Source organism: Gouania willdenowi, chromosome 8 (genome assembly GCF_900634775.1).
Source record: "Gouania willdenowi chromosome 8, fGouWil2.1, whole genome shotgun sequence".
In the NCBI taxonomy this organism is placed as follows: Eukaryota; Metazoa; Chordata; class Actinopteri; order Blenniiformes; family Gobiesocidae; genus Gouania; species Gouania willdenowi.
This window is the reverse complement of record NC_041051.1, coordinates 1,540,392-1,660,867: the sequence shown is the minus strand read 5'-3', so window position 1 is coordinate 1,660,867 and position 120,476 is coordinate 1,540,392. Positions and strand designations below refer to the sequence as shown.

Genomic DNA, 120,476 nt, shown 5'->3' with positions numbered 1-120,476 from the left:
CTCTAACGCTATCTTAACCTAGCAATCCTTTGTAAAAATGTCACTGTGGTGACAAAATGATACCCACTTCTATCATATACAGTAAATACACCTTTAAATGAGCAGCAACACACTAGTCTACTTCATATAAAACAGTCTAGTCTTTTGTTTTCAGTGTTTTTATTCAGTTCCACAGAAGGCACATATTTACATGAACCAAAATACTCAATTTAAAATCATAACAGTAATGTATTTTACAGTTCAGTGAATTCAGTTAAAAATAAAAAAGTTGTTAGATGTCAAAGAATTAAGATTTTTTTAGATGCGTGTGTCTTGAGGTGCTTCATTAAATTTGAGTTGTTTACAACAGATGTGGACAAAGTCTTCACTCCTGGATATAATGAACACTTCACATGTACGTTCTTGTCTTTGACCATAATTCATATAAAGTAGTGTTTGTATCGTCACCTTAAAAATAACAACTTTTCATCAGATTGTTCCACGCTCACCATCTCTGCTGATTCATCAAATCTGTAGTGTGTGTGTGTGTGTGTGTGTGTGTGTGTGTGTGTGTGTGTGTGTGTGTGCTGGCACATGTGTAAAAACACTGGCTCTGATTGGCTACCATGACACATGACGCCGCCTTAGCCAATCATAATCGCTCACCTTGTTTTTAACCCGCCTCCTCACTACAGCTGTGTATGAAGCCGGGGATGCTTTCGGATCACAGTTTATTCAATCAATACATGTAATGCACCGCATTTAACGTTCAGAAACGATACTGACGTTGTAACGGCGTAAAAAGTAATTAGTTAGATTACCCCATTACTGAAAAAAAAACCGCCATTACCAAATGCCATTATTTTACTGTAAATGCCGTTATTCCAAACACTGGTCAATATGGATGAAACTGTGAACCGGTTTAGATTTGGGTGGACTTTCTGTCCAGCTTCCCTCATAGTCAGACTATGGTTTATCACATGGTCCGCCAAAGTTGCTCTTATGTCATCTGAAATATTTGTCCTTGAATGGCCTCTCTGACCATGTCCTTTCGTTTTCTCTCCGTGTCTTCCTCTACCTCTACCTCTCAATGCCTCCATGCTTGGAAAGTTCTCAGAATGGCTAAACTGAGGCCTTTTTTGTAGCTGGATGATTGGTGTTAATTTTTGTCAGTGAGTATTTTCAGGTGTGTGTCAAAGTATTTTCAATTACCCAATGTGTGTTGTGTTTTGAATAGATGTGTTTTCCCAATGGTACCCTGAGATTTCCTTTTTCAACTATGTGTCTTTGGCATGAAATAGTGTGTAGTGTGCTGGGGCAAATGTTAAATGTGTTAGAATTGCAACTAAGAGGGAAAGCGGCACTTTGTTGAAGGTATAGTAACAACAACTTTAAGTTATGTTACTTTGATTTAAGCATGTGTCTATAGTGTTCAAGCAATGGGTAAAAACTGTAATATCATTAAACAAACCTATCCATTGTGGTGTGAAGTTATGGAATGTGTTAACAGAAGAGTTAAAATATAGTAGTGATGTGCTGATATTTACTGTAATATAAGGTGTAAAGACATTATGATAGATAAGCACATACTTGTTCCTGTTGAACAATAATAAAAGGAATAGGTAGTATTTATTGTCTTTACATATATGTCTATGCAGGACAGGTATATATCGTACACAGAGTTTGCGGGGGTCAGGGGGGGCATTATCCCCCCCAGTGATCAAAAGTTTTCATTTAAGTTTTCTTAAATTCATTCGAAAAAATTAAATTCTTAATAAAATGTACATAATATACACATGTTAAAGCTGATATCCAGAGTTTCTGAGAAACGTCTCGATGTCTTGCCCTAAACAGCCTCACTTCCTCCCTCTGCCTCTGCCAATCTACCAGAAGCCACGCCTCTACTTTTCTGCATGCGCATCGCAGAACAGAACAAGGTTGCATTGAGTCTCATTGATTTAAATCTACGGGTCAGGTAAAAGTGATGCACGGCCTTGTTTCCATGCACAGTTTCTCATTCACTTTGATTGACAGTCTCAAAAACAGGAAGTCAAAGCCTATTGGCTGGGTGCACTCTGCAATCGTTTTCATTTATAGAGGGGTCTATAGGACGAAGGAGGGACTTATATACATTAATGTATATGAATGACCACCAGCAGTAGACCATAGTAAAAAACTAGTTAGGTATTTTTTTTCATTTCGACAGAATCATACATAAACATACATTTCTCAGAAACCCCGGATATCGGCTTTAAGTGCTGCTGAACATTTCAAGCTGCATTTTGGATTTGTTTTGGCAGGTCCATAATATAGCTTTCAAAACTTATGTTACAGAAATGAAAAAATAATAACAATAAAAACAGTTTGATTGGTACATTTGTTTTCATTCCTTATTTGTGAAGCGAAACTAGTTCTATATATACATTTTTTTAATATATTTATTTTTTTCCTGCTGCCCCCTGGCAAGTTTCTGAAACTCCGCCTATGGTATGTATGTATATATAACGTACTGTATGTGTACTGTATGTGTATATGCATTTATATGTATGCAGTAGGCCTGGGAAATATATTGAGATTCACAATATATCAAGATTTATATTTTGGCGATATTGTAAATTACAATACTGAACTGAGGCGCATCGCGCTGGCAGTATCAAAAAAGGGTGACCTGGGGCGCTCTGGGGGGCTGGGTCGGTGTGCCTGGGGGCTGGCGGTGCGGCGTCCCCTCGTTGCCCAGGGCGGCCGGGGGTGTGGTCGTTGTCCTCGGGCGTGCTGCTCCCAGTGCTGCTTCTATTCCGGGTCCTTCTGGCATGGGGTCCGGTCCCTGCTGGCTCTGGGCCCACTGGCGGGTGCCCGCCGGCTGCCCGTTCGTCTCGGCTCTGGCCGTCTGCTGGGTGTGGGCCTTGGCCCCTCTGCTGAGATCTCGGGCGGGGGGCTCTCTGGGCCCTCCCCTTGGGGGATTTGGTGCGGGGGTAGGGGTGAGGGTGGTGGGGGGCCTTGGGGTTGGGGGTTGGGGGCGGTGGCGGAGTGCGCTGGCTTCTCGGCTTCGAGGTGCTTTCTCGGGTGTGTATGTGGCTGCCTCTCTGCTTGGTGTCTTGGGGGCGTCTGGGGGGCTGCTCGGCCGGGGGGGTTGCCTGGGCTCCCTGACCACCGCTCTTTCTGCTATTCTGGCTGCATCCTCGAGTCTGGGGCAGCGCTTGGGTTTACAGTGGCAGTTTCTTGCACATACATAGATCTATGATGCACTAGCATGTCTTAGACTGTGGGATAAAACTTGTAGTGGGCTTAACTTTAGACACGTTGATCCCAAAAACCTATTTCAGGTATTACCACTCACTCCTTCCCTCTGCCCACAGCCACCACCATTATAGTTAAGCCTCACGCCTACAACTTCACATCTCACTTCACAGTAATCAACTCTTCCATTTCTCTTCCTTGAATCGCTCCTCCCTGCTCTCCTCCCCCTCCACCTCACCCCCACCCTCTTACCTAGGTGTAACACTGCCCTCTCTTTTTATATTCTCCCTTTAATAAAGTGTTTCTTACCCTTCCTTAGGGAGGGCTGATGATGGTCACAATTATGCAATAAAATAATGCAATTTATTTAATTGCAATAACAAAAAAATAAAAAATAAAATGCATTGCTGTCTAAAAAAAGATTGCACTTCTTGTAGTGTTGACCTTTGACAGCATGTGCAGACAAGTAAAAAAAAAAAAGGTAAATTACAATATTGCCAATAAGGCTATATCAATACATTTTCTAATTTATAGCTTATTTTGTATTAAAAAAAACTAATTAAAATGATCCCCGTTGGTTTAATATCCAGGACAGTGAGAGGATAGATGAAACCTGGCACTGATGAAAGGAGAAGAAAAAACTGAGCTAACGAGAAGAAAAGGAGAAAGTGGGCCTGGTGTCGGACATTTCTATAAGTCCTCCATCTAATTAGAGTCATTGGGGAGAAGCTGTTTAATAAAAGAGAGAGGCTGGAGATGAGTGTTGGAGGAAAGCCAGGGAGCTCGGCTACACCCTCTAATTCACTCTGTGCCTGTGGGAGAGAAGAGAGCTCTGATGGAGAGAGCTATTGATCGGTGAGTGTGATGAGCACAGACTCAACCAACACAGCTTCATCTCTCCTAAGTATACACACACACACACACACAGTTTTTTGTTTCATTTTATTTTGCCAAAAATAACTCCTGTGTAACGTAGTGGAAAGCCTTCAGGTTACAATGAAACATCATACATTGCTTTATAAAGAGGTGATAGTATGGGGTGTTTGTTTGCTCTGATTTGTACCAAATGAGATGAAATGATTCAAAAAATTAAACACATGAGAAAAAGACGTTTAATAACCAATGCAGACAAACAATCAGTTTATTGTTGTTTCCACCATTGTAACGATGAGGTGCTCGTCACTAATTACCGTTACCATTAAATATGATAATTGTAACGAACACAGTGTAGTTAGTGAAATTAAATTCTAAACATTGTATGTAAGAGGATTATGATGAAAATGATTAAAAAAAAAACAAAAAAAACAGGACTGGAATAAAAAAGTTAAGACCAAGACTTGATTGTAATAATAATAATAATAATAATAATAATAATTACAATAATAATAATAATAATAATAATAATAAACACAACAAGAAAATAAATAAACACTAAAAAAAAATTAGGATCAAAAGTTCAGATTACAATTGTAATTGTACAACTGGCTCTGTTTTTTCTCAGTGGCTCCTCTTTTCTTTCTTTTTTTTTTTTTCCAGTGGCCCTAATCCTCTTCCATAGTTATGTAGCATTTAGAAATAATTTAAGAATAAATACCAATGTGAGCATTAGTACAGGAAAGAACAAAGGGTTTTGTGTATTTTTGTGGCCATTTTGTAATTTGTATTTTTTTTCATTTCAGATATTTATATTCTTGTTTTGTGTGTTTGTAGTCATTTAGTGTAATTGTGTTGTCATTTTGTGTATTTTTGTGTGTTTTTTTAGTTATTTAGTGTATTATTGGAACAAATGTTTTATTGATATTTTGTGTTTTTGAAGTCATTTTGTGTCTGATTAATTTCGTGTGTTTCTGTTGGTGTTTTGTATCTTTCAGAGGTGTGTTCCATAAAGGAGGGTTAACAAACTCTGAGTTTATCCATAAACTCTGGGTCAACATACACAGCGATGGGAAACTCTGGGTATCTGATTCATTAAAGCTGGTATGAAGTGGGTCAATCAACCCTGAGTATGTAAACCTTGGGTTACTGACGTACACGCGCGCGATAAAAAGCCATCATCAATGGATCAAAGGTTACACGAACTACCATGGTAACTACCGAAAGAGAGTGATTTACTCACCCTGATGGTGAAATAAGTCGGTGTTTGAGGAATATGAGCCTGTTCTAAAGGTGTGTTCAGTCTTCAGTGACTATAGTGGCTTAAATCACCTTTAATTAGTCACACTTTTTGGTCACTTCATCACTTTATTGCTTCAGTGACGTGACGAGTGGTGAATAATATGAATAAAATGTGTCTGAGGAGACGTGTCAGCAGCATAGGATGTCTGCTTAGAGAGCCCTCCTGTTACACTGGATATAAAGACAGTAAATGCCATTTGATATCGAATCAATTATATTGATTTTTAATGTAATATTGTCACCAGAGTCATCTATACGTCCTAAAAAATGTCATAAAAAAACACTGAAGCAGGACACGAACCCATGACCCATCACTTTCAAGAGCAGCGTCACAACTCACTGTGCTATCATACCTTGAAAGAAATGTGAGTTACAGATTGAACTGTATAACAATATAAAACAATAATCGAGCCTTAAAAGTGTATTAATTTAAATGATCATCTCCTCCTTTATATTATCCACAGGTTTGTATTCAGTGAACTTTACTACAGACGTCAGTAGATGTTTTAATGTAGATCAACCTCTCAGTGTGTTTCACTTAATGATCTGTATCTACAATGTTAGAAAGAAAACTACTGTTAGCACACAAAAAAAAATAAAAACATAAATCAACACAACATTAGTAATGATGTGAACACGTCTGTGGTGTGTGATGTTACTAATGTGTTTCAGAGAAAAGTGTTAAGGTTTATTAAAGTGTTCAGAAACGGTGTTCAGGTGGGCGGAGCCAGGTAGAAACCCAGGGTTTCTTTGATAAAACCTGTCAGTGACCAGGTTTAGTTCATGGACAATGTTGCCATGGTAACATACTCAGAGAAGAACATATCTCACGTTTAGGAATGAGATACTCAGAGTTTCCCTCATTTGAGCCTGAACAAACTCAGAGTTTGAACATAACCTGCTTTATGAAATAAACCTCTGATGTCATTTTGTGCATTTTTGTTGGCATTTTGTGTATATTTCTCTCATTTATTGTGTTTTTAGATTTATTTTGTGCATTAACTTTGGGGGATGGACAGAATGAATAGGTCTGCCAGTGGCCCATGTCTGGTATGCATACTGGTCTTGTTGTTTGCACAAACTATGTTAATAATCTCATTAATGAGGTTTAATATTTGGTGACTGAAACTGAAATGTGTCCACAATCTGTTATTGAGAACAATAATTACTAGGTAAGACCTGTATTCTCAAGTCGAATACGTATTTGCCAATTGAAAACTGGCAAATAGAATTGTTCATTTGAAAGACGTCTTATTGTGTGTATTTTGTTGTTGAGTAATGTCCCCTAATGTTGTTGTTTTTACTAATTAAAATGAAAGTAAAAATGCAGGAAAAACAGAAGACTGACCATGACCTTAAGCAAAGGTCAAGGTCACACATTGAAAGGAAATGTTGTTCAATGGTAACAGTCTGAGCATTGGATCTCACTTTGACCTCTACCGATCTTTTTCCTATTTTTAATTGCCAAATATCATGAATATATTCTTAAAAGCTGTCACTGACATGATGAGCCTTTTTATGTGCTGGCGTCTGATGGGATGGATTACCAATATTATTTTGTACTAGATGTCAGTATTCTATGAGGCACGTGTCAATCTCATATTAAAACCATGCCCTTTAAAGCATCAAATTCGGCCAACTGGAGAAATTAAAAACGACAGAGAAAACATGAATCATTGTGTAAATTACAGACTAATTCAGTTGTAGATATCTCACAATATTTGCAGTGGCTTTCAGTTTTCTCATGTTTATATCACATGATGGCAGTCATTTTTAATCTCTAATTGTTAAAAGAACTCTACATGCCGCTCCTCGTCTGTGGAACGCCCTTCCTGACCACCTTAGGTCTCCACAGACGGTGGATGCTTTTAAAAAAGGACTAAAGACCTTCCTTTTTAAAAAAGCCTATAGCTAATTTTAACTTGTCCTGCTTTTATTGTTGTATTGTATTGTATTTTTATCCTGTTTTACTATGTAGTACTTTGAGATTTTATTTGAAATGTAAAGTGCATTATAAATAAAATTCATTATTATTATTATTATTATTACATTTATTCCAAAGTCATGTAGTTTTTTCTAAATTATTCCACAAAATTTACCAAAATGAAATAAAATGTACTCACAAAAACAAGACAATTTAAGTAAAAACCCTAAAGAGACGGACATCTGATATACTTGGATATTGTCTGTGCTTTACATACTTTACTTACCATTTATATGTAAGAGTGAAAACTAGTGCACCTCCTTTTTTAAATTACTCATTTTTATTATTATTTTTTTTTATTTCCATAACTTTTCTTAACTCTATTTGTGTAAATACAGGTTATAAAGCCTCAGTATCACCCATCCATCATGAGCTGACGAACCTGTCTCACATTTATAGTGTTATTTTAAGTGTTAATTCAACACTATTTCTGTGGTTTCAGTTAGCATCTGAAAAAAGTGAAGGATTTTCTTCTGACGGCGTTAGATTTAGAACACTCTGCAATATGTACCCATAAACACCTGTATGTTGGCATTGTTTTAATACTCACATTCAGAGAGATGAAGGTTGGCTGATTATGAAACACATTCCCAAAGGAAGCTGAATGGCAGAGATGACTGAGTAAAAACAGCAGGTAGGGTTCATAACGAAAAACAACAAAAACAAACAAATGACCTGCAGTTCCAACATCTGAAATAAATGAAAGAAGACTGAACAATGTTTAATATCAGTGGCAAGGGAAAGAAAACATTAGGGACATATTCAACCCAGTTTATTGGATTTCACATAGTGATGTATACATTTTATTCTGAGTTTAATGTTGTTTAATCCCATCTGGAATTTTACATCAACAAAAGTCCTGAACGTTAGTGTTTTATTTATCAAAGCTAAATAATGAAACTGAGTAACCTGAGATGGGCTTAGGATAAATATAATGAAGTAACCAAATTTTGATTTTATACTGTATATGTTCATTTACTATGCTTTTGTAGAGAAAATGAGTGCCCTACAGTTTTCACTTCTACATATAAATGATATGTAAATTATATGATATGTCTCAGTCTCTGTTTGATGTTCACTTTAAACTCCTGATGTTTTGACTAATTTGATGAAAATGTAATTTTTCATATCAGTTTTTGGTATAACCTCTCACCCCTTCCCTCTGTTCACAGCCGACACCATTATGCTTAAGCTGGGTGCTGTGTCACACCTTCAATTTCTCCACACTTGTCACCAGACTGGCTTCAAAATCCAGTATTATGCTATATTTCACCATTTTCCATTTGTTCTAAGAACCCCACCAACATAGTATTAGAGGTTTATTTTCTGGAGTTTTAGCCTCTGAAAAGTCACTTTCAAAGAGCTCCTTAAAACAATCTGTTTTTTGGGCCTTCGTGCATATACATACGTGGGCATAAACACACACGCCACTTCAGCGTGTGTGTTTATTACAGCAGCAGTAAATCATTAACAGTCTTGCTTCTCCTCCTCACTTATTCTAACCACAGTAATATTCCATGTAAGACCATTGTTTTGTTCGACCGCTGCATCACATTGGGTCACAAACACGTCAGATCATCCCACAAAGGTGATACAAGGTGGTATAACGGCTACTAAAAATGGAACTGATTGCGACCGCTCGCTCTGCGCCGCAGGGAAGTAAACTCTCAACTATCAGCTGAGTCAGCAGTTTCAAACACTTACATGAGCTGCTACGTCACTTTCTTCTCCTCCTCCCCTCTTCTGACCACAGGAATAGTTCGTTTAAGACGATAGCCCAATGTTTTGTTTTACTGCTGCATCACATTGGCTCACAAACATGTCAGATCATCCCATAAAGTAGGGGTGTCCAAACTACGGTTCGCGGGTCAACTGCGGCCCTTTATAATTGGCCCGGGGCCAATTACTGCCAATATACTGGACTATAGCCTAAACATGAAATGTGGCAGCACTGGAAGCAAGCCGTCCAGCTGTATTTTGACAGTTGAAATTAGAAAAAAACGAGCAAATGAATAGTGTACGGTGTGCTCATAGCCATCTGAAATATGTGTGCATTTGAGCCTAGGATGTATGTGGTGGACAAATTATCGTGCACGGAGAGGTTTCGACTGTTAAAGGAGACATATCATCATTTAAATTCTTCCTTTTTACATATAAATCATACAGTTATGATCTATATAAAGCGGAACTGCAATGCTTGGGTCTGAATTCCTCATTATTATAGCTCCACCCCTTTTCTACCCTTTTCTGATGTTCTTCTGAGAGCAACTCGTTTTGGTGCTGTCTCTTTAAATGCAAATGAGACACTTCATACCCCGCCCCCTCTCCAGGTTACAGAGGTGACACTCGGTTCAACTCCACCCTGTTCGGCCATTTTTGTAGCTTGATAGAAGAGATACGATTATTTAGCGGCGCAGAAACTTTTTATTCACACGTTATTTACAAAATGTCAACAACGTTAGACTTGTCCATCCAGCCTTACATGTTCCAGCCAGAGTCTGACCCAGTGGAGCGAGATGAAAATGAAGATGATGAACCTGCAGAACCCTAACAAGTGAGCTAACACAAGCACCGAGCTAACGCTAGTGCCAAGCTAACGTTACAAAATGCATTTTAATACAGTCTTTTCTGAGACAAAAACGTCAAAATGAAATGACTAATGAAAACTTTAGACTTAAATTAAATCACGTAGGCCATATCATCAAGGATCTAAAACGAGCACACAGCGCTAACATATGAAGACGGTTCAACTGCTAATGCTAACAAAACAATGACAGGGACGTCTTATCATCACACTTTTTAGCGTTATTTACAGCTTACCGAAGTGCTCTGTTCATCGTCTCCAAAGATAGAAGGAATTGAACCCTCAATCAGACAAAGTCTTTCTGTAAATCCTTCTTTATACTGGTGGAGGTTGATGAAGCAGTCATCATTGAAGTGCTTCACACACACAAAAATGACCTTATTCACAGATGTGGTACATTTCTATAAAAAATAAAACTCAACCAGACACTTTGAAAAGGTTCTGATGCTGGGAGACGGTGTAATGAAGCGTGTGGGTTACTACATCCAACAACCCAACATTTTGACTTATCCTCTCGTAACTTCAGCATCCTGGAGCTTGGACTACAAAATAAAAGCGAGGAATAAAAATGGCGGATTGCTGAAGTGTTGGACCTGTAGTCGATGTCCTAATTTGGCAGTTCTGCTGCAAATACTGTGATGTTATTGTTCAAAAAACATAATACAGAATAGAAAAATCAAAACAGATTGAAAAGTATGACCAAAACAGAATATAAAGATATCAACGGAGCACCTGAAGAGACTAATTTGAACTTTTCTGTACTTCTAAACACTAAATATACAACAAAATGCATTTAAGGGCTAAAAAAGAGGATTTAGCATGATATGTCCCCTTTAACACACCCTAATGACGGACAACAAGCATCCACTCCTGCAGCACGCATGCTGCGCTGACTTCGCACTAGACAGTGTGCTCAAAGTCATCTCAAATATGTGTACAGTCGAACCTAGGTCAAGGAACCCAATGAGAAATCGCCGTGCATGGAGAGGTTTTAACTGTTAACACAGGTTAGTGGGCGCTGTGGGTCCAAAGCTGAAGTTTCACTCTATGAAACATAAGGCCCATATATTGTTTCAGTTATGTGCTTTTAATTTGTTGTTTGGTTCGTTCAATATCAACTGGTCCTACAATTTTACAGTGCACGATTAAAGCTTGGTTTTTCAACCACTGTGACGTGGTGCAATTTTGTGCCGTGAGAGATTGTCAGGTGTGCCGTGGGAAATTATAAAATTTTACCTAATTGTTCTCAAAAAACATTTTTTAAAACAAATTATTGTCTGCAAATATGCCATTGTGCTGCTGTTTTTTCACATTGAGTGTATTAAGTATGCAATATATTAAATATGATTAAATATTTTAGTTTTTTGTCTGATTTGTATTCAAGAAACTTTGATAAGCATGACTGAAAATTGTTAATTGCACTTTTGTGTTGTAGTTTATTGATTTTGTTTCCTTAAATAAACCATCTGAGGCACTATATGCCTCACCATGAGTGGCCCAGCTGTTGGTGTATTTTTTGGTGAAAAACGTTTGGACATCCCTGCCATAAAGGCCATACAAGGTGGTGTAACGGCTGCTAAAAATGAAACTGAATGTGAGCGCTCTTCAGTTTATCTATATACTGAATGTAAAGATATTAACTGTGATATTAACTGTAATATCAACCTGTGTGTTTTACCTGTGAGGTAGTTTGAGAGGGAGGAGCTCACATTATTATAGGCTAGGAGGAGCCAGGATTGTCAGGAGGAGGAGTTTCCCCATTATGACACATCAGTGGGGAAAAATCCAACTCGCCCGTTAGGAGCTCACTTTCTTTCAGAAGAGCAAGGGAGGGAGAACCAGTGTTCGGAACGTTACTTTAAAAAGGTAATTAGTTATAGTAACTGCGTTAGTAACTGAATTACTCTATAATAAAAGTAACTCATTACCAAGGAAAGTAACTATTTGCGTTACTATTAAAAAAAAAAAAAAAAGAAAAAAAAAAAAGTTGCTCTATGTCAAAGAATTCACATTTTTTAGATGCGTGTATCGCAGTGACGTGCCGTCAGGGTAGGCAAGGTAGGCAGTGCCTACCCAAGGGTGAATTGATATTTTGATTATTTAATTCTAATTCTAATTTATTTATTTTTTTTTAATTATAAATTATTTATTTTTCCATTTCCAATAGCCCACAGTGCCTATAAGTTTGAAAGTGTCCGCATTTTGTGCGTTTCATAGCCCAAATTACTAAACAGCGCTGTTTCTTGGAACAGCTGCACAGTCTTTTTTTTTTTTTTTTTCGCTCTGCTGTAAGGCAGAGGGAGGCCACGCCCCCTCCCAAAGGCACATCACTCTTCTGCCTCCGTTCCCATTGCGTGATTTTACGTGTTTGCGCATGCGCAGTCAGGTCCCCAATGTGACATCAATTTACACGTAAAGGCAGTGTAGAGAGCTGCCTTTGCACGTAACTGCACTATGCTAAATGCTATACGTAAGTTCACAGCACATTAGTGAATAGATGACACGTGACTGCTGCTGCTACGTTCTCTAGCTAGTGGGCGGGATAACACTACAGTGTGATGACAGCGCTAGAGATGATAAGGAAACTTTGTTTTGAGGGAAAACGACAGCTTTTAAAAGATGGAGACCAACACCTGAGTTACCAGAGCTTCAGCAAAGGTAAGGTCAGAACATGTTTCATACTGTAGCGTTTGCGGCCTGACACTACGGGGCTAACTAGCCGAATGACGAGGACACAGAGTGGCTGCCGTTTAACCGGATGAACCGGGTTTTATTACCCTCAAGAACAGGCTAATACTGGGTTGGAGGAGTGCCGAAAAATAACAAAAACGGAAAGCTAACTCTACTAGCCACTGGTCGAGGTGTCTTCTTTTCTCCCTTCCCTCTTTTTAGTTCCACCCCTTTTTTTAGTTCCTCTTCCGCTCCCAACAAAAACTGGCCTATCCGCCTAACTAGGGCAACTCCTTCCCCCACAACTTCCAATCAATCCCCCCTAAAGTCCTGCAGGGTCGTGTCGTGTTTCCCCGGGTGATGATGTGGAGGATGAATAAGGATCGTAGATGAAACTAGCATGCATAATAACACAAAGTTTATTAACACAAGCAGAATCAAAAGAACAGGGCTGAGGCAGAGGCCCTGTGAGAGCAGTTGGGGTCAGATTTACTCTGAAGAATCTTAGCCAAAAAAGGCCTATATGACTTGAGACCAACGGGAGGAGTCTAAGGCTTTAGCCTTAGAACAAAGAAAGAAAGCCACAAACTTTCACACCTCAACAAATGGAGGAAGTACCAACCTGGGAACAAGAAACTTTCAGGGTTCACAAATTAATCAACATCCAACAGTGGAGTTACAGAGATAACGGGCAGGTGGTCACAAATAAAGCCATCTGTTGACATCTTATACTCAGCTTGAAGTGAAGAGGTATATTGCATAGAATGAATAACACTTGTAGTTGACAATGGGTTATATGAATGAGAACATTCTGTTGGTTCTTGAATTATCTGAAGAGTGGCATTGAACAAACTATATTTGCAATCTAGATTTCTGCAAGAACCATTCCAATAATCCTTCATTTGTGACTTTTCAAACAAATACATATTCTTTGATCTCATTTTGAGGGGGAAACAAACAGCTGGTATTCTTCCAACATCCTGAGTTACCTTTGGGGGTGATAAAATCCCCTGGGCTCCGCATGGGTTCGGAGCCCAGAGTTTGAAAACTTAGCAAGTAAACATTGATTGATTGTTTAATGTAACAAAGAGGTGAGAACAGGAACGAACCTGTTCTTTGATCCTACTGTTCCTTTGCTTGGCCAGGAAGGGGAAAGGGTCCCCCCTTGGTCTACATTTACACTTCACAAAGGGAGGGAGACCTTTTGACCTCAATGCTGAGGCTAGTACAGTATCTCATTCAAAGTTCAATTTAGATGATTTAATTTCCTATCACATGTGAAACAGTCAATACACCTCAGTCGCTACACGCCCCCCCCCCCCCCCCTCTAATTCCTCGTCCCCGAGGAAGAAGAAAGTCTTGGAAGTGACCCGGAGGGCGCCGTTCCCTCTGTGACCTTCTGACTCCACCATCCAACAGCAGGGTCCCAATCGTTGTGACATTGTCCTTTGGCACCAGGGCTCCAAGCGGTGTCACAGCCTCTCCTGGCGGCACATCCTGACGCCGCCTCGGTGGGGCTCTACTGCGATGTGACGATCTCACCCGTGCCCTAGGGGTTGTCACTGGGAAGGCGGGTTGCTGCTTCCCCCGGTATGGTGTCATCCTATCCCTGTGCAGCACAACCGTGCGACCTCTGGGTGCCAGTTTGACTCGATACACAACTTCTCCAACTCTCTCCACCACATAACAGGGACCAACCCAGTTGCTGTCCAGTTTGGGGCAGCGGCCTTTCACTCTCTTGGGTCCATACACCCAGGTGAGGTCCCCAGCCCGGAAGTCCTGCCCCTTGGCTCGCATGTCATAGCATCTTTTCTGGCGGACCCCTGCCTGTTCAGCCTGACGTCGGGCAAATCCGTGGGCCGCCTCTAAGCGGTCCTGTAACTGCCTGGCATACTCGGGCCCAGCCATGGCATCTGGTGCATCAGGTGGTCGTCCATAGGCCAGCTCTGGTGGTGTTCTATGCTCCCTGCCCAACATCAGCAGAGCAGGAGTACAGCCAGTGGATTCTTGGACCGCACTGTGGCAGGCCATGAGAATGAGGGGTAGCTGCAGGTCCCAGTCACTCTGATCTGTAGCGGTAGTGAGGGCTAGCTGAGCGCCCAAGGTCCGCATGAAACGCTCCACCAGCCCGTCACTTTATGGGTGCAGGGGAGTGGTCCTCGTCTTCCGGATGCCAAGCTGGTTACACATAGTGGTGAATACCTCCGATTCGAAATTCCGACCCTGATCGGAGTGGAGCACGGAGGGGGTCCCGAAGCGGCTGAACATTCCTTGGACCAAGGCTTCGGCCACGGTTGTCGCCTCCTGGTCTGGAATGGGGTACGCCTCCATCCACTTTGTAAAGTAGTCGATGGCGACCAAAACAAACCGGTTACCTCGGCTGGTACGGGGAAGGGGCCCCAACACGTCGACTGCCACCCGGTCCATAGGCGCCCCAACCCAGTGCTGCTGTAAAGGTGCACGTGACTGACCTTGGGGACCCTTACAGGCAGTACAGGAATCGCAGTGGCGGCAGTAGTCCTCAACATCCCTCCGACTCCTGCCCCAATAGAATGCTTGTCTCAGCCGTCTCAAAGTCTTTGTCACTCCAAAGTGACCCACTCCAGGAAGTCCATGGTGTGCCTCCAACACTTTGTCTCGGTGGTCCTTTGGCACAACCTCCTGCCAACGTGGCTCTCCGGTGGCTGGTTCAAGCCAGCATCTCTTCAGGACTCCTCCTTGCAGCTCCAACCCAGGCCACTGGGACCACAGGCCTCTGACAGTAGCTGACTGAGCCACAACATCGTCCCAGGGTGGCCGGTTGTCCGCCTCCAGCCACTCTATGACCATTTTGAGGTCAGGGTCTGCGGCCTGCAGCTCAGCCCAACCCCTTACATCTTCAGGTAACAGGGCCCGGCAGATCGCATCTCCAGTCGGTCGGTTAATTGCTTCCCGCTCATCCGCCCTGTTGCAGTGTTGACATCCTGGTGCACACGGTCGGCGGGAGAGGCTGTCCGCATTTGTATGACTCTCTCCGGCTCTGTGTTGTATGGTGAACTGAAAAGCCTGAAGTTGTTCAATCCACCTGGCAACCTGCCCTTCCGGTTCCTTAAAAAACATGAGCCACTTCAAAGCGGCGTGATCCGTGCGGATGGTGAACGGAAGGCCGCAGAGGATGTGCTTGAAGTGATTCACTGCGTCGATCACTGCTAATAGTTCTCTACGGGTGACACAGTAGTTCTTTTCTGACTTATCCAGGGTACGGCTGTGGTAGGCAACCACCCGTTCGCCACCAGGGGTCAGCTGCGAGAGTACAGCCCCAAGACCTGTGTTGCTAGCGTCTGTATCCAGGATGAACGGCAATGCTGCATTTGGTGCGACCAGCACTGGGTCCTTACACAAGGCTTGCTTCAGCTCTCGGAAGGCGGCATCCTGTTGGGGTCCCCACACGTAAGGTCTGTCTTTCCGCAGTAAGTCAAACATGGGGGCCCCTATAGTAGAGAACCTTTCCACGAAACGCCGGTAATAGGAGGCGAGCCCTAAGAATGATCTCAGCTGGTGAATGTCCGTGGGGGTTGGCCAATCCCTGACAGCAGCTACCTTGTCTGGTTCTGTCATGATCCCCGCTCCACTGACTCTGTGACCCAAGAAGGAGATCTCCTGCCGCTGAAACCTGCACTTCCCCGGGTGAAGTTTAAGGCCGGCCCGGTTAATCCGCTCTAGTACCTCCCCCAGAGCCTCGAATGCTGAGTCAAAAGATGGTCCGTGGACAAGGAGATCATCGAGGTAGACGAGGCAGCGTTCAGGCGGCATCCCCAAAAGGACTTTTTCCATTAGCCTCTCAAATGTGGCCGGGGCATTACATAATCCGAATGGCATGGTGGTGAACTGCCATAAGCCACGTCCCGTGGTGAAGGCGGTCTTGGGTTTGTCCTCTGGGGCCATGGCCACCTGCCAGTACCCACTCTGGAGGTCCAATGAGGAGAACCATGCTGAACCGGCCACATAATCAAGGGACTCATCTATCCGTGGCAGTGGATAGGAGTCCTTCACAGTCCTGTCATTCAGCGGTCGGTAGTCGACGCAGAACCTAGAGCCACCATCTTTCTTAGGGACCATTACGACTGGTGACACCCATGGGCTCTCCGATGGTTTGATTATGCCAGCGTCCCTCATCTCTTGTATCATCTGATCAGCCGCAGCTTGCCGGGCTTTGGGTAGTCTTCTAGGTCTCTGGCGAATAGGCTGTGCATCCCCTGTTTTGATAAAGTGCTGAACCAAATGCGTTTGACCAACATCACTCGGGCCAGTGGCAAAACTGTGTCGATAGTCAAACAAGGGTTCAAGCCCTCCTGGTTCCTCTCCCAGATGTCTTGGACCGCTTTACTGGCTGCTGACTCTGCTTCAGGAATGGAGGCCACACACACAGTCTCTACGGCCGCAGGGAGATGTGTGAACATGTGCATCGGTTCTGGGGTTACGAGGTGGTCATCATCGGTGGAGGGGGACATCCGCAAACGGGCCTCCCATTGTGGTGGACCGGGACAGGGCGGGTCTTTCTCCCCACTATGGTTCTCACACAACTTCATGTCCATTTTCAATGTGTGGTTATGTCCAGGAATGAACGGAAGCCCCGTCTTTGAATGTCGCAGTACGTGCCCCGAGGTCTAATGTCACCCCTGCCGCACACAGAAAATCCATTCCGAGTAAGCAGTCCTCTTTATTTTGGCGACCCAAACTGGTTGCAGGCCGAGTAGGGCCCTATTTCGATGTGAACAGTGCTTCTTCCGAGCATGGGAGCCTTCTCTCCGGTGACTGTGGTGAGTGGAATATCAGCGTCTGAGTTCTGATACCTGTCGGCATTAGGTCAGGGTGAAGGAGCGACACAGTGGAGCCTGTATCCAGTAGCCCTTGGTCCATTGGCCATTAACTAACAGAGCTACCCTACAGCAGTTAGTGGAAGCTGCGTTCAGATTGAGGAGAGCATGGTTGACAGGGGGGGAGCGCTTTCACAGCAGGTTGTGTCTCGTTTTCTGTGGGGAGCGAAGGGCGGCTCGGGTCTCCCCCCTCTACACCGAGCCTCTGGAGTTTCCCTGTTCCGGCTTGCAGGGCAGAATCAGGCACCGGGCAAACACGCCATGTGGCCTCTCCCATGGCATCTCCAGCAAACTTGGCTCTGTCGGTCGGCCGGAGACATCGTTTTACGTTCTGAGCCTGCCTGGATAGTGACAGGTCCAGGAGACTGAAGGCTATGGCCACTAGGCGGCATGGACCTGTCTTGGTTGGTAGTCCAAGCCTTCCGTGAGTATGTCCTCAACCACGCTTTCTCCAGTGCTGCCTCCAAAGTCTGTGGGTCGGCGAGTCGGACTTGCTGGCGTAATGGCGGGGGTAAGAGACCACGGATGAAAGCTTCTTTAGTTAACACCAACCGCGTGGTTTCATCAAAGTCAGGAAATCCCCTTTGTGAAAGGTAGCGCAGCTCCGCCGCAAACACACCTAATTTTTCTCCAGGTTCCGCATGCGCTCGTTGAACCTCTGCCGCATAACGACTGCAGGGGTGGTGCTCCCAAACCGTCTCTGCAGGGCCATGGATATAGCTTGTGGATTTCCAGGTCGGCAGCGGTGATGTCCATGAGTACTCTTCTTGCCTCCCCCTCTAACGCGGAGATCAATTGAACAGCCTTTTCCCGGGGACCAGCCGTTGGCCGTGGCTAGCAACTCAAACTGGGCACAGTAGGTTTCCCAAGAGGTGAGGCCATCATAGCGTCCCACTTTATGCTGCCGCTCCGGGAAACGGGTTCTGGGGCTTGTTTCTGAAGAGCAGCCAGGGCTGTAGTGAGGGCAGTAGTAAGAGCGGGGACCAGGTCACTCTGACAGTGGACAGCAGCCATGGAGCTAACAGGGGTTACAGCCACGGAACATTAGCATGTTAACTGGGGTGCTGTTGGTGTCATTATCATCAGTTGGCTCTCATTTTCATCCAGTTTAAAAACAGAGTCTTGTGTTTCCCCCATATGGATGCTGGTTACATTTAGAGCTATTCAGGACACGTTCAAAAGCACGCTCCATTGCAATACTCATTCTGTGCAAAAAGTCATCTTCTATTTGGCTGTAATGTGTTTTGCAACTCTGGGATAGTGCTTTGTTGGCCCACCACTTTACCTTGAGACACAGCGGTGACGTCATCGTGCTGTGGCTGGGCAGGACGTGCGCGCGACAGACCGTCCACCTCTGTCTCATCTGTGTGGTCGGTGTGTCGCCGTAAATTGAAAAGGATTTTTTTCATCACATCGGGGACTTCAGTCAGCAATGTGGCCATCGGTGAGTTAAGCTTCTTTTTCCTTCTCACCGCTTGGCTGGCATCAGCTGGTACTCCCGTAGGTGTTCTGGCGGGGTGTATGGGTTGAAGTGTCGGACTTTCCGACGTTCGGCCATCTCAGTCCTGCAGTAGGCTAGTAGCTCGCTGTTGTAGCCCGCGTATGTGAGGGGAATGGAGGCTTGGCAATCCCACTTCTGACACCAGTGTAGCGTTTGCGGCCCGACACTACGGGGCTAACTAGCCGAATGACGAGGACACAGAGTGGCTGCCGTTTAACCGGATGAACCGGGTTTTATTACCCTCAAGAACAGGCTAATACTGGGTTGGAGGAGTGCCGAAAAATAACAAAAACCGAAAGCTAACTCTACTAGCCACTGGTCGAGGTGTCTCCTTTTCTCCCTTCCCTCTTTTTAGTTCCACCCCTTTTTTTTCTTAGATGGCTAAACACTTGTTCATGTGGATCTTATTGGTTTTTTTCTTTCTTATATGAATTTTATATTTGATAAGCGCATTGAGATGACTTTGTTGGAAATTGCTTTTTACAAATAAAATTGATTTGAATTGAATTAACGCTTGACAGCAGAAACATATGAAATTGTCATTGGTGGTCTCGATTTGCAACGTGCCTACCCAACCCTAGTGGTCACGGCACGTCACTGGTGTATCGTGAGGTGCTTCATTAAATTTGGGTTGCTTACAACGGATGTTGACAAAGTCTTCTCTCCTGGATATAATGAACACTTCACATACACGTTCTTGCCTTTGACCACAATTAATTTAAAGTAGTGTTTGTATCGTCACCTTAAAAATGTCAACTTTTCATCAGACTGTTCCACGTTCACCATCTCTGCTGATTCATCCAATCTGTAGTGTGTGTGTGTGTGTGTGTGCGTCGCGGGGTACTGGGACATCGTCTTAGCCAATCATAATCGCTCACCTTGTTTTTAACCCACCTCCTCACAACAGCTGATTCAGAAGCCGGGTATGCTTTCGGAAAACATTTTATTTAATCAATGCATGTAACGCACCGCATTGAACGTTCAGTAACGATAAGGGCATTGTAACGGCGTCAAAAGTAATTAGTTAGATTACCCCGTTACTGAAAAACAAACGCCGTTACCTAACGCCGTTACTTTAAACGCCGTTATTCCAAACACTGGGGAGGACACAGAACTTTTTTAACTGTGGCCCTCTGAATGAGGCTAAAGGGATGTATATCACTGTAGCATAACCACCATAAAATGATTTTTCATAATACTGCCCCTTTACCTGATTACACAACACAATATGCACAACTATAACATCACAATTCACTCTCACCTTAAAACAGTCAACATGTCATTATCCCACCCTAACTCCCTCTTCCCTGTTCCCTTCCCCCTCACCGAGGTGTAACACTGCTTTCTACTTTTATATCCTTCCTTTAATAAAGTGTTTCTTATCCTTCCTTAGGGAGGGCTGGCGATGGCCACAGTTATGCAATAAATAAATGTATTTATTTAATTGTAATAATACAACATGCATAGCTGCTGTAAAAAGATTACACTACATATAGTGTTGACCTTTGACAAACATGTGCAGACAAGGTAACAAGAAAAAAAGAAAAGAAAAGATGAGAGTACAGCCATCCATTTTGTCCATTTTCCAACCCGGTTGCTCCCTTTTCAGGGTTGCAGGGAAAATTAAAAGTTATTTTTCATAATTTGTAATTGTAAACGACTGCAGTCATATTATACAGGCACGGCAAAATCATAAGTCCTGAAAAATATTGTAGAGTTTATTGAATTTAAGATATCTACAACTGAATTAGTTGGTATTTTACACAAAGATTCATGTTTTCTCTGTCATTTCAATTTCCCCTGCGGGACAAATGAAGGCTATAAAGGGCCAGAATTGGCCCCGGGCCTTTAGTTTGAAAACATGTGCTAGAGGGTGAAGACGGTACGTGTCCTGATTAATTTAAATTGATTGATTGATTTTTCTGAACTCAAGTCCCCCTTTTGTCCGACCAACAACATTTTGCTCAGAATTCTGTGAAAAAACAACAACTATAGATCATAATGATGGAATGAATGAATGATAACACACATTTTAAAGAATCGCATTTTGTAAATAAGTGCAATGAAGCAGTATTAGTGACTCCTGAATAAATTTGTTTAATTTGATTGTTTTATATTTTAAGGTATCCTGCTGTAGGACCAAAACTGACTTTTGTATTTTCAGTTCATGTTCTAATTCAGATCATTTCTATTAACATTTTGTGTATTTTGTTGTTGTTTGTTTTATTATTCAGTATATTTTTTTTCTTATTTTGTGTGTTTTTGGCATCGATTGTTGTTTCTTGTGTTGTTTTGTATGTTCCTCTGTTTATTTTTGTTAATTTCTCATTTAGTGTCTTTGTTGCTGGTATTTTTCTCTCTTAGTGTGTGTGTTTTTTGTTGTTGTTTTGTCAGTTGCTGGTAATATTCAGTGTGATTATCATTTCTGACCAAAAATAAACATTATAAAAACCCCATATTTTTAATGCTTTCATTTGTTAATTTAAGTATCCATGCACTGTAGTGCCATTGCGTACCCCTAGGGGTACACGTACCCCATTTGAAATGAGAAACACTGCTTTAGAGGGTGAAGAATGTACTTGTTTGAAGTCAGATACCACAGCACACCTTAATAGTGTGATTTAAACCTATAAGTTTGTTCTGTAGATAAAGGTAAATAAAAGGCAGAAGGTCATAAATAAAGTCTCTGATGCTGAATATTGACTATAGTCACTTTAGGAAAGATTTAACGGAAAAACAAGGACAGCCAGAGGCAAAGCACCTCCTCCTCTTCCTCTTCCTCCTCCTCTTCCTCCTCCTCTTCCTCTTCCTCTTCCTCTTCCTCTTCTGTTGCTGCTGGATGGTGCGTTCACGGACAGACGGACGGACTGACGGTACCGGGCTTCCCTGCTGGTCTGAGGGGCAGGAAGGACCGGGTCCGACCGGTAGAGCCCACTTCCAGGGTCCAGTGTAGAGGCTGTGTGTTCGGACATCAGAGAGAAGAACGGTGGAGGTGAGGAACCATTATTAATAATATATAATATTAGAACCTGTTGTTAGACGATTTACGGCTCACGGAGGAGACGAGACGAGGAGAGACGCTGAATCATAGCATTGTTCAGGATTGAACCTTTATATTTATAGCTAACAATTACTCTTTTGTACATTTTGTTAAATTACATTTTAATTACACACACACACACACACACACACACACACACACACACAGATAAAACTCCGACATCAAATAAATTATTACTCTGTGGATAAAAACCACCTGATTTTTGCTGGTTTTAACAACAATAGAATAAAGTACAGGTCGACATTAGAGCTAGAATTTAATTTGAGCGGCTGGTTGAAACCCTTTGATTTAAAGACGGAGGCTGAGAGCTCCCCCTACAGCCTGAAGGCAACATGACACAGTCTTTTAACATGACACACAGTCTTTTAACATGACAAACTACTGTCTTTTATTAACATAAACTATGGTATTTTAATAACACGACATAAACTACAGTGTTTTACTAATATGACAGAAACCACGCTCTGTCACATGTCAGAGTTGAGGATGACCAAGCACAGAGACAGAATCAGGCAGGTGTAACGTTCATTTTAATGACAAAAATACATGGGAGGCACGAGGAAACCAGGGAGCATAGTGCAAAACACAGCAGGACACAAGGAGGGTAACAGACATTCACAATGATACAGCCATTGTTCTGTGTCCTAACATTTGGTTACGCGCCACACCTGTGTGGAAACATGAGGCAGCTAATCACTCACAACCCAAATCACTGATTGGAGGAGACCCCAGCAGGAATACCTGGGAACACAAAGACAAGAGTTAACACGTGAAATTAGAACTATTATAAAAACTAAACAGAACCAACAAAGACTTAGTGAATAGAAAGAGGATCACAAGGGCTACAGACAACCAAAACTAAACAGAACCTGACACACGCTTTTAGGCTGTGGTGATGGTTAAGATAAAAAAAGATGAATTATTATTGTCATTGTACAGATGTAATGTAGAAGGACGTCATAAAATACGCCCACAGCCTCGTAAATAAACAGCTTAATCAGATATAATGTAATGAGAAGCATTTGTATACATATATAATTCCAGCAGATTATTATAACTTACATAACCAACATATATCCTTTACCAGAACTTTAAAATAATGAATGGTGTGATTCTATGACATTGCACTCAGAAGAAGAGACAAATAACATAAAATGGTAAAGATATGTTTATAAAAAAAAGAACAAATTGATTTCGGTTTAGGATGTTTATTTGTGGAATGATAGTGGTAAAATAGGTGCACTCAAATGTGACAATTTAATGATATATTGTAAGTACTTGAATTTATGAAGGGTTGACTGAAGGTGTGCTGTGGTATTTGACATCAGGATCTTAGTATTGCATCAAATGCTTAGCATCCAATCAAAGCTGTTGATCATTTGTGATCAGATAAATCCATCGTTCAGGCCTCATTCATCAATAAAATGATCATTTGCTCAAAAAAAGATGCAAATTGTTTAAGAAGTTTATTTTCATCTACACCTTAAACGCTTTGTTGACGTGATCACTCATTGCATTGTGGGATGTGGCGTTTCATTGACAGATGCACAGAAATGTTTTTAGTTCATTCTTCCTGTGATTTCTTCAGACAGGAAGGCAGTGATTGGCTCGATACCATTTTTGCATTAGTCTGTTCCTGGTATTCCTCCTGATATTGGAATTAAATAAAAACATGGGACTCCACATCCCACAATGCAAACTTTAGTGCAATTTCAAGCTTTACATCTTTTTTTTTCAAGCAAATGATCTTCGATTTATCGATCTATGACGAGGCCTGCACTATGTCTATATTTGATTTAAAAAAATATGTGGGTGGTTGCAGCTTTAAATCATTCTTGAACCGCTTCATTCTGTTGTAAGAAGAAGCCACTTCCACCATGGAATTAGGTCGGCATATGTTTAGAGTGCTCATAATCAGTTCCATTTTTAGTAGCCGTTATATCGCCTCGTATCGCCTTTGATGTAATCGGACGTGTTGGTGACCCAATACGACGCAGCGGTTGGAGAAAACAAATGATTATCACCTAAAATGGTCTATTCCTGTGGTTAGAAGAGGTGTGTATGACAAGTAAGCGAAATAGCAGCTCCGCTGAGAAAGAGCTGAAGCAGATGACTGACTCCGCTGCTGCTGCCGCACGCACACCGTGAAGCAGCGTTTGTCTGACTCACAATCACAATAGCCTCTTTAATATCCATGTGTTTTACTGTAATGTGCAGTTTTTTTGGCTGAAAACAATAACAAGAGTGTGTGGATAGCAAGAGAAAATTGCTATAGTGATCATTGATCACCCTCTACAAGAGTGAGGCATAAAGTCTGTGTATACAGACACGCCCACTCATTCATATGCATGAAGGCCTCAAAACCACCTGTTTTTAGAAGCGTCATTAAAGTGATTTTTCAGAGGCTAAAACTCCATAAAACAGGCGAGTTTGGGAAAATAAACCTCAAATACTATGTTGTTGGGATTCTTAGAACAAATGGAGATGTGTGAAAAATAGCTTAATACTGGACCTTTAAAGTAACCCACATGGAAATAATATTAGTAGACAATACAGCGTGTGTCTGATGTTCTGAATGATGGATATCACTGGTATGTATTAAGCTACAGACAGTGTCTGTAGCTTAATACATACAGTACATGCAAGCCAGTAGTACGTAGTTTAGTAGTAGTAGTTCTCTTGGTAATTCATAAGGTATAGTTAGTAATCATCAACATACAGGTAACATATAATTTATAAGTTGTTAACTAACATAAGTTAACTATTAGCTATCTATAAGGCACAGTTATAAATCCTTAACAAACTGTTAACAAATATTGACAAGCACTCATCATCTAACAGTTTAATAATAATGATCTATTAGCTACTTATAATGGATAGTTATTATAAAGTGTAACTGTTCCATTAGTGAAAAACTAATTTTATAAAATGTCATTTTTGCATTGACTTTAATTACTTTAAGAGCGAAATTCAGAATACTGTAAAAAAGATCAGTTTGTGAGATAAAAATTAGCTGTCTATCATGACTCACAAATTATGTTATTTGTTATACACATTGAAAATGTATTCAGCAATACTGTTTACAATCGAACAATTTGATGCACTGTAGGCTCAATTTTTAAATAAATCAAAAATCTGTGTAGATGGTTTGTGTGGGACAGTCTGAAGATGAGCTGTGGAAAGGTTGGTGTCAACTGAGCAAAGGTTGTGGGAGGACATACTGTAGGTCAAATACGTACTGGGGGATACATTTTGCTGAAAGTTACAAATCTATAGCACACGTGTTTCATGTCATGACTCTGGAACTTTGTGAATAATTTGGTGCTTGTTCACGCATGGGAAGGTGGATTTATTAAGAAGAAGAAGAAGAAGAAGAAGAAGAAGAAGAAGAAGTTACCTTAACAAGCACATTTTATACGTTCACAGACAAAGAATCAAACCTTTAATTCACACTGAGAGCCCATGTTGTAAACCTCTGCAGCGGGTCAATTACATTTTTCAATTACAATTACATCTTCAACTATCCATGTTCAATTACAACCCAATTACAGAATGGTGACTGGCATTTCTTTCATTTACAATTAAAATTACAATGATCAATTCCCCCCAATAGTCAATTAGAATTACGTTCTCAATTACTGAAGTTACATTTCAATTAATCACAATTACTGATAGTGGAATAAATAACCCCATACAATGTAACTGTAACGTTAGCTTTCTGTTAGCATCTCTTATGATAACAGGTCAGTTTGACCCATGCTTTAAATCAACTGTACAATACACTAAAAAATATTATCATCTATTATGTTTTTCATCTCTTGTTCTGCTTGTTACTCTTCCTAATCAATTAAAAATATTGGTATTAATAATATAGGTGTAGGCGTCTGAACCTTTTTTCTGGCAAAAATAGTCAAATGACCCTCAAGAGAAGTGGCAGGTAGTGGGAAAACTTGATCTAAAACATATTTTAATATTTACATATGTGTAAGCTATAAAACTGTATAATGGCACGTAATTTAATTTAATTTTAATATTTTTTTTTAAAAATTTTAATTAAAGTTTTTATAGAATTTTCATTCAAATTACAATTACAAAGTCAATTAAAGCTTCAAGCAGAGATGAACTGGCCCTTGCAACCACGTGGTGCACGAGTGTGGCACGTAGCTGACCATTTTCAAGGATTATATCACAAAGTTTCCTGCAATGTTGTGTGCAAATATAATGTCTATGATTTCCTTTTACCAATAGGTGGCGCTATAATTATCAATGACGGTTGAGTTAAACCATAACTCCTTTTTTTGGCAAACTCTTAATAACTACCATAAGCTTCGCTCGTGTGTCACGTGATCAGCCTGTGCTGTGAAAACTTCCTGAACTCTGTAGTGGTATAAAGAAGTACCTGCCCAGATCAGTGAAATCCTCAGTGTACTGAAGTAAGAGTTCTTCAGTACACCGTAGAATTCTGACATCATCACTGTATTCATTTATTTTAATGCACTTAAAAATGACTGCAGACATCAGATATAATATCAAAAGTGCAACTTTATTGCTGTCATTGTCCTCAAGAGTTAAAATGCATAAAACAATCCCAAAATAAAAAGTAAATGAGTCTGTCATTCAATAATTTCAAGTTTATAACATTGCAATTAAAAAGATAATAAACTCTTCCCTTAGCATCTCAGCATAGTGCGAGTAAAACATGTGGCACTCATATAGCCTACTCAAAGGGTGAACAAAGAGGGGGCCGGCTCACATCGTGCTACGGTAACTGTCCAAAAGTCCAAAAACTGTGGTGGGAAAAATATAAAAATAAATTATTTAAACTCAAATTTGGAAAAATAAAAATATTTTTTATCTACAAAATTCGATAAATCGATTAAATTTATTTTTTGCCCAGCACTATGATGATGTCAGAATTTTGTAGAAATTCCACAGTGATGATGTCATCAGTCAGTTAGGAGCCAATACAATTTTCAAGGCGGTGCCATTGAGTCATTTTGCCATTCATGTGTAATTCCCCCAAAATATCAAATTCTTTGCCAGTGCTAATATGCGTACACATTTTCATGAGATTTTGATAGTGTTTAGGTAAATAACATAATAATAAAAACGAGGTGCATTACAGTAGGGTCCTACGTATTGTTGTGCTCGGGCCCTAATTATCTGAACCCACTTACAATCCAATTACGATTACAACAGCAATAGATTGTTTCAATTATTATCATAATTGTAATTAATTACCAATTATGCACTCACAATGATAATTGACCCCAACCATGCTCTTCACTACCGAAGCTTTGTCAGCTCATTTTACGCTTATTTTCGTTGGAAATGGACAAGTATAAAAACCATCATCTTTAGGAAGCATCTTAGCTTCAGTCAGACAATTAAACTAAATTGTACAATATGTCAGCCACAAAGACATTTTCCGCTGAATGTGAGAACATAAACTCCTCTCACCAGGTCCCCAATCTGTCATTAGAGCAGCTGCTGCAGGCTTTCATTCACTTCAGTGAGCAGGAAGCTGCTGAGGTCACACTCATTGTTCTAAGCAGAATCAATGCAAATGCGTATTGATATTGTTCATTATGCAAACAGTTAGCACAAAAGCTTCAGTACCTGTGTCGGTGCACCAACACCTGACTGAAGCATATCAGAGAGAGACAAGCTGCTAATAATGAAACATTCAACACAGGCCACTTAATATTTGTATGATTAATGTCTATAAATATCCAAAGTACAGCCATTACATTACAAACACTTATTACAGTGCTGATTCATCAGATAAAGAGATCAATGTGTTCATGGCAGAATAGAAATAAGCAGTGACGTGCCGTCAGGGTAGGCAAGGTAGGTAATGCCTACCCAAGGGTGAATTGATATTTTAATTTTGATTTGTTTTAATTATAATATAATTATAAATTATTTATTTTTCCATTTCCAATAGCCTACAGTACCTATAAGTTTGAAAGTGTCAGCATTTTGTGCGTTTCATAGCCCAAATTACTAAATTGCTATTTCCTGGTATGGCTGCACAGTCTCACTCCGCTGTAAGGCAGAGGGAGGCCACGCCCCCTCCAAAAAGCACGTTGCTGCTCTGCCTCTGTTCCCATAGCGTGTTTTTATGTGTTTGCTCAGTCAGTTCCCCAAGATGACAACCATTTATGTCCAAAGGCAGCGTAGAGAGCTGCCTTTGGACATAGCCGCGCTATGCTAAATGCTATACGTAAGTTCACAGTGCATTAGTGAATTGATATCATGTGACCACTGCTGCTACGTTCTCTGACTACAGTCAGGATGACAGCGCTAAAGACGATAAAGAAACTTTTTTTTGAGGAAAAACCTACATCTTTTAAAAGATGGAGACCAACACCTGAGCTACCAGACCTTCAGCAAAGGTAAGGTCAGAACATTGTTGGTACTTTCTACAGTAAATGGAACAAAAGGAAGGATTGACTTTGTGGATGCTCCTCACTGAGGATGTTCTGAGTTGTTGTTTTTGTCATTTTCTCTGTGTTTCTGTGTTTCCAACACAAACAACAGATGTGCTGTCGTGTCATGAGATATATGTTGTTGGAGAGTATGGAGGCTATATTAAATTACTGTTTATGTTTCTTTAATGGTGTTTATGATGTTGATTTTGTTAGATGATAAACACTTGTTCATGTGGATCTTGATGGGTTTTTTCTTTCTTATTATGAATTTTATATTTTGATAAGCGCATTGAGATGACTTTGTTGGTAATTACTTTATACAAATAATGTTGATTTTAATTGAATTAACGTTTGCCAGCAGAAACATATGAAATTGTCATTTATGGTCTCGATTTGCAACGTGCCTACCCAACCCTAGTGGTCACGGCACGTCATTGGAAATAATCAAGCATAAGTATTTCAACAAGTTGGATGACAGACTGGCAAAAGAGTGCAGCTCTTGTTTGGTGTTCCTGGTTTGTAGGATCTAAGGACGTCTTCCATGAGGACATCAGGCATCAGGGGGAGAATGTTTTCAAACCACTGAAGAAGTTAATGTTCTGAACCATGTTACAATTTAATAGCTTACACATATGTATTTATTTGGGCTGGGCGATTTTGACAAAAAAAAAATCAGATTTAAAAAAAAAAAAAAATTGAGTTTTGATTCGATGTTTTTTTTAATGCACTTAAAAATGACTGCAGACATCAGATCTATTATCAAAAGTACAACTTTATTGCTGTGATTGTCCTCAGGAGTTAAAATGTATAGAACAATCCTAAAATAAAAAGTACATGATTCTCAGTCATTCAACTATTCCAAGCTTAAACCAAGTTAAAGCAAAAGTGCAACAGTAACTTCACAGTAGCTTAAATTTTCTGATTAAGAAATCAGATAACTACATAGTTTATAACATATAACATTTCAATTATAAAAAATAATGTGTGCAAATAAAAAATTGGTGTGTGGCGCACATGTAACCTACTCAAAGGGTAAACACATGTAAACAAAGAGGGGGCGGGCTCACATCGTAACGCGAAAAAGTCAGAAAAAATTCTAAAAATAGTTTTTATCTACAAATTTGATTAATCGATTAAATTGATTTTTTTTGACTATTTTTGACAGAAAAAAGGTTCAGACGCCTACACCTATATTATTAATACCAATATTTTTAATTGATTAGGAAGAGTAACAAGCAGAACAAGAGATGAAAAACATAATAGATGATAATATTTTTTAGTGTATTGTACAGTTGATTTAAGGCATGGGTCAAACTGACCTGTTATCATAAGAGATGCTAACAGAAAGCTAACGTTACAGTTACATTGTATGGGGTTATTTATTCCACTATCGGTAATTGTGATTAATTGAAATGTAACTTCAGTAATTGAGAACGTAATTCTAATTGACCATTAGGGGGAATTGATCATTGTAATTTTAATTGTAATTGAAAGAAATGCCAGTCACCATTCTGTAATTGGGTTGTAATTGAACATGGATAGTTGAAGATGTAATTGTAATTGAAAAATGTAATTGACCCGCTGCAGAAGTTTACAACATGGGATCTCAGTGTGAATTAAAGGTTTGATTCTTTGTCTGTGAACATATAAAATGTGCTTGTTAAGGTAACTACTTCTTCTTCTTCTTCTTCTTCTTCTTCTTCTTCTTCTTCTTCTTCTTCTTCTTCTTCTTCTTCTTCTTCTTCTTCTTCTTCTTCTTCTTCTTCTTCTTCTTCTTCTTCTTCTTCTTCTTCTTCTTCTTCTTCTTCTTCTTCTTCGTCTTCTTCTTCTCTTCTCTTCTTCTTCTTCTTCTTCTTCTTCTTCTTCTTCTTCCTTCTTCCTTCTTCTTCTTCTTCTTCTTCTTCTTCTTCTTCTTCTTCTTCTTCTTCTTCTTCTTCTTCTTCTTCTTCTTCTTCTTCTTCTTCTTCTTCTTCTTCTTCTTCTTCTTCTTCTTCCCATGCGTGAACAAGCACCAAATTATTCACAAAGTTCCAGAGTCATGACATGAAACACGTGTGCTATAGATTTGTAACTTTCAGCAAAATGTATCCCCTTTGCTCAGTTGACACCAACCTTTCCACAGCTCATCTTCAGACTGTCCCACACAAACCATCTACACAGATTTTTGATTTATGAAAAATTGAGCCTACAGTGCATCAAATTGTTCGATTGTAAACAGTATTTAAACTTATTTACAAATTCTTGCTGATTCATGATAGATGATGTTCGGAAAATATCAGAATTTTTATCTTCAAAACTGATCTTTTTACAGTATTTAAAATTTTGCTGCGACTTTTATAAAAGTAATAATAATAATAATAATGCATCAATTTTATATAGCGCTTTTTTGGACACTGAAAGTCGCTTTACAGAATTAAAGAATAAGTGACTTTTTGTCATAGTAGCTAAAGCTGTCACTATATAAGAAAAGCTTTACATCAAACTAGTAGTTTGTGTGAAAAAACATGCACCACGACCGAGCAAAAAAAGAACCAATCAGAGCCAGGATTGTGTTTGATGGACTGTCTGACAGCTGTTGCTCACAGGCCCCGCCCCTTTCCCGGCTGGAGCGCTGTCTTTATTACAGTGTATGGTCTGGAGGAGTAGAAGATGGAAATGGTGACTTTTCTGCTTGAAAGATAATTACTGCTGTTTAATTTACATTATGTTTGATTTGTAATTGTTACACTAGAACTATGTGGTGCATGTGTTTGTGTGCGCGCAGCAGCCTCCGTGTGAGCTGTTTTAAGTGATACTGTGTTGTTGCTGCTAGAATCTGGTGTATGCACATAGAGAGAGAGAAGCGCTGCAGTAACATGCTTTTAACAGAGCATGTTATATTACTGTGATGTTGCTGTTGGACTAACGTTAGCTTGTTAGCTCCTCTGAGGGAGGGGCTTTGGAAAGTTTGGAGGCAGGGCAAGAGAGCAGCGGGGAGAGAGGGGGAGGGAGGGATCTGAAAGTTGCGGACTGCACCTTTAAAGTAATTAACTTATTAAAGTCAGTGCAAAAATGACATTTTATAACACCAGTTTTTCACTAATGGAGTGGTTACACTTTATAATAACTATCCATTATAAGTAGTTAATATCAAATTATCACAAGCACTCATCTAACAGTTTATTAATAATGATCTAACAGTTTGTTAAGGATTTATAACTTATAGATAGTTAATAGTTAACTTACAAGCTGTTTGTTAACAATTAATAAATTACATGTTACCTGTATGATGATGATTAATACTGTAACTATACCTTATGAATTAGCAATAGAACTACTACTATTAAACTACTTACTAATGACTTGTTAAGTATCAGTTAAAACTTCATGTACGTTATTGGGACGTTATTCTAAAGTTATTCCTCATTTACTAACGTATATAAAGTTATAAAAGTTGGTCAAAAGGAAATGTCTGACATCTGTAATTGTTAACAAAGGTTTCTGTACTAAATATTTAGTTTCATTTTTTCTATTGTGTCTTGAAAATGAAAATGAATCCTGTGTTTTTGTGGATTTCTGTTAATATTGTGTCTCTCACAGTTGAAGTGTACCTATGATAAAAATGACTGACATCTCCAGTCTTTGGAAGTGGGAAAACCTGCTAAATCAGCAGTGTATACTTTTTTTTCTCACTGTAGTTATAAATCAATAACAGCTTTTAAGTTATCTATTGCTATCTACAAGGCACAGTTACTGTTAGCAAATCTTACAATGTATAACTCATTAACTAACAGTTTATTAATGGTCTATTGACTACTTATAACGGATAGTTATTATAAAGTGTTAAATCATTGTTATAATCAAATGACCAATATTTCCATTCTGTCTAAATGCTATAGGTGAATTTTGGGATTTTTGATTCGTGCAGCCGTTCATAATTGTCTTCGTACCCATAATGCATTGGGGTGAGCCCCTGTGGTGGTGTCAGCATATTTTCCCTGCACACATGAGGTCTTCTCACCGTTCTTTATTTTATTCCTACATTATTAAGCTTCTAAATCTGATTATCCTCTAAGAAACGTGAAATACCACAACAATACTGTAGCTACTGCACAGCTGGATTAGTCCTGTTTAATGTGACTGTAGAAAGGAATGTGTGTATCTGTGTTCTTCATAGGACGGATTGGTGACTTTTAGCCCTGAGCATGCTGGGATAGGCTCCAGTGCCCCGCGGCTTTCATTAGGTCAGGTAACTTTTATCACAGTAGGGGCCAAAGATGTGAGTTTCCATGGCTGAGGGCCACAATATCAACCTGTCAGCATTTAGAACAATAACCATGTGAAATAATTAATAATGGAGAAAAGAAGGGGTTTTTTTGTCTGTATTTGGTGTTTTTGTGTGTGGTTGTTTTGTGCACCTTTGAAACCATTTTGTGTGTTTGTTTTAAGGGCCGCACAGACTTAGACTCATGGCCACATGTGGCCCGTGGACCACCAGTTGCTAATGTCTGTTGTAGGTGTTTTCTTTAATGACCTGGGAAAAAAAACACATTTCAGCAACATTTGAAATCATCCTTCAGGGATAAGTGTTAATAGAATAAATAAATAGTTTAATAAATTATGTTGCATATGTAAGTTTTCCCTTTTTACTGTTTTTATGTTGTTGAAATCCTATAATTTAACCTATAAAAGTGATTTCTGACTCTCTCCTGTTTAATTCCCCGTTCATCCTGTTCCTAATATTTATTCATAACAGCTGTTGTGCAAAAAGACATTCATTTATCAAATGTAGTGCTTCTTAAACTTTTTTTGGCTCAAGTACAACCTTTCTTTTATTTCTTAGTCCGACTAAAACTTTTTGCTTAGAAAACTATTTAAAATCATCTATAGATCATAATGATGGAATCAATGAGTGATAACACACATTTTAAAGAATTTGATTTTGTTAATAAGTGGAAATAAACAGTATTTAGTGCAATGGTTTCCAACCATTTTTTGATCGTGACCCCATTTTGACATCAAGAATTTCTAGCCACCCCAAAGACAATTTATTCTAGAATAAAAAATGTATCAGGTTTGAGCTCAGCTATTTTAATGCATTTTAGTTTACCTATATTCACAAAGTGAAAGTATATAAATACAGTTGTTTAAGATTGTGTTGTTTTAATTTAAGAAAAAAAAAGAAGAATTACAAAATTAAAAAAATTAAATAACATTTTTCAGAAATTTAACTAATTAAATTTAACCTAATTTAAACTTTTGGTGACTAATAGATTTATTTTTAGAGTTTTCATTAGGGCTGAACGATTTTGGAAAAATATCTATTTTTTCCTCAATATTGCAATTACGATTTAATATGCCATTATTTTTTTAAGTGCCTCTTGTCGTGTATTTTTCAATGAACACAAGCAATAAATCAATCTGTTTCATAATAATCAATTTCAGATGTATTTAAACCTTAAATAAACAATAATAAAAATAATAATGTAATAATAATAAAAAATAATAATAAAATATAAATGTACAGATTACATCAATAAAGCAAGCAAATCTTCAACATATCTAACTAACTTCACGTTTCCTGGAACATGTAAACATTTGGACTGCACTTCTTAAACAATCTCTGAACTAAACAAGACAAGACAAGAAAAAAAATAAAAATAAAATTGCAGCCTTTGCGATTAGAAAATCACGTTTTTTGATATCACGATAATATTGCGAATCCAATTAATCGTTCAGCCCTATGTTCCAGTCATCTCCTGCCAGGTGTGGGACCAAGACTGACATTTTATTAGTTCTTTTCCACTCTTTCTTTCTCAAGTACCTCCTGTAGTGCCATCATGTACCCCCATTTGAGAAACACTGATCTAATGCATTTTATATTAATAAAGCAAACAAAATGTTCATTGTGTATTTCTGCCTCTGCTGGATTCAGAAGGAATCTGATCATATTGGTGTATTTTTGCATGATAGATGACTGAAGTTATTTACTCATTAAATGCACAGCGGGTTTTTCACACAGTTCGTCTGTCACTCAGTCGTGCTCGCTTGTTTTCTCATTTAAAATGCCTCTCACACCCCGACACACACACCCACCCACGCAGCAACAGCTTTGTTTGGGTGTTTTCACTCATTTCTACATTTGAATCATTTGTCCATTCTTTTTTGTTTTGTATTTGCAGATCCTCCTTTATTTGAAGATCTTCTCTCCAGTGTTGCTGGAATTGTGTTTGCCTTGCACAGTCCCATGAGTGTGTAGTATACCGAGCTGAGAGGAAGAGCTTTTCCTCGAGCGTTTGTGTGCAACCGTCAAGTGCAGAGATGGACTCGGTGAGCACAGAGCACCGCAGGGCCCCGTCAGCCCTGACACCCGAGGAGAGGGACGTGTGGAGGGATGGAGGCAGAGCTGGATGGAGGGATGCAGGGAGGGAGGGATGGAGGGAGGCCAGGGAGAGGGGCGTGGTTCAGAGCTACAGCTTCGACTCCTACCAGCTGGAGGAGGAGGAGATCAGTAAAGACGCCCCGGAGCGAGGAGTGCTGGCTTTGTCTGAACCTGGTGAGGGAGCGTCTGTTCTGACCCTGTGTGTGTGTGTGTGTGTGTGTGTGTGTGTGTGTGTGTGTGTGTGTGTGTGTGTGTGTGTGTGTGTGTGTGTGTGTGTGTGTGTGTGTGTGTGTGTGTGTGTGTGTGTGTGTGTGTGTGTGTGTGTGTGTGTGTGTGTGTGTGTGTGTGTGTGTGTGTGTGTGTGTGTGTGTGTGTGTGTGTGTGTGTGTGTGTGCGTGCGCGTGCGTGTGCGCGTACTAAATTATACATCAGCTCAGACACAAATAAAAGAGAGACAAATCAACATAAATCATCTCAGTTTCATTTAACGATACATGTTTATCCTAACTCCTAATCCTCCTTTTACATTTCCAGATACATAACTTTGTCACTGTTTCAGCCACATATAATCCAGCCCTGTGCTTTAATCCCATGATTCCCAAACAGGGGTACGTGCAGGAGGTACTCGGAAAGGTTTAACAATTAATTTAAAAATAATAATTCAGGCTTTGTTTTTTAAGAGAGCGCGCTGTTCCACAAATGAAAACGCATATGATTGAACTATATAGAGCGTACTTATGATATGAAGAGGGGGTACACGGCACAAAAAAGATTGGGAACCACTGCTTTAATTTACAGTTGATATACAACACGTGCAGAAAAAACATGACATAATAATAATATCTTCCTCTATGGTCCGTTTTCCCATCACTGTCTTTTCTAAGTTCAACATTTATCATTGTATTACATCAAACCCTGCCTGCTGTGGTAGTGGGTCGGGGTAATAACACAGCACTCTTTTTGATTTATTGCAGAAAACCTCGCTCTATTTTTAATATGTGTGTCACCTTCAGAAAAACACAACGAAAAGCATCCTGAGGCAGTTTTTACGTCATTGGGTCACTCAAGGAGTTACGTTAGCTTCAGCTTAACCAGTGATTTAAGTGACTAACTGATCATAGTGTTTAAAGTTTATCACCAAGTGAGCATTTACCCTGAAAGTTGATGTGTCAAAGATACGATGTAGTAGGACTGGGCAATATGTAGACCAAAAGTCATAAATCAATATTCTTTCTCAAAATAGCAATATACGTAATAAATCTCGATTTAAAATAAAAGTCAAATAAAGTCTAACCAGAAAGACGATTCTGGGTTAAATTTAATGATCCAAATGCTACACAGGCACATTTACTAATCAACAGTTGCACAATATGTTCCACTTTTGTCTTTTAATCCTCTAAGGGGCAGCACGTGTGAGTGAGTCTCGTAGTGTGGCTTGTTTAGAGGAAGGTTTTGATTAGGACGCACTCAGTAATCCATCTAACTGCTTTTAATACTGTTCTGAGAAATAGTGAAAGCAGCAACTCCTAAAACAAGCACTTTAAAACAAAAATATACATGTATCAATATAGGTGATATTGTAATTTTGTATATCCCCAAAATAGAAAACTCAATATATCTTGAATCTCGATATATCACCCAGCTCTAGGATGTATACGTTTGTTTGAGGCAGGTTGAGGAGGGCTGTAGGTAACAGTGGGTCGTCCAGCATTTCCAAAACTGCTGTTCCTTACAAATCCTTTAATTAATTAAAACTTGTAATTCTTTTCATAATAAGCATGAAACACAACGTGTTGCCCACATCCCCACAACAAAATCCTTAAACATAAATCCTATTTACACACGTTTCACTTCAAACCAAAGGCACAGAGTAGGTTGTTATAAAGTAATATATAAATATAGGAAAAACAAAACAAGTATGATGATGTTTGTGCCTTTCACACATTGTGGTTCACTGTGTAATAGTGTGTAGCTGCACACGGTGTGGATGTTAGTTTGACCCATGCATGCTACTCTCCCAAACACTGTGAGATGATCTACAACCAGTTCTATGTGCTTCTTTGTTAAGAATTGTGTGATTTTTTTTTAAAAATTATTTTTAAAAGGTTCAGAGGATTTGTACAGTGGGCTAATATACACATAAACACATGGACTTCTCTAAAGTCAATCTAGATGCTGCCCTCTGTGTGCTGTATCACTGAAGTTTATTTCTCTGAAGTAAAAAACGTATTCCTTATCATTAAAGGGAAAACATTCAAGTAAACATTCAAGGTATAGCATTGGAAGGGAACTGCCAACCCATCAGTAAAATGACCATCATTAGGGGCCTGTACTACGAAGCTAGATAACTATATCCTGGATTTATTGTATCTCTGTTAGCAGGCTTCACCTAACCAAACATTTTCCATCAAGCAGAAGCTGTCCTACGAATCTAGATTACAACACGCTAGGTTAAGGGTGTTGATTTCAGCCTGGTTACCTGCACGCTCTTGTGACAGAGGGAGAGATTACAGCGTCAGACCAATCACAATCACAGAGACACTGGAGAGCGATTTACGTCACAAATGAGGAATAGTTCTTTGAAAATATGAAGAATTAAAATCCATAATTCAGACCAAAAACAAAACTGTTGCTGCAGTAAAAGCAGGAAAGAATGAACGAGTGTTAATGATTAAATGAGTGAGATTATAAACGGAGAATAAACACACACTGATCAGTTTCACTTTCTCTTTGACCTTGTTTGTGGCTCTGATGCTGCGTTCATACAGATCAGTCTACATCATAAGGTGGAATATATTTATATTTATAATATCTTACAGGACTGAGGCTCTCAGAGTCACCACAGAATACACAAATTAATCAATTTATTAATTATCGGTCTAAAAGCGTCCTACTAATTTAAGTCAGTCCATCAGATATAAATATCTATGTTTCCTATAGGATGTCATGGTAAATAAAGGATAACTATTCTCTCTCCTGTCTGTCACATCAGATCCACACAGAGACGTGTTCACAATGATCCTCCTTTTATTGGACAGGTCGTTTTCTAAGAGAACTGATGGGTCAGGAGGCGGGGCTTTAGTACTTGCTCAGATCCTAGCCAGAACAAAACCTGGCCCCGACCAGGTTAGTCGTCCAGCCTAAGTTACCATGGTGATTTAGCTCCGTAAGACATTATTCAGCTTTGTAGGACAGCACACAATGATTAAATCCCGGAAGTTTGCACGATGAGAGGGAATCTAACTTCATAGTACAGGCCCTTAACGTCAGATGGAGACAAAGAAACCCTCAGTGATAAATAACAACATGGGAAACTACATGAAGACCCAGAACCTGTTTGTAGGCGGTTGCCTGGTTACAGCAATCAGATGAAAAGTGGCTCAGACAGGCTTCATCCGTTCCTTACTTACCATTCACTGCTGCCTCTCATTGTGCTCTGAGTCACTGCACCCGTCCGTCTCCACGCTTCACTGTTCAGGAACAAAAGCGAGAAGATGAGATTTCCACAGAGACTGAGTGTGTCTGATGGAGACGTGTTGTCATAAAGCCTAGCGTTGATTACTGTCCTAAACCATCCCTGCAGGACATCTCTTACCAGTGTTGGGAGTAACGCGTTACTAAAGTAACACAATTATAGTCATGTATTACTTTTTACTGTAACCCAGTAATGTAACACATTACTAAGAAAATTTTGGTAATATTATACCTGTTACAAATCTCAGTAACGCACGTTCCAATGTATTTTAACCTGAGATGTGAAAAACAGCAGCAGTAACACCTGGACCAGTGCCACGCTAACACCAAGTTGACAGAGAGAGAAGCAGGTGAAGAGAAAGAGAGCAGAGGACGAAAGTGTGGAAAAGAGTCAGACAAAGCAGCAGAAATGAAGTTTCTCTCTGTCTGCCATGTTACGTGAACCAAGAGAAGTGAGGAGACTGGTGAAGAGTGTGTGGTAGAGGATATGCAGCCTCTGACATTAGTGGAATCACCGGCTTTTAAAAACTTATCGGCAAAATCCCCATTGACGCCAGCAATGACAAGTAATGCTAACATATAGAGTGGTACCATACCATACAGTAATACAGTATGGTCACTGGTCATCTAGCGTGTTATTATTACAAACAGCAACACAAACTCAGTATGTGACACCAGCGTATGGCTGTGGCTCATACAGATCAGATTCCTGCTCTGAAATGTGCACTGTAGAAGTTTTAGGTTTAGAAGTGGTTTTTGTAGAGACATTCACAGTAGAAATGTTGCTAGCTAGCAGCTAAAAACAATAGCAGATCTGATCGGAGCCTCCACCGCCATCATCAATTTGACTGGTGGTCATGTTATCTCATGATTGGTTTGTATTGAGTGCTCATACTGCTCACCATGTTAGCAGCAGTAAAAAACAGTGCACTAAAAAGAGAATAAACGAATAGAAACAAAAAGAAAGAGACTGTGCGTCTTGTCATGTCATAAGGCTATAAGTTACATTCTAGTTGTTTCTAGCTCTATTGTGTTTCATATGACTAGGTCTAGACTTTAAATATTTACGATATCTTTATCATAACTTACCAGACTTTAACTTTGTCTGCTTTTGTGATTCTGACGGTCATTGTTACTTATTGTATTGTGCCATTAGCTTTCACTGTGTCTATTATATTTAGTTGTTAGTAGCCTACACAGTCATTATGCTATACCACGCAATATATATAATATAGAATCAGTTGCAATAAAACATATTTTAGTATTTTAGACTTCTGCGGTTATTATGGTGAAAGTAACTCAAAAGTAATGTAATGCATTACATTTCAGAGACAGTAATATTGTAATGCAACTAATTACTTTTAAATGATAACTTGCCCAACTCTGGGCAGGTGTTACACAGCAGCATTACTCAGAAAGGAAAACCAGGGCAAAAAGGCAAGGAAAGAAAAAAGAGGGAGAGAAGGTGAAATGAGGGAAAGCAACTGGTAATATATTATTTCATTTGAAATTAACTCACATATTTCAATTTCTTTAGCACGTCAAAGCTTAATTGAAAACAAAATTATTAAAAAAAGATTTTGAAGACTACATTTTGCTGCCACCAACTCTTAAGTAGGTAACCAGAGTGTCCCCATGATTCTAATCATTCTATATTTACCTTTTATTAACCTTTGTACACGTTTGCTTTGTGTGTGTGTGTATATATATGTATATATCTTTAAACACACAGAAGTTAAATGGTAAATGGACATGATTTATATAGAGTTTTATCACCACTGAAACAGTCTCAAAGCGCTTTACATATCAGCTCATTCACCCAATCACTCTCACATTCACACACCAGTGGGACAGGAATGCCATGCAAGGCACTAGTCGACCACTGGGAGCAACTTAGGGTTCAGTGTCTTGCCCAAGGACACTTCGACAGATAGTCAGGTACTGGGATCGAACCCCCAACCTCTCGATCAGAAGACGACCCTCTACCACCTGAGCCACGGTCGCCCTAAGTTCCCTGAAAAGGAACATCTGTTCCCCCTACTTAAGGGGGAACAGATGTTACAGTCTCTAGGTCAAAAAAGACACAGAAATGATCAGATAGAGCTAAGTCTCTTACATCAACAGCAGAGATATCAACACCTTTAGAGATAACCAGATCCAAAGTGTGACCTTGAGTGTGTGTCGGACCAGTCACATGTTGTGTAAGACCAAAAGTATCCATTAAAGCATACAGTTCTTTGGCAGTATTGTCCATGTTATTGTCTACATGAATATTTAAGTCACCTGTTATTATTAAAAAGTTGTATTCAGTGCATACAACTGACAGCAGTTCAGCAAACTCATCCATGAATCCTCCAGAATATTTTGGGGGTCTATAAACGACTAAAAACAGAACTCTTGAATCACCCTTCAGTAAGAATGACATATATTCAAAGGAGATAAAATCACCAAATGTTATTTCTTTGCACTGAAATATTGATTTAAAAATGGCAGCAACTCCACCACCTTTCCTGCAAGTACGACACTTATTGAAATAAATAGTCTTGTGGTGAACTTTCATTGAGAATAGTATTACTGATACCATCATTCAACCATGTTTCATTGAGAAATAAAAAGTCCAAGTGATGTGTCAAAATAAAATCATTAATTATTAGTGACTTGTTAACAAGAGATCTAACATTAAGAAGAGCTAATTTTAAAGACTTTACTGGAGACACTGGTGGACTTTTTGGATGACATGTTATAGGAGTCACATTTTTATCTCTATAAAGCTTTTTGTTTTTCTTTAATTTCACAATTTTACCTGTGTTACCTGTCACCACAGGAATTAAAGAAGCTGCATTAACTCCATAAGGCCCTGACTTTTTCTGGTTGTTCCTAAAAATAGAGTTATTGCAGTCTAGACCCAGCACACATCAGACCTGTGTCGCTCTAAGATGAACACATCTGGCCTGAGGAGAAGAGTGATCCTGGGCCTGGTATCACTGAGGAGGGATGGGTGGTGCTGATTGGTTCTTTAGAGGAGATAAGATGGGACCATGGTGGGGTAAAGGGTGGGGTGTCAGTCTTGTGCCAGCCAGAACCAGCTCGTTCATCTGGGCAGTTAAATCCAAGAAGGCAGGGGTAGGAGAGAAGCTGGATGAGGTGGAAGTAGGTGAATTTTGGGGTGAAGCAGGTGGGTCCTGAGATGTGGGGGTTGGGTTGACCTCTTCATTTTGGCGATTTTTATTTCTTTGTGAAAGCTCATGGACTCCATGTTCTTTCCTTGTTGTTTTGTTCTCTGATGGTACATGTTGTCCTCTGTCTTTATCAGAACTGATAGCAGTGTGACTGGTGAAGTAAAACAAGTTGGATGTGAAGAGTTTTACTCCAGCCTTGTTTAGACACAGTCCATCTGCTCTAAAAAGATGACCACGTTCCCAAAAAATAGGAAAATTTTCTATAAAATTTAGTGAAAGGGCAGCACAAGCTGAAGATGAAAATGTATTCAAAGAGTAAATCCTTGAGAATTTCAGATCTCCTTTGTGGACTGGAGGTATCTGGCCACTGATGAACACTTTAGGCTGCAAACAGCTCACAGTTCTGTTAGCATCTCTTATGCTACCAGGTCCTGAATCAGCTGTAAAATACACTAAAAACAAATATCTATCATCTATTTCTAGCCCAACCGGCCAAGCCCTGAGAGCCAGTCCTTATCCCGAAATTACGGATCTGACTTGCCAACTTCTGTTACTAAAGAATCCACGGTTAACTGAACTATCGTGGTGATTAGTGCATCATTAACCCAACACAAAACTAGCTTATTGTGCTCTTTAGGCTGTGAACAGAGGCTAACTCGTTTCTGCTACCCATAGTAATGGCGCCGGGTCAAATGCCCGTATGTTGTGACGTCTTATGGGAACCATGTACAGTATATCTGAGCCTGTGGTCATGTGACTGCCGTAAAGTGAAACGTTCTCCAGGTCACATGACCTGGCCAAAGACGGACCATCTCTCCAAACTTACAGTCAGTATTTCAAGAAGGAAGCCCCGCTCGGATCATTGATACTGTCAAGTGCTGTATATTGGTCTGAGGAATTATTTAAAATAACTCATATGGGTCAACTCTTTAGGTCACAAAGTCCACAGTGTGCTTTTAAGTACATACAGAGTTAAAATTGAATAAAGCATGCTCATTCTTCCAACTGCAATGTTTTTGGTCTTTTGCATTGTATTGTAATCGTGTGTCTATTATCCTATGTCATATTGTGAACCTAGTGTATCATCCCAGCTCTAGCATCTATTGATGACGTGCTATAAAACCAGTGGTGGTACTTCTTCCTTCTGTTGTCGATTCCCTAACATTCATGTTTTCTGGGATAGTGGAGCGGTGATGATGAACGAGGGTCATCCTCTTCATCAGTCTCTCAGTGGAGCTACGTGTGTCCTGATTACTGATGATCTAGTTTGTTCCCTCAAATGCTTTTAATTTAATCACATCCCGCTGTTTGATGTATGATTTCATACTGCTTTAATACCCCTCACTCTGTCTGCGCCGCTCAGACTTTGAGGATCCGATCCCTGACGACCGTTACCATGGCATCTACTTTGCAATGTTATTAGCCGGAGTGGGCTTCCTGCTCCCCTACAACAGCTTCATCACTGACGTGGACTACCTGCACCACAAGTTTAAAGGTACAAAAATGCAGATATACGTTGAAGCCTGGGTTAGGGTCAATTACATTTTTCAGGTACAATTACGTTTTCAATTACAGTTCAATTATGATTACAGTGACCAGCATTTCTTCCCAATTACAATTCAATTACAAATATTTTTTATCCTCAGAAAGTCAGTTACAACTACTTTCTCAATTACTAAAGTTCAATTACAATTAATCACAATTACTAAGCCTGAAATTAATAACCTAACGAAAGTTAACCTTCCTCTTGTGTTAGCTTTCAGTTAGCATCTCTTATGCTAACAGGTCCTAAATCAGCTGTAAAATACACTAAAAACAAATATCTATCATCTAATTTATTTCATATTCTGCCTTGTAAACGAGGTGTTACATTTCAAGGGGTTTTCCACAAATAAATAAATACATTTCCTATCTATTGGTTTCCTTCTTACGCTTCCTAATCAAATAAAATATATTTTTTAATATTTTTGGTGTTGGCATCTGAGCCTTTTTTCTGTCAGTATACCCCTAGATTTCAATGGTAAAATGTGGGAAAGCTTGATATGAAACATGTTTTAATAACTGTTAACTAAATATAAGTAGAACTGTATATAAAGAACTGTAACATTGTTCCCCATTTTGCGTTAAATTATTGTTGAAAATTTTTATAGAATTATTATGGTAATTACAATTACAAAGTCAATTATCTAAACTCAATTAGAATTTAATTACGATTATGACAGCAACAGATTTTTTCAATTACAATTATAAATATTTCATAAATTACAGTTACAATTGACCCTAACCCTGGTTGAAGCCAAAGCACACGTTCCTGTGTATTTCATCCAACTTTTTGTGTTTCAGGGACGTCCATAGTGTTCGACATGAGTCTGACTTACATCCTGGTGGCTCTGCTAGCTGTCATCCTCAACAATGTGTTGGTGGAGAGACTCAGCATGCACACCCGGATCACTGTGGGTGAGTCAGAACGCTTTGAAAGTATGTAGAGGAAAGGTTTTCCGTGGACACCTAATGTATTAAAGCTGCAGTATGTAGAGTCCTCTCTCCGCTCCGTTTTGAAACCAAAACTGTAACTTAGCCTCCCTTACTGGTGTCTTTGTGAATGCTCTTAGCAACTTTTTTCTCAATAGAGACAAATGTATGGACTTTATCTTGTTTTTGAGAGAGTTTTCTCTGGTGTTTTAGAAACTCTGACATGAATGTACGTATCAGTCAGTAGTTACTGCCCTGAGCAGCGACTGTTGCCTTCAGACTGAAAACCATCACTCCACATCCAGACTGTAAAGTTAATTCACCTTGAATAAGCTTCTCTTAGGTTTACACATGATTTATACCGTCCGTTCTCACTTTCTCTATGACACCAGTACGTGCAGCGGACCCTCCGCAGTCACAGGAATCTGCAAGGACGCAAAGCGGTCCGTTCCTCCCGAGTATGTTTGAGACTTTAAACTTTTGCTTCTCCACAGTGGTCTGCCTTTCTCAACTTCATTTTTTGTGTAACTGTTGTGCCTAACGCCCCGATGGAGACTTCTGTTGGAATGTCCATCATTACACTTTTTTTTCTTACACTGTCCTCTCAGAACACTTTGATTACAGTATGCTTAAAGATGGTTATGGATTTTTAAACAAATAATGCCAAAAAAAACCGTACATACTGCAGCTTTAATCCATTAATGAGAGCCTGAAGGGTTAATGACAGAAAATATCAAACCTTGGACTAAATCTGGCCTGTCTTGTTATGTTTGAGCGACAGTGTTAATTTCCACAGCTGCTGCTGTCCTGCATTCATCAGAGACCTACATTAGATAACGACGTTTAACTAAAAATTGAATAATTTACTCTACAGACTGAAAGATTAGCTCTTGTGGTCTGAGAATACTCTGTGCTGAACAAGTGACATTTCAATAACTCTGATAATTATATTTAGGCTAGAAAAGCAGAGCCAGGGATCACATTGACTTGTATAGATTGTTTTATTTTTTAATTTAGTTTTTCATGTTGGTTCAGGTTTGATCAGAGGTGTAAAGACTAAGATAAGATAAAATAAAATCAGATAAGATAACCTGTATTTATCCCACAAAGAAATGTGCACAGTTCCAGCAGCAGATAAATAAAAGAAAAGAAAAGAAAAGAAGAAAAGAAAAAAGACATACAGCATAATAAAAAATAGAAGATATATACACAGTACAGCTCCTCCATGAACCGTCACCTTAACGTGGTGGAGGGGTTTGAGTACCCGAATGATCCTGCGAGCTATGTTGTCGGGGGCTTAATGTCCCTGGTAGGGTCTCCCAAGGCAAACAGGTCCCAGGTGACGGGTCCGACTAAGAGCGGTTCAATAGCCATATATGAAAGATAAAAATCAAAGGCAGTTCACGTCGCCCGGATTGGCGCTACCGGGGCCCCACCATGGAGCCAAGCCCGGGGTTGGGGCTCGAGTGCGAGCACCTGGTGGCCGGGGCTTTGCCCATGGGCCCCGGCCGGGCAGAGCCCGAAAGGATGATGTGGGCCGGCTCTCCCGTAGGCCCACCACCCGCAGGAGGGATCATATGAGGCCGGTGCAGTGTGGATCGGGCAGTCGTCCAGGGCGGGGGCCTTGGCGATCTGATCCCCGGCTACAGAAGCTAGCGTTAGGGACGTGGAATGTCACCTCTCTGGCGGGGAAGGAGCCTGAGCTTGTGTGCGAGGTGGAGAAGTTCGGACTAGATATAGTCGGTCTCACCTCGACACATAACAAGGGCTCTGGAACCAGCCTTCTCGACAGGGGTTGGACTCTCTTCTACTCTGGAGTCGCCAATGGTGAGAGGCACCGGTGAGTGGCTATACTTCTTGCCCCCCGACTTAGTGCCTGTACGTTGGAGTTTACCCCGGTAGACGAGAGGGTAGCCTCCCTCCGCCTTCGGGTGGGGGGACGGATCCTGACTGTTGTTTGTGCCTATGGGCCAAACAGCAGCTCGGAGTATCCACCCTTCTTGGATTCCTCAGAGGGAGTACTGGAGAGTGCTCCTTCTGGGGATTCCCTCATTCTGCTCACGTTGGCAGCGACAGTGAGACCTGGAGGGGCGTGATTGGGAGGAACGGCCTCCCTGATCAGAACCCGAGCGGTGTTTTGTTGTTGGACTTCTGTGCTCGTCACAGATTGTCCATAACAAACACCATGTTCAAGCATAAGGGTGTCCATATGTGCTCTTGGCACCAGGACACCCTAGGCCGCAGTTCGATGATCGACTTCGTAGTCGTGTCATCGGACTTGCGGCCGCATGTCTTGGACACTCGGGTGAAGAGAGGAGCGGAGCTGTCAACTGGCAGACCCAAACGTATAGTGAGGGTCTGCTGGGAACGAATGGCAGAGTCTCCCGTCAGAAAGAGCTTCAACTCCCACCTCCGGGAAAACTTCAACCATGTCTCGGAGGAGGCGGGGGACATTGAGTCCGAGTGGGCCATGTTCCGTGCCTCTGTTGCTGAGGCGGCTGATCGGTGCTCTGGCCACAAGGTAGTCGGTGCCTGTCGTGGCTGCAATACCCGAACCTGTTGGTGGACACCGGGGGTGAGGGATGCCGTCAAGCTGAAGAAGCAGTCCTACCGGGCCTTTTTGGGCTGTGGGACCCCGGAGGCAGCAGACAGGTAAGGACAGACCAAGCGGAGTGCAGCCACGGCGGTCGCCGAGGCAAAAGCCCGGACATGGGAGGAGTTTGGTGAGGCCATGGAGAACGACTTCCGGACGGCTTCGAAGAGATTCTGGACCACCATCCGGCGTCTCAGGAGGGGGAAGCAGTGCACCGTCAACACTATGTATGGTGCGGATAGTGCGCTGCTGACCACGACTCAAGACGTTGTGGATCGGTGGGGGGAATACTTCGAAGACCTCCTCAATCCCACTGACATGCCTTCCAATCAGGAAGCAGGGCCCGGGGACCCAAGAGTGGGCTCTCCTGTCTCTGGGGCTGAGGTTGCCGAGGTGGTTAAAAAGCTCCTCGGTGGCAAGGCCCCGGGGGTGGATGAGATCCGCCCGGAGTACCTCAAGGCCCTGGATGTTGTGGGGCTGTCATGGCTGACACGACTCTGCAACATCGCGTGGACATCGGGGGCAGTGCCTCTGGATTGGCAGACCGGGGTAGTGGTCCCCCTTTTTAAGAAGGGGGACCGGAGGGTGTGTTCCAATTATAGAAAGATCACACTCCTCAGCCTCCCCGGTAAGGTCTATTCAGGGGTACTGGAGAGGAGGGTCCGCCGGATAGTTGAACCTCGGATTCAGCAGGAGCAATGTGGTTTTCGTCCTGGCCGTGGAACTGTGGACCAGCTCTACACCCTCAGCAGGGTCCTTGAGGGATCATGGGAATTTGCCCAACCAGTCCATATGTGTTTTGTGGACCTGGAAAAGGCATTTGACCGTGTCCCTCGGGGATTCCTGTGGGGGGGTCCTCCGGGAGTATGGGGTATCGAACCTCCTGATAGGAGCTGTTTGTTCCCTGTATGACCGGAGTCAGAGTCTGGTCCGCATTGCCTGCAGTAAGTCGAAATCGTTTCCGGTGAGGGTTGGACTCCGCCAGGGCTGCCCTTTGTCACCGATTCTGTTCATAACTTTTATGGTCAGAATTTCTAGGCGCAGTCAGGGCGTTGAGGGGGTCCGGTTTGGGGGCCTCAGTATTGCATCACTGCTTTTTGCAGATGATATGGTCCTGTTGGCTCCAACATACCGTGACCTTCAACTCTCACTGGATCGGTTCGCAGCCGAGTGTGAAGCGGCCGGAATGAGAATCAGCACCTCCAAATTCGGAAAAAGGTGGAGTGCCTTCTCCGGGTTGGAGATGAGGTTCTGCCCCAGGTGGAGGAGTTCAAGTACCTCGGGGTCTTGTTCACGAGTGAGGGAAGGATGGAGCGAGAGATCGACAGGCGGATTGGTGCGGCGTCTGCAGTGATGCGGAGTCTGCACCGGTCCGTCATTGTAAAAAGGGAGCTGAGCCAAAAAGCAAAGCTCTTGATTTACAGGTCGGTCTACGTTCCAACCCTCACCTATGGTCATGAGCTTTGGGTCATGACCGAAAGAACAAGATCGCGGGTACAAGCAGCCGAAATGAGTTTCCTCCGTAGGGTGGCTGGGCTCTCCCTTAGAGATAGGGTGAGAAGCTCAGTCATTCGGGAGGGGCTCAAAGTAGAGTCGCTGCTCCTCCGCATCGAGAAGAGCCAGATGAGGTGGCTCGGGCACCTAATTAGGATGCAGCCTGGACGCCTCCCTAGTGAGGCGTTCAGGGCACGTCCCTCCGGAAGGAGGCCCCGGGGAAGACCCAGGACACGCTGGAGAGACTATGTCTCTCGGCTGGCCTGGGAACGTCTCGGGGTCCCCCCGGAAGAGCTGGAGGAAGTGGCCGGGGAGAGGGAAGTCTGGGCCTCCCTACTGAGGATGCTGCCCCCGCAACCCGGAAACGGTTAAGCGGAAGAAGATGGATGGATGGATGGATACACAGTACAGTACTGATATATCCTATTCAAGTAGAAGTACTATTACTTACAAAGTACAAGTAAAAAGTCACTCAATTAAATAGTACTCAATGTAAAAGTTACTAGTTACTTTCACCCCCAAGTTTATTGTTGGTAATAAATCGTTGCCACGGTTCCCTTGCATACAGTAAACATCTCATGTATTAGAAATGTATGTTTTGAGTGAATTCCGATTTATTTTGCTTTTTATTTTATTTTGTGTTTAGTTTTTGTATATATCGTCTTGTGGTGGTTTTTCCTTTTTGTCTTTTTTTTTAATTGACAAACACTACATATTTACATGCGTACTATTAAAATATTTAACAAACTTCGGATTCATGTTTAAATCATAATTAAATTTTCATTAGGAATTAGGTGTTTACAAGATGAGTTTAAAGAGGATATTACTTTTATTCTGAATTAAAGAGGAATTAAACGTGTAAATGTGGCCTTTGGTAGGGTCTATTTGTTTTGGCCTGTGTGTCCTCACGAGAGCTGGTTTCAAATCAGTCCTGGTAAAAGTCCAAGGTTTGTTATTAAAGTTTGTAAAGCTCCCACTGCATACTTTTAATTCCAGTTTGGGATTATAAATCATATAAAAACCTTCAGTGAGAAATTAAAATTCTAAAACTCAGCTCTGTTCTAACTCCTCGTCCCCGTCTGTGTTTCAATCTGAAGGTTACATCTTTGCTCTGGGGCCACTGATCTTTGTCAGCGTTTTTGACGTCTGGCTGGAGAAGTTTACCACCCGGCAGGCTTACGTCATCAATCTCGTCTCTGTCGGAGTGGTGGCCTTTGGATGTACAGGTACTGCTAATGTATATATTGCCTTGTTTGTGAGTGTGATGGTGTAAAAAGGGTTAGCGTAGGTAAAGACTTGCAAACATCAATCAAAGCATTTTTTTAAGATGAAGATGATACAATTGATTGTTAATGCTGTCGGAAACGATAATCTTATTATCAGAATAAGACAATACTCATAGGTCAATAAAAAAATTATTTGGTTAGAAAAAAGATGTAAAAGGTTGAAATTACAAGTTAGTTTTGATCTTTACTATAAACACTTGTGCAATATGGAGTCCCATAGACAGATGCATAGAAGTGTTTTTACGTTATTCTTATTGTGGTTTAAACTCTGCCAAAGTGACTTCCCAACACATTTCTGGTGTTTTGCACCAACTGAAATTTGGTGAAAAACAATGGCGGTTGTTATATATGGGGCTTACACAAAAAGATCCGAATCCAGCTGAAATTGAATATCTCGCAGAGTGAGATAATTTCATGAGGAATACCGGTAACAAAATAGAACAAAAATTGAACGAATCACTGTCCTCCTTGACTGGCAAAGGAAAACAAGAGATCACGGTATACAAATAAAGTAAAAACAGTTCTATGCATCTATTTATGGAACTCCACAACAAACCGAGTCTTTAGTGCTTTTCAACCAAATTATGTTTGATTTATTGATCAATGAGGCCTACACTACGTTTTTATCTGGTAAAGAGACCAATGCTCAATGATCTAAAAAGCTGCTAAATGATCTAAATCTGGCTGAATGCTTCACTGCAGTAGAAAATAATGGGATGTTTACAGGCAGTGGGGCCGTGTGACATCACATGATAAGCTGCTAATGGAAATGTGAAAGTGCCCCTTAGAAAAAACATTTTTGGACAGTCAACCTTTACTGTCCACGGCGCTAAACTCTACAACTCCTTGTCTCCTGAGCTGAAACAGGACTTACATCTGGGGGCTTTTAAAAATGAACGAAAGCGTGTTTTAAAAAGAGACCAAGTGCGTAATCATTTTTAGATTGCACTCAAATGCACTTCTTTTGTGTAATGTACTTCCTTTGTATAAAGTCAGAATTAAATGATTAATGTCACTGTAAATTTATTTTCTGTATTCTGTATTTTTTATGTGCATTTGAAAAGCCTGTCTAGGGACGGACATTGCAAATTAGCCTTGGCTATAAATGTTGTAGTGTGGTACATGTTGATTGTTCACATGAAATAAATCAATCAATCACATGATTTAAAGATGTAGGAACAAAGTAGTCCCATTTTTAAAAGACAATTAAATGAGTTTGATGCATAATAATATGTTTTATCAGGCATAGATCTTCTAATAAGTATATTTCATAGATTTTTGGTCACATTTGTAAAAACAGTGGAGGATCCCTTTAACTCATTGGCTGCCAGCCATTTTCAGAACGGCCAACCCCATAATGCCAGGCGTTTTAGATGATTTTCACTGATCTTTCAAGACCCACAGAATATTGTGTGTTATGAAAACATAGAAACCACCAAAAGAAAGATTAGACTCTCTTCTTTCATCAGGAATACGTTTTTTTTATTTTTTTATTTCCACCTTGTTCCATTCTTTAGTTATCAGCAGTATAACATAGGCTGGTTTCATCAAAAACGTCATTGGCAGTCAATGTTACTAAACCAAATGACGTCTGTATATGTCAGTGGCAGTCAATGAGTTAAAGGTCTAGTATTCTTCTATTTTTCACCCATCTCCATTTGTTCTGAGAACCCCAACATAGTATTTGAGGTTTATTTGCCCAAACTCGCCTGTTTTCTGGAGTTTTAGCCTATGAAAATTCACTTGCCAAAAATGGGCCGTTATTTGGGCCTTCATGCATATGCGTAAGTGGGTGTAAATACACACGATGCTTATCGCAACAGCAGCAGTAAATCATTAACAGTCTTCTTTCTCCTCTGACCACAGAAATAGTCCATTTAAGACGATAGTCCATTGTTTTGTCTGACCGCTGCATCGCATTAGGTCACAAACACGTCAGATCATCCTATAAAGGCGATACGAGGCGGTATAACGGCTACCAAAAGTGAAACTGATTGTGAGTGCTCTTTGGTTTATCTATATACAGGATTGTTTATACGTATATATACTGAACGTAAAAATATTAACTGTATTAACTGTGATATCAACCTGCCGTCTTTATATTTGTTTTACCTGTGAGGTAAATTCTTATAGGGGGAGGAGTTTCCATGGTTGTGATGTCACAACTCGAGAAATGTTTAACTGGTCCGTTTGGAGCTGACTTTTTACAAAATGTGGAATAATAAGGGAGGGAGGAAACAGAACTTTCTACACTTTGTCCCTCTGAATGAGGCTAAAGGATGTTTATCACTGTAGCAAAACCATTATAAAGTGACGTTTTCTTAATACTGCCCCTTTAAAAAAAGTGTTTGTCACAAGCAATGCACATACAGTTGTATTTAACTATTGAACAGTTTTTTTTATCAGTCCTCTTCTGTTCCTAAATCTGAGTCTGTTAGTAGTGCAGACTGATACCAAGGAAGCAGAATAAGTTGTCAGAGCAGCAGACAAACACAGACCTAGCAGAGGGTAAAGGTCGTAACAGCTGCTGATGACTTGTACCTCGCTGTCCGTGTGTAAACGTAGCTGCTGCTCGCTGTAGTAACAGTTTAATTAGTGAAGGTCTGAAGGTCGAAGCAGCCTCATGTGGCGTGTGAAGGCACAGGAAGTGTCAGCTGCTGGTGTTAGTGTTAACGTGTTTGCTCTCCGTGTGATGAATTCCTCCTCCCTCCTCAGTGCAGCAGTCTAGTTTCTATGGTTACATGGGGATGCTGCCCAAGAGGTACACACAGGGAGTGATGACTGGAGAGAGTAAGTACAAACACACACTCAGAGCTACACACCACTCCTCTGCTCTAATCCACACCTGTCCTAACTCTCAGGTACAGCTGGCGTCATCATCTCACTGTCTCGTATCTTCACCAAGCTGCTGATCCCTGACGACAAGAAGAACACGCTCATCTTCTTCCTGGTCTCCATCAGCATGGAGATGCTGTGCTTCCTGCTCCACCTGCTGGTGCGTCGCTCCCGCTTCGTTCGCTACTACACGAGCCACACTCAGGGCAAAGTGCCGGGGAAGTGTCACGACCCTCGGGATGATGGCACGGGTTACAGAGTTCACCACGACGTCACTGCGGAGGAAGTGAGATTTGTAAGTATGGGGACACACAGCCACCAGAAGGCATCAGTGCTGCCAACCACATATACTGTACTTTCCTGCAGGCAGAGGTGGCAAAAGTCTTCAGTTCTCAAGTAAAAGTATAGATACTTGAAGAAAAAATTACCCTGGTAAAAGTAAAAGTATCGAAGTTGGTCCCTTACTTGAGTAGAAGTAAAAAAGTACATGCTACTAAATGTACGCATGTAAAAAAGTAAAACAAATGTCCCTTTGACAGGGCCTTTAAAGCGACAATTATTTTTTTTTTTCAAGAACTTGTAGAAAACTGGTACATGGAAACAAGTTGAATATTGAGCATTGCGTTAGTCCAGGCTGGCACAGAAGTCAAGCTAGCTAGCCTCACCAGCTGACAGAAGCCACTCCATAATCAGTTAATCATCCAGCTGATAATGTCTGTGCTTCCCGTTGGTTAGAGTTTAGTCACAGCACTGTATTTAAGCCACTGCAAACACGTGCGTCTACGGCGGGGGATTTTACTCAGAACCTTAAATCAGGCTTGAAGTCTGGACGTGATCACTCCCGAGGTTGATAGTTCACTGTAAGAAGAACTGACGGAACGCTGTATCAGTCTGGATCCAGGAAAAAATTATCATAAAAAGCTGTAAATTGACAGATATGTAGACGTTGAGCAATGAGGAGGAGATTTCATGTGGAGATAAAAACTCATCAGTTGAAACTGACCAGAATAGACAGAAATAAAACCTAACGGGAGTCTAGCATCCCTCCTACCTGCCTCATCAGCGAATAGGGTGCAGCCTATGTGACGGAGTGGCCTTTGTGTGTTTTTTTTTTTTGGAAAATTGCTAAAATATTGAAATACGGCCAATACAGCAGTTTACAGAGAAAAGCTGAGGAAAGAGTGATAAGAAGGATTAGAAGAGTGAGACAGAGAGAGAAACTCCAGCACCCTCCACCACAAAGCCCTCACCTACACAGATGTCCTCTCAGACAGCAGGTTCTAGGACTCAAACACAAGCAGAACCTCCATCCAGAACCCCAACCAGACTGAACCACATCATAAGAAAACTACCTGAACCACTGGAACGAATCAACACGAACCCAGAGCAAACAGGAAGTCTACTTGGCCCTAAACAGGAAGTACACAATGGCAGAATACCTAAACACAGCCCCTGGCCACAGAGACAGACCGACACAGACGGACCTGTCTCCCCCGAGAGGACAGACTGTGCACCCACTGCACCCACTGCACCCACTGCACCCAGGGCCAGGTGGAGACCCAGCGGCACTTCCTCACCTCCTGCTCCAGCTTCCAGGACCTCAGAGACACTTACTTCCACCTGATCACACACACCCACAAAGGCTTTCAGAACCTGTCTGATGTCCACAAACTCTCCTACCTGCTCAGAGAATCCATCAATGTGTGAACACAGCAGCTAGATTCATTGACTGCTGTGACAGGAAAAGGAACTCTAATGACCTCCAGCCCCCATAGACCCTACAGTCCTATTACATTTATGTATACTGTATATAGATAGTCTGCCCATACATGCATGTATATATACATATGTACAGTAGGTGTTTGTGTACATGTACTATATATATATACAGTATGTACTTGTACAACCGGATGCACATGTGTGTGTATATTAATATATGTAAAATTCTGTACATAACCACCCCTTTTATAACATTTATAACATAATTGTAGATTTTGTTCTACATATATAGTGAAAGCTTATTTTATTATTTTATTTTAATCTTATTGTTTTGCACAAATGTTGCTATTTTATTACATTTAATCTTTTTGTGTATAGATGGTTCTCATGTAAACCTGTTTTCTCATGCCAATAAAGCTGTTTGAATTGAACTGAATTGAACTGAATTGAATTGAATTGAATTGAGAGACAGAGAGTGAGAGATAATGAGAAACTGACAGAAGATGAGAGGAATCAACTTTGTAACGCAGCTTTAAGCAACACTTTGCAACCAGAACGCATGGAAAAGTGTGCGTGTGTGTGTGTAGCATGTTTTTGTTGCTAAAGCAAAAAGCAGTAGCACTCTGCATAACGGGATAATCTAAAATAGTGTTTCCTCCTGAATTGCTCGTACTCTCAATCAACTAATGGGTGCATGTTAGCGTGTGTGTGCGTGTGTGTGCGTGTGTGTGTCGTGCATGTATTTGCATTCCTTTTCCAATAATTTACAGCCTCTCTCACAGTTACATCAGACTGCAGATGCCTCGTCATCCTCTGAGCTGCTATAAAAAGCTGATGTCATCCTTCCAGGAAGCCATTTCTAATGAAAACACCAAAGAAGATGAAGGTCGAATCCTGCTCATGAACAGTATGATGGCCACTTCCGCCGTTTATGGCGGTAATTGAACACATTTAGCATTTGCCAGGGATGATTTGCAGGTTTTCTCTGCCAACATCAACAACCAATGTTTTACAAATCTCACACAAATGTCCTGAAGGAAGGAAATCGATTACAAATAGGATTTTTCACACAAATGTGTTTTTCCTTTTCCTCTCAGACTGTCTGTCTGTTTTTATCCTTAAATCATGTGTTTTGTGCTCCTGTTGTCTGATTGGGAGTTAATGGCCTTTCTTGCAATCACAAGCTGTATTTCCATTATAGATTTTTGCAAAACAAAAGCGATATTTCTAAATATAGACAAAGAAATCCCATGAAATCTTGTCCCGTGAGACTTTGCTGCAGAAAGACGGACACTCAGAACCTCCTTATAATGCTCTGTAATCCTTTGTTGTTTCACGTTTAATGTGTTACTAATCATTTTAAAGTATAATGCTGAGAAATGTCCCTGTCTCCTCCTCTGTTTACACGTACCGCGCCATGTTTTCTCAGAGTGAAGTGGTCATGTGACCAGGTACATCATGTTCTGATGTGTATTTGCAGAAAAAGTGTTTCCATAGCACTTTTGCGACACATTTAAATATCGAAAACATCTGCAAAATCCTCCTCATGAACGTCAAAACATTTTAGTGATATTTGAGTGTTTTTTCGAAATTCAGGTGTTTCCAGTTTTTATTGCTGTATTTAGATTTTGCGCATTTTAGCTACTCATTTATTCTGAAAGGCAACGCTTCCTTAAAATGTTTGCTTTATCAGCAACTTCATACATTTTTTCTCAAAGGAGCATAGCGCAGTGATTCAGGAGGAAACACTATTTTAGATTATCCCGTTATGCAGAGTGTTATGACAAATGACAAATGCCACGGAAAATCAGGAGCGTCCATGCCGAAGCCAACGCTCTTGTTGCACGGATCAAACCGCGCCATCCAACGGGAGAAGATTTAGCATCAGAGAACAGACACAATTCACTTAGGGCTCTATTCTCCCATGTGCGTATTTAAGTCAGTTGTTGCCAGTTACGCACTGTGAGCTGAGCGTACCTGAAATGTGGGCGTTCCCATTCAAATCTGGCTTTACACGCATTCTCCGGTGTGAGTAAGTCCTTTTCCTCTTACGCGTTTCTAACCCCCCATAAGGTGAAACATTATATTGCACTAGAGATATGGACTGTTACATTTTTATTTGTATTATGAAGTTAATAGTTCTGTTTCACTGTAAACATCCCTCTGTATTAAAGCAGGACGCTCTGTGGACGCGTTATTACATCATATCTTCATCATCTAACTCTGTCACGCTTTACAGTGATGATGATGAAGGTGATCAAGGAGAGAGATTTTAACTGTGACTCAGTCACACTGCAATAATCTGATCAATGATCTGATCAAATCAACCTGTTACATTGTTTATCAATGAAGGCGTTTTAAATTAAAAATGAACTTTATCATTTTCACGGATTTTTTACAAGCGTTGGGAAAACTCCATGTTCCGTGATTTCTAACCAGCCCAAAAAAATCATCACCTCCTTTCCTTCAGCCCGCATTCATTCACACATACGCGCTTTTTGGCTCCTTATGCGCGGTGGGCGTGTCAGCAGCCTGGACCGGAGAATACGCGTAACTGCAGGCATGTAAAAAAAAGCTTAAGTCCAGACGTAGGGATACTGGTAAAGGACCATAGGTTTAGAAACAGGGAGGGGGACTGGTTGTTTCTATACAAGTTTCTCGATTCTACATACTGCAACTTTAAACTGCTAGTTAGTCTTTTTGCCACATGACAACTTTATGTTCACTGTTCAGCCTGTGATTGGACGAGCAGGTGAGGAAGCCCTGTGTGCATCAAACATGTGAATAAACCACTTAGTATAAATCTCTCTCCGTTGTTGTAAAGTGACAACATAAACGACTAAATGAGCCACTTTGTTGTTGGTTTTCAGGGAAATGGTGCAACAGCCCCGACTGCAACAGAAGAAGGCGTTGAGGACTTTGTGGGCGGGACTTATGTGCGCTTTGATGCCCCTAAAGTGAAACTGAGAAGGAGCTGGCCTGGAGTTCGTGGTACGTGCTTTTTAACTTCAGAACTTCCAGGAAACAGATTTGATTAGTATTGACCTGCTTCCTAAAGCTGTGTGTGTGTGTGTGTGTGTGTGTGTGTGTGTGTGTGTGTGTGTGTGTGTGTGTGTGTGTGTGTGTGTGTGTGTGTGTGTGTGTGTGTGTGTGTGTGTGTGTGTGTGTGTGTGTGTGTGTGTGTGTGTGTGTGTGTGTGTGTGTGTGTGTGTGTGTGTGTGTGTGTGTGTGTGTGTGTGTGTGTGTGTTCCCTCTCTGTAGACATGATCCTGCATCGTTACGTGGTGTCCCGTGTGATCTGGGCCTACATGCTGTCGATAGCAGTGACCTACAGCATCACTCTGTGTCTGTTCCCTGGGCTGGAGTCAGAGATCAGTAACCCCACCTTAGGGGAGTGGCTCCCCATCCTCATCATGGCCACTTTCAACATGTCGGACTTTGTCGGCAAGGTGAGCCTCGTGTGTTTTTCATGTAATTGCACTTTGCTGCAAACTAAGGAATAAAAACTGACATCCTGGGGTCATAATAATAAACAGTGCTTTGTGTTAAATGAAACTATTGAAATAGGGAAATGAGATAAAGAAGTGAAGGAAAGATTAATATGTAAAATAGGAAATATAAGTAGCCACCACCATTTCATGCAAAACCTCCTTTTACCACCTATGTTTTTTATGTATATTTACTAGAGCTGTTGAAAAACATCGATTCAGCGATATATCGCGATATTACGTTGCGCGATTCTTGGATCGATTCAAATTGCATTCGTATTGATTTTTAAAATTTTATTTTATTTATTTATTTTGAACCTTTATTTAACGAGGAAAGTCTTTTCCACTACAGGAGACGTTGTAACTGAACAAAGAAGTGCTGAAACCTGGGCACGTTGACAGCTTGTGTTTTTTCAATAACATCTAAAAATAAAATACTAACTTTCTGCATTTATTTGTTGTCATAGACATAAACCTCAGTTAAGTTGCACTAAAGTCAAAGTTGGTTTAAAAGCCACAGGCAGATTGTGTTATTTTAACTTGTTGACACATGGCATGTTAAAGCCAATGTTTGAGTGTAAAATATGCCAATAAATATATTTCATACATAATGTTTTCATGAAGGTGAACACATTTACAGATTAGTTCTTTCTTAAGTCATATATATATATTAAAAAATTGCAATAATCATCTTATACTTTAAAATTGGAATATATCGTATTGTATCGTATCGTGACCTATGTATCGGGATACAAATCATATCGCCAGATACCAGGCAATACACACTAATATTTACTGCTGCTCTTCACACCCTATTGTTTTTATGTGCATTTTTATTTATTCATTTTTCTTTTTTTGTGTCCATACCTGCTGATGTAAAATATATTTTTGATACATTTTATATATTGTTAAATTGCTTTTGTGTATTATTTTCTCCATAGGGTAAACTGTGTATTTCCATATTTGTTTTATCACTTAATAAAGTATAATCTTATCTAATTTTTCATTAAAATGTAAAATAAGGAGTGTGGAAGTCTAAAAGAAGAGTTTTTAGGGTTTTTGCTGCTCAGAAAACAATCAAATCTTTTAATGAGCAACAAAAACCAATATAAGGTACACATTTGGAACATTTGGAATAAATAAAAATAAAGTTTTAAAATGAATTTGTTATATATTCACAGAGGAGCTGCTTTCACCTGTTTACCTTTAGATTTCTGTTACACACACTAAGTGAAGCTAAACGTTAATAAACGTCCACAGTGCAACCTTACTGCCCCCTGCTGAGGGGAAACAATACTAAACCACCTCTTGGTGAATGCACACGTCTGATCATACCTGATAAGTTTTGGATTTGAAAATATGGGAAATTTTCTGGTGTCCGCTACAAGTCGTCCCACCCCTCAACCAAGCTCCAGTATCCCTTATGTTTTAATATAGATGTACAATAAATCTAAAATACCTACTTATCAACCACTTATTAAATACAATGATGTGATTATAATCTGGTAGGTCGACCTTTATTAACATTAAAATACTGTGAACATTCCTACTAGGGCTGGTGATATGAACCAAAACTCAAATCTCAATATATTTTATCAAAATGGTGATTTATGATATAAATCTATATAATTTTATTAAATAAAGTCTGACCAGAAAAACAATTCTGGGTTCAATTTGCTGATGCAAAATGCTACACATGGACATTTATTAACAAACAGCTGATCAATATGTGCTACTTTTGGCTTTTTCACAGACAGCATGTGTGAGTGAGTTCTGTAGTGTGGCTAGTTATTGGGAAGGTCTGGGTGAGAACGCACTCAGTAATCCATCTAACTGAGCTTTACATGTTCAGAGAAGTAAAAGCAGAAACTCCTAAAACTCCTAAAACTAGTATTATTGTACAAAATCAGCTATAATATATAATATATATTTTTTTTTAAAAACTCTGTTCTGAGTTGTTTCTGGGTTTGTTGCTGATGTCAGCACTAATCTAATCTAATCTTGTGAGAACTACCACCCAGGCCACTTCAGGTGACAGTTCTCGTGAGGCTGGTGACAGCGTTCGGTTTGGAGAGGCAATGTTTTTATTCATTTATCTTTTAATTATTATTACATTATAATACAGGATATTTACGGAAACATACTATTACGGGAGGATGGCAAGAAAGAGGGGTAGAATATGGGAGTTTCTCGGCCAAAACGAGATACTTTACAGGTATACGTCTGATGTTTATAAATGTTGTAGTATTATGCACTGGTAAATGCAGTAGCAGCTCCCTATACGTTAGCTGGTCCAATAATGCAGTAAGTGTGTGAATGCAAAGATTATCTGACTGATTGATGTTACTGTGTAATAAATAATGTTGTCTCCTCAGATCTTGGCAGCTCTGCCTTATGATTGGTCGGGAGGTCGCCTGCTCTTCTTCTCTTGCCTCCGTGTGGTCTTCATCCCTCTGTTCGTCATGTGTGTCTATCCGTCCAACTCACCCACGCTGTCCCACCCCGCCTGGCCTTGTCTCTTCTCTCTGCTCATGGGAGTCACCAACGGATACTTCGGCTCCGTGCCGATGATTCAGGCGGCTGGAAAAGTTCCACCTGAGCAGAGGGAGTTAGCAGGTGAGAGGTAGTCACAATATCCTGATCGTATCAATATCTGTTCAATTTAGGATCTCGACAATTGATTTGATTTTGATTAGATTTCTTTATTTATCTCAAATATAACTAAACAATATAAAGGAATCACTGCTTGCTTAAAAAGAGCCCCAGCGATGTTTGAGAAGGAAGCTTAACGTCCAAGCTATTTCACAAAGAATAAAAGAAATGCATACATATATACATACATATTAGGGGTGTAACGAGATCTTGTGCCACACTGTGAACGTGGATGTGACAAGGTTTTTGCTTTGTTTTTCTAATTGTCATTTTGAATGTTTAAACAATCTGTAACAAAGATGTAAATCTCTCTCTCACCCCCACCTCTGCAGGGAACACAATGACAGTCTCCTATATGACAGGTCTGATGGTGGGCTCTGCTGTGGCGTACGCAGCGTACAGCTTCACGGCCCCCACAGCCACCATGCATCTGTCCACCTTCAACATGCGAACACCTGCCAACGCTACAGGGTAGAACACACAGTCATGCACACTCAGCAGTTTCCACCTGCAGCCACCAAGACTGATGAGCTCCAACTGCAGGAAAATACAAGTGTGTGTGTGTGTGTGTGTGTGTGTGTGTGTGTCTGTCTCCAGCCATTTAATGACCTTCAAGCATCTGTTGTGATGAACTTCCTTGTAAAGCAGAATGGGACACGTACACCTGCTCCATGAAGTTACAGACTGTGTGTGTGTGTGTGTGTGTGTGTGTGTGTGTGTGTGTGTGTGTGTGTGTGTGTGTGTGTGTGTGTGTGTGTGTGTGTGTGTGTGTGTGTGTGTGTGTGTGTGTGTGTGTGTGTGTGTGTGTGTGTGTGTGTGTGTGTGTGTGTGTGTGTGTGTGTGTGTGTGTGTGTGTGTGTGTGCGTGCGTGTGTGTGTGTACTGTGTGACATTTGCCTGTAATGATTCTGAGCTGCAGGAGTTAAAGGAGACACATAACAGGTCTCATTTAGTTTTTTTTGCTCCACAGAGATTTAAACTTAGCAGATTTGGATTTCAGTTAAGTACCATCCAATCTTCAGCAGTAAATTGTCCCTGTGCAAAATACCTTTTTGCGGCCATGAATGACTAATTTGTGGCCATGAATTATAAATTGGTAGCAAAAAAATGTAATTTATGGTCACAAAACTAGTGATTTGTGGCCACAACAGGCAATTTCTACAATGAGCGGTTGTAGAAATGTGTAAGATACAATAAAAACAGGGTTGACAACGGGCGAAACACTTAACTTCCTGTTTACAACAACCGCAGTATTATTTTGTGGCCACTAATTATTATTTTTTCCCATGTCATGTCTGGGGCTCTGTAAGTCGTACATAAAGAAGGACAAAAAAAGATTTTTTGTGTAATTCTAGTGTTGCTTTGTGCGCCTTCTGCTGGTCAAAAGAGGAATAACGCATGTTAACAACAGATGTGTAGCCTTTTGTGTTTCCTTTATGTGTCTGTGTTTAACTCTTTGTGCTAATGTGGGATGTTTAAAGGGAAAAAACTGTTTGTGCCAAAAACAAATCCTGCCTGTTACTGACCAGTGTGATGAAAGAAGACTGAATGTAAAACTGTAAATACAATTTAATATTCACTCATGCAAAGCTTCTATAGATGAATCGAGCTTTACCTTGCTTTTACATGTTCTGCAGAAAACAATGAATTTTTCACAGATAAAAGAATCAGCAGAGTTCAGTTTATACATTATGAACAGGGAAAAAATAGAAATAATGCACAGTGCACTGCATTATGTAGGTGAAGGCTAAATAGAGCCTAATGCTGACCTCATGACTGTGTGCTCTCTACAGAGGACGTTCAAGGAGACACTTTTGTTTTGTTTTTTTTAGATAAATGGACATAAAAATTGTCTTTATGCCTTTTTTTTTGAGAACTTTATTTATTATAACAAGACATTTTTGATTGCCTGTGGTTGTTTAAAGACTGATTGGCCATCCCAGAAAACAGGAAGTGACTTTTAATGTTATTAATGCAATTACAATGCAGTGGTTGGATTTATTCCCAACCTTTGATATAAAACAAATAAAGTGGTTTTCAAAGTTAAACCCAGTTCAACTATAGATGCAAGTAAAATACATTTTAATCTCGTTTAAATGCTAACAGTTACCACCAGATATGCTACAGAGAATAGAAGGAAGGAAGTGGAAGATGTTTAAAATGTAGTTTGATTCTACAACTTTCTCAAAAATCTTCAAATGTGACTTTAGCGATTTGTAAATTTCAAATGTTATCATTAACAGTCTGTGATTTAAAATTGTTTATTTTTGACATTTCAGATGTTATGTCACAGTTTATTGATGAATCAGAATAATTTTTTTTGAGACAAATAAAAGCCACAGACTGTGGATTGTAACCTCCTAAATCATCAATGATGTCCATATTTAAACTATTCATACCAAAGCAGTGATCTGAAGTCTTCTGAAACAACTGAAGCTGTCGAAGCTGATTGTGATAAAAAAAGAAAGGAAAGCTCCAACATTGATCTTAGGAGCCTCAAACCTGGACAATAGAGCAGTCTCAGTGTATTTGTTCATATTAATAAAAGCTTTAGAGTATTTAAAAAGTTTTCTCCAAGTAATCCAAACTATTTTACACTTGTATTTATTTATATGATCAGATGTCATGTGACTTTCAGCGTTTCACTGATTTGTGTTGTCTGTTTTCTGACTCAAATGTCATGTGACTGACTACTGAGCATGTGACTGCAAACTGTGACTAATAAGGATGTTTTCAAAACTGTATAAACTATATCATAGGACATCTGAAAAGTTCCAATAAAGGGAAAGATTAAGCTTTGAAAAAGGTTTGTTTTTTGATAAACGGTAACGTGTCGTCAGCTGGATTTGGCTTTTGTACGGATTTAAAGTCAGAAATAGAGACACACACTCAGGATAGAAAAATGGATGTTAACTGTACCCACACTTTAACCCTACGTCACTGAATGATGACGAGACAACAACAAAAACTGAATGTTTTTATGATTTCCATTTTTTTTCCCTGGTTGTTTTTCATTAAAGTGTTTAAGCCCCATCAGCAGCTCTTATTAAAATGTTTACATGTTCTTTTATAGTTTTTGCCTCCTCCTGTTTTTAAAGGGGACACATCATGGTTTTAAATCCTTCCTTTTTACATATAAATCATACAGTTATGATCTATATAAAGCAGAACTGCAATGCTTGGGTCTGAATTCCTCATTATTATAGCTCCACCCCTTTTCTACCCCTTTTCTGATGTGCTTCTGAGAGCAACTCGTTTTGGTGCTGTCTCTTTAAATGCAAATGAGACACATCATAGCCCGCCCCCTCTCCAGGTGACACTCGGTTCAACTCCACCCTGTTCGGCCATTTTTGTAGTTTGATAGAAGAGATACGATTATTTAGCGGTGCATAAACTTTTTATTCACACATTATTTACAAAATGTCAACAACGTTAGACTTGTCCATCCAGCCTTACATGTTCCACCCAGAGTCTGACCCAGTGGAGCGAGATGAAAATGAAGATGATGAACCTGCAGAACCCTAACAAGTGAGCTAACACAAGCACCGAGCTAACGCTAGCGCCAAGCTAACGTCACGAAATGCATTTTAATACAGTCTTTTCAAAGACAAAAACGTCAAAATGAAATGACTAATGAAAACTTTAGACTTAAATTAAATCACGTAGGCCATATCATCAAGGATCTAAAACGAGCACACAGCGCTAACATATGAAGACGGTGCAACTGCTAATGCTAACAAAACAATGACAGGGACGTCTTATCATCACTTTTTAGCGTTATTTACAGCTTACCGAAGTGCTCTGTTCATCGTCTCCAAAGATGGAAGGAATTGAACCCTCAATCAGACAAAGTCTTTCTGTAAATCCTTCTTTATACTGGTGGAGGTTGATGAAGCAGTCATCATTGAAGTGCTTCACACACACTAAAATGACCTTATCCACAGATGTGGTACATTTCTATAAAAAATAAAACTCAACCAGACACTTTGAAAAGGTTCTGATGCTGGGAGACGGTGTAATGAAGCGTGTGTGTTACTACATCCAACAACCCAACATTTTGACTTATCCTCTCATAACTTCAGCATCCTGGAGCTTGGACTACAAAATAAAAGCCAGAAATAAAAATGGCGGATTGCTTGAAGTGTTGGACCTGGAGTTGATGTCCTAATTTGGCAGTTCTGCTGCAAATACTGTGATGTTATTGTTCAAAAAACCGAATAGAGAATAGAAAAATCAAAACAGATTGAAAAATATGACCAAAACAGAATATAAAGATATCTACGGAGCACCTGAAGAGACTAATTAGAACTTTTCTGTACTTCTAAACACTCTAAATATACAACAAAATGCATTTAAGGGCTAAAAAAGTGGATTTAACATGATGTGTCCCCTTTAAGGTTAGGAAAACACTCAAAATGGTGGGGATTGTTTGGTGTTTACAGTTACATTGCAAGAAAAAAGTATTTGATGCCATTTAGTTTGAAGACAGATGTTTGATTCATCCTGCAGTGCAGTAGGAATGTTTCTGGTTTCTATTATTTCCTCTAATTTTCACTCACAGTCAGCTTTTAAAGGTTATATATCATGCTAAATCACATTTTTTGAGCTTTTAATCTTGTTACAAGGTTAATTCCTTATTAAAAACACCCCCAAAGTATTATTGTGATTCCTTGCTGCATTTTTGAGCAATCCTCACTAATCCTGCTCTCTGAGCTGCTGCTCTGCCCTCTTCTGAAAAACAAGCTAAAAAACCTTAGTGACATCACTTAAGTCTGAACCGCCCCCTCCAGGAAGTGCCTGCTGTCGGTGTAAGCACTAAATGCAAGTATATCCAACTGCAGCCACGGGTACAGTACAAGCGACGCCCCCAACAAACCACACCCACGCAAGCAATTTTTCAATGTGCTGAGCTGTTCCATTTTTTGTATTCGTTATATCGCCTCGTATCACCTTTGAATCAGAATCATTTTTATTGACCAGGTACAGTTTAGAACAATACAAGGAAACTGACTTGGTAGTTGCAGCGAAAGAACACTCATAAACACACCAGAACAGCCATTTGTGACGCCTTCATATTAGGTGAAGAAGGGATAAAAAACAGGAGGAGAAGTGAGAGGAAAACGGCCAGTTTGAGACTGATTTCCCTAAACACAGAAGGCAGTGTAAAACCAGGAAAAAAAACACCTCCGCAAACACAAATTTAGGCAGGACACAGTCAAAGAACATGAGACCGTTCATGTGGGTAGGAGGTGGGCTGGGGGGCGTGCTGCCCATGGGCACTGCAACCACACCTTCATGTGGCACGGACGGGAGGGGGGGCGGGCAGATGGACAATGAAGGCTTTTGGAACTGAAGACACGTTGCTGCGCTACTGACAACAGCCAGATGACGTGTGGCAACAGTTCAGCATCAACAGTTCCAGGTGGGAATGTAGGGAAGGAGCAGAGAGAGAGAGAGTGTGGGTAAGAGCCACCGTGTTTGTGACACAATGTGACGCAGCGGTTGGACGAAACAAATGATTATCACCTTAAATGCACTATTCCTGTAGTTAATACAGTTGAGGAGGAGAAGAAAGTGAATTAGCAGCCAGTGAGTGTTTAACGAAGCTGAATTACTCCACTGCTGCTGCTGCAATAAACACACAGCCTGAAGCGCCGGGACGGACTCACAATCACAAAACTATAAAATTAAATAACTTATATTGTGTATTGTCTTGTAGTTTTCACGGTGCTCTGCTATTCTCATCATGGAATAAAAGGGCATTGAGAAGCATCAGTCAAGACTCCAGCATCTTGGTCTTTCAACCCAAGGGCTGTTACAACACGTACGTAGCATCTTAGGGTTAGAGTTTGGTTTACGGTTAGGTTCAGTCTTTGTCACATGACCTAAACTGGCCATGAGGGGCACTGCGTACGGATAGAATGTTGGTATATTTATACAGCAACCGTACGAATAGTCACCGCCAAAAGAAAACCGCTTTGGTGATCACTGATCTAATCTCGCAAGAGCAAGGCATGAAGTCTGCGTCTGTAGACACGCCCACTCATGAATTTGCATAAAGGCACCAAAGCAGCCTGTTTTTAGAACTGCTCAGTAAGTGACTTTTCAGAGGCTAAAACTCCAGAACACAGGCAAGTTTGAGAAAATAAACCTGAAATACAATGTTGTCGGGGTGCTCAAAGATAAGCACCATGCATGGTTGGTGGTGGTGTGGGGTGACTGGTCAAAGGTCACCGGTCCCTGGAGAGTGAATCTCAGACGTTCTCACAAAGCTGCTGTTGTTGACCTTCTGTCTTGGTTTAAGAGCTCCAGCCTGTCCAGGAGGAATCGTGCAGACAAATCACATCATTCCATAGGTCAAAGTTCTTCTTTTGTATTTACATGGATCAATAGACCCAGGAGTTCATGTACGTGCACAAGTGTGAGTGTGTCTCAGTAGGGATGTTTCACTTTAAAGGTTATCATTGCTCCTAAACACACAACATTGGTTTTCCACTTATTTATCTTTACGTGCCTTCAACACATCTTTGGTTGTTTCACATCAGTTTCAGGTCATTTATTTTATTCCTCTGTCTATGATAACAACAATTAGTCCCTGGACCCAGACCAGATCTTTCACTTATCGCTACCACGTACCTAAGGTGGCCAATTCTAGTCAAGTGTTTTGAAAGGGAATTAATGCGCTAACTCAAAACCACCACAGCTAAGAGCAAAAAGCTATATTTGAACAGATTTAATCAAATAATAATACAACTGATCAAGAAACTGAATAAATCTGTAAGACTGTATAACGGCTACTAAAAGTGGAACTGATTGTTACTGCTCTCTGGGGGCTACACTGTGGCAAAAATATATGGTGAAAAGATGTTAAAAGTGACAATAATGGGTCAACATATCTGACATTAGATGGAAATATGGTGGGAAGGGTTTATAAGTGCTGAACATGTCTGAAAAGTGGGAAAAATGTGCAGAAAAGGCATTGAAATGTGATGGAAAAGTGGCAGCAATGAAATTATTGTAGCAAAAATGCATTAAAAGGAGGTAATATATGACAAGAAAAAGTGGTGAAAATACTGTAGGTTAAAACATAAAAGGGTAAAAATAAGCAAAAATTGTCTCAAATTAATTTTATTTTTTTTATTTTATTTTTTTATGAAGGCATCTGGCGACCCCCTCTGAGTGTCTCACAAACCCAAAATGGGGTCCTGACCCTAAAGTTGAGAAACCCTGATGTAGGTGACTGCTCACTTATGTTTAAGTTTTCAATGACCTGTTAACATTTAATATTAACAATGTCACTTGTTTTGTCATACAAATACTAAAATAAGTAAGTAGTTTATTTATAAAATGCTTTTTGCAGATAAAATCACAAAGTGCTGTACAGCGTTGTGGTAAAAATACAAGTGCAACATCATAATAAAATAATAAAACATGGGTGCATAAACATCATAAGAACAGCAACATTAAAGGATAATAAAAATTAAAATCCAGTAACTAAAAGCTTTACTGTAAAGTGTAGTCTTCAACAGTTTTTAAAAGTAACCACACAGTTGAGCTCCCTGAGAGACTGGTGCAGGTTATTCCAGAGTCTGGGAGCTACAGCCTGGAACACCAGGTCTCCTCTGGTTATAAATTTAGTTTTTGGGGTCTTTAGGAGACCCTGACCTGAAGACCGAAGGCATCGCCCTGATGAGTAGGGGCACAACAAGTCTGAGATATATTTAGGGGTCTGACCATGTAATGCTCAAAACGTAAGAACTAATATTTTATAATTTATTCTAAACTTCACTAGAAGCCAGTGCAGAGTAGAAAGAATGGTGGTGATGTGGGATGTTCTAGAAGCACCAGTTAAAAGTCTGACAGCAGCGTCTGTACGATCTGGAGTCTGTTTAGGGTCGACTTATTAAAACATGTCAAATTACAATAGTTAATGTGTGATGATATAAATGTGTGTAAGACCAGTTCCAGATCTGATTTTAATAATAAATGTCTGACTTTAGAGATATTTCTCAGGTGATAAAAACAGTTTTTAGTCAGTAGATGACAGTGACCCTCCAGACATGAACTGATCAAACACAAGGTTTAACAGATGAGCCCAGATCACCAAGAGACTTTTTAATCAGATGATCAGAGTTTATGGTTTATTAGAATTTATCTGGAGATCATTTGATGACAACCAGTTTTTGATACAGGATATACAATCTAAGAACTCTGATAAAAAGTGAAACGCTGAGTCATTAAAGGAGCAGTACAACTGGATATCATCAGCATAAAAATGATACGACACAACCAAAAGGCATCAGATACAATAAAAACAAAACAGGTCCCAGAACAGAGCCCTGGGCTACTCCACATGACAGGTTGGACATATTAGACATTACATCGTTAATAGCATAAAATATCCATTTCACTGCAACGTTTCATATTAGTTGCTCTTTTTCTTGGAACAAGCAGTTGAGATTTGTTGTTAGGTTTGTATTATGAGGTTTTTCAGTGTTCCCCTGTTCTTTATAAGAGGGAGGGGGTCTGAGGTATGCAGACTGAAACAGCCTGAGGGGAAAACATGACTCAGCACCTGCTGCTTTGATTCTTCCACTAGAAAAACATGAACATCTTCAACCATTAATCCCTACATGAAATAGATGGTGCAAACCAGGGTTGGAGTCAGTTACATCTTTCAATTACAATTACTTTTTCAATTATCCATGTTCAATTAAATTCAATTATGATTATGGTAACAGGTATTTTTTTTTCAATTACAAATAAATTACAATGATTATCAATTACAATTTTACTAACTTTTATTAATATAGCCTTGTGATTATTGTATGTGTGTACGATGTTTACATTTTAGTTTATTTATTAAAAAGTGTTATGTAAAAACCCAACTTTGAACAACAGTTAGAATACAGCAATAGCTATAAACATTCACAGTATTGTTTCTCTGTAAAATTGTATCGTCCCTATTCAACTCTTCTAACCGTTACCAACTGTAGGGTGTCAAATTCACTGACAAGTAGTGCCAAACCTTGATATGAAACATATTTTAATAATTGTTAACTACATGTGTGTAAGCTGTGGGGGGCGAAATTATTAGTTCATATATTTTAATCCTTAAGCCTTGGGTAACTTTCCATTGTGTGATTTTCATGTCTTCAACTTTGCTGGGTCAAACTGCCTTGTCAAAAGCCACCACCTTATCTCCCCAAAACAATAAACGCACAAGGACGCATGGGCACTCTGTGTGCGCACTCACATGCTCACACAGTCACATGTCACACACACACGCCATACACATTCATTCACACACACAAACACAAACGCACACTCCTCCGTCTCTAAAACAACCGACAGATAACAGGACTGGTTGTTTAGACCCAAAAGAACAAACTGTCTTTCCTTTTTTCTCCCTCTGTCCTCACCCCCTCCCTCTGCCTCTATCTCAATCTCCTGGGGGGAGGAGGGAGGGGGACTGAGGGGAATATACGTATTAGATCAGAACTGTGTCTCACTCAATCATCGGACGTCCGCCTGGACGGACGCTAATTTTGTTCCATCTTGTACCTTTTTTTCTTAGTTTAGAATAAACTTTTTTTTATATAAAATCATCAATGCTTCTCCTGGACTCCATCATTAAACCAGAGCAATAAATCATGTCTCCAAATGAAGTCAACCGTAAATTCAGCCGTAACAAAGCCTTAGAACTGTTTTACATTTAATCGAAGTATAATTAATTACAAAGTCAATTATCTAAACTGAATTACATCTGAAAACAATAACAAAGTTTCAAACAATATTGATAGAGACCTGAAAAGAAGGGCTACCTCTTTTCAGTCATTTTATCGCTTCTATAGTTCCTCTAGCGCCACCGGGTAGTAATTGGAAGAAATTGCATTCTATTGTTCAAACGTTTTTATGGAACAAAAAGAAACCAAGAATCAATGTTTCTACAAAGAAATACATCATCAGGTGGTGCCAATCTGCCTCATTTTGATTTGTACTCATGGTGTTTTGTTTTACGTTGTCACGGCAAATTTGCGGTTGACCTCATTTGGAGACATGATTTATTGCTCTGGTTGAATGATGGAGTCCAGTCGAAGCGTGATGATTTTATAAAAAAAAGGATTTATTATAAACTAAATGAAAAAGAGTACAAAAGAAGAAGTGTCCCATCCTGTTGGGAGTAAAAGGCAGCCAGGTACTAAGCAGGATGGTTCAAAAGGTCTGGTGTCCGGCTCAGGATATACATGACTGACCAACAGTTTCACAGTTTTAGCTTTATACAGATATGAGAAAAAGTCCCAACCCTGAAAGAAAGAAAAGGAGGGTGTCAGATGCTCCCAACAGTGGAAATGTTGGAGGATAGGTTGGCGCCACTGTTATCTGTCCTTGATAGTGTGTGTGCGTCTATATCTGCATGTGAGTTTGAGTTTGGCCTTCAGCAGAGACAGTGAGTTGCACTGTGGATACAATACGATCTGTACTGTTTAATCTAACGTGACTCAGCTGTTCAAAAGTGCAAAGAGTAATGCAGTCATCATTTATTAAAACATGATAAATTGTACACATGAACACACATTTGATGATATGATGATGAATATAATAATTGCCATAACAACGTCCACTTAATATATGGTATCATCATGGTGCCCATTCAAAAAGAACTTAGTATTAGTAGTATACCCACACAGTCTGTCTAATATGGTATACTCTGGTATACCCCAGACGGAATAGTAAAACAAGACTGCGCACCAATAATCTCTTATCTCTTCACGATATGGCATAATCTCCTATCTTTAATAATTATTCTCTTTTAATTGAAAAAAGTCCATTTTTTTTCCAAAATGAAGCAATAAAGGAGTCTGTGTCCTCAAAGACATTATAGGGAGAGGAGGTCTTCATGAATTTAATGACTTGGATATATTCTATAACCCATTTATATTTACAACTACGTACAGCAACGCATGTTCAATGTGTTCCTTGGGGGACTGTGCTAGATAATCACTGTCTTCATATAATAATTAATAGCAAAGGTAAAAACATTAGTGTTGTCTCTGAATGGTATACATTTAGAGTCAAAGCTTCATACAAAACGTTGTTACGTAACAGACTTTGGAAGAATTATTTTGACATCTTCTCGGACTCAGACTGGCACACTATATGGTGCAATATATCAATGTCCTCCAGATATCTTGATCACCAAATGATACATTATAAATGTATTCACAGATCATATCTAACTCCTTGAATGTTACAACAAATGAAAGTCAGAGACAATCTATACTGTGACTCTAGACAATACTATCGCTACTTTTTATCATATGGTTTGGCAGTGCCCGGAGGTTAATAGATTTTGCAACAGTGTCTCCAGTACTTTATCAAATGTAATAGGGGTGACCATTCCTCACTCACAGTGTTTTATGTTATGAATATTACATTCATATGGTTGCTTCACCAGTATATTTTGATGCAAAGTGGCCGCCCTGTAGACAGTGCCGTCGTGTTCTGCTGCTGCTGCCCTCCTCCACAGAAACAACCTTTACCTCAGGCTTAGCTTTTGTTTTTGTCAGTGTTTGGTCTGTGAAGGATTACACTCCTCTATGTCAAATGGTTTCTTTAATGACAGGAATGAATGAGCCCTGCAATACAAAAGTGCAGCTAAGCAGAAGATTATAACTCTTACATAAAGCTAAAGCATATACAAGAACATAGAGAACAAGTATAAATGAGCCGAGTGCCTAGAGCGAGCCAGTTCCGTTTACCGAGGTCTGTGTGTGTTTAATAAGTCAGTGTGTGTTTAATAAGTCAGTGTGTGTTTAATAAGTCAGTGTGTGTTTAATAAGTCTGTGTGTGTTTAATAAGTCAGTGTGTGTTTAATAAGTCTGTGTGTGTTTAATAAGTCTGTGTGTGTTTAAAAAGTCTGTGTGTGTTTAAAAAGTCCATGTGTGTCCGTGTGAAAGTCTGCATGTTTATGTCTCTGTCCATCCACTCTTTTCATTATATCCATGTCTTTCAAGGCTTTATTAAATAGTGTCGGCTGTAGTCCGGGCCGCCGCCATCTTGGATTATGTCGTCATCAGCCACCATCGCCACAGAATGACTCAAATAACTGTAAAGAGGTCTTATATTAGTCTAGTTTCTCTTTAAAGTGGTGTTTTTTGTGGCTTTAGACTCCAATTACATATTTGTATAATATGTTCCCTACAATATAAATAGGTTCACAATATAACTATTTTTTATAGTTTCTGTTTCCACTGTATCCAGAATAATAATCATCTTTCTGAACAAGAACTGTTGATTGATTTGTCACATGACTGTTCCAGGATTTGAGCTTGTTTTATTTAGTTTCACCATCTTATTTCTTGGCAGAAATGCTTTTGAACATTTGCTGTACATTCAGCTGACATAAAAATCTTGTTTTCAAATATGTAGAATAATTGTGAATTTATCAGTAGCAGTAGTAGATTTAATATTTTGGTACATTTTTTGCAGGCACCTTTTTTCTCCATCCAATGTATTTAAAGTGGCTCTCTTCAAACATGGTAGAAGTTCATATAGCCTGGAGAAAGAGTTTGTTAACTTATAAAAAAAAAAAGCTCTTCGCAAAGCTAGAACTTCCTATTACTCAACTCTAAAAGAGGAAAACAAAAATAATCCTCGGTTTCTATTCAACACTGTAGCCAGGCTCACCAAGAGCCACAGCTCTGTTAAACCCTCTATTCCTGTTAACCTGAGCAGTGATGACTTCATCAACTTCTTTACTAATAAAATTCTAACAATTAGAAACAAAGCCAATGTCCCCTCTGCAGGAGTGATCAATACTTTATTAAACAAAGCAGCTCCTGAGGTATCCCCAACAGGCAGCTTTTATTTACATAGTTTCACTCTAATTGGTCTATCTGAACTGACCTCAATAGTTAGTGCTTCTAAACCAACAACCTGTCTTTTAGATCCAATTCCAGCTCCACTATTTAAAGATGTTCTTCCACTAATCAGCACTAATATGATGAACTATATTAACACATCTCTAGTAACAGGTTATGAACCACAGGCCTTTAAAACCACTGTAATCAAACCTCTCCTTAAAAAACAATCCTCGATCCAAGTGACTTGTCCATCAGTTATTAAAACTCCAGGCTCGTCTTAATGACATCACATCCTGGATGAGCCGTAACTTTCTCCTCCTTAACCAGGATAAAAACCAAAGTGATTTTATTTGGTCCAAAACACATCAGAGATAAATTATCAGAGTAAATAGTGTCTCTAGATGACATTACTCTGTCACCCAGCACCACAGTAATAAACATAGACATTATCTTTGATACTGACTTATCCTTTAATTCTCATATTAAACAAATCACAAGGACAGCCTTCTTCTACCTCCATAATATCTATAAAATCAGGAATATCTTGACCCATGCATGTGTTACATCTAGACTAGATTATTGTAACTCTCTACTTTCAGGATGTCCCAATAACTCACTAAAAATTCTCCAGTTAATTCAGAATGCTACAGCTAGAATACTAACAGGTACTAACAGGAGAGAGCAGATTTCTCCAGTATTAACTTACCTTCATTGGCTTCCTGTAAGATCTAGAATAGAGTTTAAAATCCTCCTGATAACATACAAAGCTCTACATGATCAAGCTCTTGTATATCTTAAAAAGCTGTTAGTGCCTTATCGTCCGGGCAGATCACTCCGCTCTCAGTCTGCTGGTCTCCTGGAAGTTCCTAAAGTGTCTAGATGTAGAACAGGAGGCAGAGCATTCAGCTACCAGCCTCCTTGCCTTTGGAACCAGCTCCCAGTCTTAGTACGGGTGGCTGCTACTTTCTCCACCTATGTACATATATATATATACTTTATTTTTTTTCATTTTTTCTGCAGTCTGTGCCTTCTCCTCGCCCTCCGCTCTCTTTTCTGTTTCAGGTGTCTTGATGCTGGAGCTGGTGGTTCCAGATCGATGGCTCACGGCTCAACTAGTCTGGGACACTCGGATGGACTATCCTACTATCCTATTCTATTTGTCCCTCTGTTCACTAACCCCAACCAGTCTGAACCTGGTTCCGCTGGAGATTTTTTCCTCTACAAAAGAGGGAGTTTTTTTCTTCCCACTGTCGCTAAATGCTTGTTCATGTGGATCTTGTAGGGTTCTTTCTTTTTACTATGGACTTTATATTTTGTTCAGTGCTTTGAGATGACTTTGTTGTGTTTTGCACTATATAAATAAAGTTGAATTGAATTGAATTGAATTGATATATATACATACAGTGTACATTTTCCATACTATACTGTGCGATGTGTGATGCTATAACGTTTATTCATCGTTGTTTTTTGGGAAAAAACGTTCTCCTCTTTTTTATTTTATTATATATTATTATTATTATTAGTTAATTTATTTGTATTTATTTTTCATTTTTTCCTTTTCTTCCCCTTTCTTCTTAGTGCTCTTAAGCCTTGGCTGCATTCTGTGGGGATAAATGGGATGATATGTACAGGAACAATGGCTACTCAGTGACCAACCACATGCTTTTACTCAGTAATGTAAATAACTACTGTTTCCTGTACCTATTGTAAAAACTATGGAAAAAACAAATAGAAAATTGATCACAAAAAACTATTATCTGAACTCAATTATAATTCAAATACAATTACAACAGCAACAATTTTTTTCAATAATTATAAATTGCATGATTACAATTATAATTGACCCCAACCCTGGTGTTAACATGGGGAAAGCCTGCATATATTCAGGGAGAACCTAGAAGTGTTATGGTCCCAACTGAAGCTGTGGTGTAGTGTTAGTAACCAGTGGATGAAACAGCTCAAACCAGTGGGAGGTGTTCAGGAGGGGTTTGGATTTCAAATGGTGCATTAAGCTGTCAGGTATTCAGTGAGCGTCCCCTCACAATAGTGTGTGTGTGTATGTGTGTGTGTGTGTGTGTGTGTGTGTGTGTGTGTGTGTGTGTCTGTGTGTGTGTGTGTGTGTGTGTGTGTGTGTGTGTGTGTGTGTGTGTGCGTGTGTGTGTGTGCGTGTGTGTGTGTGTGTGTGTGTCTGTGTGCGTGTGTGCGTGTGTGTGTCTGTGTGTGTGTGTGTGTGTGTGTGTGTGCGTGTGTGTGTGTCTGTGTGTGTGTGTGTGTGTGTGTGTGTGTGTCTGTGTGTGTGTCTGTGTGTGTCTGTGTGTGTGTGTGTGTGTGTGTGTGTGTGTGTGTGTGTGTGTGTGTGTGTGTGTGTCTGGGAGTAAACATCCCTGCAATACAAAGACCATGATGTTTCATTCATTGGATTTTCTCCATGAATAATTGAAAGCTAATTGATATGCAGTGTACACACTACACACTACATACGACACATGACACAGACATACTACACACACACACACACACAACAGACTAATACATGTGTGGTCTGCTGTCATTTAACATTGAAATGGAACTAGAAGCTAAAGAGACACAGCGACAGACAAACAATAATATGATCAAAAGCAGCACAAACTCACAGAGTAAACATTACAGTGTGAATCAGTCACTAAGGAACAAATAAACCATTTTTCACCATCTCCATTTGTTCTAAGAACCCCAACAACATAGTATTGGAGGTTTATTTTCCCAAACTCGTCTATTTTTCAGAGTTTTTGCCTCTGAAAAGTCACTTTCATGATGCTTAGTCTGTATAAAACTATTTTAAGATGTCTCAGATGTCATAGTTTTCTTCTTTTTATTTTGAAGCTGAAGTGCTGTTATTGACTAATCTGTTTTGTGTACCTGTATAACTGTATGATGTTACAAACACACACTTATTGAGATTTACTTGAGCCTTCGGTTACATTATTCGCATATCTACAGTGGCTAAGCAGACTTAGAATAATTAATTTGTTGTGGGTTTATCCAGTTTAATGCATTTTAGATTATTTTTTTTGGAATGCATGTTTAGTTTTATTTGAAGGGCTAATATAAATGAAAAACTTTGTTGTGCTTTTTTGAACAGCAAAGGCTACTGGAATATTTAAAAAATGTCAGAATATTCAATAAATATTTACTTTCTTTAAAAAAACGTGTCTAAAAATGTATTCTAGGCCAGTGGTTCTCAACTGGTCCCACCCTGGGACCCACATTTTGCCACGGACATTAAATCGCAACCCACTTTTTTTTTCTTTTTTTTTTTTTTAAATTCAACAAACAAAATGTTGTTTTTCAAAAAAAGCTGTTGAAAACATATATATAATATTTTTTTCCAACATAAATCTACATATTTTCCTGTATAACATGCATTTCACAGCATGCATATCAAAAGAAAAGTTTCTTTCAAAATAAAATACAACATGAGAGACATTAAGCATTTATCTAATTTTGACCAGCTGTCCGTGACCCACCCAGTACAGGTCCACGACCCACTTTTGGGTCCCGACCCACCAGTTGGGAATCACTGTTCTAGGCTATTTATGCATTATTAAAAAAAATAGTGAAAAAATTAACCACATTTGGTATTCGGCCAAGCATTTATATTTTATTGTGCTTCGGCCACAAATATTAATTTTGGTGCATCCCACTTATTATGATCACAGGAATAGTCATTTTAAGACGATAGTCCACTGTTTTGTCCAACAGCTGCGTCGCATTGGGTCACAAACACTTCAGATTATGTCAAAGGTGATACGAGGCAATGTAACGGCTACTAAATATGGAACTAATTGTGAGCGCTCACACTGCGCTTCGCATTATCTATATACAGGATAATCTATATACTAAATGTAAATATATTATCTGTGGATAAAGGGACTAGTGGTTAAGGGAGCAGGCTTGTAATGGTGGTCTCACTGGTTCTAATCTCCCTGGTCCATCACTGTGGGATGTTGATCAGTCCCTTATATTAACCCTAACTGCTCCCTGGGTGCTACACCGTGGCTGCCCACTGCTCCTCAGGGAGGGGTTAAATACAGAGAACACATTTAGTGTATGTAGCTTTACATATATACTATATTATATATTAAACAGCAGTGATTGTTTTAGCTGTGACGTAGTTTGAGAGGGAGGAGCTCATATTCTTATAGGGTAGGAGGAGCCAGGATTGTCAGGAGGAGGAGTTTCCACCTTATGACGTATTAATGGGGGAAAAATCCAACTTGCCTGTTCATAGCTGACTTTTTATAAAATATGGAATAATAAGGGGGGAGGAAACAGAACTTTTTAAACTTTGACCCTCTGAATGAGGATAAAGGATGTTTATCACTGTAGATAAACCATTATAAAGTGATTTTTTCATAATACCATTAAACAAAATATAAATGCATACATTTAAAAAATAGAATCCAGGTTTAGGGATTCTCAATGGTATGAACGTCATTTTAAATGTTCTGGTCTCTTCTATGTGCTCACCTGGCAGGTAGACATCATTATTAAAAGGCAGAGCTATCCGTACGGTTGCCGTATCAATATACCGCCCCTATTTGGCCAGTTTAGGTCACGTGACTAAGACTAAACCTTGCCCTAACCCTAATCCTAACCCTAAAAAATGTTGTGATATTGGGTTGTAACCAAACCCTAACTTTAAGACGCTACATACTTGTACATCAGTAACCGTTCCAATTGCACCAGGGGTTGTCCGTACGGCAACCGTACAAATAGACACTTTCTTAATAAACCATAATCACATCACCTGACACATAAAAAAGCTTCATTAGAGACCTTATTACTTATATAAAACACATGATGATAAGGTTTTAGTTTAACTAAGGCTAAAACTTTGAAACTATTTAAAAAGTAAAAGTAGAAACTGAATAAAGTTTCTTCTCTTTAATATAACCTGTGTGAGGCTGAAGAACAAAGAAAGACAAAGCTGTGGGATGGTTGTGAGATGCAGCTCATTCTTTTGTTTTCTGATAATAACCAAGCTGTAGGACAGTGTTATAATCAGCCTTTTGTACGATTCCTCTGTGAAAGTCTAAAGCTCCTTTGTTTAGATACCTGTTGCCGTGGAAACTGTGAGCAACACTTCAGGGGTCAAAATGCTCACAATCACTGCCTTTGACTGTAACTATTGTCATATTAGAACATCCTGTCAGATGTGATGAATACATGGAATAAACAGTAGTTTTTTTCTTGTATCTGTACTTCACTTGAATAATTTCTTTTTGGCAACTTTTTACTTTTACTTCTTACTTTTTTAAACAAATATCTTTACTTTCTACTCTTTATATTTAAAAACTCACAACATAAAACAATGCTAAATTTTGGTAGTTTGAGCTTATTTTCTCTTTGGCAGGTCCCTTAGTTTTAATGGTTAACATTTTCAAGTTTTTAAAAATGTTAAACTCAAAGCTGCTCTAGGTTTAATTGAGCATTTGTATTTTTCTTGACACATTTTATTTAGAATTTTTTTTTATCGGCAGTGGCTATAGTACGGGTGCTGTATCAATATACTGACATTCCATCCGTACGCAGCGCCCCTATTTGGCCAGTTTAGGTCACATGATAGGTCAGTCATTGGTAAGTTAGGTCACGTGACTAACCCTAGCCCTAAGACACTACCTACGTGTACTTTGGTAAATGTACCAATAGCACCAAGGGTTGTCCGTAAGGCAGCCGTACAAATACAAATACAAATACACTTTCTTTTCTATCTGTAATGAGTGTTAAATTCTCCAGATTTTCATGAAGGGTAACATATAATTTATTTCCATGTATATATATATATATATACAAATTCCATATATATATATATATATATATATGGAATTGGCTGGTTTAAAACACTGTCTTATTATTGAAGGGACATTCGTTTTACTTTTTTAGTAATTTAATAACATGTACTTTTTTATTTTACTCAAGTAAAGGAGCAACTTCAACACTTTTACAGTCATTTTCTGTTCAAGTATCTTTACTTTTACTATTGAAGTGAAGACTAGTACTTTTGCCTCTGCTGCTTGTGTTTCTGCTAAAATGAATCCTCGTCCAATCAAAAGCCTGTGTTCTGTGGTGTTGCCCAATCAGAGCTGAGCATGCTCACACACCCACAGTAGGAGATGCTGGAGATGGTGTGTGTGTGTGTGTGTGTGTGTGTGTGTGTGTGTGTGCTCATTCATTCAGTCGCCTCTCAATTCCCTCCAAAGGACCTTCATCAGCATAACATCACAACCTGCTGGTGTGCACACACACGCACACACACACACACACACACACACACACACACACACACACACACACACACACACACACACACACACACACACACACACACACACACACACACACACACACACACACACCTTTCAGTAACTAACACGTCTCTGCAGCTCAGCAGAAACTGAACTTTCCTCCATTTTAACACAACCTGCAGCTTTATTACTGAGTTGCTAAAATGGAGCCTGATGAAGTCCAGTGTCTGATTAAAGAAGCAGTTCATGACACCAGGGAGGAATAAAGGAGAGCAGCTCTTTCCAACCACTCACAGAGAACAGAGATGAGGAAGAGGAAGAGGAAGAGGAAGAGGCTAATCATCAGGGAAGAAATGTTTGTTCAGTGAGTTATGAGCTTCATCTGGAGCTTCTGTCCAATGACAAAAACCAAACAAACAAAGTCAACCATCAATCTTCTGTACCTGCTTATCTTAATGGAGGACAGGAGGAATTATCCATTGTTGGTGGCTCATGGGTCCCTATACATTATATCAGACATAGGCAACTGGTGGCCCACAAACAAAAGCAAGAATACAATAAAAAAAAATGCAAAGAATTACAAAACTGCAGAAAAATACAGTAAACACAGAAAATACTCCAACACAAAAAACTACGACAAAAATGAAGAAACTGAAAACAGTAATACACAAAACTACTCCAAATAACACAAAACGACAGCAAAAATAAACAAAATCACTCAAAAAGTATTCAAACTACAAAGAATGACAACAAAAGTATGCAAAAAGACAAGAAAAACACACAAAAAAGACTCAAATAAGCAAAACAACAAAAAAAAATACAAAGAAATTACCACAAACAAAATGCAATTTGACAACATTAAAACACCATTTTACCTCAATAAACATACATTTTACAGGAAAAATACACAAAAAGACTACAGAAATGCACAAAATGCAATCATAACAAGCAAGACAACAACAAACATAAGCAGAATGACAGAAAAACACACATAATGACTATAAAAACTCTTTGTTCTTTTCTGTGTTAATGCTTGGATTGGTCATTATTCTAAATAATGACATGAATGTTGATCATGTGACCCCCCAAATCAAATAATCCCATCTCTGCATTATATAGTCTACATATAACCAGAAACCACAGTTATGTTTTATTTACTGTATATATTATTCAAAAGGCAAGACTTTTTTGTGACAGTTTTTTAATTTTAGGTACTAAGGTAACAAAATAAAACAAAACCTGCTGCTTCGCCCTTCTACTGTATATATATATATATATATATATATATACATATATGAGACTGATACCTAGTGATTACGTATTTAGGACAATAATACAACGTCCTACATTGAGATAATTATAAAGGTAGATAAGCTAAGTTTGTGAGTATGCAACTGTATTAACGTCTTCACCAGAGATAAAGAATCAGACAGAATATTTTCCTCTTTGTCTTTTGGTTTCCAAAAATAATTTTCTTTATAAACATTCAAGCTTTTAAGTGTCATTTATCTTTTTTCTTCATCTTCTGAAAAACATGAACTTTTTAAAGAGCCATAAACTTCCTTTCTGGACGTTATCACAACGTTAAAACAGCACACAAGCTGCCAGTGCTCAGAAATGACTGAATAATTATCAGCCTTAAACATTAAAAATGCTAAAACCTGAACATTTTGCATCAACATAAGGCAAGGCAAGGCAAATTTATTTGTATAGCACATTTCATACTCAAGGCAACTCAATGTGCTTTACATGATAAAACATTCAATTGTTTAAAATCAATAAGAACATTTAAAATCATCAGTAAAATCAATTAAAATAATCAACAAACACATGACATCAACAACATGACCATAAATATCTCTCAATCATATGCAGTAGAGAAAAAAAGTTCCTTTAACTTTGATTTAAAAATGTTCACATGTGATGCTGACTTCAGCTCTGCTGCAGTTTGTTCCACTTCTTTGCAGCATAACAACTAAAAGCAGCATCACCGTGTTTACTGTGAGCTCTGGGCTCCACTATCTGACCTGTGTCTCTGGGCTCCACTATCTGACCTGTGTCCATAGATCTGTGAGCTCTGGGCTCCACTATCTGACCTGTGTCCATAGATCTGTGAGCTCTGGGCTCAACTATCTGACCTGTGTCCATAGATCTGTGAGCTCTGGGCTCCACTATCTGACCTGTGTCCATAGATCTGTGAGCTCTGGGCTCCACTATCTGACCTGTGTCCATAGATCTGTGAGCTCTGGGCTCAACTATCTGACCTGTGTCCATAGATCTGTGAGCTCTGGGCTCCACTATCTGACCTGTGTCCATACCTGACTAACATCTCACTGCATAAGAACATGAGAAGAAACCAGAAACATACGACTAAAGCCAAGATGGATCAGTGGAAAACATTAAGTGCAATTAGCCTTTAGCTTGACATGCTAACACACACACATGAACTATTGGGGGGAAAAAAAATAAATCTGTAAAAACGTATTTAAAATCTAAACTAGTGCCGTTTCAGTTTGACCTGGACAAGTCTTTAGTTCCACAGGTGTTTGTTTATCATGCTACATTTAGCATATATCTATTTATTCATCACAAAATAGCCTACTTAAAGTTTGATGATTTATTTAGCTTCAAATGTTTTTATTAGAGCATTTTCAGTATATGATGAATAGCGTTCCCACCTTTCAGAAAAACTCACTGGATCGTGAACAAAATCCTCAAAAATAGAAACATGTGGACATAGAACAGTGTTTACCAAACATTAATGCCCCATGTGCCCCTGAGCTCATGCTCTACATTATTTATTAATATCTACAGACTCATCTGAACTATTTCTGTGTCTCGTCCAACATTAACCTTGAATTTAAGCCTTTTTGTTCATTTATTTCTGATGTTTTGCTCATTCACCTTTTGGTGTATTTTAAAGAGTTGTGCCACAAATTATAATTGATGGATAAAAAAAAAAGTCTGTCCGCATGTAAAAAAATCTATAATGTTGAAAAAAAAGCTGAAATGTTTGTGTATCTCCTGAAAGGTGTTCATGTACCCCAAGGGCGGCGCTCTGCAACCATTATTCTCAAAGAAGCAATTTTGCTTCCTCTCACATAGATTGAAATATTTTCATCACATTGTCTCCTAGCAACCCCAGCCGAAAAACACAATGAGTTAACAAACACTCAATGAGTTAAAGGGGGGAGGGGGACGGGGCCCCACCCCCTTTTCCAGTAATTTCTGATTTTATTGGAACATAGTCGTGTGATATATTGTTTCAACGGCAATTCAACGTAGACTACCATTTTACGTTGCACTATTTAATTTATTTTACTCAGTGGAACCGAGATCTTTTCAATGAATTCTCAGGAACATGGTACGTGCTATTTGTCGCGGAGACGTTCTGCAAGCCTGGCCGTAGTTCATCAGAACTTGTTAAATTCGGAGGTTCTTTCTTTTTCCAGTGTGTGAGAAGCAACTTCTTAGCAGTGATAATGCTTTAAGAAAGAAAACACTGCTTAAAATGTAGTGTTATGGTGTCTGATGTAGGAGGATGAGTTATTATTAATGGGTTATATAACTAAGAATATTAATTATGATTATTAATATTACTTCAAATTTGCGGGGTGCCACTCCTTTTAACAGGAGAAATATGTCTAAGTTTTTAGACTAAACTCATCAATGTGAAACCAGGGAAAAGTGAATTCTACCAGCAACATCTACACCATCATCACAGCTTTAATGAATCAGAGGAATCAAAGATTATGTTTAACCTTTTATTCAAAAGTCAACAATTAACACAGTCAAAATATCAATTGAAATGGGATAATTAAATCATGATAAAATGCATTTCTAAGCTAATAAAGGTGAGGATTACATGAAGTAAAGTGAATCACTATTCGAACTAATCTAGACTAACTATTGTAAAATCAAAGAATAAAATCAAAACACAGAGGGAGACAGACGGGGGGAGACGGACAAACATGTGGTGGATTGTGAGTGGAGTGTAAGTATGAGGATGTATTGAATGAGGTTGTATTGTAGGTTAAGTGAGTCAGTTCTGCTGGTCCATTGTTCACTGGTCCAAACCTTGAGATGCAGTCTGGTTGGACCTGGAGACGTTCTGGGTTTGCAGGAACAACGTCTGTATAGCAGTATAGCTGCGCTGGCGTGCCGCCGTTGGGTTCTGTTTCGTTAACCAGCAGTGATTCTATTGGGCGATCCACAACCCTTCTGGGATGATCGCAGCCGGTTTCAGACTAAGAGGGACCACGGTTTGGTCCACGATTCAGATGTTGGAAGGTCGGCTTTCAGGCACGGTCCTTGGCGTCTTAGGCTTTCACTGCGAGCAAGGTTCTTAAAAAGTCTAACTGATGTGTGATGTGGCACTAGTAGGGGATTTTATTTTGGTTTGGGTTTATTGTGGTGTGGCTTTTGATTGCATGTTGTGTGCTTTTATTGTTGCTTTTTGGTTGCATATTTTGGACACCGCCCCTTTTAGCCTGTTGCCCCTAGCAACCCTGACAGCTGTCACTTTTGGCTAATCAATGGCCCCCTGCAATTGAACACACCTGCGACGCATCAGACGTGACCATAAAGAGGAGGGCACGGAAGACAACGGGGCAGGCGAGACGCGGACGACAGACGTGCCTTGCTGAGGGAGGACGCGGACGTACATCTGATTGGAAGCCCTGGAGTATACGGCAGACCCCGCGAGCAAGCGGAGCGAGACGGAGATCGTGCCCCGACGCGAAACTACAGTAGAGGCAGGGGAGACCCTGCCTTGCCTGTAAGTATACAGACGCCCTGGGGGCGTGTCGGCTGTGGGTTCGTGGGGACGTGGCGCTGTGTGCTTGCTGTGTCATTCTGTGACAGGGAGGATCGAGACCCAGGGGCTGCGGTAGTCCATCAGAGCGGCTCGGAAGTGCAAGCGGAGCGAGACGGAGATCGTGCCCCGACGCGAAACTACAGTAGAGGCAGGGGAGACCCTGCCTTGCCTGTAAGTATACAGACGCCCTGGGGGCGTGTCGGCGGTGGGTTCGTGGCGCTGTGTGCTGGCTGTGTCATTTTGTGACAGGGAGGATCGAGACACAGGAGCTGCGGTTGTCCAACAGAGCGGCCCGGATGTGCAAGCGGAGCAAGACGGAGACCGTACCCCGACGCAAGACTACAGTGCCTGAGAGGTCCCTGAAAGTGGATGAGCTGCGGTATTTACGCACGGCGCCCGGACTGGTCTATACTGCCCTCTCAGGATAATATTTTAGATTGGTATTCTATGGTTGTTTTAATAGTGTGGTGCGACTTTTTTTAGACTTGCAAATATTAAATGGTTAACGTGCATCCACTGTCTTCTCTTTATTGGGCCAGTTGCTCTCACTACATTGGGTTTTAATATTTTATTGGTTTAATCAATTTAGTATTTCTAAAACCCACTCGGTACCATTACATTTCTGGCGTTGTCGACAGGACCAATATTGTGAGAGCACTGTTTCCCGGTAAAGACAAGATGATGATGCCTGTGTATCCTGGTGCGCCGTGGCTGCCAAAATTTAGAGGGCTCGGTGACGATCTCAAGTATTCTGATTGGAAGGAGCAAATTAAAGGGCTCCTGGGCAGCCAAGATATACCAGAGGCACGAAAGGTGGCCATTTTGTTGGGAACGCTTACAGGTGAGGCGAAGCTTCAAATTTCGGTTTTAGATGCGGATGAGAAGGATCATACTCGGAAGATTTTTGCATATTTGAATGCTTTATATGGTGATCAAACGCCAGTATCGGTTTTGAGGGCCCAGTTCTTTAGTTGTGCGCAAAAACCAGATGAAAATGTGCAATCATTTATTTTGAGGCTCCGCGAACTCTATTGCAGGCTTAAACAGTGTGATGGTGATGACTCCCCCTCTGACCGTGCTCTGCGGGATCAACTGTTGCTTGGTCTTCGAGCCGGACCACTAGCCCAAGCACTGAAGGTGTATGCGCGGCGCAATCCGGACCAGGACTTCACTGCTCTCCGCCAGGAAGCCCTCCTGTTGGACTCCGAATATGGCTCCATGCCATCTGAGGTAACCTGCTCGGCAGTCAATAAACAAATTGCTTCCTCTAGAACACCACAAGAAAATTGGAAAGAACAGCTGAAGCGGGAGATCATGGAGGACGTTAAGGGCCAGATGAAGGGCCTCGCTCAGGAGATTATTGCCGAACTAAGGCCTGTCATACAGACACCTCCAGCTCACCCCAACCGGCCAAACCCGCCGGAGAACTACCAGCCGAGACGTGCGCCTTATAATGAGCGTGATGAGCAAGGTAGGCCCATTTGCCGTAACTGTAAGAGAGGAGGGCATATAGCCAGATATTGTAGAGCTGCGACTAAACATGCACAGGATTTAAACTAGGTGACCCTGCCGCTGAGGTCCGAGTTGCAGGGCTCGCCACCACGACGACACCATCCAGGGCCCCTGAAACATTTGTAGGTCAATGCCCCACTATACAAGTTAATGCCGGAGGCACTGTTCTAAAGGGACTTTTAGACACCGGGTCCCAAGTAACGCTGATGTCTGAAAGCTTATTTAATGCTCACTTTACCGAAGCTAAGCTCGGAAGGGCCCCCACCCTGTTTCGTTTAAGGGCCGCTAATGGCCTTGAGATTCCCTACATCGGCTATGCTGTTCTTGATTTTGAGGTAGAGGGTACTGAAGTCCCTGAAATAGGAGTAGTGATCGTGGAGGACCAAAACTGTACACACCCCTTTATAATAGGCATGAATGTAATCGTGGGTTGCTGGGATGCAGTTTTTAAATGTCCTAAGATATCTAACCTTCAGCATTTTAAAAAGCAGAAGGTGTGGAGGGATGCGTTTGCAACGTGTTCCCGAATAGAAGCCGTTTCAGTGGAAGATGGCTTGCTGGGCCACGTGAGACTGGCCTCAAAAAATAATGTCACCATTCCTCCAAAGGGGGAGATGTTGGTGTGGGGGCGTGCTAAGAGCGGGCCTCGTGGGGCAGACTACTGCGCCCTGGTGGCGGCTATGCCTGGTGCTGTAGGCGTGGCGAAATCCCTGGTTGTGGTAAAGAGAGGTAGGCTGCCCCTCCGTGTTTGTAATCCCCATTCCTACAGTATTTCCTTAAGACGATTCGAGAAGCTAGGACAGCTGTTCTGTGTGGATGATAGTGATGTTCATGGAGCTGAGGATCTGTGTTTGTCGCTAGTAGAAGAGGGTGTTGTAGAAGTGTCCCTTGTTGATACCACAGTTGACCAACCAGGCCCCGAACTACCCCCAGATGTTAGGGACTTGAGTGATAGGCCTGACCTGCCTGAGCAGCAACAGGAGCAGCTACGCACCCTACTGGCGAAGTGGGAGAAAGTGTTTGCACAACATGAGGAGGATTTTGGAAGGACCAGTCTCGTGCAACACAGGATTCCAACTGGAAATTCCGCCCCTGTTAGGGAGAGATACCGGCCCATCCCCCCTCTGTTATACAAGGAGGTGAAGTCATTGCTTTCAGGTATGCTGGCACAGAGAGTGATAAAAGAAAGCTACAGTCCCTGGGCAGTGCCTATAGTTTTGGTCCGCAAAAAGGATGGGAGTTGGCGCTTTTGTGTAGACTACCGGAAGTTAAATGCAGTCACGCACAAAGACGCTTTTCCGCTACCCAGAATCGAAGAGACTCTTACTGGTTTGAACAAATCGGAGTGGTTTTCGACCCTAGACCTTGCTAGCGGATACTGGCAGGTGGAGATGCACCCGGATGATCGTGAAAAGACTGCATTTACAACCCCCCTCGGACTGTTCGAGTTCGAACGCATGCCATTTGGCCTATGTAACGCACCCGCCACCTTTCAACGTCTTATGCAGCACTGTTTGAATGGCCAAATAGCAGAATCATTATTGGTTTATCTTGACGATATAATAATTTTTTCTGCTGATTTCTCTTCCCATCTACAGCACCTGGGCCAGGTGTTTGAACGTTTGCAGCGACATGGACTTAAACTCAAGCCTACTAAATGTAAACTCTTTCAGCGTGAAGTGACGTTCCTGAGACACGTAGTGGATTGTGATGGGGTGAGACCGGATCCAGGTAAAATTAAGGCTGTACAAGACTGGCCTGTTCCAACCACCATCAAGGAAGTGCGAGCGTTCCTTGGATTGTCGGGCTATTACCGCCGTTTTGTGGCTGACTTCGCCAAAATAGCCCGTCCCCTAAATAGGCTTCTCACTGGCATCCCTGCTGACAAAAAGACACAGGCCCGTAAAATAGTATGGACACCAGAGTGTCAGACATCATTCGATGCGCTAAAAGTGGCTTTAACATCTGCACCCATCCTAGCGTATGCCCGCTACGACCAGCCCTTTATAGTTTACACTGACGCAAGCAACCAGGGACTTGGTGCAGTTTTGTCTCAAACTCAAGATGGAAGTGAACATGTCATTGCTTATGCTAGTAGAAGCTTACACCCTACAGAGCAGAATGATGCCAATTATAGTTCCTTCAAGCTCAAACTTCTTGCACTTAAATGGGCCGTGACAGAGAAATTTAAAGATTATCTGACCGGTGCCCAATTTACCATCTTTACGGACAATAACCCTCTGGCCCACTTGCAGACGGCAAGCTTGGGTGCAGTAGAACAACGCTGGGTGGCGCAACTAGCTTCTTTTGATTATACAGTAAAATACCGCTCCGGAAAAAGTAATGTCAATGCAGATGTGCTGTCCAGATTTCCCCTCCCCACAGAAATAATGCCACCAGATCGCGAACCTACCACCAGTGCAGCTGTTGAAGTGACTCTGGGTAGAGAGTGGGAAGAAGCTCAGGCTTTGGACCCGGACATCCAAGCTGTGAAGAGGTACGTGGAATGGAAAAGCTTCCCTAAATGTGCAGAACGCTTGTCTTTGTCTCAGCCTGCTCAGAAACTGCTGCGACAGTGGAAGAAGCTGGTGGTGAAGGGTGGAGTGCTGTACCATGTGGTTGCCGATCGAGACACACTGGAAGAGTTCCCACAGATCGTGTGCCCAAGTACGAGGCGCGAGGAGGTCTGGAGGAGTATCCACGAGTGTGGAGCCCACTTCGGACCTGACAAAACATTGGCCCGGATCCGGCAGCAGTTTTACTGGCCTGGTATGGAGGGGGAGGTACGTCAGCTTCATCAGCATTGCCTCGCGTGTAGCCTACAGAAAAGTCGTACTGAGCCCAGGGCTGCCCTTCACCCGATTACCACAACTTTCCCGTTAGAGGTAATTGGGTTAGATTTTTTATCGTTAGGTCGCCCTACTGACCCTTGGCAAAACATTTTGGTAGCAACTGACTTATTCACTCGGTTTGCCTGGGCAATACCAACACGGGACCAGACTGCACAAACCACTGTTAAAATGGTATGGAAATTCATTATACAACAGTTTGGCTGCCCTTCACGCTTCCATTCAGATCGTGGCCCTAACTTTGAGTCTGCATTGATGTAGCAACTTTGCGATATGTACGGTATTGCAAAGAGTCGCACAACACCCTACCATCCAGCGGGCAATGGTGGCGTAGAGCATTTTAACCAAACACTACTTAATATGCTTCGAACATTAGAGACAGAGAAACAAAACCGCTGGCCAGAGTATTTGCCTGAACTAGTCCATGCTTACAATAACACTACGCATACTGCCACGGACTATGCCCCATCTTTCCTCATGTTTGGTAGGCACTTGCGGCTCCCGGTCGACGTGGGGTTAGGTGTAAATCCGCGACAGATACAGTTTGATGTTCAGGGGTGGGTTGGGGACCACCAGAACCGACTCACTTTTGCATACAGCCTTGCTAGGGCAAAAGCAACCAACGCAGCTTCCCAACAAAAGCGCCAATTTGATAAGAGGGCTCACGCTTTGCCTTTGACCCCTGGTGAGTGGGTTTGGGTCAGAAATAGGCAAAGGCAGAGAAAGGGCAAACTGGGCACATGGTGGGATCCAGAACCCCATGTTGTTTTGGACGTTGTGGGAGAGATGGGGGTGGTTTATAGGGTGCGCCCTGAGAGGGGTGGCAGGGAACAGACTGTCCACAGGAACTCTTAGAAAGTATGTACTGTGCCCCCGGCTGACCCTCCACCACCACTGGAGGAACCACCACCACAACAGACTCAAAGCCATGAATTACCCGTGTTTTATGGTTTTTTGCCCCCTCCAGAGCCTGAAAGGGAGGCACCAGAGTTTGTGGGGCAACCTAGGCGCTCCACTCGGACAAATTTAGGACAGTTGCCTGCTCGCTATGTGGACTAGAATGCCTCCGTTGCAGGGACTGACAACGATAAGGTGTGGGGGAATGTGATGTGGCACAAGTAGGGGATTTTATTTTGGTTTGGGTTTATTGTGGTGTGGCTTTTGATTTCATGTTGTGTGCTTTTATTGTTGCTTTTTGGTTGCATATTTTGGACACCGCCCCTTTTAGCCTGTTGCCCCTAGCAACCCTGACAGCTGTCACTTTTGGCTAATCAATGGCCCCCTGCAATCGAACACACCTGCGACGCATCAGACGTGACCATAAAGAGGAGGGCACGGAAGACAACGGGGCAGGCGAGACGCGGATGACAGACGTGCCTTGCTGAGGGAGGACGCGGACGTACATCTGATTGGAAGCCCTGGAGTATACGGCAGACCCCGCGAGCAAGCGGAGCGAGACGGAGATCGTGCCCCGACGCGAAACTACAGTAGAGGCAGGGGAGACCCTGCCCTGCCTGTAAGTATACAGACGCCCTGGGGGCGTGTCGGCTGTGGGTTCGTGGGGACGTGGCGCTGTGTGCTTGCTGTGTCATTCTGTGACAGGGAGGATCGAGACCCAGGGGCTGCGGTAGTCCATCAGAGCGGCTCGGAAGTGCAAGCGGAGCGAGACGGAGATCGTGCCCCGACGCGAAACTACAGTAGAGGCAGGGGAGACCCTGCCTTGCCTGTAAGTATACAGACGCCCTGGGGGCGTGTCGGCTGTGGGTTCGTGGGTTCGTGGCGCTGTGTGCTGGCTGTGTCATTTTGTGACAGGGAGGATCGAGACACAGGAGCTGCGGTTGTCCAACAGAGCGGCCCGGACGTGCAAGCGGAGCAAGACGGAGACCGTACCCCGACGCAAGACTACAGTGCCTGAGAGGTCCCTGAAAGTGGATGAGCTGCGGTATTTACGCACGGCGCCCGGACTGGTCTATACTGCCCTCTCAGGATAATATTTTAGATTGGTATTCTATGGTTGTTTTAATAGTGTGGTGCGACTTTTTTTAGACTTGCAAATATTAAATGGTTAACGTGCATCCACTGTCTTCTCTTTATTGGGCCAGTTGCTCTCACTACATTGGGTTTTAATATTTTATTGGTTTAATCAATTTAGTATTTCTAAAACCCACTCTGTACCATTACAGATGCAACTACAAATAAAAGAAAAATGAAATGAAAGACTGGAAACATGAGGGAACACGTGTGAGCTTGAACGCCCGCGTCCAAAACTGAAGTTTCTGGGCGCGCGTCTTTTTTTAAAGGAAGTTTGGAGACGCCTTTTGGAGGAGGCGTCTTGGTTGATCATTCTGTGATCATGTCGGTGATTGGTCACTGTCTCTGCTTTCAGCTTGTGGGTGTGTCTCAAGTGTGTATGTGAGACAAAAAGACAGACGACAAAGGGATGATTCTAAACATAAAAGAATGCCTAATAATTAATTCCACATATTTCAAAACATCTTTTCAACATCATATCTTGAAATATCATCTATAATGAAAGAGTTTGATACCAAACATGACTGGAAAATGTCCTAGGAACACTTTACGAACCGGTTAATGAATTTTACTTGTAATTACTCATAAACATAAATGTCAAAAATCATGTTATTCCTCTTCTTAACTATATGGTTGCAGTAAATACCTCAAACTAACTTTTGTGATGTTTTCTGGTATTTTTAAGCACTTTTAAATGATAAACACTTTAAAATAGCATTCTGTTGTTATTGAATTACATGAAACGAGTGAAATCGAACAGCCAATATTTGCAATTTCAATTTCTTGTAGAAGTCATTCCAATAATGTTTTCATTTGTAACTTTTCAGTCAAGCACATGTCCTTTGTTCTCATTTGAGCGGGAGAGCTAAGGTTATTCCAACGTCCTGTGTAACCATTGGTTTGGGTTCGGGAGGTGGCAACTTCTGCAGGGGGTCGGAGCCCAGAGTTTGAAAACTTAGCATGTAAACATTGACTGACTGTTCCCCTTTTGATCGTAAGGTAGCAGAGAGGTGATAACAGGAGGACAACTGCTCTTGGATTCTCCTGTTCTTTTGTTCGGGCAGGAAGGGGAGAAGACCCCCGTGGGGCACGTTTGCATTTCACAGTAGGCAACAGACTGTCCGACTCCACTGACTGGTGAAGCCAAATGTTCTCAGTCACATATCAACTTGGGGGTTTAGTTCCCTACACTGATATTCCTAGAACGATCATTTTTAAGTCAGGAACTAGTTGAGTTTATAGGACTTCAAATAATATTCTAAAGATATTTATCCAGCAGTTCTGAACTTAAAACAGTGTAGAAGAGCATCGTCTGCGACTCAGCATCTGTTACACGTAGAGGAGATCTCAGCATAGATTCTGTGTAGTCTCACCTTAGAATTATGAAACGATGCAAAATCTTGAATTGAATGGACATATTCCAAGCTCTTCTCCAAAAGTGAGTCTGAGATCTGTAAACCCATCTCTACCTCACATTTTGCTTTATTTAAATTTGAATCAACTGGTGTTATGGACTGTAAAGTATTATAGACATATGCAATTGTTTGAAGAAGGGTGCAAGCATTCGTCTAGATTTCAGCCTTTGAAAGTCTCAAAGTTTTGGAGATTTTTTTTTTTTACATAATTTGCAAATATCTGAAGAAGTTGTTTCCAGCTAATTTGTATTTGCTCTGCATTTGAGAAAATGAAAAGACTGTCCCGTTAATGTATAAATCTCCTATTGTGTGGATACCCGTCTTCTGCCGATGTATTAAAGTGTTATGGATGGAGCAAAGGAAGGGTTTAAATTTGATTATTCATTTGAAAGATAACCCTAGACCAGGGGTCTGCAGCCACATTCCTACTTCACCTCCTGCAACATCTACAGACCATCAGCTAAGCTCAAGTTTTAAATCCCTGGTAAGAAACTAAACCAACAAAAACACTATTCTGGAAGAAAATACAGATTTTAATTGTGTGAGATTCCTTTAATTTCCAACATGACATCTTATCATGTATGCTTTACATGTGGCAAGAAATGAGCAATTAGCATGAGTTGACTGACATTATGTGTTATCAGAATCAGAATCAACTTTATTGGCCAAGGGTGTATGAATACACACGAGGAATTTCTTTTGGTGACCTGTGCTCTCTCAGGTAGTGTAACATTAAATAATAACAATCAACTAGAATAAAGAAAATAAATAAAATAAAGAAGTATAAACATAAATATAAGTAGTTAGACTAATATGTGCAAACTAAATAAAACTAACAAGATAATAATAATAGTAATAATAATAATAATAATAAAATAAAATAAAAATACAATAATAATAGTAATAATTATTAAATAATAATAATAATTATTATTATTAAATTATCAAATTCAAGTTATTTTTTTGTATCTTTTCAAATATATTTATTATCTTTACATAACATTATTCGATATAATTTTAATTGTATACAATTTCATACACTATTTTGTCTTCATTAAAAAGTTTTCTTCTCCGACTTTAATCCAGGTGAGACGAGGAAAAATAGTTCTTTTGAGAGTAAACGTTGCAGACCCGTCCTAGACATTTCAGCTTTTTCCTCCACGACACAAAACGTTGCCTCGGAAGCGATCGACTCCATGACACAGCAAAACTGATCAGTAGAAATACAGGAGACGACGACTCGTCAGCTTCACGGTTTCAACGGTTGTGATGACACAAACTCTCAGGAGACAGATATGGTACAGTTCCATCTGTTTATTGATTAGCTATAAAATATCGAGTTACTAAAACAATTTCAAAGAAACACTGATAAACGCTGTTGGTAAAAAAAAAGAAAAACAAAAAGTTCCTTACACATGTTGGATATATAGTGACAGAATATATGTTTCAGATCTCTCTCTAAAATGTACTCTTTTTGATTTTTTTTTTTACTTACAAGATTAGACATGTGTACAAAGTATATTCTGATAGCTTCTCTTTGTCCCCTCCACAGTAAAGGATCATTTACAAAACTTAGATGAATTTTCTTTTCAAAATAATCTTTTTTTTTGTTCTGTAACAGGACGATAAAGATACTGAAGGAACAGCAGACGAAGAACCAGCCTCCAGTCCACCTCTCTCTCTCTCTCTCTCTCTCTCTCTCTCTCTCTCTAGCAGCTAGCTCCCTGGGCCTCAGCAGTATTGCTTGAAAGGCATGGACGATTGTTCAGAGATGGGAAGCAAAGGGCAAAAACACTAAATGACACAAATATGAAAAACAAAATAACAGAAAAGCTGAAGTAAAACCATGAGAAACAAAACATATACAAATGTAGGACAAAACAAAAACGGAGCAGGGAGTGTTTGAGCTGGACCCAGTATGAAGGAAGCAAACCATAGACCAGAAGACAACAGCACACCCTCTAACGTCTAGGTTTGTACAGGTGTGTGTGTGTGTGTGTGTGATGATGGAGGGACATTTGGGGTCGATTACATTTTTCAGTTACAATTGCATTTTCAATTCCCCTTGTTCAATTACAATTACAAGCATAAACAATTACAATTAAATTAATTATTTTTTATCTTCAGAAAGTCAATTGTGTTCTCAATTACTAAAGTTCAATTACAATTAATCCAAATTACTGAGCCTTTAATAAATAAGCTAATAAAAGTTAACCTTCCTCTTATTGTGTTAGCTTCCTGTTAGCATCTCTAATGCTAACAGGTCCTAAATCAGCTGTGAAATACACTAAAAACAAATATCTATCATCTAATTTATTTCTTATCTATTGATTACCGTGTTAAGCTTCATAATCAATGAAAAAATTAGTATTAATATTTTTGGTGTGGGCGTCTGAGCCTTTTTTGTGTCACTATACCCTGAGATTTACATTTTTTTCTAAATGGTAAAATGTGATAAAGCTTGATATGAAGCATATTTTAATAATTGTTAACCACATACTGTATGTGTAGAACTGTACATACAACTGTAACATGCTTCCCCAGTTTTAAAATGTAATTGCCATTTTTTATATAATATAGAATTTTCATGGCAATTCAATTTACAAAGTCAATTATCTGAACTCAATTACAATTTCATTACGAATACGGCAGCAACGGATTTAAAAAATTACAATTATTATTACTCTATAATTGTAATTCATTATCAATTACAATTGGCCCCAACCCTGGTCCAATCACACACACACAGCTGTGAGGGTAACGGGCACTTGGACTTTTCTTTAACTGCTGTCGGCTGATGCACCGACACAAGAACACTGATCACAACAAACAGAAGAGCTGCTCACACTGCTCTGAATACTCAGCTAGCAGCAAGCTAGAGCTGTAGCCACTAACGTGTCTGGATGAGTGGTTCGTCACTGGTCTGGCCTACGGACCACCATTACAAACAAGCATCACCCAAAATAAGTGAAGAATTCTTAAATATATTGATTAGGATTTACAGCAGAGGTTCCCAACCTTTTTTGGGTCATGACCCCATTTTCATGACAAATGTACGCCAAACCCCAGACATTTTTTTTTCTAGAATGAGTTTTTGATTGTTTATTAAAGTGTGTTACAAATAGATATTTTTATTCTGTATTTTATTTGAACTAGAGTTATATTTGAAAAAGTGTAAAATATAGGATACAGTTATTTGATATTTATTGTGTGTGATGCATATTTGAAAAGTAATAATAAAAAATAAATATAGAATTTCAATCTGTTTTTATCCAAAGTTTTTTTTTTTTTTTTTTACCAGTTACTATAGACATTTCAGGCGACCCCCACATGGGGTCCCGACCCCAAGGTTGAAAAAAACTAATGTTTTAGGGCTGGGCAACATATCAAGATTCAAGATATATCGAGTTTTCTATTTTGACAATATAGAAAATTAGAAAATTGCCTATGTTTACATATATATTTTTATAGATCATTTTGTATTACAACACTCATTTTAGGTGTTTTCTCAAAACAGCATGAAAAGCACAGTTAGATTTCTGAGTGCGTCCAAACCAGTGGGCGTGTACTACAGCTGTTCCTACTCAACGTTCTTGAAGCCAGAATACAGCACTTAGGGGCGCTTCCATCTTGCAAATTTGACGTAATTTGGAGCCAGAGTCTGTACAGTAGGATGCAGCGGGAGGAGCCCTGGTAACACGCCCCGCCCATTTAATGTACTGCCCTGATGACGTCACAAACTTAAGTATCTTTCCCACTGAAAATTCTACCAACGTCTTGATCAGATCAGAGGTTCGTACTGGAGCTCAAAAAAGATGAAAAAACTGAACGGAATAGTTAAATGGTGACTCAGCATTCCTTCACAATGTAACTGCTATTCACAAAGAGAGCTACGCAAGATCCGTGGCTGTCAATCATCGTTACATATGACGTAAAATCCTGTTTTTCAACCTCAAATAACTTATTTAAAACAAACAGAAAAATGAGCACTTGAACACAAAGTAGGGTGATAATAACCAGCAGAGTTTAACTTTGGAAAATAATTATGTGATGAGTATTTTAACAGTTTGACCCACATCCCATCTGTTATCATTGAGGAGGCGGGGTTTATGACCTATACTGCAGCCAGTCAGCAGGGGGAGCTCTAAAAATAAAAGCTTCACTCCACCAGGAAGCTTGTCCCTTCCAATCTTTTTACATTACTATTATCTTTACATCAATATCACTAAACAAGCTACACTACAGAACTCACTCACACGTGCTGTCCCTTAGAGGAGAAAAAGCCAAAAGTAGCACATATCGTGCAGCTGTTTATTAATAAATGTGCCAGTGTGACATTTTGTATCAGCAAATTTAACCCAGACTGTCTTTCTGGTCAGACTATATTGAGTTAAAATTATCTAGATTTATACTGTAAATCGCCATTTTCAAGAAAAATATTGAGATGTGAGTTTTGGTCCATATTGCCCAGCCCTAGGTTGAAATGAATGTGTTTAATCATATTACCTCAAATTATCTCCACCTAATATTAAAGGTGTAAACTGTAAATCTGCAGCGTAGCTCAATCCCCTTCAAAATAATAACGCAAGAACCTTTTCACTTTGCATGTCAAGTTAAAACATCCGCAGCCAACATCTGGGTCTGACACGAGTTGAGAACGTTTGCTTTCGACACTTCAAAAGCATGTGATCGCTTATCATAAAAATATGACTGATGAATTAAAAAGTGTGTTCTTCACTCTGAATGGAGTAAAACACATTAAATATATTGAATATCAACAATCTTCAATCTCTGCAGCGACGCAGAGGAAAAACAACATGGGCGTGGCTAAAGTCCAAGACTATCTCGGCTTGCGTTCCTCATTGTATGGACTATATACGTTTATACTGCAGGCAACCACAGGAGAGCAGCTCGTCTTACAAAAAAGGAAAAAGAAAAAAAAGTTGTTTTCCAAGTAACCTCGGAACTAAAATACAAACAGAACTGACAGGATTTATGGCGACTCATAATCCTCACAATCTGCCTTAAGGCCTGGGGGAGAAAGGCCGCTCTGAAACATTCATCGTCTCACCCTCAACAAGTCGCTTAAAACAGGCACAAAGCAGCAAAATGAGCACGAGTGGGAAAATAATCATTATTTAGATCAGTTTTTAAAGAGTCACTAAACCCCAAACCCACTTTTTTCTGCTGAATACATATTTGGGTATTAAGTAGTGCTGTTTATTAATCCTAGTCCAACTTTTAACATTTTAGTAAAAGTATTTTAATTTTGTGTATTTAGTAGTTTTTAAAGTGTCAGAGTTACTGGCAACTAACGCTTGAACACCGGCTATTGTAATTAAATTTGCTATTGGTTGAGACGGATTATTTCGATTCCCCTGCATCATCAACTTTCACTGTTGGCCCCGCCCCTCCTCTGAAAGGTGAGAGGAGGGCTTCCTCCAATCACAGCCTTGATTGACAGCCTCAATGAGGAACATCACTGCTCGTTCCTGCAGTGATGTTTGTGACCGTTTCTATAAAAAGCAGATTGTGGTCTAATCAGAGGGTTTGTGTGTGTGTTTGTACAGACACACAGTCTGTCTCTGCGTGTGTGTGAACGTCCATGTGTGTGTGTGTGTGTGTGTTCTGATGCTCATGCTGGGAGTAGATCAGGGACAGTTGTGAGCCCAGGAGCCCCACCCATAATCAAGGCATTTGTTTTTTTTAAACTGCCCCTAGTGGCAGGTCAGCAGAAAGCAGGGTTTAGTTACTCCTTAACAAAGTTCTCTCATACCAAAATGATTATGGGGCAAAAAAAATAAGCAGCAGAGGAAAACTAAAATAAAACCAACAACATGTGACAGTGGACGTTTAGCAGCTGCAAATGGAAAAAATGAAGCCAAATGATGAGCTTTAAAATGAAATGATGTGATCGGCGTTGGCAGAACATCACCGTCGTCACCTTGATGCGTCGTGGAGCGACTGCAGTGTTTGCTACGCTGAAATGAGGAAATGAGGATGAAATCCACCCAGCAGGACCACAGCCATCACAACAGCCTGTTTGGTTTCAGTGTTTCAGACTACTGGGTGGATTTTACCTTCAATTAAAGCAACCGAAAGATGACACGTGAAGGTTTTTAGTAGCTTAAGATTCCTTCCTCTCTCTTTAGCCTGAGTCTGTGAGGGAGTCAGAAGGTTTAGGATTGTCAGGGGGAGTAAGGGCTTTACATTAGAGTGTTTCTTTAAGTGCTCTCTGTTAGGACAACAATGGAGGGACGATTCCCACTTCTCTCCATCTGTCTTTGTCTGTGGCTCGTGCTGTTGGGTAGATACGTTTACAGGACTGTAACATCACCACGGCTACATCATAATCACAACGTCACACCAACGGATGTTCCATACAGGCCTCCCCCTCTCCCTTCATCCTTCTGACGTAGTCCAGTTCCTTAAAGCTTCTAGAACTCGGAAAGAAATCTACCACATGAAGATAAAACACTCATATTAACCGTTAAATAGCTGCGTGTGCGTGCGTGTTAACTGGGATTAATATTTACACTGTGTGTCAGCATGTGTGCGTGACTGAAGGTTATTTACACGTAAAAGGATGCTGGAGAGGTCGTGGGTGTTGAGTGAATCAGGGTGTTAGTAGATAAAGAGTGTGTGTGTGTGTGTGTGTGTAAATATTCGTGGACTCTGTTCCTCCAAATAGTGCCTAAAATGTCTGTGTGGTGGTGGAAGCTGATGTTAAATCCATAAGGTTGGTGTGTGTGTGTGTGTGTGTCTGATCAGCAGATGACTGGAACTCCGTCGGTGTTGAAGATCATGCCGGTGGTGGGCTCGTACGTCCCAGCCAGGTAGTAAAGGTCCTCGCTGTCAGCGTAGCGGCGAGTGTGCGTCATCTGCTCATACTCCTCCACGCTCACCACCAGGCACTTGTGACTCACCGTCTGCACGTCGTTCTCGTCACTGTGCGACGACTGGTACAAGGCGCGCTGCGGGAAAAGCAAAGGCTTTTATTTTGAACAAGGTTCCCACACTTTATTCACAATGATTTTTTGAAACTTTTCCAAAATATTTGACCAAATTTCCATGTTGGTTTTGAACTGCTAAGATCTATTCTACCAAAAATGAGCAGACCTTTGAGTGTACTAGTGTAACAGAGGTCTGACAGTGTGTCACAGTTAGTAGCTAAAATGTGGCACGTTGTGTCCATAACTTATCTATCATTAAGCGTCGTATAATGGCACGATTGCCTTGAACACCTATTTTGCTGTTTTTATTTTTTTTGCAATATCTTTTAAATAACAATGCATCAGCTATTGATTGTAACAATAAAACAACAACTAATGAACTGTTACCATGTTTAATTATAAGATTACAATTTCAATTTGTTAAAAGTGATGTACAACACAAGGTGTTAGGGTTAAGGGACTTGTTTAACATCCCATAGTAATAGCAAAGGTTGGAATCTAAACATTAAAATAAAATAGGCTATATTTCTAAAACAGTTCATTTATTCCATGACTTTTCAAGACCAAAAAATAGTTTGTTCAAAGTCCATCTTTTTTTCAGGAATGTCATGACCGTGAGGACCCTGCTGCGTTAGGGCTGGGCGATATGGATCAAAATTCATATCTCAATATTTTTTCTTAAAGGGGACATACAATGAAAAATCCACTTTTGAAGGTTTTTTTGATCACGAGGTAACTTTAGTGTCCACCGGCACACAAAATATGAAATAAATCATGAAGTCCTTTGTTTGTGGTCTGTAAGTCTTATAACACAGAGAAAATTGCTCTGTTTCAAATTCTCTACATTTGTGATGTCAGTGAAATCGAGAAAGAAAATACCCTCCCCTCCGCTGGTAACTCCACCCATGGACTCCACCCCCTACCTGATGAAAACTTTTGCGAAAGTCCGCTATTGTTTTTCTCGCTAGCGAAGGCGTGATGGCTACCGTTAAAACTAAATACAGAACTTGCCTGCTGCCAGTGCCGCGCCTCCACAGTGAACGTACACTGTAGCGTCAGCACTATTTCTTCATGCAGAGGTTTACTCCGCTCTTGTGGTTCAGCGCATTGGGGAACCTGTTATATAACCTCAGATCGCTGATCTGACGTATTTGTGACACAATGCGACGCATCGGTTGGACAGCGACGTACTCACAATAACAATAGCCACTTAAATGTCCATGTCTTTTACTGTAATGTGCAGTTTTTTGGCTGAAAACAAAAACAGTGTGTGGATAGCAAAAATAAAATCACTTTGGTGATCACTGATCACCCTGTAAAAGAGCGAGACATGAAGTGAGTCAGTGTCTATGGATACGCCCACTCATACATACAGTATGCTTAAGTAGGCCACAAAATGACCTGATTTCAGAGTTAGTCAGAAAGTGACTCTTCAGAGGCTAAAACTCTGGAAAACAGGCAAGTTTGGGAAAATAAACCTCAAATACTATGTTTTTGGTGTTCTTAGAACAAATGGAGATGGTGAAAAATAGCATAATATGTCCCCTTTAAAATGGCGATATACAATAAAAATCTCGATATCACTCAAAGTATAACCAGCACATGTGAGTGAGTTCTGTAGTGTGGATGTTTAGGGGAAGGTCTGGGTTAGGACGTGCTCAGTAATAACATAAACTGGGCTTTTCATGATGTTCTGAGAAGTAACGACAGCAGCGACTGCTAAAACAAGTTTTTTTATACAAAATAAGCTAGAAAATAGACTTTTATTTATATTGGTGATATTATAGTTTTCTATATTGCAAAAATAAAAAACTTGGTATATCTTGAATCTCAATATATTGCCTAGGCCCATCCTATTAACATTTACTGTATGTGAAATGCACTGTTAGTGGCTAGCGGTATTATAACGTGCAAAATAAATATTTTTACTAACCTCAAAAAAAGCTGTAATTGTTTTTGCAAAAGTGTCAAATGGTAGAAGTTCTAACATCTATTGTTCCTCACACCAGCCTCACACTGATAGTCAGTCACCTGTTTATTTGGATACTATTTGGACCATAACACTGTTGGGTAAAGTTAGCAGATACTCACACATTCAGATTTCCAGCATCAATAACTAATAAAACAACACAAATTACACCTATTTACAACATGCTACAAGGTCATTTTATCAAACGCAGCAGAGTAAAAGTCCATCTGTGCGTCCTCTCTTTGTGGTGAGATTAAAACATGAAACTCTCGTTCATAGTTTCTCCGTAAATATCCAAATATCACACAAATATAAGATTTAAAACATTTAAAAAAAAAAAGAAAAAACACTGCTCGTCTAGTTTTTTTATTTTTCTGTATTTCTGTTTTGGTTTTAAGTCAGTAAAACAAAATAACCACACCGTTGATTTGTTATTTTGATTTGGTTTTAAAACGGAATAACCAAAGAATGAAGGGTACACGGATTCTCTGGATATATCTACTCTTTAAATACTCAATCAAAACTTAAATCACTTAAGAAAAAACCAGTTTATTATTTCAGCATCGATTGGTGTAAATGTGGAAGAATAATTTCATGCAAGTTTTAAAGCCTGTAGATGTGAAATAAAAGGTAGTCTAGGTTGTTCTTACCTCCATAAAGTCTTTCCTGTGAACAGCAGAATGTAGAGCTGCTGGTAAAGACTGACCACACATCTGATCCCAGTTCTGCAGAACAACAAGTACGCATGAGTTCTAAAGATTTTTAAGCATACAAACAGCAGTAAACTCTAAATACAACAAAGTCAAGATGTCATCATGTCTTCATGGTAAAGATATTTCATGATGACCAGGATTGACAAACAGCATTATTGTTGGGTAAAGCTCATACCTTCTTGTCTGTGAGTTTCTTGCCCGGATTCGTCTCCTCTGGATGATAAAACCAGTTGACCCGCACCACCATGTTGCTGCCCCAGGACTCCCACATGCTCTGGATGCGTCCAATAAAAGGCAGGTTGGGCCGACCCGCGGACAGAAACACCGCGCAGTCTCCGATGCGTATCATCTCTCGGCCACGCACGATGGCTTTGTAGAAGAGCTTCTTGGCTTTGCCCTTCATGCCACGTCTCTGCAGAGAGACCAGGAGGACAGTGAGTGACTAAAGATACTAAAAACACAAAGGCCCTCATTTAACAACCGTTCACATGTTCAGATCTGAGCGCGCAACGTGCGTTTGACCAAATCCACGCAAGCTCTGGTATTAATCAATTGTGACGTGATCGTACGCTACGATCAGATCTCACGTCTGGTCTGACTTCGTGTACAATAATCAGGTGTGTGGATTTGTGCAGCAGCACAGGAACATCTGACTGAATCGGAAAATAAAGTATGAAACTAACCTCAGCTGTCATTTAAACATAGACACATTCAAAACAGATCAAAACGAATCATTAAAAAAAAAAAAAAATTAATTTTTGAAGCGTTATAAATATATAAACGTTATAACTGATACCACTTTTTTGGCTTTCCTTCAACAAAATGCTTGATAAACCCAGCTGCTACCGGGCTCTAGCGCATAGGTTCACCCAGCACGTAACACACAGACGGATTAGAGGAGCTGCTTCAGCTGGGATCAGCAGGAGAACGTGGTTGTATATATACAAAGGAAGTGTGTGACGTTATTTTAACCTGTTTGCCACAACACTGCATTGGTGAATGGAGCGATGTCTCATTACCAGCACTGCATGAGGATCCAAAGCTCAACCTGTGTCAGCTCAGCCGTCGTTCATTTATTTTAATGTGTGATCTATTGCTTCCAACGTGAGGCCTATAAACAACATCATTCTGTGTCTCTCTAGGTTCTCTACCTGTTGTGAGGTTTGGTCGCAGCGCTTATGCACACAGGGGAAGAAAGTGGGGGTTCACTGGCTCACTCTCGATCAAAAAGCAGGGATTAACACGTTTAGGCAGTGAATGAGTAAAAATTCATCTAAACCATCATTAGGCATTGGTTAAGTTAGTTATGGAGAATGTAATTCAAACCTCAGCCTGAGTCTGTTCCAGTACAGAAACACTGTTTAGTACCTTCATTATCCTCTTCCACAGGGCGTTTAAATGAGCTCCTTAAATTCCAGTTTTCACATGACCAAAAAGTACATCTTTGTTTTTCTTCACCTCAGCTGTGAGGATGTTGATTTTCACCTCGGAAACACATTTTATACAAATGCTTGTTTCATCTCAGTGGGCGGGGCCTCCGAACCAGGAATATTTGATGGCCTAACACGTTAATGATGATCAAATTTAGCCGCCGCATTTATCAACACTGGATCATTGGTGTGCTGGGATTGGTCAGATACGAATGTTTCATAAATCACACGTTGGTCCTGTCGTACGACACAATGTGAACTTGCACCTGTTTTCATGCAAGGTTGATAAATGACGGCCAAAGAGAAAGAGAGCGCTTATCCGTCCTCACCTGAGTGGGTTTCCCAAACCACTTCCACAGTTGTCTTGCTGGGAGGAAGGCAGAGATTTTGGGTCGGTTCTCCACACTAGGAAGCCTCTGACGTTTGGCCAGCTCCTTGGTGGTAGGGAGGTGGACCCCCTCCCTCCGCTTTGGTCTGCCCACCTTCCCCTCTCCTCCGCTGGGCTTGGGTTTAGGAGGTCGACCCCTCTGCCCGGAGCCTTTCCCAGTGGCTGGTTTAGAGGGTTTGGTTTGAGCAGGAGTAGATGGAGTGGGGGGGGAGGAAGGAGATGGAGATCTAGAAAGAGGAGAAAGTTCTTCAACCTCCTCCTCCTTCACCTCCTTCATCTCCTCCTGTGCGTCATTCTTGCTTAGTACAGGAGAATTTTGGACAGAAGCGGGTGGAGGAGTGGAGGTCCGCTCCTCGTCCGAGCTGCAGCAGGACTCGTCGGTAGATGAAGATGAGGATGAGGATGAAGATGAGGAGGAAGAGCAGGAAGAGCCAGAGCAGGAGGAAGAGGAGGAGCAGCTGGAGGTGCATTTCTTCTTCTTCATCATCTTTCCTTTCTCTCTCTCCTCCTCCGACTCAGAGCTGCTGCTGCTCTGGGACGACTCCTTTATTTTGCGCTCCTCTCTCTTCTCCACCTCCTTCTTACATGTTTGCACCTCCTCTGCTCTGCCAGTGTTCCCTCGCTCCTCTGCCTTTTCCTTCACCACATGTGAAGTTTTATGGGTGGAGTCATTTTCTAACAGGCCGCTCTCTGGATTTGTTGCCTTCACTTTGGGCTTCAGCACCTTCTGATGGGCTGCAGCTGCCAGGATGGGGGCGTGGTCTCGACTGATTCTCCGCCCCTCCAGCAGCATCAGAGCTTTTGTCTTCTTTGTCTTGGGTGATGTCACGCCTTCGTGGTCGAGCTTCACCAGTGGTTCTACTGACTGGGACTTGCATCTCAGAGCTGAGCCCATGTCGCTCTGCGTGGAGCTGGGCTTGGGCCTGGGGGGCAGGGCGCTAGGACACATGTTTGGTTTGGGCCTGGAGGCAGAGGATGGTGGCATTGAGGATGAAGATGAAGGTCGCGAAGTCAGCGTGGCACAGGATTTGTTTGAGGGCATCCTGGAGATGCTGCTGGACAGCAGAGCAGGGCTGAGGCTGGGCCTGGTGGAGCCACCGTGGTGGTCTGAGGAGGATTTGGCTGAGGAGGTGGAGGTTGGCCTTGAGGTGGGGGAAGCGTTGAGCTTGGGTACAGAGGATGATGCTGTGATACCAGGCCTGGATGTTGGTCTGCTGCTGCTGAAGCTGCTGCTGTCTCGTTCTTTGCGCTGGTGGTTGTATGAGCCCAGGTTGGGCTCGCTGTACAGATCCACAGTCAGAACTTTCCCGTAGGTGGACGGGTACAGGGAGGGGGGGAGGGAGCGCGAGGCCTTCAGCGCAGGAGGCTGAGCTGAGCTGCTCTTCCTGGGTGGAGGTGTGGGGCGGGTAGGGCTGCTCGCTGGAGACAACACTGAGTTCTTAATGCTTGGTTTGAACTGAGCTCCAACTGACGGTCGAGATGCAGGACGTGGTTTCTCCTGAGGGGTCTTCTGAGTGGAGGAAGGCCTGTCCTGAGCAGGCTTGGCTGGAGCCTGGAGTCTCTCAGCGGGCTGAGCCGAGGATGAAGAGGATTCAGCTTTCACTCTGCTGTCCAGGTTCACTGAGGTCTCTGAGAAACAAACAAAGAAAAGGCAAAAGGAGAGAAAAACAGTTAACCTCTTAAGCCCCAGCCAATTTTCATCAAAAATCACATACTACCCATAACAAATAACATTTTTCTAAGCTTCTGCATGACCTACATGGTTAATTTTTGTTCAGATTGAAGTAGGACCTATAGTGGTTACAGATGAAATACGGTCAATATAAAGCCAATTCTCATTATTGATGGCTATAAAAGCAACAAAAAAATAATTTAACTAATGTATGGACATCAACTGTTGCAAGTTTGGTAATAATAAACAAACATTAGGCCAAAGATACACATTTTTGTACAAAAAATGTTCAGGCAAAAGTCCAATTTTCCACAACTGTGCCAAAGTTTTCCACATGTTTGTAAACAAGTGTGTAACTGTAATATGTCAGTCAAATTGATTCCAATCATTGTTAGTCTTATGTTTGACCACTAGATGTTGCATTTTGGCTTTAAATAAACACGTATCCTTCTTTATTCAGGTTTCTGTGGTGCCATGCGTAATGTATTTTTGGTTCCACTCTTTGGTGGCGTTACGTGTGTGTCCAGTTCAGCAATGCTTTGACCAATCAGAATGATTGACACAGCGTTATAAAGCTGACACCCTGTGTGTGGCTTTAGCCCTGGCCAATCAGAGCTGGGTAAATGAGGGACCGGCCATTTAAATACACAAGCTCATTGGACGAGTTTCTCGACTGAGAAGTGCTCAGATGTGAGTAATGGTGGTATCTGTCTGATTACAGGATTTGAATTTATCAAAATATGGAGTTTTATGGACATTAGAGCAACTTTTGATAAACAACAAAGGAAAGACACAATTTGTCATCATTGCTGACTTTCTCCACAGTGTATTTTCTGATTTTTGTGTTGTTTTGGTACGTAACATACTCAACCTGTATATCAGTGGATTCAGCTCAGCCTGTAGTTTCACGTAGACTCTTGTTATAGAGATCTGTGTTTATTTTGTGACTCACAGCAGTGGAAAAATTTGCAGAGTTGTCGACTTTTCTCTCTTTGAACATAATGGCCTGGTGTGTGTGCTGTGGTCTTTTGTTGTGAATGTGGGTTATATACAGTTGGAGCTGAGTTTCTTAGCTTTACAGAGAGGTATAGAATGTTATTTAATTCATTCTTTACAACATTTAGACCAGTGAAAGTCACGAAAGCTGGAGCTGCCCCCGCCGGCGGGTCCGTTGGGGTTGAAGAGGTTCAACCCCATGTGGATATTGTCAATGTGTGGCTTCATAATCTTTGTGGTCTTGGGCCTCCCAAAACTGAGAATTAAGAGATAAACCAGCAAGAAAAAGTTTCCTAAATCAGATCAAGAAATACAAAAAGTGCTTATGCAGCAGAAACACAGCCACAGTCAGCAAACCAACAGTGTTGGTTTGCTGACTGTGGCTGTGTTTCACGCTTCATGTTACACGCTTCATGTTACAGCTCATGTTTTAGCCACAGATGAACAAAGCAGCTGCTGGAGTGAATTTGTTTAAGCTGATATCAGAGATGACAGACATGTGATGAAGGCCGACTCTGAAGCTGCTGCTATTTTTGTTGGCTTTGCTGTTTTAAGAGATGAGTCATCAAAAAAAGCCAGCATATTTCTATTCCAGGGAGACACTGAACTCTGCGTGAATAGGGAAAAAAGTTTGTGTTACTGCTCCATTTAAATCATTTTAATGATAAACGAGGACGTCTAGTTTAGCACATTTTGTTTCACATTTCAAGCAGTTGATCACAGGAAAGTAACATTATAGGTTAGGCTTCTGAAAGGAATTCAGTCTTTCATATTGTTATAACAGGACATTTCTTACAAGTTTTTAGCCACTTTCAGGATCTTTTGTTGTGAAAAAATAAAGCACAAAATGTGGTGTCGGCGATTAATCGAAACATTGCTTTACTTAATAAAGCTTCTGTATTTTTTACCTAAACTATATTGAATGAACAAACAACAGAAAACTACACTGAGGCTGTGTTGTAAATGTCATAATAACGTACTACTCATACTAAGTCTGACATCAAAATGAGTATGTAATGCGTTCACATCAGATAGTATGGAAAGATGATGTATACTATATGGGGGCATTTTTTAAGTATGCACGGTGGGCACACTAGTCATACTCAACCCTCCCATGATGCTTTACAAGCAGAATGTAAATTGATCCCGGGACCGGCTTCAAGCTAAAAAACAGACATCCAATTTCAAAATAAAAGCATCTCTTCTCGTCTTCCATTAGTTTAACCCTAAACGACTCCCCTATTGTAAATAGGGCTCTTGTTGTGAAGTTAACAGGAAGTTTAGTCAGTAGCACAATGCAGAATCTGAAAATAACAGAAATGAGTTTTATGGATGAACTGATATCACACATGATCTTCTTCACATGTTGATGTTCTACTTGGTCACTTCCTCACTTCAAATGTTTTCAGAACTTCCAAAGGTGGAGAATCAACAGAGATATTTAGCCTCAGTGTCATCATCGTAGGTTCCAAATGCATTTTGGGAAACTTGGAAATATACTTCAGTGGGAACGCTCACCATCCTAATCATACTATAGTAGATAGTAGACCAGTGGTTCTCAAACTGCTTTGGCTCAACGACCCCCTTTCTCATATTTCAGAACCCAAGTCCCCCCTTTGTCTGACTTTAAAACCAACTATAGATCATAATGATGGAATGAATGAGACATTTTAAAGAATACAGTTGTTTAGGATTGTGTTTTGTTATCATTTAAAAAAAAAAGAATAATAATTTTTTAAAAAATCAAAAAACTATTTACATTTTTCAGAAATTTCAGGTGGTTAAAACTCCAGGCAACTCCACATGGGGTCCCGACCCCAAGGCTGAAAAATACTGATTTAGTGGCCCGTGAATTGATTAATGTATATATATTTTTTTTATCATTTCTGGTTATCTCACGCCTGGGGTGGAACCACGACTGATACTTTGTGTGTAAATTATCCACTCTCTCTCTCTCAAGTAGTACCATTGCTACATGGGGGTACATGTACCCCATTTGTGAAACCCTGTAATAGACAGTATTTACTCATTGAGTTTGTAGTGTATAGTACAGTGTGACATTTACAGCACAGCCTTAGAATTGGTAGATAGAAATCAGCTGCTTTCTAATGGTGATCACTAACAATGGTTTATAAATCACATGCAAACTCAACCAGCTGATGGTTTGATAATCAACATTAATAACTGAACTTCTAAAAGGTGATTGATGACCTTTGCTTTGATGCTTCCTCACCACTGATGTGCTAATGGGACAAGTTGTGTTAAACAGAATTTACGGTTGTAAAGCAGGGCTCGAGACTGCGACCAAATTGGTCGCATATGCAAGTATTTTTTCAGTGTGTGGGAGTAAAAATTTCATCTGGTTGCATCCATGCAAGTGCGTAGGGTGACCTTATTTTGAAAATCCAAAAGGAGGAAACGGGAAGTGCACGCTGAGGCGTCCGGGCACGCGTAGCAAAAAAGCGTATTGGGGGCGCGATTACTGGACCTGGGGTGGGGGGCGGGGTAGAGCGCGCTGATGACGTGAACGCATGGGGGTGCGCTTATTGGACCTGGGGTGGGGGGCCAGGAAGAGCGCGCCGAGCGGAGTGAGAGAGCGTACACGTGCAGCGCAGCTCCCAATATCAGCTGCGAGAGCGGCTTCTCAACACAAAATGGGATAAAGTCAGATATGATACTGTGGAGGAACTCATCAGCATCGAGGGGCCAGAACTGATGCACTATGACATCAGGCCAGATGTTCAGCTGTGGTTCTCCCAGGGGAAGAGGGTTAGGAGACCCCACTATCAGAGCTGGACCCTCTGAATTTAATTCATGGGGTGAAACAATGCAGATGATAAGTTGGTTATGTTACTGTTAACTTAATTCATGTACAGTATTTCTGTCAAATAAATAAAACAGAATACATGTAAAATGTTATGTTTTAAAATCATAAGAAAAAAACTGTTATTTCAGCCACTGCTTGTTGCAGAAAAACTGAATATTAACACTAAAACATGAAAACATTTTGCAAATATCATATCTTGAGTCAATCTTTACTTCATACAACAATACGGTTTACCAGTTAAGTCAACTACTCATCAGCATGCATGGCTATGCTGTACACCCCCACCCCCACTCAAAAAAAAAAGATGCGACCAAATTTCATGCTAGTTTTGTGCTGGAAAAGTTAGTGTACAGCCCTGTGAATGCAGAAATGCAGAGGAAAAGCTCCATCTTTCCTATTAGAGAGAAAATCCCTGAGGTTCACCTGGCTTAGATTTGGGTTTCCGTCCTGGTTTTCCTTTGATCTTAGGAGTGTTCTCCTCTGGCTTGGACCCAGTGTCTTTCCCCTCCTTACTGCATTTTCGGACCCTCCTCCTGGAGCAGCTGGCAACGAGCAGGGCCGGGGACGGCTCAGCGCCTGGAGGGAAAAACCAGACCATGAGTATGTGTGACAGTGCAGAAGATTGTTAACAAGAACCAAGAGAAACACTGTTGTTTAAAGCTCCTGCTGATACTTTTGATATTTTGTATTAAATATCTCCTGAAGTTATTTATTTCTCTAGTTTTTATAATTTCCTGCATGGTGTGGAACCAAGACGGACCAATTCATTTTCAGTTCATGTTCTAATCTAAATCATATCTATCATCATTTTGTGTATTTTTGTGTCATTTTGTTGTTGTTTGTCTGTTCTTTTTATTATTCAGTATAATTTGATCTTATTTTGTGTGTTTTTGTTGTTGTTCTGTGTGTTTTTGTTGCTGTTGCATATAAATGGGCATGAGTTGTGCATGAATGTTGGTGGTGGTAAGAGGGGCCACACTCTGTCAGTATGCCCAAGGGCAGCTATGGCTACCTTGTAGCTTACCACCACTGGTATGACTATGTGAGTGACTGGTGTGAATGAATAATGGTTTCTGTAACACACTTTGAGTCTGGTCAAAAAAACCACGACATAAATCCAAGCCATTATTATTATTATTGTTTCTTCTTTTTATTATTCAGTACATTATTCTCTTATTTTGTGTGTTTCTGTTGTCGTTTTGTGAGTTGCTGGTAATACTTAGTGTGATTATCATTTTTTACTAAAGGTAAACATTATAAAACCTCATATTTTTAATGCTTTCATTTGTTAGTTTTCCTCTCTCTCTCTCAAGTACCCCATGTAGTACCATCGCGTACCCCTAGGGGTACACATACCCCCATTTGAGAAAGACTGGTATAAGGGAAATAGTGTGCACGTGTCTGTGCGCGCTCACAATGGATCTTGTAGTCCGGCGGCAGCAGCCTGATGTGGGACAGAGGAATCCGTCCGGTGTCACCATCGTCAAACTCCACTGTGATGAGATCGTCCTTCTCGTTGATGTCTGAGCTTCCTGTGGAGGAGAAACCACCACAGGTCACACACAGCAGTGGTTCACGACCCAAATAAGGGTCGTGAACCCATTTTGATATCAAGAATTTCTTGGCAAAACTAAAGACTTTTTTTCTAGACTTATTTTTTGATCATGTTTGTTGTATTATTAATATTGTTATTAGTCACCAGGATTAGTGACAAGTTGATAATATATATATATATATATATATATATATATGTTTGGATATAGATATAGATAACAATAGTGGAGATGCCGACTGCATCCTCATTGTTATCTGTTTTTTTCTGTGTTAACTCCTAAACCGTTTGCCTGCTTATGATAAACAAGCTACCAAAAAATTCTGAATGTTCTTGAGATTTATGCTTCATTTCAAGCCATTCTTCATCTGATTTTCACCTTTTCAACCTTTAACATGTTCAGCTACTGCCTTCAACCTTTTTCAACCTTATTGCTAATGCTAAACTAGCATTAACCTAACCATGAGAGCAGACATGGGCTCGTCTATAAACGCTCACATTTACAGACCTTATTAGTGGTGTGTGTGTTCAAAGGAGAAAGTTTGATTTACAGGCTGAAGCCATTAAAGATGTGAGCGTTTCACCGTGCGCGTGCGCACAGACACGCACACGCACACACACACGCCTTGGTTTATAGATAGATGCTAGGTTATTGTTATTATTAGGCTGATGCTAACGCTAGGCAAACGCAAATACTAGGTTAATGCTAATGTTAGATCAATGCTAATGTTAGATCAATGCTAATGCTAAATACATGCTAATGCAGTGCGATGCAGGTCAGCATTGGCATCGTCACTTTGAAAAAATAATAATAATTAAAAATTTTCAAAATTGTATTTCTAATCAGGCGACCCCATTTAAACTACAGGTGACCCAACATGGGCTCCCGACCCCAAGGTTGAAAAATACTGCACTAGAGTTAAAATACTCAACCAAACATAGTGATACAGAAGCAGTGTGATGCACTTTACAGTGGATTAGCAGCTTTGCTAACATGCTTTACATTGGTCTGTGCTGACAGCCACAAAGATGGAAAGAAAAAGAGAGAGAAAGAAATAAGGAAAGAAATAAGGAAAGAAAGAAGGAAAGAAGGAAAGAAAGCAGGTGTGTCTTTGTACCGTTGACGACTGTTCCTGGGTAGAGGCAACGGTACTGCTGGCTCCAGTAGGCTGCTATACGTGTGCCCTCAGGCAGGTAACGTACAGATGGAGGTTTCACATCAATGATCTGTACATTAATAAAAAACAAGAAGCCTTTTTATTTCAGCAGACCATCACATCACACAGCAGAGATGAGTTTACTTTCTATAAACTAGTTTGGAACATTCATTTATTTTTTCTTGACATATTTTCATCATCCCTCCTAAAGTAAAGGTGAACATGACTTTATTGACTATAAATAAGATGAAATCACAGACTTGCTACTAATAAATATTTTCATAATCGATTAATCGGTCAATGAATTCATCAATTAATCGATGAATCAAATAAAACGGTATGAGTGTGTATTATAGCACAATTTACAACAATAATGAACTTTGTTTTGCAGCAGTTAGTAACCCAAAGAGCAAAGCACACACCCACACATATTATATAAATATATATGGTATATAAGTATAATTACCTTAAAAAAATACTTCAAACAAATTTGAATAAATCCATCCTCACTTCATTACAGACCAGTGTCCATCACTCACACTTTAAAACTTGAGGCTTTATCGTCAAACTATTACCACCATTGTGTTAAGTTTATCTATGAAGCTCATTTAAACCCTGCTTAAGCTGATTAATGTGAAATAAAAATGAATCTCTCACACGCACACACGCTCACACAATAACTCACGCACGCACAAAAACACATTAACACACTCGTGCGCACACACAAACACAAAAAACTAGGGGTGTCCCGATTCGATATTGATATCAGATATCGGTCTGATATCAGCCAGAAAACAAATATTGGATTTTATGTAGAATACTGTAAATATTATGTTGAAGGTTAAAATGTATATAACTAATAATAAATAGGTCAGTTTTTCTCATCCCTACTATTTCTGACTATTGTTCTCTGTTTGAGTGACATCACATGATCAAACGAAGAGTTACGAATGTAACTATGGTTCTATGAATCCCGAATGACCGCCAGAGGCGGTGCTTTAAGCACTGAATATTCCCCTTCGTGCATGCGCAGTGCGAGTATGTATACCAACAATGTCCCCCGTGACCCCTGGATGACCCAGAGGAAGTTTTTTTTTTTTTTTTTTTTAAAGGATTTTTTTGGCTCTAGTGGCCTTTATATGACAGTTGCTTGACAGGAAAGGGGTCAGAGAGAGCAGGGAATGACACGCAGGAAGGGGTCCCAGGCAGGGAATCGAACCTGGACCCGCTGCAGGTGAGGAGCTATAGCCTCTGTACATGGGGCGGGCGCTCTACCCACTGAGCTAAACACCGCCCCGACCCAGAGGAAGTTTATATCTTCCGGTATCACTCCAGTGTACTTTCCTACAGAATCTTCTCGCGAGCACACGAGGGTTCTGAGTGACAAAGAGCTCTGGCGGTCATTCGGGATTCATAGAACCATAGTTACATTCGTAACACTTCGTTCTATTTCATCCCTGCTGACCGCCAGAGGCGGTGCTTTAAGCACTGAATGACTTATACCAGAAAAGTCTCGAAGAATCCTGCTTACCACCCTTCAGTGTGTAGGGTCAGAGGACTCTGGCCGAAGGACCACAGCCAATGGATGGGGTGTGGCTACATTCACCCTGTAGAATCTGGAGAAAGTGCCTGGCGACGCCCATGAGGCCGCAGCACAGATGTCCTTCAGGGGCACTCCCCTCAGGGCAGCCCATGACGTAGCAACACTCCTGGTAGAGTGGCACCGCACACCAGATGGGATGAGACGGTTACTTGCCTGATATGCATGGGCAATCACATCGACAATCAAGTTGGACAGACGCTGCTTGGAGACAGCACCACCCCTGTTAGGGCCACCATAACAAAGAAAGAGCTGATCGGACCCCCGAAAACCGACAGTAGCTGCAATGTAGGCTTCCAGGACGCGCACTGGGCACAACAGGTCAGACTGAATCTCTGGCTCCACGGAAGAAGGGTTGAACCGTGCCAGCCGAATGGGCTGGTTGAGGTGAGCGCAGGACAGCAATTTAGGGAGAAAAGCTGTGTCCGGCCACAGAGTGACTCCCGAGCCATCCGAATTCCACCTCAGACATGTGTCGCTGATTGACAGGGCGTGCAGCTCACCGACACGCTTTGCGGAGGAAATGGCCAGAAGGAATGCAGTCTTAAGGGTAACCCACTTCAGCGCTGCTCGTGCCAAGGGCTCAAACGGTGGAAGGCGCAATGCCTCCAGCACCAGGGGAAGATCCCATGCTGGAATCCTTGTGGCTCTCGGAGGATGCAACCTCCAAGCTCCTCTTAAAAAAAGGGACACCAGCTTGTGGCTACCAATCGTGCCATTGTCGACCATTACATGTCTGCAAGATATTGCTGCGACATAGACTCTCAGCGTTGAATGAGAAAGCCCTTTGTCCAGAAGGGACTGGAGAAAGTCCAGAATAGCTGGCACAGGACAGTGCACAGGGTCCAGCTCCAGCCTTGTACACCAGTCGGAAAACAGTCTCCATCTGTTCTCATACTGGAGGCGAGTAGACGGCGCTCTTGCATTCATTATAGTATATCTAACTGGGTCGGCACAGATGCTCAGGAGCGTCTTGGGCCCCCCAGTGGCCAAACGCACAGTTGGAGTTGCGGATTGGGGTGCCAAATCCGCCCGGCCAGTTGGGACAGGAGATCCCTCCTGTCGGGAAGGCGCCACGGTGCGCCGTGACAGAGGCTGTGCAGCAGCGGGAACCAGCTCCTTCCTGGCCAGAAGGGAGCTACATGCAGGATCCTGTGGCCCTCCTGAAGGACCCTGTGGAGTACCAGCTGAATTAGAGGAAACGGAGGGAAGGCATACAGGAGGCCATCCGGCCAAGGATGAGCCAATGCGGCCTGGCCGAGAGGACTGGTTGTCTCGGCTAAGGAGAACCACAGAGGGCAGTGGGTCGACTGCTCCGAAGCAAAGAGGTCCACCTCTGCCCTGCCGAATATGCTCCATATAATGTTCGTTACCGCCGGGTGGAGGTGCCACTCCCCAAACGGAGGTTTCCGACGGGAGAGGAAGTCCGCCAAGTGGTTCTGCTCTCTCGGTATATGCATTGCTCATATACTGATCAAGCGGGGGGCTGCCCATGTGAGGAGCTCCCTTGCCACTTCCAGCAGCCGTGCAGACTTGGTACCGCCCTGATGGTTTATGTGATACACTGTAGACGTGTTGTCTGACCGCACAAGGACATGCTTGTCCCTCAGATGCGGCAAGAAGTGCTTGAGAGCTAGGTTAACCGCACGCAGCTCCAGCACATTGATGTGTGCACCTTGGTCTTCTACAGGCCAACGCCCCTGGGCCGTCCTGCTCTGCCACACCGCACCCCATCCTGAAGGGCATGCGTCTGTGGTAACGGCCTCCCTGCGAGATGGAACGGAGCCTATAGGAACGCCTCTGAGCAAGTAAGCCCTGTCCCTCCACGGAGCCAGGGCGCAAAGACACTGTTGTGAGACCTTGAGCCTCCTGCTCCTGTGCCACTTTGCATCCAAGTGAAAACTGTTCAGCCACCTCTGCAGCGGGCGCAACGATAGCAAACCCAGAGGAACTACCCCCGAGACTGACGTTAGCTTGCCCAAAAGACGGAGGAAAGAAACATAGGTCAGCCAGCGGCCCTCCCTGAATAAGGCGAGCTGGCGAAAAATACCGTCCATACGGTGGGGGGAGGGTTTTGCCATCATAGTTACACTGTTCATTAAAACCCCAATGAAAGTTGTGACCCGGGATGGCACCAGGCAACTTTTTTCCACATTCACCTTGAGTCCAAGTCGAGCCACATGGGACAGGAGACGCTCTGTGTCTTGTGACGCCTGGACCCGGGATGGAGCACAGATCAGCCAGTCGTCCAGGTATGGGAGAACCTTCAAGCCCCGAGACTGTAGAGGTGCTAGGGCCGCAGACACACACCTTGTGAAGACCCTTGGGGAGAGAGAGAGGCTGAAGGGCAGCACCCTGAACTGCCAGCGGCGGCCGCGGTATGCGAAGCGCAGAAACTGCCTGTGTTGCTGAGCAATTGGGACGTGAAAGTACGCGTCCTTGAGGTCTTTTGATGTGAACCAGTCCCCATGAGCCACCATTCTGAGGACATCTGTGTGGTCAGCATGTGAAAAGGTATGACCTTCAGAAATTTGTTCAACCCTCTGCGGTCTAGGATTGGGCGGAATCCGCCTGTTTTTTTTGTCACTAAAAAGTACGTTGAATAGAACCCCCGGTGACCTGACCCAGGGTCTACAGGCTCGATGGCGCCCTTGGCCAGGAGGGCAGACAGCTCCTGGTCTAATGCAAGAGCCTTTGCCGGGTCTCTGATGGATGTCATTCTGACCCGGTCGGATGTGGGGGGCCGACGGCGGAATTGAAGTTTGTCCCCCTAGGTTAGGGTGGCGACCACCCACGGGTCTGAAGCATGAGTAGCCCACTGTTGGAGCTGCTGATGCGAAAAAAAAGTCCGACCGCCGGCCCGAAAGCCTCAATCTCTGCCCCCCCGGCCCCTCGGGGCCCTAGTGGGAGGGCGGAAAGGCTCTGGAGCTCGAAATTGTCTGGGGGGCAGGCGAGCAGAGCCCCGAAAATCCCGGACTGGTCTCCGTGCGGGACGCTGGGCATCACGACGACCAGTGGAGTGAGTTGTCGATGGCATGTGGCTGCGAAAAACCGCCGGGGGGCCCCTCAGCCTGCCGGCCGGGGGTCTATCAGGAGGAGGCATCCGGCTAAGCCCGGCAAGCTGCTGCCTGGTCTGCCCCGCCTGGATGGTCCGTTCCAGCTCTTCCTGGGCTGCTGGACCAAATATCTCCCCTGGTTCGACCGGGAGGCTGCGCAGCATTCTCCTGGCTGCCTCCGTTAAGTTTGACTGAGACAGCCAAACCTGACGACGAGCTTGGACTAAGGTGGACATTATTCGCCCAAGCTCTCTGGACATGAGCCCAAAAGCCTCCAATGAGGCATCACAGAAGGTGACCGCATCGGCATGTACACCGCCCTCCTGCAGTGAGGCTGAGAGGGCCAACATGAGGTGTGATAGGGAGTTTCCCATGCGACCAGCATGTGCTCCAGCATCATAAGCCCTCGTGAGAAGGTCATCGGTTATTCGACACTGGGGTCGAGGACACCTAGCATCCCTTCGAAGTGCTTCATCTGGGGGCACCATAAGAGAAGCGATGGCAGGCTCGATGGGCGGAGTGCGATCCAGGCTGGCCCCCGCTGCATCATGCATGGCTGCCAGGGCCCACCCATCTGCAGAGAGACGGGAGCAAGCCTTACTGTCCCTCCAACAGGACTGCAACTCCCTCAGATTATCCTCTGAATGAGGAATAGCGAAAGCTGTGGGGGCAGGCCTGCGCCTGAAGAAAGCGCTTGCAGATGCTGCCTCTGCCTGCAGTGGGACAACTGTGTGCAGCCGCTGTAGAGCCAGGCGCATGACAGCGCGCATAGAGTTGTCTTCCACCTCGGCCCCCGAACTGTGATCCGAGGAGTGGGAGCCCTGCTCAGACACCTGGGATCCGACATCCAAATTCTCCCCATAATCACAGAAATGGCTAGCCGAAGCAGCCAAAGAGAGTGTATCCTCCTCGGGCAGCAGCATTGGCATTGGGGGAGAGAGTGCCGCATCAGCCACCAGGGGAATAACCGGCTGGCTGTCGGCCAGCAGGGATCTCATCTGAGCCAATTCAGCAGACAGCTGCTCAACTTTAGATGATAACCCACTATGGTCAGACTTCGTTCTCTTCCTGGAGGGGGCAGCTGCCGCAGCCTCTGCCTGCCTCTTGGAGCGTGTCTGACGGGTCAGAGGTGGCTGGCCTGGGGGGAGGTCGACTACGGCTACTGAGCCTTCCACCCCCGCCAACCTGGCAACCCTGGCCGCCCGAGGCAAGTAGCTGCAGTTCATGCAGGGATTGCCTGACAGCGCCTCCCCCAGGTGCTCAGGGCCAAGGCATGTGGGGCATAGGTCGTGGCCATCTTCTGGCTGCAAAGAAACCCCACAAGATGTGCAGATATGTGAGCCATCCATCGTAGCTTGACTGAGAAGTCACTGATTTCAACACAGGTATTCAACAAAGGGAGGGGGAGTGCACGCCGCCTGTCTGGTATCACCCTGCACTCCTCGGCTTAGCCTGAGCGCGGACGCCGTAGGTTGGGCGAGTATAGGGACCGTATACTGGGGAAGGGAGCGCGCACGCTGCCTGCACAGTAGAGGCCCAATATACTAAACAAAAAACAACCACTGTACTGTGGTCCTCACCCAGACTGGGCTCTTTAACAGAAGATGACACTAGCTTAGCCGGTGATGCTAATGTAAACAAATCCATGCTGGGCTCCGGGCGTGAGCACACAACCCACCAGCAAACAAATAAAGTCGGCTAACTTAAATTTCGGGAGTAGGCTGCTCAAATGCAGCCTTTACCGACCATCTCTTTCATTTTTATAAAGACAACCGTTGATCTGCCGAATAAGCGGCTACTTACCTTGTCAGCGTGTCGTCGGGACCAAACACAAACCATATGCTGGGGGGAGGCGGCGCTAACGCGGCCTGTGCCAACAGAGGTTACTAATGGGTGAAGCTACCGCTACCCAAACACTCACCGTCGCAGCTCCTGGAGGGCGAATGCACGCTGCTCCGACCTACCACGGTCACAGAGCTACTAGCGACGGCAGCTGTATGCACAGTATTCCAGTAACTGCGCGCGAGAAGAAAAAAAGGAAAGTACCCTGGAGTGATACCGGAAGATATAAACTTCCTCTGGGTCACGGGTGACATTGTTGGTATACATACTCGCACTGCGCATGCGCGAAGGGGAATATTCAGTGCTTAAAGCACCGCCTCTGGCGGTCAGCAGGGATGAAATAGAACCTTTTCTAATATTCCACACTACAAGATAAGTCATAAAACTATGCATGATTCGTGCAGATAGCGAATCGGATTGGTATCAGCCAATACGCAAGGCTGCAATATCGGTATCGTATCGAAGTGAAAAAGTTGTATCGGGACATCCCTACCAAAAACTTTATTGACAAATGCAGCAAACAGCTCTGCGTCACCGTCAGTGACATACAGTAAATCACACAACGCAATGAATAATGACATTTGTTTTTAACAGTTGATTTTATTGATTCGTTGTTGCAGCCTTAGATTTTTTCCTTTTATGGGTGAATAAATGCAGATTAAAAAAAAGGTCAGGCCTCAATGACAGCGAGGCCGAGGCGTGTCTGCTCTACGCTCAGCTTCTCTAAACTCTCACATATCGCTACGGTAACAAAGCGGAGGAATGAAAATGTGTGAGCGACACTCACCGCCTCCTGAAGCAGCTGTTCCAGGCAGTAAATGTGAGGCCGGTTCCCCCTCTCACCCTCCACCACCACGCTGTATCTGCAGGGAGGGATTGTGGGAGAAAAGTGTTAAGGTCACCACGCAGGCTGCGCCACCTTTAAATGATGGTCTGCAGAGCTGAGTAGGTCCTTATCTGGAGGCTGACGTGAAACGTCCACAGCTTTCACATCCTTTAGAGGTTTACAGTATCATACAGTATACAGTATATATGAGGGTCTGGTTCAGGCTATTTAGGCTCTTCCGTGTGAGTTATACACAGTTAACAGCTTGTGTTTTCATCTTTACAAACTACAAACTGCCCGAGTACGTTAAAAATAAATCAATGAATGAATAAACAGCATTTATAAAATGGCATATACAGTATATTTGGGGAATGAGTGATTTATTTATTCATTTTTAATTGTGGCACAGTTTGTCCTCCATAGATAACCAGCCGTGAAATACTTTTAAAAGATGGAGCAGTTCCTATTCGCTACTATTTAAATGAAAAAAATGAAATAAATCACTGAAAAGAACATTTAGTGATCAATGGTGGCACTTCTGGATCTCGTTTCTGCACATGATTAGCTACATTCTCATCAAAACACAAAGTACATCCAAGAAAATGTGTAGTAAATAGTTTTTCTCTTTTATATTAGTAAAAAAGAGTTACCAAATACTTTCCCCTTCATAATTAAAACAAGACTTTTTTATTGGCTGAAAAACCTCTGTATTACATCAACAATGTATTTAGCCATCATTTTATCCCACTTATCCTGTACAGCAGTATTTGTCACCTAAAAATGGTCAGATTCTTTCTGAAGAATCTGCTTTTCCCACCATAATTTGGCTTATTATTATTATTATTATTATTATTATTATTATTATTATTATTATTTAATGTTACAGTTTCACACACTGTGTCTTTTATAGTTCTTAAAACTGAGTCCCAGAGAGTCACTGATGTTATTTTTTGTGTTAAAATATCTGGGAACTACCTGTACTACTGTGCGAGGCTGGGTTGAGGCCAATTACATTTTTCAGTTACAATTATGTTTTCCATTACCCATGTTCAATTACATAATCCTGCTGACAGATAAAAAAACAAATGTCAGTGAAAATATTCTGTCTCTGATGGAGGTAATTAACCTAAAGAACTTCTGTCATCTGGAGCAAAAATAAATGTATTGAAACAATTTAAAAATGATGATGGTGATAATTAAATTATATATAAGAAACACTGTATCATGAAAGAAAGTCTATAGTGAGTGTATTCACTGCTGTAATCAGCATCTTTAATCATGTATTTTTCCGTTATCAATGCTTAAGAAGAAGGAAGTATCTGGGTTTCATTAGCAAAATAAAAGCAATATTTCTAAATGTCGACAAGGTATACAGTAACTGAGCTTTGAACGTGTTTCCATTGAACATTGTTTTGGGGAGGAGCCTCTAATTACAGTGAAATCTCATCCTGTGAATCTTCCCTGCAGAAAAACGGACACTCAGAACCTCCTTATAACACTCTGTATTCCTTTGTTGTTTCACGTGCAATGTGACACTAATAATTTGAAGTATAATGCTAAGAAATGTCCCTGTCTCCACTTCTGTTTACACGTATCGTGTCATGTTTTCTCAGAGAGAAGTGGTCATGTGACCAGGTACGTCAGGTTCTGTGACGTTTATTTGCGTGAAAAGTATTTCCATTGCAC

The 120,476-nt window shown here is 41.1% G+C and overlaps 2 protein-coding genes across 5 annotated transcripts in view; one reads left to right on the top strand and one right to left on the bottom strand.

Annotated features, from left to right (window-relative positions):
* The first annotated feature begins 21,815 nt into the window (after positions 1-21,815).
* Positions 21,816-60,976, top strand: slc29a4a (solute carrier family 29 member 4a). 2 transcript variants are annotated; one of them, XR_003674693.1, is made up of 12 exons: positions 21,816-21,978; positions 34,643-35,016; positions 42,859-42,990; positions 43,839-43,952; positions 49,152-49,280; positions 52,056-52,130; positions 52,202-52,470; positions 56,765-56,885; positions 57,156-57,343; positions 59,758-59,998; positions 60,367-60,620; positions 60,720-60,758. XR_003674693.1 is itself a non-coding variant. In XM_028456194.1 (11 exons), exons 2-11 carry the CDS (start codon positions 34,782-34,784, stop codon positions 60,507-60,509), a joined length of 1,647 nt encoding a protein of 548 aa, XP_028311995.1. In that variant the 5' UTR covers positions 21,816-21,978; positions 34,643-34,781; the 3' UTR covers positions 60,510-60,976. The 2 variants fall into 2 exon arrangements, 1 of the variants encoding a protein (XP_028311995.1); XM_028456194.1 differs by having other exon boundaries at positions 60,367-60,976.
* Positions 60,977-96,542: 35,566 nt separating this feature from the next.
* The window catches only part of tnrc18 (trinucleotide repeat containing 18), a 117,702-nt gene continuing 93,768 nt past the window's right edge, over positions 96,543-120,476 (bottom strand). For 2 of the 3 annotated variants that reach the window (XM_028456272.1, XM_028456270.1), the window contains 8 exons: positions 118,752-118,827; positions 111,428-111,536; positions 110,173-110,289; positions 109,181-109,333; positions 103,204-104,891; positions 101,620-101,856; positions 101,382-101,456; positions 98,577-98,783 (listed from right to left, as the gene is read on the bottom strand). In XM_028456272.1, the coding sequence (XP_028312073.1) occupies positions 98,577-98,783; positions 101,382-101,456; positions 101,620-101,856; positions 103,204-104,891; positions 109,181-109,333; positions 110,173-110,289; positions 111,428-111,536; positions 118,752-118,827 (2,662 nt within the window). Of the gene's footprint in view, positions 98,784-101,381; positions 101,457-101,619; positions 101,857-103,203; positions 104,892-109,180; positions 109,334-110,172; positions 110,290-111,427; positions 111,537-118,751; positions 118,828-120,476 lie in introns of all 3 variants that reach the window. The other variant, XM_028456271.1, reaches the window with a different exon arrangement.

What these genes read in the sequence shown, in the direction of transcription:
- slc29a4a (XM_028456194.1), top strand. Translation starts at nt 34,782, where the DNA reads ATGGACTCGGTGAGCACAGAGCACCGCAGGGCCCCGTCAGCCCTGACA. An exon ending in GCACACCCGGATCACTGTGG is followed by an intron (nt 43,953 to 49,151) that starts GTGAGTCAGAAC and finishes TTCAATCTGAAG; the next exon opens with GTTACATCTTTGCTCTGGGG. An exon ending in CTGCGGAGGAAGTGAGATTT is followed by an intron (nt 52,471 to 56,764) that starts GTAAGTATGGGG and finishes GTTGGTTTTCAG; the next exon opens with GGAAATGGTGCAACAGCCCC.